Below are 144,179 nucleotides of genomic sequence, written 5' to 3' on the forward strand. Positions count from 1 at the left end.
ATATATATATATATATATATATATATATACTGTATATATGTTTTCCCGAACATTTGAGCACATAAATCCATTAGATGTCGGTTTTGCAAGCTTGCGAGAAAATCTCGGCATACGGATGCCATACGGATGTCACACGGATCATTTGATGCGAGGAAATTGCATCCTTGCACTGCACACGGATCACTGTTTTTGAAACATTTGTGCGATTCTCGGCCGTGAAAAACGGACCGTTTTTTTATACGTTAAGTGTGTCCCCGGCCTTAAGTGCATGAAAATTCAAAGTTTGAAAATTGCGAATTTTCACCAAACTGTGTTTTTTTTCCACAAATAAATGCAAGTCATACAGAATAAATTTTACCACTATCATGCAGTACGATATGTTGAAAAAAACATCTTCAGAATCACCAGGATCCGTTGAAGTGTTCGAGAGTTATGTCCTCATAAAGGGACAGTGATCAGAATTGCATTAACGTGCAAACCACCCTCGGGGGTAAAGGGGTTAATTCTTAAGCAGGTTTAAAAAAAAAGCTTTTGTGCAGCCTCCGAACAAAATTTGATATGGATTTTTGTAAATGCCACTTTACAGTTGTGTTGGGTCACAGGTTACTGTACAACTGATCAGCGATCATAAGATGTGAAGTTGCAAGGCTACCTTGTGTTCTTAATGTTTGAGATGTTACTGTCAGCTTATGGAGGAGTTTTATACTTCTGCCCTACACTATTAATTTGGTAGAATACTATAATATTGTTTTAACCCCTTAACGACCGCCGATATACCTTTTAACGCCGGCAATTAACGATACTTATGCCTCAGTGCCGCTTTTTAACGGCGCTGAGAAATAAGTGTATAGTACCCCCCAGAGTCGGAATCTCTCTGGGGTCTCGGCTACCACAGGTAGCAGAGGCCCCAGAGAACATGATTCGGGTCGGATTTTACCAACACCAGTGTTGCGATCGCCGTTAACAGTATAACGACTACCACAAAAAAAGTCAGATTTTGCATTTAAATTTCTCTCTCATATTCCGAAATTGAATCAAAATTGCCTCAAAGCAACACGACTCAGAACACAAAAATCCACTAATTAAATATTGTGATGTTTTTATTCATAATTGTAACAAATATTAAATCATAATTATACAGTAAAGATCTCCAATGTAAAAAAGGAACGGAAATATACACATAACATCAATTTTTAGAACCTAAATGTGAGCAATTAATTTTACTATGTAATTATATGTGATAATTACCCCTGCCTGGGAGACAACTCAGTCTCACACTAAATAACAGCCTATAACTGATATGCCCCTACCTCCTACTATATATCAAATACAAAGTTGCATCCAAGAAGCTACACCGAGACTGTAAACTTATTTTACTGCCATCCAGCATGTATACTAAAGGTACTCGGTGCTTCCTTAGTTTTCCACCAATGCACAAAAATCGGGCAATCCAGAAGGGGGATCATTACTCACATGAGGTATGATGTCCGTGTCACCGTTCCTAAACCCCGACGCGCGTTTCGTAACACTTCCTCAGGGGGCGTGTCGGGGTATAGGGACGCCGGACATTTAAATGATACCCCCACCAATCAGATAAGTTCAAAAATCACCGTGCCGATCAGCTGCATAGTTCCGGAATTGTTATGGCGCTGATGCCGTTTACCGCGCACCGGAAGTGACTCAACTGGTTCCGGAGCATGGACCGCAAGCAAGCAGGCGCTCAAAAATGAGCACTATGCGTGTCAGCTAATCTCGTATGCCGGAACCTGAGGAGTCTGTGCTAGGCAACACCGACGCAGCAGCGCACATTCCGGAATCAGGAAGAATGAAATAAATAACGGCACTACTAGAAAGGTGGCAAATATCAACAATTAACATAATTTATCCTATACCAATTAAATACTTCAATATTATTGCAAAGACACTTAAATGCAACATCTATGAAATCTATATAAATTCATCACTATTTAGTAACAAAAACCCCATAAAAATCCATTATAAAGACATAATTAATTAGAATAAAGTGCAAAAAGTGATTACAGTTCCAGATAATAATCTGGTAATAAACTACTAAGCCGTGCTAAAACTATCTATTATTAATTCATAACTATTAAATATCATATATATAAAAAATTCTAGTGAATTATTGCAATCTATTTACCAATAAAAATTGATTTTAAGTGAAAAAGTGATGAATATAAAATTCATTTTCCATAACTTCAATTTATAATTACATAATTACAAACAAACCAATAATAAATATGAATTATACATAATACACACTGTGTTACATAAAGTGCCATGAAAAAGTGCAATATAATTTATTTGATTAAAATCTTCAATTGTTCTTCCCAGGAATGATGTCATATTTCTTCTTCTATGCGGATCCCAGATAGAAACTCATAGTCCACAACTTGATATGACAATCAAAATCTATAATGTGATATGAAGACAAGGTTAAAATCAATTAAAAAGAAACATCCCATATACCCCTAAAAAAACACTGCACGACGCCACTACCTAGGATTACTCTAAAAATGCTGAAAAACCAAAATTTTCATTGAGTCCTATGGGGGCTACACTCCCAAGCCTATAGATCCACTTGCTTTCAAGCTTTGCTAAACATTTTGCCATATTGCCTCCTCTAGATCCCATTTTGACTACATCAATCCCTTTGACTTTCAATAAACTGGAATCGCTCTGATGATAAGTATGAAAATGTCTAGGTATAGTTTTTAACAAAGACAGATCCTCCACGTTTTTGCTCTTCTCAATGTCTCTGACATGTTCCCTAGTGCGAATACGCAATTCTCTAGTGGTTAATCCAATGTAGATTTTACCACACGGGCACTGGGCGCAATACACCACGCCTTTAGTAGCACAGGAGATCAGATGTCTGATTGTATATGTTCTCTCCCCTCTAGCATCTGCAAAGGTTTTGCTTTTAACCATATTGTCACATGCTTTACAGTGCCCGCATGGATAGAAACCTATGGTATCCAGCCAGGTTTCTCTTTTTAAAGGTTCATAATGGCTATGAACCAACATGTCTTTTAAATTTTTAGATCTCCTTGCTGTAATTAGAGGAGAGGGAGGCAAACATTTCTTCAGGATTGGATCTGTTAATAAAATTTGCCAATGTCTACGGACTATTTGGCAAAACTCAGGCCATTTATTATTGTAGGTTGCAACAAGACGTGGACAAGAAAATTCTTCCTGGCTATCACCATTCTGACAATTATTCTTGTAGAGCAGTTCATTTCTTGATTTGTGTTTAGCGTTTTGGTACCCCTTTTTTATACTTGCACGACTATATCCCCTGTTCTTAAATCGCATATTTAATTCTTTTGCTTGTCTCTCGAAGGAATGCTCATCCGAGCATATGCGTTTAACCCTCAAAAATTGTCCCATTGGTATCCCTTTAATTACCGACCATGGATGCGACGATGTGGCATGCAACAGGGTGTTTGTTGCTGTTGCTTTTCTAAACACCTCAGTGGATAAATTACCATTTACTGACGCATTGATTTTTAAATCTAAGAAATCCAAATCACGGCCAGTTTTAAAAGTCAATCTGATGTTGAGACTGTTGTCATTTAAGACCGCCATGAGTGCCTCCAATTGAGACATAGGCCCCTCCCACACAAACCACACATCATCAATATAACGCATCCAATGATGCACATTGTCAATGCCTGGGATGGGATTACTGATAAAAATGTCTCTTTCCCAAGCCCCCAAAAATAAATTAGCATAGGACGGGGCACAGGAGGCACCCATGGCGGTCCCCTGTTTCTGTAAATAAACTCGCTTATTAAAAATAAAGCAATTATGAGTTAAAATAAATTTTAACAGGACTAGCAACAAGTCAACAAGATCAGATTCCAAATTACTCGTTCTCAAAAACCACTCAGTGGCTGCCAAACCATCATTATGTCTAATTGAAGTATACAGGGACTCCACATCTGCCGTGACCATCACCATTTCTTTTGTCAAACACAAATTGTCTAATCTTTGCAAGGCAGATGTGGTGTCCCTGATATACGAAGGCAGGCTAGTCACCAGTGGTTTTAAAAAATATTCCAGGGTGTTGCATATAATTTCGCATAAGCCCTCGTTGCCCGCCACAATAGGTCGTCCAGGGGGATTTTCCGGATTTTTATGAACTTTAGGGATTAGATAGAACGTGGGGAGTTTGGGTACCATCTTCTGAACAGAATCCAACAATTGTTTTGGAATAATGCCTTTAACATAAGCATCATCCAGAATTTTAATTAATTCTGATTGATAGGCTGAAAGGGGGTTTGATGGTAATCTACGGTAGCAAGACACATCATTTAATAGTTTATCAGCTTGCTCCTCATAGAGTACCGTAGGCCAAATCACTAAATTTCCCCCTTTGTCAGCGGCCTTGAAGACCACATCTGACCAAGCTTGCATCTCTTTCAATGCCTTTTGTTGTTCCCTTGTAAGGTTAAAATTTTTATTTTTCTGCTCAGCTAGTTTTTCAATATCCGCAGCCACCACTTTAGTAAAAAAATCCACCGCTGGACACAAATTCAGAGATGGAAATTTTTTTGTTTTTCCACATAATTTCAGGGGAAAACCCTTTCGCTCCACAACACTTTCATTCTCACTTACCAGTGATTCTAAAGCCTCTAAGGCTTCCTGTTCTTCCATAGTTTCACAAGAGATCTCAGACGCATTTTTGTAATGCAATTTTTTCAAAATAATTTTTCGTGCAAGTAAATGGATATCTTTAACCGCTAAAAACGGATCTATAGAATTCGAAGGAGAAAAAGTTAAACCCTTTTCCAAAACTTCCAATTGTGTGGAAGTGAGGACATGTGAAGATAGGTTAATTACCTTACTTCTCTCTTGTTCAAAATTACGATCATTTCTAAAGTGTTTGGACTGCTGGTAGGTCTTTTTCTTATTGCCATACCGCGTCACCGGACCTGAGGCAGAAGAACCTTCTATGTCACTATGTGATCCTCGAGTTTCCACCGAAGATGTTGAGGAGTGTATAGATCCACTCCTGGTGGGTACATTTTTCCCTGTTTTAATTGGGTTTTGCCACCTATACACTTTATTCATCTCATAATCAGAGACATCACGGGTAAATTTCTTTTTCTTTCCATCACTAATGTTAGCCTCACATTTCTCTAAATCCTTTTCGATGTCCCTTAGATAAAGATCCAACGTTTCTACTTGTATTTCTTTTCGAATATTAGACATAATAGCATTAATTTCCTCATCAAGATTTTTAAGACATATCTCATTGTGTTCTATTATAATTTGAATGAAAGTGAAAGCACACATGTCCGCTGCTTCAATCCATCTTTTCGTCAATAATTCATTTTCCAAATTAAAAGTGGGAAATAATTGTATCCTTAGTCCCCTAGGAATTATTTTGCGTTCACGATAATTTTGAAGTGATGTTTTTGTCCACCACAGCTTAGTTTTGCGCAATAGCATATTTTTATATTGTTTCATCCAATCTTTATGGGCAATCGTAGTGTCATTAAAAACACCGGAGGAATTTACTTTAAAGATATTAGATGCTTTTGTTAGCCAGGCTGTTTCTCTGGCTTTCATATCCATAATTGGAATAATTTCCGGACCATCTGCCATAAACAGAAAATGCACAATTAAATCACCCAAAAAAAACGGTCCTACTATTTTTTGTGTGTCAAACTACACTTATATTCCGAAATTGAATCAAAATTGCCTCAAAGCAACACGACTCAGAACACAAAAATCCACTAATTAAATATTGTGATGTTTTTATTCATAATTGTAACAAATATTAAATCATAATTATACAGTAAAGATCTCCAATGTAAAAAAGGAACGGAAATATACACATAACATCAATTTTTAGAACCTAAATGTGAGCAATTAATAAATTTCTCTCTCCTCTGATGTGACCGCCCTTTATCACCCCCTTCGTTAGGTAAAAATAATGAAATTATTATTTTTTCCCAGTAGGGTTAGAGTTGGACTAAAGTGAATTGGGCTAAAGCTAAGGTTAGGGTTGGGCTAAAGCTAGGGTTGTGGTTATGGTTGGGATTATGGTTGGAGTTAGAATTGGGGGTTCCACTGTTTAGTTACATCAGGGGGTCTCCAAACGCGACATGGCACCACCATTGATTCCAGACAATTTTGTGTGCAAAAAGTCAAACTGTGCTCCCTCCCTTCTGAGTCCTGCCATGCACCCAAACCGTGGCATTCCCCCATATACGGGGTGTATCGGTATACTCAGAAATTGCACAGCAAATTTTGTGGTCTATTTTCTCCTGATACCCTTGCGAAAATAAAAAATTGGTTCCAAAGTAATTTTTTTTGTGCAGAATGTTTATTTTTTCCTTCCATATTGCTTTAGTTCTCGTAAAGCACCTGAAGGGTTAATAAACTTCTTGAATGTGGTTTTAAGCATCTTGAGGGGCGTAGTTTTTAGAATGGTGCCACTTTTGGGTATTTTCTGTTATATTGACCCCCCCAAACTCACTTGAAATGTGAGGTGGTCGCTAAAAAAAATGGTTTTGTAAATTTTGTTGCAAAAGTGAGAAATCGCCGGTCAACTTTTAACCCTTATAATGTCTTAACAAAAAAAATTGTTTCCAAAATTGTGCTGATGGCTGATGACATGTGGGAAATGTTATTTATTAATTATTTTGTGTGACATAACACTGATTTAAGGGTACAAAAATTAAAAATTGCAAAATTTTCGAAATCTTTGCCAAATTTCCGTGTTTTTTTTTCATAAATAAGTTTTATAGAAGAAATTGTACCACTAACATGAAGTACAATATGTCATGAAAAAACTATCTCAGAATCAGTGGGATACATTGAAGCGTTCCTGAGTTATAACCTCCTAAAGTGACAGTGGTCAGAATTGTAAAAATTGGCCTAGTCATTCAGTACCAAATTGGCTCTGTCGCTAAAGTGACTGCCAGCACGGAATAACTGTTGAACCCAAGTACAGGAACTCAGTGCATTATGGTGGGGCCAAACATTTAATTTCACCTTCACACTTGCATTGTTTTCTTCCTATTGCCACCTCCACCCTTCTCTGGCTCTGAAGCCAGATCTGTCAAAAGAGGAGGGCGTAGGGAAAAGAAGCTGGTGGGATGGTGTATTTCAGTTATTAGCCAAGCCTTGCTGTGGTGTACTGAGCTTTTTTTCAATAGTCATTCTATGTTAGCCGACTGAATTTTAAAGGGACTCTGTCAGCACAGGATGACTATTTGAAATAAGTGTCACTGCTCGGTTCTTTGCGGTGGGGCCAGATTATATATATATATATATATATACCTTCCCAATTGCTTCTTTTTTCTCATTCTCCATCCTGGCCTCTTCGACAGCTCTGGCTTCTTAGAGCCAGAAAAGGGTGGAGATAACTGGAAACCAAGTAGGTGGGAAGGTGTATTTTAATGATTTGCCACGTCATGGTGCTAGTGCCTGTACTTGGTTTGAACAGTCATTGTGTGCGGACAGAGTCCTTTTAACGAAAACTTCTCGCCAGGCTTTTGCTACCCCTACTGAGATAGGTAAAGACCCCGATTCCAGGAATGTGTCACTTAGTTTTTAATCAAAACTGCAGCACCCAGTAACCTAAGTGACAAATTGCTGGAATTGGGGTCTTTACCTATCTCAGAATCACAAGTTTTCAGTTAATGAGATGCTCTTGCTCCAGGGCCGGACTGTATGCAAAGTCTGATCTTCCTGCTCTAAGCCAGAGAAACCAAGGAAAGACGTGCTCACCGGTCACCCTGAAGCACAAACATGTTCCTCAACATAGAGACAGACTGTTTGTGCTTCAGGGCAGCCTGTGGCAGGTCCTTCCTTGGTTTCTCTGGCTTAGAGCAGGAAGATAAGACTCTGCCTACAGTCCCGCCCTGGAGCAAGAGCATCTCATTAAGGCTACTTTCACACTAGCGTTTTTTTGCATATGTCGCAATGCATCGTTTTGGCAAAAAAACGCATCCTGCAAAGTCGTCTGCAGGATGCGTTTTTTCCCCATAGACTAACATTAGCAACGCATTGCGACGTATTGACACAGACGTTGTGCGACGGTTGCGTCGTGTTGTGGCGGACCGCCGGCCGCAAAAAACGTTACATGTAACTTTTTTTTGTGCCGACGGTCCGCCATTTCCGACCGCGCATGCGCGGCTGGAACTCCGCCCCCACCTCCCCGCACCTCACAACGGGGCAGCGGATGCGTGGAAAAACAGCATCCGCTGCCCCCGTTGTGCAGCGCTTGCACAGTATGCATCGGTACGTCGGAAAGTAGCCTAACTGAAAACTTCTAACACAGGACAGATTTCTTCACCCCAGGTATCATTTTATATCAGTGTAACCGCGCCAACTTGACAATGACTGTAGTTTACTTAGGAAAATCCTTCTGAAAGGTTCGCTTTAAATCTGCAAGAAAAAAATAAGCAAAGCGTGCATGAGACTTCAGGATTCTCATTCACTTTGTTTGATATTAGGGAATTCTTCAGGTTTTGTGACAATTGCGCAGAAAAAAGAAACAATAAGAGATTCCTTAGCAAAACAACTTTGTTCAAAATTACAAAAGTAGAAAAAAGACAAATTCCAAAAGCGCCATTCACAGAGCAAAAGTTGCTTGAACATGTAAATCTCTGGGGAAAAAAAGTCACAGACAACTTCAATCAGATGAGTTTGGACATATTAGCCCTGATTCATCAAACCAATTACATAATTCTGGCACAAGTCGCTTTGTATAGTCAAAGTTTTTGCACAATGCAGAGTGGCACAAAAATTGTGACTTGTTTTTTTTCACCCTTGTGGAAAAGGTGATTTAAACAATTATTGAAGCAGAGTTATGACGCCACAAATTGTCTAATTCATGACTAGCTGTTGTGTTCCTTAGGCCAGGAATCTTATTCCAGTCCATGACTGGAGTAAGATCTGTGGCAAGGCCAATGACATTTGTCATAAGATCCTGATTTATTAAGAGGTATGCGCCTCTTAAAGTTGCCCACTGCCCTGAACCAATTACTGGCTTTGCTATAAACACTTAAGTATAATGCCTTTTAACTATCTCCATATACCTTTTCTGCCTAGTTTTATGCCTTCCTGTTTTGCTTCCTGTGCCCTGGCACCAGCTCTGTTGCCATAGCAATCGTTCTAGTTCTCATAGACTTACATTGACAGCTTGTGACCATTACTTTTGGTCGGTCAGAAGTTGCGGTCAAAAGGTGGGACCGGAGCGGCACAGATAAGGTGAAGATGGCAGGTGTTAAATATAATACTAGGGTCAGGGACCTTAGATTAGTAGCACCACTCCAGTGTTGACAAGAGCAAAACGCTGGAGTGGTGCTTTAAGGTAAGTTTCACACGGCCAAGTAGCTATGCCTGTGAATATGTTGAGTTTGGGTCATGAGACCTGCTGCTAGGTTCAGACACTGTTCAAGCACTGGGAAGGCCGCATTCACAACAAACATCGGTCCTCATGTACACAGTGGTGGGTCACTCTTGTCTTCACATCTATCACCAGCTTCAGTCACTAATCCCTGGTTCTGTTAATATTGAGTGACTGGGGCTATAGATGGAGGTCAAAAGGGGTTTATAATTGTATTTTCACCACACTGTTCTTCTGTATATCAACATGGCATCTATACACATTAGATTAATGTCGGCTACACCCGCAGTTAAATGGTTACGGCCGCTTGATTGTTGGGGGAAGATGTCAATCGCTTTGTTCTCCCATAGATAAGCCACCAGCTTAGATTTGTGTCAGCAGCTTTCCCTAGAGAACACAGGAGCACTCGGCCGATCGAGCGCTCCTATGTCTGGGAGAGACGGTCCAGACAGCTGTCGGCTGAATAATCGGCCAAAGCATTTTTCAGCTCATTTTGATCTTCTGTGTAAGGGGGCCTTTTAATCACCATTAGGAAACAGGACCTTGTGTTTCCAAACTACCTATAGCTGTATATATACACAACAGTTGCACTTCTTAAAAAGTGACAATGTCAAGTACGTACTACCAAGAAGGATTACAGAAAATAGACATCTGTAAAAATGTTAAATATCCAATGTACACATTTGTGTGGACTAAGGGCTACCTGCCGCCTACAGAAGTTGGGTCATGTCCACATTTTTAAGTTATGGAGAATTTTTCTCCCTAGAGAAGGATAAATTAGTACGGTGTTTACCAGTCCTTTTCATTTTCTTCTCGATCAACATTGCCGAAGAGTAATTGACTGAACTAGGTGAGGTGTTAATTAGAATTCATTCTACATTCTGTATGATTGGACAATCGAGAACTTCTTTATATTGGTATGATCTGTATTTTCTATAGCTGAGGATACCGATTTTTAGTCTCCACTTTGGTTAATGATATCCTAAAACTAAAATAAAAAACTTTAAAAAAATTAAAAAAAATGAATTTTTCGGACATTTTGATAGGGTTTATATTTGAAGTGAAGAGAACCATTGTCATGGTGGTAATTGCTTGTGCTTTATTTAGGAGTGTATAAATGTGTACAGCACTTTGCGATCAGTGCAAGGGTATGCCAATGCTCCTTGTGCAGAGAAGTGGTACAATATCTTAGGCAGCATGCGTATACAGTATTTGGATCCTTGGATATAGGTTTCTTAAATCAATATAATGTTGTAGTGCAGATAACACACAATGGAGGACATAATCCAAAGACTTCACAGAAATACCCAGTTCAGTTATCAAGCAATATCAATGGGGCAAAATTCACATTGTGTGACTCATTTTGTGTAAGATATGGGTATATTTATAGTTAGACAATAAGGATTTACTAGAATAATTTTAGCGTTCACACAGACTATATGTAGTGAAAACAATAATGGTTATAAAATAAAATGCTAATAGAAAATTTGCCTTGTGTAAGCCGATGGCTACATAGAAATGTGGAATGTTAAAAACACTGCATTGGTTTCCAAATCATTAGTCAAATTTGTTTTTTATTCAACAAAATAGAGAATAGAGTGTTTTTGTGTGTTTCGCTGAACATCCAATAAATTAGAGAACAATTGGTCCCAATTACTCGGTTTCTATTGCTAAAATGTGGTTTACAAGCAGGTGCTGTATACTGCTGCTTTCTGGCTGATGCTCTGTAAGAGTTCCCTGACTTGTTCTTCCAAAGCCACGAGCGTTTTGGCTTTTTCTTCCAATATTCTTTGGTTGTCTTCATAAGATTTTTCTAAATCTAACAAAAAAAGAAAATAAATAAAATCAGAAAATTAGATTGGTCTATATTTTTATTTCCATAACACCAAACTTTACAAAAATCTTTGAATATTTTATCGGAAACAGAATGTGCAAGATTACCCATGGCTAGTGTGCCTTCTATTGCGAAGGCCATTTTCAGTGTGATTCCTCACCAAAAAGCCCCAACAGATTACAAAACAATATGTGAGGGAAGGTTCACATCACATTGTACTCCCTGCTCAGTTTGGGAATTCTGTCCGAATACCTGAAAAATAGTATTCATGTGCCCTATCCTTCCTCTGCCCCTAACACATTCATTTTACAGTCTAAAATCTGAAACTTTGGACTTCGATTGACCTCCTTTCTGTTTGTCTATCATTTTTAATTCACACTTGACTAATACCTTAGAAGAATTCATTAACCTAGGTATTTAGGATGAACAGCATAAAAAAGTGCCATAATCCCTTTTACAAAACAGAACATGCTATAAATTGATAAATATTATTAAATGATTGTAACACTGATTGATGTGACAGGCCAGGCTTATCCTACCCTAAGGCCCTAACTAAGTGACTACCTGGCATTCACTAGAACCTCTGATGGTGAGGATAGGCTTGGCGCAGGTAGTCACCAGGAAACACTCCAGGGCAGTCCCTGGATCTGCAGCAGCTGACTGAAGGGTCAGAGGCACAGGTACGCGGAACAAGGGAATGAAGAAAAAGACATAGGGCAGGCAGCACAGGTTCAGAGTATAAGGCCAGGAGCGGAAAGGTCAAACAGGTCTGGTTTACAAACTGGGTCGATAACTGGAGAGACAGAACAAACATGCACCCACAGGATCCAGAGACTAGCAACTGGGAACCAATGATCAGGCAGGAGTGGTGGGAGGAGCTTCCTAATAAACGCTGCTGCCTATGGATAGGCTGGGGAGGGCAAACACTGCAGGACACAGCAAGGTTAAATTTCTGTAAGAGCTGGCCACGCCTCCCTATAGCCAGGTAGAGATTCTCTAGGAGCACAGCTGGCAGTGAGAAAAAGGGAGCTCAGGGAGATGGTCTGACACTGGGGAAGCAGAGTAGGGAACACAGTGATAGGGCGGCGCTGAGAAAGCGTGCGAGACTCCACATAACAATGATGTAAATGCTGTAATTTGTTACTCCTAAAAAGCAACAAATTTTTCCCAGCTAACAAAAACTTTTTTGCCTGCAAAAATACAGAGATGAGAGGCAAAAATTAAAAAGCTTGTTCATCACATCAAAACTGTTTTGGGCATGGTCAATAAGGGATTAAAGTAGGAAGCAAATTCTTCACTTCTAACTGATCTATTCTTTTTGGTCTGTTCCACATACAAAGTGACAAAGGAATATCCTGTCCATATTAACACTTATGCAAATGTTACTGTACCACAAAGTAATTTGTGAAACTAAGGTGATAAAATAATTACCTTTTAGTAGGTTAAGCTTCTTGTTTGCTTTCGATAATAAGGCTTTCGCTTCATTCTGAAGTTGCTCTGCTTTCCTTCTAGCTTCTGATGAATCTTCAGCTTTTTTTGCTATTAAATCTTCAACTTGCTTATATTTATTACTAAGCTCATCATCCAGAACCTGCAATATTGGAAACTATCATTAGGGGGCATCAGTTAGGCGTTGTGTGGTGTAAACAAGAAGGTTCTATGAATGGACTATGCATTTTGGCAGCTATGAATGTCCTTCACGACCTGATCCTTCTAAGCTGTGTGCTCTGAAATAAGAGTTAAAAATTCCAAACCCCGAGAGCTGCTCTTGGAATTGTTGATCCTCATTAGCATGTTATTATAACTCATTCCTTTGCAAGGTACAGCTTAAAGAAACGTCTGCCTTATAATAGAAATAATCACTGTTCAATTGAATTGTATCCAAGAGAAGAAAGTAGTTTGTCCAGGATTACAAAAACGCAGCTGCATTCTCAACACCTGGACGCGAGCGGTATTCACATCATAGGAGTGGAGCTGGAATACTAGGTAACCCATGGGCAGATGTGACACCGTTTATGAAAGAACGGCCCCTTAAACATCTTGTTCGCATCTGCGGCACATTTACTGCAGATATTGGCACTTAATGTATGGAGTGGGTTTAGGAGCTGCGTTGTACAGCTGGTACGACTACTTTGATTGGAGTTAGCCCTGATTGCAAGTCTTTTACTTCTTGATAATGGCATTCCCGAGATTAGGAGCAGGCCTTCCCCCCACAACACGATCGCGGAGTGCCTGTGGATTGGTATGGCAGACACGGAGTTCTTCAGTAGGCTTTTTGTTTTCTTTTTATTGTATTTATTAGTCCCCTTAGGGATATGAGCCTGACATTGTGTGATCACTTGTGCTGCTGCATATAGTATATGCAGTAAAAATCATGGTCTTGTTTGAAGCTCTGTAACAGGAGGCGCTGACGATTGTGTCACGGGGCGCCGACGGGCTCACAGAATGAGGCACCCCCGAGCTGTTAATTCTGCTCTCAGAGTTTGACAGTGGCATGTAACAGGGTAACCCCTTTAAAACCTATAATGTACGTAATAGGTCGCCTCCCACTCTTTAATGCGGGCTCTGGTGCTGAGCCCTCATCTTTGGCGAAAAGGGGAGCAAAAAGTGAAAACCCCAAAAAGTTAAATCCCAAGGGGTTAACAGTAACGGCAGGTCCTGGCTGTGTCACAGCCATTATCTGCTAGGTATGGGGCAAGCTTACCCAGTGAACCCGCGCCATACATCTGCTAACAACTTGCACCACGGTATATGGCTGAAGTTGGTAAGGGGTTAAAAACATGAAAAAAAGTGCTTACATTACCCCTTTTCCGAAATGTAAATAGGGACATCTAAAAAGTAAAAAAGTAGGATATTTTGCACTGCCATGTGTATAATTGGACATTTTGCACTGCCATGTGTATAATTTACCAAACTAGTAAAACACAAAACTATTTATCCCCATACAATAAATCGGGGGTGAAAAATTACAAATCTGAGGGGTTTTTTTGGTAACCTTACCGCTTTAAAAAAAAAAATAGAATAAAAGGACACTGTAAAGTCATATGGACCCCAAAATGAGGATTAAAAAAACAGCTTCGACAAACAAAAATCAAGCCCCAATTTTTTTGTTGATTGGAAAATAAAAAAATAGATGTTATAACTCATGGTAAGCAAGAAGGAAAAAAATTGCAAAAAACAAAATAAAATGCTTGCATCTCCAAGGGGTTAAAGAAATTGTGTGCCTTTCTCTGGAATGCATCCCACAAAGTCTAACCATTTTCATATACTCTAACCTTCTTTACACCATCAGCATTAGTCTTTGCATCCTCGGTTGATTTCTCTATGGAATTTAGTGTTGCAGAATTGGCAGCTGATTTTTTCAGTAGTTCTCCAAGACTTTTTTCAAGATTAGAAATCCGTTGGGTTGCATTATTTAATGTTTCTTCTGATGCTGCAGCTTCCGATTCAATCTGTGAACAGAAAGTCATCATATTCTGACTATTTGTTAATATAATTGAAACCTAAAACAAATAATAAAGTTGTTAAAATAACACGTTTTTTTTTTTTTGTTTTTTTTAAGTATTAGATATCTAAAAAAAAGACCTGTATTAAATGCATTGCATTTTCCCTAGTAGTTTGAAACCTCTTTAGTCATGAAAACAAGCAATTCATCTGTTCACTGCTTTAAATGAATTTATTTTTAACTTACGGAAGTGAGTAGGTTATTTGTTCCTTTTATGTCATCATCTGCCTGTTTAATGGCTTTTTCAGCTGCACTTTGGGCTTTGTCGGCTTCCTCCAGAGCTTCTTTCACCAGGTCAGCTGTAGCTTTAACATCTGATGCAGATTTGCTGTGACCAAAAAGTTAATTAAGGTTCATTCAATCTTTTCAGATGTTGGGAAAAAAAAAGACTTAAAACTATAAAATATCTCAACTCAGAGAGAAGACAAACTATTGTCCAGTAGATTCCAGTTTGTTTGATTTTTTTTTAAAACCTCAAAAATGTAATTTTCTTGATTCTTCAATTGACATTTGCAGGGTCTTTCCGGCAATCGATAGGCTTGAAGTCACTATTAGAGCAGGGATACCGGTTTTAACCTTCTTTCTGCCTACTAGAGTTGGCCTCTACATTCAACAATCTCGTATCTATAGGAGAGACAATTCTTTGTGCCCCAATGTCTGCCGATTTACAAAAGAAGTATTGGACAAGTTTGGTTGTTTTCTTCCAAAATAAGAGGTACGATATTGTCTGGCATGCCCTTATTTCCAGCTCTTTATTAGGCTGTGATGAGCACACATTTATGGAAGAAGCTGTAGGCCAAATGTTCTTTTAAAGGACCGTTATCTAATGTTCGCTCAAAAGGGATTTCCGAGCAAGGCAGAAAATTCAGCAGTGACTGTACCATGCTGAATAGAAACGATGTGTAATATATACACTGCTAGGATTCTTGTTAAACCAGTCAGTATGTGACTGCTCATATGGAATTTTTGTATTCTTACGGTCACATGTTGACTACATACTCTACTTGCTTCTCACAATGTTCTACTAAGAAAAGCAGGCCTATAACTGCAAGTATGCAATTTCACCTATGAGCGGTCGCTGGATAACTACTTGAATCAGAAAGGAAAGCGGAATCCTAACAGTGTGTATGTTACACACTGTTAGGATTCAGCACGATGAAGTCAATGCTGAATTTTTCTGCTAGGCTTGGAAAACCAGTTTAAAGTTAGTTATAGACATTAGGTAACTGTCCTTTAAAAGTTTATCTGGCCTACAGCTATTTCTTCCTTAATGTAGCACAAATAAAGAGAGGGGAAGTAAGGACATGCCAAACAATATGTGCACTACTTATTTTGGAGGAAACAGGATGTTGCTTGGCCTAGGTGGAGATTTCAAGCACAATCTGCAATAGCTTATTGCTGGATTATTAAACTTGTGCTTAATAATTTATTAAGAATTCAGAAAACCAATTTGACACCAGATTCAGAAAGTCATACTATTACTAGACTGGGCCAAAACATAGTTTTATTACAGTATTTTTCACAGTATTAGATATTCATGTATGTGCAAAATGTGTAGTTTAGACGAAGGGCAGAAGGAATTCCGCTAACACAGGGCCAGGTGTTTGTAAATTGAGGTATGCAAGTTTCTGACTGTGGGTTAGTCCAGAGGACTAGTAGCCTCAGACTGCAAACAGGCTAGAAGTTTGAGACAGTTATGTTCCTCCTAATTGCAATGAACAGGGAGAAATTATGAATGCTTGTATGTGTCAGTGTGGATTTTGTGTTTTCTTAAATGGAGGAAAATCCCAAGATTTAGGGCATACTAATAAAAGTTTATTTGAATTTTAGTAAGAAAACCTCTTTCTAGTGCAGAGATAATTACAATTGATGTTAGAATTGATAAACAACCTATTAAGCTAGGTTTCCACCCATTTAGATAGCAGTCGGCCAACAGTTACCACAGCCAACTCTCCAATACTCCAAGTGCTCACTTGGTTGAGTGCTCCTGTATCCCAAGAGAGCTGCTGCCACAATAGCACTATCTGAGGCTTATCTCCGGGAGAACAAAAGGATTGGCAGTCTGAAATTGGACATTCCAAATCTTTATCTCATGTGATAATCATCTGACGGTGGCTCCCATACAGTACACCTAGTACAATTGCTCCCCAATAATTTTATTACCTGGATTGTTTGGCTTCTTCTAAGAGAGACTCTGCTCTGGCTATATCTCCAGCACTTTGTAGAAGGATTGTCTCCACTCCAGAAAGACTTTCCACACGTTCACGTATATCATCAGTTAAAGCCTGTAACTGCTCAGGTGTGGTTGGCATCTCCATTTTTAAAACCTCATTGGCAACAGCTTCTATACTGTCCAAGTCAGCTCCATCCTCTGTCAGTAATACAAAGACATAAAATATTATCTATTCCATTCTTTAAGGTCTGATAGCTCCTTGTGATGTCTGCATTGGAAATCTTACATAAAGCCCACTAGATCAGCCCTTTATGGTGTCTATATAATGGCATCTTATAATGACAGTCTGCTGGTGGAAGACCAACACCCTTCTACGATGGATGACCCCTGGTCTCATGGCCATGTTTGAAATCGGAAAGATGACAACATATTATATATAATGCGTCTGTATCTTGTAGAAAAAATTCCAACCCTTTACAGATACATTAAGAAATAAATCAGCACAGATTGGTTCAAGGGTGGACATTGCAAACAAGCAATGCCTGTAGAGAGAAACTATACTTACGCATCAAAAAGTCTCTTATTTGTTTGATGAGATTCCTTAGATCTTCATTGCTTTTGTCTACTTTCTCCTTTGTTGCATTTGCTTTGTTGAGAACACTTTGAGCAGTTTGTCTAGCTTCTTCTGCCTTCAGCTTTGACTCAGCAACCTTAAACAGAGGAAAATAATGCACAAACCTTTAAGGCTATTTCATACATCAGTTATTTTTTCGGTAAATGTACTATTTGTTATTTTTCCTCCTGTCCTTTTTTGTGAACTGATTTTCTTCCAAACAGTCAAAAAAAAAAAAAAAAAAAGGGGACATGTCCAACTTTAATTTGTGTTGCGGATCAGACTTGCTAATAAAAGTCAATGTTCCATGAGAAAAAAAAAGTGATAGCACACGGATGTCACCCATGTGCTTTAAGTATTTTACTGTTTAATGGGTAGGAGCAGCAAATATTTTTTTCCTTCATATAAGAGAAGTGGATGCATCAAGGATTGTAAAAATTTACACACAAACCTAAAATTGGTCCAGCACAATAAAAAAAAAAACAAACAAAAAAACGCATGGACAGTCATGTACAGGAAAAAATATATATTGTGAAATTGACCTAACTTTATTTAACCCTTTAACGACCACCGATATGCCTTTTAACGGTGGCAGTTAAGGGGCCTTATTTCTCAGCGCCGCTTTTTAACAGCGTTGAGAAATAAGGGTATAGCGTCCCACTGCGTTGGAAAATATCTGGGCTTTCTGCTACCGGAGATAGCTGAGATCCTGGAGAACATGATTCAGGTTGGTTTCTACAGTCCCCAGTCTTGTGATCATCGTTATTCACTGAATAACGGCGATCGGAAAAAAAAAAAAAAAGAGTCCAATTTTCAATTCATTTCTCTCGCCTCTGATATGATCTAGCATACCAGAGGAGAGAGATGTGATCCCCCGAGCCCACCCCCCAGGTACCTCCGGCTCGGTCCCACGGCCCTCGGCGTCATCTTCCTGAAATAAAATTGCAGGTGCATGTGCAGTGCGCCTGCAGAGATCTGCCGGTCGGTACCCGATAACAATAGATTTTTCCTATTGTTTCGTTTTGTTCACTGTGATAGACCCCATAAGTGATCAAAATGAAAAAAATAGTAAATCAAACCCCCTTTATCACCCCCTTAGTTGGGTAAAAATATTAAAATAAAAAAAAGTGTGGTTTTTTTTACATTCTTTGCAGTTAGTGTTAGGGTTGGGGTTAGAGTTGGGGCTAGGGTTAGGGTTGGGGCTGTGAGAGGGTTGAAGTTAGAATTGATTGGGGATTTTCAGTGTTTAGGTAAGGTGTAACGGGTCTCCCTCTCTTCTGAGCCCTGCAATGCGCCCAAACAGTGGCTCCCCCCCACCTCACATACGGGGTACCGGCGTACTCAGGAGAAAATGGACCACAAAATTTGTTGTGCAATTTCTCCTGATACCCTTGTGAAAATAAAAAAGTTTGGGTCTAAAGTAAATTTTTTGTGAAAAAAAGTAAAATGTTCATTTTTTCCTTCCTCATTGCTTTAGTTCTCATGAAGCACCTGAAGGGTTAATAAACTTCTTGAATGTGATTTTGAGCATCTTGAGGGGTGCAGTTTTTAGAATGGTGTCACTTTTGGGTATTTTCTGTCATATTGACCCCGCAAAACTCACTTCAAATGTGAGGTGATCCCTAAAAAATGGTTTTGTAAATTTGTTGGAAAAATCAGAAATTGCTGGTCAACTTTTAACCCTTATAACTTCCTAACAAAACGTGACAGTGGTCAGAATTGTAAAAATTGGCTTAGTCATTAGGGTCAAAATTGGCTCGGTCACTAAAGGGGTTAAATTAAAAAAAAATTTGGCCTACCTTTGGAAAGGTGGCTATAGTGTCAATTGTAGTCAACATTAGCTGCAGTGCAAATACATTGCTTGAGACAGGGGCGGATATATATATATATATATATATATATATATATATATATATATATATATATATATATATATATATATATATATATATATATATATATATATATATATATATATATATATATATACACTCACCGGCCACTTTATTAGGTACACCATGCTAGTAACGGGTTGGACCCCCTTTTGCCTTCAGAACTGCCTCAATTCTTCGTGGCATAGATTCAACAAGGTGCTGGAAGCATTCCTCAGAGATTTTGGTCCATATTGACATGATGGCATCACACAGTTGCCGCAGATTTGTCGGCTGCACATCCCAAAGATGCTCCATACAAGGCAGGATGGATCCATGCTTTCATGTTGTTTACGCCAAATTCTGACCCTACCATCCGAATGTCGCAGCAGAAATCGAGACTCATCAGACCAAGCAACGTTTTTCCAATCTTCTACTGTCCAATTTCGATGAGCTTGTACAAATTGTAGCCTCAGTTTCCTGTTGTTAGCTGAAAGGAGTGGTACCCGGTGTGGTCTTCTGCTGCTGTAGCCCATCTGCCTCAAAGTTCGACGCACTGTGCGTTCAGAGATGCTCTTAGGCCTACCTTGGTTGTAACGGGTGGCGATTTGAGTCACTGTTGCCTTTCTATCAGCTCGAACCAGTCTGCCCATTCTCCTCTGACCTCTGGCATCAACAAGGCATTTCCGCCCACAGAACTGCCGCTCACTGGATTTTTTTTCTTTTTCGGACCATTCTCTGTAAACCCTAGAGATGGTTGTGCGTGAAAATCCCAGTAGATCAGCAGTTTCTGAAATACTCAGACCAGCCCTTCTGGCACCAACAACCATGCCACGTTCAAAGGCACTCAAATCACCTTTCTTCCCCATACTGATGCTCGGTTTGAACTGCAGGAGATTGTCTTGACCATGTCTACATGCCTAAATGCACTGAGTTGCCGCCATGTGATTGGCTAATTAGAAATTAAGTGTTAACAAGAAGTTGGACAGGTGTACCTAATAAAGTGGCCGGTGAGTATATATATATATATATATATATATATATATATATATATTTATTAAATGTAGGGGAGGTACAGAGGACAGGGATAAAGATTATGTGCACACATTCAGGATTTACAGCAGAAAACTTTGCTGCGTATCCTAATTTGTTGGCAGGAAGAAGGCTGCGTAAATGCATAAAATACATTTCTTTCACTTTTTCACATGCTTTTGTTGCGTTTCCCACACTCATTAATATGGGTGAAATACTTTGCAACAACTGACATTAAAATCTGCATAATCTGCAAGGAAAAAAATAAGCAAAATGTGTTTGAGACTTCAGGGATCTCATTCACTTTGTTTGTACTGTAAAACCTTGCATACTTTCCATGTATAGCCTTCCAGTTAATTTGGGAGCGTCAAAGCGTCTGAATAGTTTATTAGGTGGCGGAGATTATAGTTAATGGGGGAACAGTGCTGCATAACGCTTTATATCTTGATTGGTGCGTGGCTAACAGTATATTAATGGTGGGGTACATTTCTGCAATCGGGTGCAGTGTGATGGAAACATATGTAGATATACAATATATGGAACATTGTTATTTTTGGGGTTGCGGTGATCATCGTGACAAGATGAGTCGTGGCAGTGGGGGGGCTGTAAGAGCGCAGTGGATGAAAGCCCCCCATGACTGGGTTGCCAAGGGGACTGGGTATATTTAAAAGATTACAGGGGGGAGCTGGTGCGATTGGCTCAGGGGTTTGAAAAGAGGGCGTGCGCTCAGGTTAGGGGTGGGAGCGGGCTTTTGTGGGAGAAAATGCGGGAAGGGACTTCAGTTGTTTTTAGCAGCGGTGAGAGAAACCCACCCACCATCCCTTGTTTTTGGGTTTTGGGCTTGGGTGCTTGGTTTGGGGTTAGGGATTGGGGGTTTTTAGTGGGCCACTTTTCTTGTGTATTCATGTGTTTGTATTTTCGTCACAGTGGCTTGTGTGGCGGGGGGCGGGGTTCTTGGAGTTGATGTTTTGTGGGGTTGATCTGGCTTTGGTTTACGGGCTCTGGACGGGGAGTTTACCTCGGGAGCTTTGGGGTTTCTTTGCCCGGAAACGGGTTACATGGTGCCCTCGAGCTGGTGGTTACGGCTGAGGGTAAACAAGGTTTTCGTTAAAAGTTTGTGGGGGAGGTTTCCCCCCCTTTGTGTGCCAGATTTTTTAGCTCCAAGAACCCTCCCCTCAAGTTATTTATACAAATGTATAATTGGTGTTATTTATGTTTGTTTTGTTAATAAAGTGGCAGCTGCAGCCAATTTATCCAACGAAATGATGGTTTTGTCTTTATTTGACGGGTATTAAGTTTAGTTTGGGAAAATTGGTAGCGAGTAGGTGTTTTAAATTATTAAAGAAGGACCAATTTTGGCGATACGCAGTCATGGGAGATGTCAAAAGGTCTGACCAGATGGAGAAAAAACCAGCAGAAAACTAATCAGATGAGAAGTCAGTGGTCACTGGATGTAAGAATTATTCTGTATCTGCACTGTGACTTGGAGTGATAACGCGTTATCTGTAAAATCCCTTAGGCTGCATTCTCACATTTTTTTTTTTTTTTTTTTATTGGACGGCACACAGATTTCAATGGTTGTATAAAAATCTTCACACATCCATGAAAATCACGGATCTGAGAATGAGATCCATGAGGGTCAGATAATGACCTGTCCTGATCAGATTTTGAGTATCAGAATAGGACATGATCAATGCATCTAAAAGCGGGCAGCACACAGACATTGAACACTGATATAGGAATTTAGCCTTATGTATAGCACAGTCCCTTAGTATATAGTATACTCACATATTTTGTATAGCAGTCCCTTAGTATATAGTGTACTCATATTATATATAACAGTCCCTTTGTATATAGTGTACTCACTTATGTATAGCACAGTCCCTTAATAAGTGAGTACACTATATACTAAGGGACTGTGCTACGCATAATAAGCGAGTACACTATATACTATGTATAGCACAGTCCCTCAGTATATAGTGTCCTAGCATATTATGTATAGCACTGTCCCTTAGTATATATAGTGTATTCACTTATTAAGTATAGCGCAGTCTTAAGTTATATAGTTTCCTCTTATTATGAACAACACTGTCCCTTATTACGCATCATCCTCTCTAGTTATGTATGGGGTGGCCCTTTATTATATAGCTTTCCCTGCTGTTATGAACAGTGTTGTCCCTTACATAGCGTATTCTCGTTATTGTTAATCACAGCACCCTCTATATTACATAGTCCTCTCTTCTTAAATATAAAATGACTGCTGACGGAGCAGCATCTGACCTGAAAAGACCAGTCCATCAGCTCCTCCATCAGAAATAAAGCTTTACTGCGCTCCATCAGCCGTCATTTCAGTTTATGTCTAACAAGAGACGACGGTATGTAATAAAAAACAGGGCTCTATATAATCCGCTTTGCAAGGGACAGAGCTGTACATAAGAAAGGGATCTGTATAATAAGGGACGGCAATATACATAATAAGGGGAGACTTGACACATTTCTTGCACAGGGGCCCCAAGCTGTCAGTATCGCCTGTGGCTTGAGATGTTTCACAAAGGGCCCTGGATCTGCCTCATATGGCCTATTTTTCAGATTTAAGTCAGAAAAAGGCACAGCTGGGAAAAAATATATCTGATCTGCGATGATGGACATCTCACGTACCAGTTTAGAGAGTTCCTCCACTTCTGCCATAGCACTCAGAATCTCTCTATCGAAATTCATCGCTGTTTTCCATGCATTATGGGCCACGGTTACCAACCCATCACAGCCTTCTCCACCACATTTCCTCTTGCCATCTTTTGTTGTGCAACCAAGGCCGCCACAATGTGAATCATCACATGATGCACCAACCGAACTTCCACAAGTCTATGGAAAAAAATAAATAAAAACTCAAAACATCTAGTAACAACTACTTAAAATGTATCTGCAATGCCATACACAGAATTATAAAATTGGGATCAAGCATTTCTCCTATGTGCTGGGAAGAAAAAACCAAACCATCACGGACAGAGGACCATATGCCAACTTTATGGCTAACGGTTTACGTACTTCAAATTTTGCAAGAACTTACTGCTGTCAAATTGCAGACTATAGACTGCCACTATCAGACTGCAGACAGGGCATCAAACCAAATCGTTTGTGAAAGTTCTTGTACAACTTTGCTGCTCTGTTGTATGTTTGGATCAATCCTGCTGATCTATTCCATTAGTATCACATTAAAAAGTAATTATTTTAACCCCTTCACGACTGGACAATTCTTTTCAGTTTCTCAGTTTCTCTTCCCCTTTGTAAACCCCCAAGAGCCATATATTTTTTGTTTTCTGTCAAAGCCATCTGAAGGCTTTTTTGGGGGGGAATGAGTTGAAGTTTTGAATGTCACCATTTAATCATAGTGTGGTGAAATTGCAGACAAAAAAAATATGATTCTGCCATTTTGTTTTTTTTTTAAGGTTTTCAGTGTTCTTTGCAGTAAAAATGATCTGGCAATATGATTATCAATGTCAGTAAGATTGTGACAATACCAAATATGTATAATTTTTTATTATTATTATTATTATTATTTCAGTGATGAAAAAAATTACGGATTAAAAATATTTTGCCACGACATAATGAGCACTTCTGTCCATTTATTTTAGCGATTAGTGATGTCCATCAAAACATATGACCTGTCCCTATGATGTGTAAAATGTTCAAGATGATGGTTATCTTTTAAAGGGAATTTGTCATCAGGTTTTTGCCTCCTAATCATAGAGTAGCATAATGTATAGACAGAGACCCTGATACAAGCAATGTATTGCTTACCGGGCTGCTTGCTGTAAATGTACTAACATCACAGTTTTATGACAGCAGATTATCACTAGATGGCTAGTAAACTTGCTGCCCTGTAGTCCCCCATATTCATGATCTATGTATACCCCACCCTCACCACTGACTGGCAGCTTTCTGCCTATGCACAGTGTATACAGAAAGCTTCAACTCAGTGGTGTCAGCAGGTTTATCCAGAGCTCAGCATTCAGAGAAGTGGTAGATCTGCAGAAGATAAAACAGTGATTTTATCAAAACTGCAAAAAGCAGCCCATTAAGTAAAACATTGCTGCAATCAGGGTCTCTGCCCCTACATCATGCTGCTTTCAGACGGGGTAGCAACAATATGGTGACAGATTTCCCTTAAGGGTTTCCATTAATCTACGAAGAAACACTCTGAATGCTAATCATAAGGTCATATAACATACCTTTTCAGATACAGAAGAAAGGTCCAAATTCTGGATCTCACCAGCAAGTTCATCCAAAATCCGCGACTGCTCATCTTGAATTTGCTTAAAAACAGTTTCCTTATCTTCTATAAGATCTTCCACTTCCCTCCGTGTAGCCGCTGAGTACTCCAGAGTGCTATCTAGGTTGACTGCTGACGCATTGACCTTTTCTTCAGCTTCAAGAGACATCTGGAAATATTTATTGATGCTGTCCATAGCGCCTGCACAACAGCAAGATATGTGTGAGCTGTACTGCTAAATCAACCTCCAAACAACATGCCATTGTTATGTATTAGCTGATATACAGGAAGCCGAGTACGCATGACTAAGGGGAAGTTGGGAAATAGAACAGTGGAACAGCCATTTTATGTACCGTATTTTTCGAGTTATAAGATGCACTTTTTTTCCACAAAATTTTGGGTGAAAATGGGGGTGCGACTTATCCGAATGCAGCTTACCGGCTGTGGTGGAGTGGAATGCTTGAAGCTTCTAGCGGCGGCGGCGATGCTGCAGGTCCCAAACTGGTAGGAGGGGGGTGTTCGGCAGTACAGGGGCTCCACCAACATTTTGTGAAAGCCCGGAGCCTCGACACTTGCCATACTTTTCAATGCAATGGACTCCGGGAAAAATGGAAGCCGGAGGCAACATATGTGCAGATTGAGATATCTGAACAAAGATCTCTGCTCCCGAGATCTCATTTGTGCATGCGTCACCTCCGGTGGCCATTTTCCCAAAAAGTATGGAAAGTGCAAGGGCCCTGGAGTTTCCCAAAATGAACACCACCACCTGCCAGCCTGGGGCCCACGGCATCTCTTGCTGCAACCAGTTTCCTGTAGCATTGACCCTGCCACTTGAGACCCCACTCCACCGCAACCGCTCCCCGGTAAATATACCGTGAAAGCGGGTTATAAGACGCACCATCATTATATTACTTTTTTTTTTTTACTATTTTACTCCCCAAAATTTGGTGTGCGTCTTATAATCCACAAAATATGGTACATTGCAAGTTTTAGGCTTTAATCAAAACTGATTATAGAATACACCCAATAAAAACATAAAAATGGATGACTGTCTCTAGTACACATCCTAAATCTTATTAATAATACTATAAAATCTAACAAAGCCAGGAATAAACTCTTTATCTAGGAATATAGGTGTCACTTTTTGATTAACATTTTTAGTCGTGTTGCTTTTTCAGCAAATCATAGAATGGAATTGGAGAAACCAACCTCGAACATTAGAAATCTTCATATACTCTAGCTGTTCTCCGAGCTCTTTCAGTGCTTTACTGACACTATCGGCATCTGCCTGCAGCTCGGCTACATCGTCTGAAGCATTAAGATTGATCTTTGCAAGATTTTGCTCTAATTCTGTAACTTTTTCGGAAACCTCAGATTTCAGTTTCCTTGGAAGATAAGGAGAAAATATAGGTGAATGTTAGCACAGTGTGTTTTGCAATCAAGCATATCTATTATTATTATTATTTATTCTCAGAGCATCATTTATTCCATGATGCTGTACCTGAGAAGGGACTACACGCAAAATACAAATATAATTTATAGTCAAGAAACTACGGTAATAATGACAGAGTGGAACAGAAAGGAACTTACAGTCTACAGGATACTGGGGAAGGAGACAGATTTGGGGGGGTTGCAGTAGCCCCAGTGGTGGTGAGGTGATAGCAGGGTCATTGCAGGCTGTAAACTTTCCTGAAGTGATGCGCTTTCAAGTTCCATCTAAAAGTACCGAGTGTGGTGGATAAACGAACGTGTTGGGGCATAGAATTTCAGAGGATGGGGTATACTTGAGAATAGTTTTGGAGGCAATTGGGTGAGGAGCGTATAAGTGTGGAGGAGAGGAGGTCTTCGGATACCAAGAGATTATGTGTTGGAAGATATTGGGAGAGATACATGGCAAAGACAGATTATGGACGGCTTTGTAGGTTACAAAGTTACAGCCAAACCAGATCTCCACTTTGCACTGACGAGGGGCAGTACCCCGAAACACAGTGTCTGCAAATTGAGATTCTGGTTTGGCTTTTATCCTAAGTCATGTGACAAGGCTCGTTAAAGGGTCAACATTGACTGTTAGGATCGCTACTTCCAATAGAGGTGGCACTAGAGTTCTAGTCTGCTTCCTCTCTGAAGAGACAATTTGCATAGGTCAAAGTTAGTAATTTGTACTAAGAATGTTGTGGAATTGGAAGCCACTGTAGGGATTCGCAATGGGGAGAAGTAGAGAAGTAACAAGGAAAGAGGTGGACTAGTCGAGTAGTAGAGTGAAGGATGGACTAGAGAGGTGAGAGAATGTTAGCAGGAAGGCCACAGAGGCAACAAAAGGTGGCAAGAGCTTGGATGTGCATTTTGAAGGACAGAGCAGAGTCTAGGGCTACTCAGAGGAAACAGACTTCCAATACTGCAGAGAGGGTGGTGTAATTATGGTAATTGTGCCAGATAGATTGGGTAGAGGGGTTAGGTGAGATAGAGGAAAGATGATGAGTTTAGTTTTGTCCATACTGAGTTTCAGGAAGCGAGAGGAGAAGGAGGAGAATATGGCTGAAAGACACTCAGGGATTCTGGACAGCAAATAAGGGACGTCTGGGTCAGAAAACTAAATCGGAGTGTCATCAACGTATAGATCAGTGTTCCCCAACTCCGGTCCTCAAGAGCCACCAACAGGTCATATTTTGAGGATTTCCTTAGTATTGCACAGGTCATTGAATGCTTGCCTGTCCAGGTGATGCAATTATCAACTGTACAATACTAAGGAAATCCTGAAAACATGACCTGTTGGTGGCTCTTGAGGACCGGACTTGGGGAACACTGGTATAGATGGAACTGGAAGCTATGGGACTTTATGAGTTGCACCAGGCCAAAAGGTATAGATTGAGAAGAGAAGGGGGTCAAAGGACAGAGCCTTGAGGGACACTGACAGTGAGAGGGTAGGACAAGGAGGTATTATGCGAGTGGGAGACGCTAAATGTGCGGTTAGAAAGGTATGAGGAGATCCAGGATAGGGCAAGGTCTTTGACACCAAGGGAAAAGAGAATCTGTAATAGGAGGTAGTGGTCGACTGTGTTGAAGGCAGAGGATAAGTGCACAAGTGGTGAGCTGTGATTTGGTGAGAGGATGAGTAAGCTCTCCTTCAGTGATGTTGGGGAGGAAGGTTATGGTGGAAGGGCATTGGTCTGTTATATGGAGGGGTTGTGGTGGTTGAGCCGTAAAGACTTGCCTTGTTTGGTCGATCACATTTTTGGAATGTGAAATGAAAGTCTTCTGCAAGATGAGGGAGATGTTGGTGGATGGAGGAGGGAGCTAAAAGTGTTGAATACTCGTTTGGGGTTGCGGGATAAGTAGGATATGAGGGTTGTGAAATAGTCCACTTTAGCAGAGGTGAGGGCTGACTTGAATGTCAAAGTTGCTTGTGTAAATGCAGTGAAGACGTCTAACTAGTGTTTTCTTCAAGCTCCACTATGCAGCCCTGGACACTTGTCGAAGCTTTTTAGTGATGTTGTTGTACCAGGTTATCTATTGATTCTATACACTCTGCCATGTATGAGAGGGGCACCTGAATCAAAAATGATGACAGTGTGTCGTAAGTGGCTGTGTCATGAAGTGAAGAGGTAGAATAGATTGAGAGGTGGCGGGGGCTTTTCAGGCGAGGAGGACAGAGATGAGAATGTGAAACATCTATGACAAAACACGGTAAATGCAGTGTAAATACTTTGATCATCTGAAATGCAATATAGCAGTAGAGTTAAACAGTTTTTTAAGGCTTCTCCCAGCCCGCTCCCTTAGGCTATGTGCTCATGTTGCAGAAATGCTGCGGAAATGTCCGCAGCATTTCCGCAACTCCCTGCCACGGGTAAAACACATGCAGAATTCGCATGCATTTTCCCACAAAGCACAAACGTTTTGCAAGCGTTTTTAGCTTGCAGAATGCTTGCGCTTTTCCAAGCGATTTGACGCATCGCTTGGAAAAGTGATTGACATAGTGCATAGTGCTTGACAAGTGTGACCAACTTTTTACTATTGATGCTGCCTATGCAGCATCAATAGTAAAAGATAGAATGTTAAAAATAAAAAATATGGTTGTTCCCACATTCCGACGGCCCCCCGATCTCCTCAGCGACGCTCCCGATACATTCCGTTCCCAGGGATGCTTAGGGGCGAAGGACCTTTGTGACGTCACGGTCACGTAACCGCGACGTCATCCCAGGTGATTCACACAATGCATCCCTGGGAACGGAAGCCGCCGTGTGCACCGCTGAGAGGCAAGAGGACTCCGGGGGCCATCAGAAGGTAAGTATATCCCTATTTTTAATTTATTTATTTTATTTTTTTTTACAGGAATATTGTACCCAGGGCCTGGAGGAGAGTCTTCTCTCCTCCAAACCCGGGTACCATCCGCACATGAAGCGCTCACTTTACGCATGGTGGCATAGCCACATGTGTAAAGTGAGCTTTTCAATGCAATCCTATGGCAGCGGAATCGCAGCGATTCTGCAAAAATAATGAACATGCTGTGGATTTTACCGCTATGAGATTCCGCAGCGGGAAAATCCGCAGCATGGGCACAGCAACTGCGGAATCCCATAGGATTGCATGGGAATGCATTTTTAAGCGTTTCCGGTGTGGCAAAAACGTGGTGGAAATGCATAAAAACCGCAATGTGGGCACACAGCCTTACAGTTTGCAGGTGAAATGTTTATAAATGGTAATTTTGAACAATTTCTAGTTAAAGAGAACCTGTCACATGCAGTCTGGTCTGGCAGCATAAAACCATAAGCTGGCCACACACCCACACACTAGATGACTGTTGGCCAAACAATGATTCGGCTGATTGTTCGGCCGACAGCCATCTCAGCCGACTCTCTTATACACAAGCTCGTTTCACCTAAAGCTCCTGTGAGAAAGCCGCCGTCTGATGCATCGGCAGTCAGCTTATTTCAGGGAAAACAATGCAATCGGCAGTTTGGAATTGGACCTGCGCATTTGACAACTCCGCCCCAACCATCCGTCAGATGGCGCCCCATACACATTAGGCCTTCGGCGTAGCATGTCGATATGGTCAGCTTCAGGTGACTTCAGTCTATGTTTATGGCAGCCTTTAGAGCAAGTGATCCTTATCAGATTTATATGTAGGCTAAATATTTTCCCCATAAACCTAACTAGTGTTTTATCGATTCTTCCAATCCAAACTCATTATTGGGTTTTCAGTCCATGTGGCAGTCCTAATCATTGAAGTACAGCCTTTCCTGTATAAGTGTGCATACAGAACTAGATATCAATTATCTATTAGGACCGCCCTCTTGACTCCTAAGCCTAGAAGAAGCACATTGCATAAAATACAAGCTATACTGAATTTTTTCCTACAAACCTATATATCATTTTGCTCATCTTCATCGGCTCTTTGAAGCTGATATGTTAAAACGTATGTGCTTGGTCTTCTATAAATGTGTCTAATCATTTGTAATGTTTTGTGCTTGCCATAGTTAGGTTCCTTTGAAAAACACCTCAGATTCCTCAATACTTGTTCCTATAATATCAAATACTTACTCTGCCTCTTCAAAAAGATTATCAATGTTTTTCAATGGCTGCGTAGCAGGATTCTGGGAAATAATAGTTTTAATTTCCTCCAATTTTTCCTGAACTTTACTGATGGTTTTCTGGTATGGTCCAATAACGCCAGTAATTTTCATATCATTGGCACGGTTTAAAAGTTTGTTTGTCCTGTTGGAGAGCTCGTTGATGATGACATCCCAGAGGGCAAAGCATTTGTGACAGGGAACACAATTTGGGAAAATGCCCGAGTAGCCACGAGCACATTTATCACAACGGACCCCTTCTACGCCTTCATTACAAACGCAGTGTCCAGTGGATCGGTCACACTGCGGCGTCTGTATACCTCGGGAGTCGCAGTCACAAGCTGCAAAACAAATCCAACAATTCACAACGTAAACTTAAGGAAAAAAAATATTGTATTATGTTTTGGAAAACGAGTTGCCAAACGAAAAGCCAAAAACATCACTGCTCTAGAGGAGATCTGCATGGAGGAATGGGCCAACATACCAACAACAGTGTGTGGCAACCTTGTGAAGACTTACAGAAAACGTTTGACCTCTGTCATTGCCAACAAAGGATGTATTACAAAGTATTGAGATGAAATTTTGTTTCTGACCAAATACTTATTTTCCACCAGAATATGCAAATAAAATGATAAAAAAACAGACAATGTGATTTTCTGGATTTTTTTTTCTCAGTTTGTCTCCCATAGTTGAGGTCTACCTATGATGTAAATTACAGACGCCTCTCATCTTTTTAAGTGGTGGAACTTGCACGATTGCTGACTGACTAAATACTTTTTTGCCCCACTGTATATGTGATAAATAAATCTACTATGCAAATACAGAACATGGGTTGAATTAAAGAGCTTGTCCGGGGAAGGTAAAACTATGCACAGAGTAATGGATGTGTAAAAGATAAACTCGCATACTGGCACCCATCTGGATTCAGCTTCAGCAGTTTACTCCATGGACTGCACTTATGCAGGAAAAACCGCTGCAGCCAATCATAGGCAGCAGTAGTCTAGTTACTGGCTAATTGGTGGCATCTCCACTTTATGTGCTGGCACAGACCACGGAATGCTGGATCCAGGTGTGTGCCAGTATGTGAGTATTAAAGAGTTTTATTTATTTTATTTTTTTTAACACACACATTGTCTCCTGGGCAAGCCTTTACTTTACCCAGACAACCTTTTTAAACACTATAATGTAATGAAAAGAAGGTATACTGCACAAGATAAGCATTTATTATTGACATGAAAATAAGCAACATGTAAGTTTAGGCTCATCTCTTGGGAGAACAAAAGGCTCCATGCTTTTCTCTCCTGACATTAGATGGACCTGCTGAAATTGGCAATAATAAGGTGTAATGTGTATAGGGGCCTTCAGGCTCTGTTCACACCTTGTTTCCTTCAGAGGTATAAGTCGGAAGCAGTGATGAGTGAATGTGCTCGGATGAGGTGCTAGACCCTGCACGCCAGGGTCTGTCTCCAGTGAAGACTGTGGGTGTTGCAGTAGTTGGCTGCATGTCACAATTCCCATACAGTAGTATGGCGGAGCGCTGCATGCATAGGCAGCCACCGCTCCAGCACTCCCTAATGCCTAGATTTATGGGGGACCCAGATATGGTTACACAGTGCTTAGCTCATGCTTGCCTATCCCAGCTCCTGCACAGAGCGCTATTCTTCTTCACCCCCAACATGGAAACTACTGCATACTGGAGGTTGGGGGCTACAAAAAATGGCATGGCGGGCCGTATGTGGGCACTCCTGGTTTATACTGACAGAACACCTGAAACAAAGTTTCAAAAAAACAAACAACAATATTCCATACCTTCCGTCGTTCTGTCCCACGTTGTAAATCCATCGGAAAGGGTTAACTAATTTTACAAGCAGAAGCCTGTTAATGCAGCCGCTTCTGCCTGTAAAAACCCGGAGAATGAATGGAAAGCAGGGTAACCTGTAGTTACCTTGAGTTGCGGTGATGCGCCCTCTGCTGGATGTCCTCATGAACTGGAGCCTTGGAATTTTTCCCACGCTCGAGATCATATGAGGACATCCAGCAGGGGGCGCATCACCGCGACTCAAGGTAACTACAGGTCATTCCCCTGCAATCCATTCATTCCCGGGGTTTTTACAGGCACGAGCACTGCTTTAGCAGAGCTCCTGGCTGTAAAATGATTTAACCCCTTCAGATGGATTTACTTCGTGGGACTTGACCTGAGCGACGGAAGGTATGAGATATTGTTGTTTTTTTATTTTTCCTTTGTTACAGAACGAGGGTCTTCAGGTGGGTTAAGAGTCTAATAAAATATTACAACACCCTGTGTCTTTATTTAATTAAAATACTTTTTAAAAATGTGTGTGTGTTTTATTAACCATTTCGTACTATTGGATTAATAATGGATAGGTGTCATAATTGACGCCTCTCCATTTTTAATCTGGCTTAATGTCACCTTACAATAGCAAGGTGACATTAACCCTTCATTACCCCATATCCCACCGCTACACGGGAGTGGGAAGAGAGTGGCCAAGTGCCAGAATAGGCGCATCTTCCAGATGTGCCTTTTCTCTGGTGGCTGGGGGCAGATGTTTGTAGCCAGGGGGGGCCAATAATCATGGACCCTCTCTAGGCTATTAATATCTGCCCTCAGTCACTGGCTTTACCACTCTGGCGGAGAAAATTGCGCGGGAGCCCACGCCAATTTTTTCCGCCATTTAACCCTTTATTTTACAAGCTACAGCGCCCAAATTTTGCACATACACACTACTAACATTAGTAGTGTGGAATATTAAAAAAAAAAAAGGGATATGAGATGGTTTACTGTATGTAAACCATGTCTCATATCATGTCGAGTTTCGGAAGGAGAAATGAAAAGCCGGCAATTGAATTACCGTCTTTTCTCTAACACCGATGCGTATTTCTCGCAATGCACACGCATGGTCAGTGTGTAATCTGATTTTTTATCGCACCCATAGACTTGCATTGGCGAGTCTCGGCCGATACGCTGACAATCGCAGCATGCTGCAATTTTACTCGGATCCTGAATACGGCGGAGAAAATATCGGATGATGGGAGCTGCACCATAGATTAACATTGGGCCGAGTGCTATGCGATTTTTTATCGCATAGCACTCGTCCGTATTACGGTCTAGTGTGACCCCGGCCTTAGACTGAGCAAAAAATGGCAGCATACCCGAGTATGATCCGTTACTCAGATTGCACTCTGTCGTGCAAGTCAATGAGTCTGTGCAAACCATAAGACTGTACTCGGATGACATCCGAGTGCAGTCCGATTTCCACCAACTGACAGAATGGAGATGGAGAATTTTATTTTCTCCATCTTCTCGCCACACAGATTCGGATCACACTTGGATCAGAGTGCAATTTATATAATCGTCCTGATAAGGGAATACAAGTGCTTGTGACCCCAGATTTATGCTCGTTCACTGGTCGTTTGGCAGGATGAGTACACACAAGATAATCATGAAACGAGTGTTCTCGTTCACAACTGTCTTGCAGTGTAAATGCCCCGTTAGTATATGCACCATTAATTATATGCAAATATAATGGACAGTGGAGTTACGGTAATTATTTTGGCCCTGCAGATTTGACAATAAGCTTCTCTTTTCTGTTCCTGACAAAACCCCCAAGATCTGTGCACAACGCCCCCAGTGATTAGGATCTCCTGTTGTGCTGTTCAAAGCAGCCAGTCCTCCGAGTACACAACAAAGATCTGTCAGGAGTCACTTAACTTTTTTTTTTTACATAGAGATGAAGACTGGAGGGCTACACCAACTACAAGGGCCATTAAGAATCTCAAAAAAAGGAATGTCAAGCTAAAATTCGACGTAAGTGATCTTTTGATCTTCAGAAGACCCTAGAGTTAGGTGCTGCTATTTATCTCAATCTGACATCTGTTTGATAAATGTCAGAAAAAGCTATTTTCATTGCGATAAACAAAATCTCATTTGTGTTTAATAAATGGGAATATGGTATATTTTAATGGAACATTGTAAATAAAGTTTTCTCTTTAGTGTCTATTGAGTACTAAAGTATATTAAAGAAGTTGCCCCCTTTTGATGACAATATATTTTGAGCTAAAAAAAACATTTTTTGCTACTGGATTTCATAAAAAAATGTTAAGTCGTTTAAGTTTTACGAGCTCTTTGTTTCCCTGCACAATCAACATTTATGGTCATAAATCAGCTAAGCGGAGCTCAAAGAATGAGAGATAAAAGAGCCATCACACCATCAGAACAAGCTCACTGATAGGTTCTCAGTTAGCCCATTCTGCAAGCAGTAATACACTGTGCAGCGCAGAGGCAGTAGAAGGCATCCGATGCAAAAGGTTTCCTGAAACCCACTAGGAAACATCATATTTAGCCATAAATAGAGGCATTTAAGTAATTAAAAAAAAGTCCTAATTAGCATGAACATTAAGTATATTAATACTAATATACTAAAAGCATGGCTTTTTACAAGTACAAGAGAATCATTTTAAAAAGTAAAAAAGCCGGAACATCCAACTGCAAAGAATACGATAATTTTTTACTCATCCATTATTAAATGAACAGCTCTAATGTAATTTTTTCTTCATTAAACTAAACCAAGCATGAAAATGTTATCCCTGGCATTCGAGCTGGAAACAAGCCATCTTTGTGCTGCTCAGTAAGTGAATGTAGGAAGCCTTTTTACAGCATTGTCAAAGCAAGAACAGAAATAAATGTAATATGCTGAATAGTGAACATTCAATTGTGAAGAATGCACTCCTCATATAACTGATACTGTGATTATGACCAGGCTCTTGGACCCTTTTCACGCCAATGTAACATCCTAAAGAAACTATTCTTCCAAAATTGTTTCACTACTTTTTAGAATGTCGTCAATATACCCACCCACACGTCTCTTACTAAAATAAAGTGGCCCTATTTGTAGTGAACAGTTGGGACTTTGTTCAGGTTTGGCATGCCTTCATGCCTTCATTGCTGTGCTCTACAAAGCATATCTATTCCGCAATGTGTAGGCTATAAACAATACACAATGACTCCAATTATCAGCCCCGAGTAAATCACGATAATTAACCAACGCCAGATGAATATTATACGTTCACATCGGTGCCAAATATGAGAAAGCATACTCCAAGAATTAGATCAAATAGATGGACAAAAATCATAATCAACTGAGTGACATTTATTTCCTGTTAGAAAACACATCACTCATGGGTTGTTTTAAAACCCGGTGCACTCCCATGCATTTCTATGGAAGGGATTAATGATTTGTTTAGTTAGTGATTTTTGGAGAGACTTCTGTAGCTCGGGGCAGAGGGCACAAACTTACAGGCTAATGAGCGACTTCAGCTTTGCATAAAGAAAATTCAGTTTTCGGTTCTTCTGGTTAATCCTTAATGACAATGACTTACTTCCCTGCTAAATAATGATGTGATAAAACCTTTGATCTTATGTGATGATTCAGATTCCCAAGATCTGTGCATTAGGCAAGAACTCTTACTACGTGTCTATACAGCCCTATAACAGATTGCGATGATGGACGTGTCTGGCAGGACAAAGCTCATTGCTCTTTTCTTGGCCCGAACAATAACTGGCAGGCTTCTACTAACGTTTTTGCCTGAAAAACTCGCCATTAAGCAGCCAGGCCACAAAAAAAGACCTAAGGAGGTAACATTAAAAGGAATCTGTCACCATGTTTTTGCTACCTCATCTGAGAGCAGCATGAGATAGGGGCAGAGACTTTGGTCCCAGCGATGTGTCACTTACTATGAGCTGATTGCTGCAGGTTTATCCGCTACAGATTTACCAGTTCTCTAAATACTGAGCTCTGTTAGACCTCGCCCACACCACTGATTGGCAGTTTGTGCAAACTGTGCATAGGCAGAAAGCTGCCAATCAGTGTTGGGGTGGGGTTATACAGAGCTTATGAATATGGATGACTACATGGCAGCAGGTTTACTAGTCATCTAGTGATAAAATCACTGATTCATCAGCAAAAGATTGTCAAAATGCATCACTGGAATCAGGGTCTTTGTCTGTAGGTTATGCTGCTCTCAAAATAGAAAAAAAACCTGGTGAAAAATTCCTTTTAAAAGGGGTATTCCCATCTTCAGGATCCTATCCCAATATGTAGTAGGTGTAATAATAATAATAATAATATTAGCGAATATCTCCAACTAGAAATGTAGTATAGTTTTTCTGATTCGATATGTCTCTTTCCTCATATACAGGCATTGCAGGACTTTAGGTATCCACGGTTACGACCACTAGCAACAGGCCAACTGTCACTAGATCAGTGGTCGTAACCATGGATTCCTAAGGTCCTGCAATGCCTGCACATGAGGAAAGAGACATAGCGAACCATTAAAACTATTTCTACATTTGTAATTGGAGGTATTTGCTACTTTTATTACACCTACTACATATTGGGATAAGATCTTGTAGGTGGGAATACTCCTTTAACATCACAAGTCAGACGATTAGTTGCAGTGGTCACGGGACAATGTTTATGTGTGGAACATAGTGCTGAGATTAGAAGATCAATGTCGGTCCGGGAAGTAAATATAGAATGGATTCTTTATTGGACGCTGGGGCAAATAATAGGATATTGTTTAGTAGTTGACAACTCTAACAGGCATTTATTTTCAATTTTAGAAAATACGAAATACATTAATTTGCGTTTACGGCTTTTATGCAGAACTATGCATTTCCATGGTAACAGTGAACGAACAAGCTTCCTTCTATTTGTAGAAAGAAGAGTACAAATGAAGTATAATTGCTGGATCCCACTAAACTGGGTCTGTTTTTCGTTACAATAAAAACATATACATCTATCTGTAAAACACAAAATAGTTGGGTATAATGACTATTTGCAGAGTTTCATTCACTCTAGATGTATTGGAGAGATATTGAGTTGCTTATATTTGAAATTTTTTGCACTGCAACAATTATAGAAAAAAGTAGTTTGTTTTTTTTTTCTTACCTTGGCACTCAATATCTGGATTACCCCAGAATAGTTCCTGGCATTCACTGCAGTTTCTGCCGCCAAAACCAGCCATGCAATGACACTGCCCAGTAAACTGTGAAGAAAGCCATAGATCTATGAGATTTACACACCTCAATAGTATACACTATGTGATGTAAAGTGTTTGTAACGCGCTGCCGAATATGATGGCGCTAGATCAATAAGAATAATATGTACTTACCTGATTGCAAGATGGACCCAGAGAGCGGCCAGGATCGCAGCCACAGGACTCGCACCCATTCCCACTAGCAAGATTCCAGGTATTTGGGGCACAATGGTCACAGCTCTGTCCAATCACATTGCTCAAACATGGGCACTGGCCTGTGGCTATATTACAGTGGCAACTGATGTCTCCCTGGCAGTAATCCTGATCAGTACCCAGGTAATTACACACACATTCTAAAAAGCAAACAAATGGGGTAAAAGTTATCTGAAAAGATGCCAAACCATGTCACAAGTATAGTAGTATTCCTAATTAAAGTATAGATGTTTTGTATAGTTTTTCTTATTTCTTTCACTCCATAGAATAGTGTAACAAACTTTTTTGTTCTGCACATCCAGATACATGGCATTTTCACAGATAGAACCGAAGAGCCGGACTGAAGCATTCTAACCCTAAACCATTGTAACGGATGCATTAGGCCTCATTCAGACGTTGAGTATTTGGTCAGTGTTTTACAGTAATTACCGGTATAAGCCAAAAGCAGTAGTGGAACAATTAGAGAAAAAGTATAATAGAAACATATGCACTACTTCTGCATTTATCACCCACTCCTGGTTTTGGCTTACAAATATGGAGGTAAAACAACTCACCAAATACTGAACATGTGCACATGGCCTTAGCGTAAATTTTGTGATTATTAAAATTTCCTACAAGAGATCTGGGTCTTGCTGGAAGATAGAAGCAGAAAATTGGAGTAATACCCCTATGCAAAGAAATGGAAATAGAAACAAAGTTTCCACAGGAAATCCAAGAGGGCAGAAATAGATGTGAAATGTTGTGCAAGAAAAGCTTGGAAAAAACGCATGAGAATCACACCATACCTAGCATGGAGGATACGGGCCATGGCTCAAAGACCAAAACAACGTACCAAAAGTGTGAAAAAACACCAACCACAAAAAAACTGTGGTGTGGAATATATTTGAAAAATGTGAAAATTACCTTAAAATTTTTTTCTGCCTTATTATATTGCCATCACACAGCCCATCCTTGCTGTGCTATATAAAGGAAGACAAAAAAACAAAAAAAACAAAGAGGGTGGTCCCTCAAAACGTCACTCAGGTTCAGGAGATTTGATCTGCCTGTTCCTATCTGGAATGAAACTTCCATATCAGGTTTGCTGGGTTACGTTTAGAATTTAGAGACTGTGGTGTTGATCCTGTATGTAAATTCTTGAATAATGAAAATAGATGTACAGAAGTATTGTTTGAGATGATGGAAATCTGAACAAATGCCGCCGTTGTCTTTATTTAGAGAGCGGTAAATGTTTTCCCCACAACTTACAAGCAACATGTGGCCTCTGCGTTTCGAGTGCCAAAAAAAGGTAAATACAAGAAAAACTGCAGAAAAGAACGCAACATACAATGTAAAGTAAAAAAAAGGCAAAAATGCTGTAAGTGAACTAGACCTAAGAGGAGATGTGTGATAACCAAGATGGTGTAAAGGGACACGGACCGTTTTTTTTTTTTCAGAAGAAATGCAACAAAATATATTATAGAAACTATAATTCAATAATCATTATTGTTAAGATCAGTTTTTTGTGTTACAAGTACTTAAAAAAGGCAGGTTTTTTTCTTGATATTACCATTTTTATAAATACAATTAGTAATCTGGCAATTTTTACACCAGCTACTGGACCTTTTCATGACCTTCAGGAAGAGTTTTGAGCAGATTCTATACCATCAGAGGCATGATTAGCATGGCAGGTGAAATAGGTTAAGGACTGAACATTGTGGGTAATGTGCATGTGTTATTTCCTGAAACAACAGGAATCTAGGGTTCCAAAAAGCCCCAGCTGCCAGTGTGAAAATTACAAGATTTTTTAATATAGATATGGGGGAAATGAATATTGCCATATTTTAAAAGAAATGCATCTAACACAAAAAATTGATTTAGGTCATTTTCTGATGATAGCTTCCCTATAAAGATATGAACAAACTGGTGCATGTCTCAGGGAAATAACAGTAAAACAAAGTCTCACTTTTACAGTCTTGTTGGAAAGCATTTCCATAGTAGCCCAGTAGACATTGTTGGCAGTTCTCGCCCTCTGTGTGATGGAGACACTTCAGACATACTCCTGTGCGTTTGTCACAAGCAAGCGGATCGGACATATCGATGTTATTGTTGCAGTTGCATGGCTGACATATTCCTCCAATCTCTTCTGGATTTCCAAAATATCCCGAGGCACATTCATCACACCTAATGCCTAAATGGGGACACAGAACCAGCACTTATATATACAATTACCTTATAATATTAGTACGTTTTCAGTGTAACACATTTTTTGGTTAGGGTACAGAACAATGACAACTTAGAATAGGGATATCTTTGGATCCTCTGGTAAAGAATGCAATAAGCTAATGGGAATATAATCTCTGGGATGTAAAAGGCAGAAGCGAGAATTTATGACCAAGAGGACAAGCATCAATGAGACTATAAATCAGCTTAAAGGTGCATTCAAATGTCGGTGTAAATCAGTCCGACATTGGATCGCAATGCACAGATGACCGCGGCTCTCTCAGCCCTCAGCATGACAGCCTCATAGAAATACATGAAGCTGTCACACTCATGTAACATGAAGAACAAGTGTGATGTTGTGCTGTGTAATGTGAATAGTGCATGGCGTTAATGAGGTTTGTTTATGTAATAATCTGCATTGATTGTGATGAAGCTGTATTCTGCCAATCAACAGGTAGTTGACAGGGACAGTTAAAGTTAACGTTTGGGACTAGCCTAGAGTGGGAGGTGGTCAGCTAAAGAGACAAGAGTCAGTTCCTGTCAGGAAGTAAGAAAGGGCCTAGAGTGGTCAGAGAAAAGACCTAAGGTCTAGTGTTAGCAGTGCTGCATTTCTTGGATGTCCCTAGCAGTAAGAGGAGACCAGAAGAAAACAGATAGCGTGATCCAGAACAGAAATGAGGAAGAGTGACTGAGAGACAGAGTGATTTACCAGAAACGAGTCTTTGGAATAAGATGCCTAGCAGTACGGCCCAGAGTTTATAACACCTAAAGGTAATGTGTCTAGACAGAACGGAGTACGTGAGACAAAGAGAATGCCCTGGGCAGGAGCTCCAGAGCATCAGTAGAAGAGAAGTAACGACCATACTGGCATCATAGCTCCCATAATGAGTTACCGTAAGTAAAGGACTCTTGCTAGCCAAACTGTAGTGTTGATCTGGTAGTGGTAAAGTAGTGAGGAATAGTGAAGACAGAACAAGTGAAGAGAAAGCCGAAAAGGGACCGAATTTGTCTGAGGAAGATGTTGTGCATTATAAAGGAAATGGTTGAGAAGATACGTAGCTGCTATACTGTATATAACCCTCCCCAACTTAACGTTTAGTAAAAGGTTTATTTTTAACTGGTGGTCTCCCTCACTGAACTGTCAAGCATCTAGTCTGGGCCAACCACCAAAACTGGTTAAATGCAGCCTGCAAGGGTGTAGAACTCCCACACCACAAGTCCACACACCCAGCCTGGACGCCTACCTTCATGTATTGTGACAGGGCATAAGAGACTAGTACCTCACCCACGGCTACCGCCCTGTGCTATGTTACACTCAGGGCAGGAGATCGGTGACCAACTTGGACTGATTTACACTTATCTCTGAATGCACCCCAAGAAAAAGCTGTGAACAGAGGAGGATCATTATTTAGAAATTAATATTAGAGTCTAATTAACCAATTAACATGCGATTGGATTGTGTATCATTCCCTACAACAATCTTTTATGTTGTAATCAATATGTGACATTGAATTAAAGATATTGCTATTTGTGGAAATGGAAGATGACTTATGTGAAGGAGTAAATTGAAAGTTAAATTTCCCAATTAGTTTTTGGAGTGATAAACTGATGACTGGTTGCAGAGATCGAGTCTTACATGTTGTAATGAATTACCTGTGTAGCCTTTGTTGCATGAACATATGACATACTCAGATGAAGGATCTTTGTAACATCCACTGGCAAACTGCCGTCCACTGCCAGGTCCATCAGGGCACGGGCAAGGCCTGCAATGGTCACCTGAGCCCAATCTGGGATCACCATAATAGCCAGCTAGACACCTACAAATTAGCATATAAAACATTAGGAGTTTTTTGGTAAGCTGAATATTACTAATATATCTAGTTATCATATGTTACTGTCCAGGAGGACAGATCTTAATTCTATTCACAGTCAGTCCAAGTGACACCAAGGACAGCCGCAATGTGGCCATATTTCTAAGAGATGATACCCTTTTCAGAGATCAAATCTTCCATACTCCCAGGACAGGTCATAGAACTTACCGTATTTTTTGGCATATAAGACGCACTTTTTCCCCCCAAAAAAAGGGGGGAAAATGGGGGGTGCGTCTTATATGCGCAATGCAGGCTTACCGTGGACCGTGGCGGCAGAGGTGCGGCGGCAGAGGTGCGGCGGCAGAGGTGTGGGGGTGGAGATGAGGAGGCGCAGTGAGCGGGGTCCCTTTCCCCGGTGAGTTGATGCTGCAGCCCCGGTAATGCACAGAGCCGGGTGAATCCTGTTGTTATCGGTGCGCGCGGCCATCTTCCTGAGGCCGCGCGTTCGCAGATGGAGCTCTAGTGCCCGGGGCTTTAGGAAAATGGCCGCGAGATGCCGCGCGTGCGCAGATGGGGATCGCGGCGGCCATTTTCCTGAAGCCCCGGGCACTAGAGCTCCATCTGCGAACGCGCGGCCTCAGGAAGATGGCCGCGCCCACCGATATCAACAGGATTCACCCGGCTCTGTGCATTACCGGGGCTGCAGCATCAACTCACCGGGGAAAGGGACCCCGCTCACTGCGCCTCCTCATCTCCACCGCCACGGTCCACGGTAAGCATTACCGGCTGCTGCATCACCTCACCGGGACTTTGGACTCTGTATCCTGTATCCTTTTGCTTCCCAGGATGGGTGCAGCAAGGTTCAGGAAGGATCTCGTGGGCACATGGACTGGAGATGATGGAGGTAGTGGTGTACATTGTGAAGCGAGTATTCCACAGGCGCTCATATGTCTGAGTCCTTGCCGCTTCCCGGCGCTCAGACATCTGAGCTCCTGTGGAATACTCGCTTCACAATGTACACCACTACCTCCATCATCTCCAGTCCATGTGCCCACGAGATCCTTCCATCACCTCACCGGGGAAAGGGACCCCTCTCACGCCATACCTCTCACTGTGCTTCCTCATCCCAGCACCTCTGTCGGTAACCACTGCTGCCACCCTCCCATGGACACCAGGCCGTGGCGTCGCCCACCTAAGCAGGAAGGGACCCTGCTCAGGTGCACGCCGTACCGCATCACCCCACCTCTGCCGCCACCATGCCTCCTGTGACCCTGCTCTGCCACCACCAGCCCTCAGGTAAGATACTGTAAATTCGGACAATAAGACGGACCCCCATCTTATAAAAAATCTTTTTTTTCTGCAATTTTCACCCCAAATTTGGGGTGCGTCTTATGGTCCGGTGCGTCTTATATGCCGCGAAATACGGTACATTTGTGGAAAAATGTACATTGAATTTTACTTCAGATATTGAAAGGAGTTTTCTAGGATATATAAATATATACCTAAAGAAGTGCATGTGATAAATTCTCCCACCAGTCCTGCTCTGATGCACTTGTAATCCCTCACGCATGAATCACTTGTCCTCCAAACAGTGCACATGATTTACATCCCATTTGTTTAATAAAAAAAATAAGTCACAAGATTAAAAATTAATAGCTTAAAATTAAAAAAATATACCTTTCGCAGCTGTAGCCTTCAGTATGATTTCTACAGCTAGTGCACTCTCCAGTGAGCGTGTTGCATTCATCAGCATGTCCATTACATTGGCATTGTTGACAGTTCGGGAATCCCCAGTAACCAGGCAAACATCTATCACATTGACGTCCGAAGGCACCGGGAAAACATGGACACTGACCAGTCTCTTTATGGCAAAAAGCTTCATAAGATCCTTTCAGGTTACATTCACAAGCTGAAAAAATATAAGTAAACTAAGGGAGTGTCTAAAACAAAGTTTACATGGTAAATAATGGTGGACAACTGTCTAAAGATACCCCCCAGCAGTAACCACAGACAATCTACTGTGCATGATGGGATACTGATTATTCCTTGAAGACAGAAACAAGGAATGGGTAGTTAGTATAGCAACATGTCGGATCCTTTATGCCCAGGGCTTACCTCCCTTTCCCCATTAAATAAACAGAAACACCGCTACCTTTTGTTTTTGGGCAAGTTGGAATAACCCTATGGTCCTCGCTTTTTCTAATCTAATCACACCGGAGAAGTAAATTAAGGTAATAATACATACGTTTACATCCACTAGGTCCAAATCCATAAGTTCCTGCAGCACATTTATCGCAATTTCTGCCGACAACATTTGGACGGCACTGGCATTGTCCTCCATTTGGGTCACATACGGCACTCAAGGAGCCTTGTGGGTCACAATGGCATTCTGGATAAAATAATTCAGTATATTTGAAAATGTTCTTGGTTACGCCATACTAAGACTTCTGCCGATAAAATTGGGATCTTCTCTTTCTTTATGTCCTGATGTTGCCTCACTTCTGCAAATTATATGCACTCAAATACAGTTCTGCTTTTAGATACTTATCTCCACAAATGTTCCCAGAGTATTGTAAATTACTTCTCCCAATGTTATAAATTCATTTCATTCCATAAATAGTTTTAGTAATGAAGTCATATCATCTTGGTAAATGGGTAAAATTGAGAGATTTTTCATTTTATCGTTTATTGCTCATTGCCTACTAGGTTACCAGCCAACTCTGCAGTATATCAAAGGAAACCAGTTTCCTAGGCCAGGAGAACAAGCTTGCAAGATCTTTACTGTAGAACATGCAAGATCTGGCTTCAACCAGCTTCAGTTCTCCTGCACTTCTTCCATGCTACTGAGGCAAAGCTGCCACTGTTTCCAGAGCGCAGTTTGGGCTAGTGGCACAACTGTACTACTGGTCCGAGCTGCCAATCATTAAAAAAACATGGCCCTAGCCCATAACTGTATCTTCACATGTTCTAGTGTATATTATGTGAGGTCTCGACACCTTGGATTGCATGATCAGAAGAGCATACAGAGTTGTTGTGGCTACCTAAAAAGTGGAAACCTCATCAGAACCCAGGAGGACCTGTTTATAAGTCAACAAGGTCCATCAGCTGACATTTGGATCCATAATATGACTAATCTAACACATTAGCATAACACATAAGGTCCATGAAATGACATACCCAGGGCACCTTCATGTAGGACTGCGGAGATACTGAAGAGGAAGTCTTTGCAGATGTCTGTCAATGGAGTTTTCACGACACTCTGGCTATTTTCTGCACATCTGTATCTCTGAAACGTCTGCCAGGTGTTACTGGGCTCTTCCCCTGAGCCCCCCATGCTGAATAAGTCAAGAGACTTGACATGAGGCAGCAAAACAATCTGTGGAAATACATTTTTTGTATATTTTGACATTACACATTATGGAAACATATTCTCAAACTAGAAGTCTAAAACCACGACACAACACAGTATGTGGTGCAGCACGCAAACTTAGATGGCATTATTACTGCTCTGCAATCGAATGGACTTCATAGCAAGCTGAAGCAAGGACAAGGCTGGAAATATCACAATGTCATGTAAGGACATCCAGAACCATCCTACTTAAAGGGGTCATCCAGTCAAGGAAGCAAAGTCTGTAGTCACTCTATGTGGCTGCAGATTGCCGAATCGTGGCAGTGTGGGATGTGCACACTGTAATGATTCTCTTGTATGCCCTGTGCAAGGGGACGGTAATGTGACCACATGCATGTTATTTGCATACTTGTGGGCAAAAGCTGAATAGTCCCATCTGGCTTCTAGAAGACAATTGGGAAAACCCGGATAATACATATGACCCAAGTATGCAAGTCACATACATGAGGTCAAATGACTGCCCACTCGCATGGGGCATAAAGGGGATTGTGATAGTGTCATCACTCAGCAGTTTGCAGTTACTCTAGACTTTGTTTCTCAGACCACAAAACAAATGTGTAGCATCAATTGTAGCTCATATGCAACATCGAGGATTAAACTTGAACCTGTGAAGGCAGTTTATCACATTTTGCATCTAGGAAACCCTAAAAGAGAACCTTTCAGCACAAATTTGTAATATAAAGTAAATCCATTTCCGTATTGGAGTGGTTATACTGATTACATTGATACCTTTGGTGAGAAATCCACTTTGTTGTCCTTTAATCACCATTTAAATTAGATTCAAAAGGCCGGACGGTGCATGGGGTCAGGTTCCCGGCCTCTCCGGTCTTTGAGTGGCAGGTCACTGCTTTTTCAGTGACCTGCTTCCTTTGTTTGATATCTCACACCAGTCATTACCATGGGCGGCATATGCCCAGATTGATTTCTTGGCTCAATGATGTTTTAGAGACGATTACGCGCGTGTTGCTCACTACAATGACGGCACAAGATTTCCAGCACAGGAGGCAGGCCATTGAAAAAGCAGTGAACTGCCATTCAAAGACTGGAGGAAGGTGGAGGGGCCGGGAATCACAGACAGGGAGGAGAAGACCCCGTGTACAGCCCGGTCCTTGTGCACCGAAATGTAATTAGCAGAAAACTTCAAATGCTGATTACAGAAGAACTACAAAGCAGATTTCTTCAGATGTAGAAAATATCAAACCATTCTTACGAAATGCACTCACAGAGTCAATTAGTGTGTATGGATTCTCCACATTAGAGTTAATCGAATACCGAGGCAGGTCCAGGCGTATCGTGTAATTCAGGCCTTTTTCAAAACATATGGGACGAGGGAGGACAATATACCTGGAATTATATATCAAAGCACATGTTCTTACATATCTGGTCTGGGTAAATTCATGCAGAAGACTGTTTACGGTATATAGATTACTAGTATATATCATTACCTTACGTTCAATGCTTGTCAGATCTTTGGGACTTTCACATGGGCCATATTCACACGTTCAGTATTTTCCATCAGTATTTGTAGCCAAAACCAGGAGTGGGTGATAAATACAGCAGACGTGACGTGTTTCTATTATACTGTTCCTCTGATTGCTCCACTCCTGGTTTTGGCCTACACATACTGAAGTAAAATACTGACCAAATACTGAATGTGTGAACATAGCATTATCCTGAGAATGAAGCATATGCAACAATATCAATCAGAGGGGAAACACTTTTACTGTGGCTAACAATTTGTCCACACTCTTGTTGTTTGCTCTTATTTTCACTCAATTTAAGTAAATCCTAAATGGTGAGAATAGCACATGTTACTACATGCATGTAACATAATTGGAAAAAGATGCGAGGGAGAGGCAAATGTAATAATACTTACAGCAAGTCCATAAAATATACAATTTCCCCAGATTGTCTACAAATTAAACTAAAATCTCTTATGCTTGCCGTCTCCGCTCTGCTGACATGAGAGCAGTAACTGTAGACTGCAGCTCTGCCTATGCTGCTGAAAGTAAAGTACACCCCCAATAGCACTGTCAGGTATGTGCCACTCTCAGCACTGAATTATTACTCACCGGGATCCTGGAGGTAATGCCACATTCTGGTTGTCATCACCAGGCACAGTGTTACCACATCTGCTGCTGGTGGGTATTCTTCCTGGACGTATAACTGTAATCACGGCTTCTTCCCATTGTTCTGGAAGCTATTACACACAACCCCCCCAAAAAAAAAAACAACAGAAAAACAGATTAGAGTGCTGTCATATTATAAATCTGGAATCATAGATCCGATTGCCAGCCAAAGGCTAATGCTATTCATACACATTAAATAACCATTGGGTGCACATTCATTTGTACGACTACTATTCCTCCGGAACCCTCTTCCACCATGCAAAAGCACGTTGATCACCTGATAAAAAAGCAAAATGCTTGTTCACTAGGTGGTGATCAGATGATGCCTGGGTTATCAATGTTTACTAGTATAATAATCATTGATATGTTGCAATAAACTAGAGATGTGATTCTGAGAATAAGATGCTGTATGGGGAGAGAATGAATGTGTTAACAGTGTGTAAACAGGCTGGTAAACAAGCGCTGAACAACTTGTGCATTGACAAGCTGAAATCGGCATGTGTAAATACACCATAAGACTGGTTGGGGAAAAAAACAGGAGAAAGGATCCATCGATAGGCAGAGGTAGCTAAAAAATAACTTTTACTCTGTAGTTATAAAAGCAATGAAAGACACATATTGTCCGGCATTGAACACATGCAGGCAGAGCAACGCGTTTTGACAAAAGTCTTCCTCATGATCATTCATTCATTGCATCTTGTGGTTGCTCAACCAGATCCGTGCAAGGCATTGGCTGGCAGAAGGGAGTCTTTACACACATCATGGTAAGCTGACTACACCTATTTTTCTACTATAAGACTGGTTGCACCAGAAGCCTTCCTGCTGTGCCCTGTCTGCAGGAAAACAAAACCTTCTAAATCCATGCTAACCCATAAAGGGGCAGGCTTTAAAGGGAAGAAGGCAAGCTATAATCAAAAAAGGACCTTTTGTTTCAATCATGTTTTTGTTACATTTTTTGAGGCAATGTTTTTAAGGTTGAAGGAAGACTTTAGTCCATCTAGTTCAACCTATAGCCTAACCTAACATGCCCTAACATGTTGATCCAGAGGAAGGCAAAAAAAACCCATGTGGCAAAGAGTAAGCTCCACATTGGGGAAAAAATTCCTTCCCGACTCCACATACGGCAATCAGACTAGTTCCCTGGATCAACGCCCTATCAAGGTAACTAGAGTATATAACCTGTAACATTATACTTTTCAAGAAAGGTATCCAGTCCCCTCTTTTTATTATTATTATTAATATTATTATTCATTTTTATAGCGCCATTTATTCCATGAGGCTTTACATGTGAAATACGGGGCAAATATAGACAAATACATTAAACATGAGCAAAAACAAGGCACACGGGTACATAAGGAGGGAGGACCCTGCCCGTGAGGGCTCACAGTCTGCAGGGGATGGGTGATGATACACTAGGAGAGGGTAGAGCTGGTTGTGCGGCGGTTCAGTAGGTTCAGGATCACTGCAGGCTGTAGGCTTGTCGGAAGAGGTGACTTCAGGTTCTTTTTGAAAGTTTCTATGGTAGGCGAGAGTCTGATGTGCTGGGGTAGAGAGTTCCAGAATATGGGGGAAGCACGGGAGAAGTCTTGGATGCAGTTGTGGGAAGAAGAGATGAGAGGGGAGTAGAGAAGGAGGTCTTGAGAGGATCGGAGGTTGCGTGTTGGTAGGTACCGGGAGATCATGTCACAGATGTATGGAGGAGATAGGTTGTGGATGGCTTTGTAGGTCATTGTGAGGGTTTTGAACTGGAGTCTCTGGGCGATAGGAAGCCAGTGAAGGGCTTGGCACAGGGAAGAGGCTGGGGAATAGCGGGGAGACAGGTAGATTAGTCGAGCAGCAGAGTGTAGGATGGATTGGAGTGGTGCCAGAGTGCTAGAGGGGAGTCCAGAGAGTAGGAGGTTGCAGTAGTCGAGGCGGGAGATGATAAGGGCATGCACTAGTGTTTTTGCGGTGTCGTGGTCAAGGAATGCGTGGATCCGGGAAATGTTTTTGAGTTTGAGGCGGCAGGAGGAGGCAAGGGCTTGGATATGTGGCTTGAAAGAGAGGGCAGAGTCGAGGATCACCCCGAGGCACCGGGCGTGTGGGACTGGGGAAAGTGAGCAGCCATTGACATTGATGGATAGGTCTGGTGGAGTGGTAGAGTGAGATGGGGGAAAGATGATGAATTCTGTTTTGTCCATGTTCAGTTGTAGAAAGCGAGCAGAAAAGAAGGCTGAGATAGCAGACAGACAGTGCGGGATTTTGGTAAGTAAGGAGGTGAGGTCAGGTCCGGATAGGTAGATCTGCGTGTCATCAGCATAGAGATGGTACTGCATACCGTGGGATTCTATGAGCTGTCCCAGACCGAAGGTGTAGATGGAGAAGAGTAGGGGTCCTAGAACAGAGCCTTGAGGAACACCGACTGACAAGGGGCGAGGTGGGGAGGTGGTGTGGCGGAGGGAGACACTGAATGTCCGATCTGTCAGATATGATGAGATCCAGGAAAGGGCCAAGTCTGTGAGGCCAAGACATGAGAGGATTTGTAGCAGAAGGGAGTGGTCCACAGTGTCAAAGGCAGAAGACAGGTCCAGGAGAAGGAGGACAGAGTAGTGTCGCTAGCTCCTGGCAGTTAGTAGGTCATTGGTGACTTTAGTTAGGGCAGTTTCAGTTGAGTGATGGGAACGGAAGCCAGATTGTAATCAATCAAAGAGGGAGCAGGAGGAGAGGTGAGAGGACAGTTCAAGATGGATGTGTTGCTCCAGCAATTTGGAGGCATAAGTGTAAGTAATGAATCACTCATTACAACATCATACAGCAGAGAGTTCCACAGTCTCACTGCTCTTACAGTAAATAATCCGCGGCTGTTATTATGCTTAAACCTTCTTTCCTCCAGACGTAGAGGATGCCCCCTTGTCCCTGTCTCAGGTATATTGCAATTTATGTTAAAAGAAATGTAACAAATATATATATATATATATATATATATATATATATATATATATATATATATATATATATATATATATATATATTAGCAGCAGGGCAACCAGTGACATTGAGTATTGTGATTGGTGGACTCGGCGTTATCAGCAATGTATAATGTCACCTGACATTTTAATCCTACCTCTGATAAGGACAGGAAAGATAAGCCTAAAAAAGTCCCTGTGGCCACTGTAAAGATTACACATTTTAGTTTTCAATAAAGATTACGATATGTAAAAAAACACAAAAAACGTTTGCCAACATTTCTACATGTAGTGTTCCTTTAATACAGTGATAGAACTGCTCACCTGCGGCTCATAGCGAATTAAAAGATCATACTCCATAGAGGTTGGGATGTTGTTGATATGAAATTCCAAGTATGCTCCTTCTGGAACGTTGGCAAATCCAGGTCCTGTCCAAGAAGGGGTGCGATCTTGAGGGAGCAACCTCTCCACAGTTCTCACACCCTGTTGGGAAACAGCAAGGCCTAAGCACTGCTACTAAATGGAAACTAGAGCCACAAAGTGCTAAATACTTACAGGTCCAAAATCCGCATGTTCAGCTTCATAGATGTAATGGTCTAAAGAGATGAAATAGAAGCCAGACTGCACTTCATTGCACTGGCGGCCGATCATGTGTGGTCTACAGCGACACTGGCCAGATTCAGGAGAACAGCTGTAGACGGCATGAAACAACCCTAAGAAATTTCATAGACCGCAGAACTGTGACATAACAAACAAGATGTACCAGGAGACAATCCAGAAGACACAGCTGGAGTTTGGAACTGCACTTTAATTGTGTTTGGATAATTCTTGAGCACTATTTCTATAATGTCCTTTCTCTGCTTTGGATAGATCAATATCAGATCGATGTGGGTCCAATATCTACAGCCCTGCTGATCAACTGTTTGTAGCGCTGAAAGAAAATAGTGTACAGAGCTGGAAAAGCACGGATCCCGTTTATGATGCCCATTTTGAGGTACTGCCACTCAGCTCCTACTAGTGTGAATAGCGGCTGATCTGGAGTAGCGGAGACTGACCACCACACAGCTCTGTACGTGGTCTACATCTGGCTCTTCAATCAGCTAATTGTCAAGGGTGCCTGGTATTGGACTACTGCGGATCTGTAGCAATGGACAACCCCTTTAAGAATTGGAGTGTTCCAATTTTTTTTATAAATACTAGATTATGGAAACGAATCTAAACTTATTTTGGTCCATGTAGTACCTATTCTATGACGTAGAAATATTCAGCTAATGCTCCTTACCCTATCTTTTATACTAAGGTCACACAACTGTTTTGCTCTCATCTGGGAAAATATGTCCAATTATCTTACGCACACTATGATCAAATCCTAATCAGAGTGTGTACGATTTTCCCTGATGTGGAGAACTAAAAAAAAAAAAAAAAAAAAAAATCCCCATCTTATCCATTCTGTCTGTCCAAGAAAATCAGACCGCACCAGGATGTCATGCGAGGGCAGTCCGATTTTTTTTCTCCGGACCCATAGACACGAATGGCTGAGTGCGATCCGTTAATCGGATGCAACTCAGGCATGCTATGATTTTTTTTCTTGAATCAACTTGTTATGAGGAAAAAAAAAAAAAATCGGACCCATTTACAGCCCCATAGAATAACATGAGGAAGAGAGATATCTGTCAAAACAACACATGGTACTCGACTTTTACAGTTGTGTGCATGGGCCCTAAGGGATTAACTTTATACCAGTACTTCTGATTTCTAATTTGCATAAAAATTGCTTTTTACCAGTTGACAGGTTTTCAACCCATTGGTCGCCTGATTTACAGCACGTACATAAAATGCACTGCTCCGCTAACTCGCTGGCATGTTAACTTACAAGTGAATGATTACAAGAGAAGAAATGAAGATTTGGCTTACTTATTGTCCAATGAGCCACCACGGTCACAATCACAAGGCCGACAACCATCTAAATCATTGCTCAAACCCCAGAATTCAGTCTGTACAGGAAAAGGCATCAAACGATAGATCAATAGTGATAGATTGATTAGCTCATCCCTATATGCATGTCAGCCATGCCCCTTTACTTGCTGCACATTCAATGCATACATTATATGCTATTTCTAGTAGTAGGACTAGTATGCACATAGCTGAGAACTGTAAAAAAATAAAAAATTTCACAATCGATCGGTTTTACTAGTTAAAAACATTCGGTATTATTCTATGCATCAAACATTACAGTTTTACACAGCTGTTTCCAAGCGTGTTTTTTTGCAGAGGAATCTGTCAGCAAGTTTTAGCCAGCTCATCTGAGAGCTGCATAATGTAGGAAAAGAGACCCTGAATCCATCCATGTGTCACTTAGATTACTAGATGCAGCAGTTGTGACACAGTTTTTAGCAGCAGCATGAAGCAGAGCTGAGAAAGCAAATCCCGCCCACACCAGGCTCTTTATGTACCTAGTAATCTACTTATCACAGGAAGTGGAATGGTCAGACTGAAAGATATCCTGGTGATAAAACCTGTAAGTAAACAACAGCACACAGCCTCATAAGTGACACATTCCTGAAATCAGTGTCTCAGCCCCAACATCTGGCTGTCCTCAAATAAGGCTAGTTTCACACTAGCATTTATCTGGGCTGCGGACTTCCTCAGTGAAGCCCCGCCCACTGCCGCGCCTCTTCGAAGAGGTGTGGCAGTGGGCGGAGCTTCACGGAGGAAGTCTGCATCCCTCCGCAGCCCGGATAAACGCTAGGGTGAAACTAGCCTTAGATAGCAAAATCCTGCTGACAGTTTCCTTTTAAACAAGGAGAATATGCAGCTTCACTTTAAGTGCATAACAGGGGATCATTTCCAAACGAAGCAGTGTAGGAAAATAGTCATTAAGATTAGTATTACCATGCACTGGTCACACTTCTTCCCAGTCACAAAACGCTTGCAATAACAGCTGCCATCTCGGGAGTCACATGAATTACCACCAGGTATAGTTCCCAGAGGATTGCATCCACAAGCTTCAAGAGGCAGAAAAATATTTTTATAAATGGTCATTAATTAATAAAAAGAAAAATGGCATCATTCACAGTGAGAGGATTTAATTCTTACGTTGACATCCATCTGGATCTTCTGCACTTAACTCATAGTGTCCTTCTTTGCACCGATCGCAGCGCTCTCCTTCAATATTCGCTTTACAACGACACTGCCCAGCAATGAGGCCAACCGAGAAGTCTGTATAGCGGTCACATATGCCTTCATTTTGAGAACCAGCTGGGTCACAGTTACAATCTGGGGAAAAAAAAAAATTTGCGCATTAAAATTATTCTCTATTGCTCTAGCACCAATATATTCTGCAGCTTATATCCACACGACAATACAATAAATTGAAAGAACTTTAAGCAAGGAAGACTATTCTGTGAATAGATCCTTATAAAGTCATAAAACACTTCTCTTGAGGCATCACGAATAAAAAAAGAAACAATAGCTGCTGTGAGCTAGAAATGATGGAGGACCGCCAAAAAGCAAGGCGGCAAAGTAAAAGCTCCCTCCTGATACTTACGCTGACATATATTTGGGTCCCGGATGTCTTTGTCCGGGTGCTGATAGAAGAATGGCTTGCACTGCTCACAGTTCCGACCCATTGTGTTGTGCTGACAGTCATCACATACCCCACCACTGGTATTTCCAGTGGACATGTATACAGCCATATCAAAGTGACAATGAGTGGAGTGTTCATTACAATTACATTCTGCAATAAAAAAAAAATAAATAAATAAAAATCACAATATTGTATAGGAAGTAAGCTAAGAAAATTTTTTTTTTGCAATTAATGCTCAAAGACTTGCTATGGGTAACTCTGTGGCTGACAATGCAGCTTTTAACATATGACTGATGGTAATGGCTTAAGGTTTTGACAGTTCTAAACCAGTAGCCAAAAACCGTCCATGAATGATGTTCACTTACTTTTACAAGCATTGCTGCTGCGACCTTCTGCTGGTCTCCAAGGCAAATCGTGGTAAAAGTCCATACACTGCTCACAATTTAATCCTTTCGTGTGATGTCTGCAAACACAGCGGCCGTGGACCTCAAATACGAGAGAAGAGTTTTATTACAGGGAAATGTTTGCCTGAATTTACGTCGGATTTTATTGTGGGAACCCAACGGAATGAAATGAACATGGATTGATAGCCAGCAAAATGGGAATAAATGCCGGAAATCTTTGTTTAAACCAGGGGTGGGGAACCTCAGGCCCCAGGGCCATTTACGGCCCTCAATGACCTTTTATCAGGCCCCCGGGCAGATTCTCAGGGACCGCATTCTTGGGCAGGGAGCTGCATTTTGATTGCCACCAGCTCAGTAATTTCTTCTTGCTCTGTTAGCACACACACGCAGTGTTCACTACTGGTCACTGAAGGGCATGCAATGAAAGATTACGTCCTGACACCAGTGCCAGAGTCAGGATGTACTTTGTGGGCGGAGCTTGTACGGCCCCCCGAACGACAGTATAAATATCCACATGGCCCTTGGCAGAAAAAAAAGATTCCCCACCCCTGCTCTAAACCTACAGAGAAATCCTGTGCCATGTAAGAGCTCTCTGTTACATTCTTGCTTTGTACATATCTTTAGACATAAAATATATCCATTTCTATATTCCAAAGGAATATGACTGACTGGCCCCCACAATTCTCAGAAGACATAGCAGCTCTAGATTTTCCACAGCAATTCTCCCATTCAAGAGAACTACAACACACTTCAATGTGTGTGGAAGTTCCCGTCAAAGTGGGTGGCTGAGATTTCTGCTCTGCAGGAGAAAGGATAGAGTCAAAGCGATCATTCCATTTTCCAGGTTTGCAATGGCTTAAAGGTCACTCCCACACCTATCAGAATGTTATGGCATATCCCATTTCTCATGGGTGTGCTGAAGATCAGCCAAGCTCAGCGCTCGGAAGTCTCCAGCAGTCCCAATAAGAATGAATGGAGTGGTAGCATGCATGACCGACCACCAATCTATTCACATGGGGGCACTCCAGTGCCTCGGTTCTCGGGATCAGTGGTGGTCTCAATGGTTGACCTCCAGTGATCGGAAAGTTACTCCTTGTCCCAAAGATAGGGAATAACCACCAAACATAAGAATACCCATTGAAAAGGTTCCCCATCACTGACCTTTATCCTTCCATTAAAATCTACATGAATGAGATGCAGAATTTTCTACAGAAATAACTATAAATTAGATTGTGTATCACATGTAGTAAATGATACACAGAATAAATATATGTAATAATTACCATTCCTTCAACATTGTCTGCGTAGCCTTTAACTGGGGCACACTCGCTGGCATGTCCATAGCAGAAGCAATTACCCCGTACAACCATATCATAAATAGCGTAGTAATATTTTTCTTTAATTTCAACTCTTGAATCTAATAAGTTATCACCCAAAGTGTGGAGCTTCAAGAATTTAATTCTCAAATTTGTAATTCTCAGCATACCTTAAAACAAAACACAAAGATAAAGAACCATAAAACCTAATGTAAATGAAAAGAGAACCATTAAATAATGGAACCGTAATGTCTATATAAATGCCAGAATTTACATTTAGAATTTAATTTTTTTATTTAAAAAGGAGGCTTATAAAAGGAAAAACAAAAATCTTTTGGTGTAATGGGACATTAACAAGCATATAAAAAATGTATATGCCAAAAAAGCAATACTATATAGTGCAAATATTGTATCTTACTTTTAATTCTAGCACTGTATGGGTCATCTATGCGGAAAGCTGGATCTAAGACACGGTGAATAACCTAATTTATGAAATAAAATAAATGTAATAAATGAAATCCAAAAGATTAATTAGTTTGTATTATCATGCAATATAATAGAAAAAAAAAAAAAAAACACACAAAAAATAAAACAAAAAAAAAAAAAAGACCCTACCTCTCCCTCAGTAGAAGGTTCAATATCAGAGTATCGCGAGTCGCAGATGATATCATCAACTTTTTTCATTGGACCAGCTGAGATTCCAGGGAAGGAAGACTCGCAGTCATATGCAAAATATCTATAAACATTCCATGTTTTCCCAAAATCTGATGATCTTTCAATTAACATTGCAGCTGGGCGGAAAGTCTATAAGGAAAAGGAGAATTTCTTATAACAAACACATCCGCTCGTAGAATTTAACTATTAAAATATGTAGAGTTAGACCAAAAGTAAAGCTCTTGGCAAGATACTTTCAAAGATGAAAGCCTGCCAAAAGCGAACGTCTAACATTTACTATGTATATCAATGGAGCACAGTATGTCCTTTACAAAGCATATGTCACTTCCTGACATCTGTTTGGATCCCAGACATTGTATGCAGATGTTGTGCCTCAGTAAACAGGCAGTAAGGGGATTACATTAATACGCTTCCTTTCCTAAATGTACAGATATCTTAACATCACAGATTAACAGTGGAGCACAAATCACAATAATTCCGCTCAGAAGGCAGGTCCGGCTTCATAAATTCCCCTTCAATGGGTGCAATGTGTTATGCCTTAACAATAGGCCCTTATACTGTACAAGAAAATCTCATACTAGTAGCGATTGTATCCAAAAGTCATGGATTCCTAACCTTAAAGGTCATGATGAGATGAGTGAAATGGAATTCTGCTTCAAGATCCAGCTGGATGGTAACATTTTCCAGACCTTTGTAATGAAAAAAATAAATATATTTAATTTCTAAGAACCAAACGATTTGAGATTATTATTATTAATATTACTACTACTAATAAGTTCAAGTCAAGGTAATAGCAGCTTTCATGTCCAAAGTAAGTTTGTGATATTAAATATCTCCATCTTCATCATGTTTTGATAGGATAGATAATAAATAGCTCATATCTGAGATCTGCTGGGAGCCCTGAATTCCCATGTTCTGGCTCTCCAGAATGAACATGGTGAGGGGGAACATGGTGGCTCAGATGTTAGCACTATTTCTATGCAGCGCTGGTGACTTGGGTTTAAATCCCAACAAGCACAGCTTCGGCAAGGAGTTTGTATGTTCTCCACGTGTTGCGTGGGTTTTCTCCGTGTTCTCGGGCTTCTTCCCACATTTGAAAAGATACACAGATAGGGAATTTAGATGATAACAGTGATAGTAATGTCTGTAAAGCGCTGTGGAATATGATGGCACTCTGTATCTAAGTAGAGTGCATAACTAGGAGAAGATGATCAGAATGGTGGTTGGGCTGTTTCACCATTGAAATTATATGTTAAAGAAACAGACAAATGCGAGAACACAATTTGCAAAAGTTGAAAAAAAACTTTACGCATCATTAGAGGAAAGTTGAGACAAGTTCAGAAAAGCTAAACTGCATAGTATAGGTTTTCCGTACAACCAGGAGTAAGGCAATTGGAAGAAAATTACTTGGTGACAACAACCTAAATAGTTTACAGTCAAAAACTAGTGATATACATACGACTGGCGACATTCAAGGACTCATTCAGCCATCAAACAAAAGGAAAAGCGGAAAAAGCCACTGCCAGACAGCTTTGGCAGTGGCTTTTCTCTTAAGGAACAAAGGACCAGGTATTAAAATTGAAACCACACATCCCTTATCATCCCAATATCATCGGTCAGGGAATAGTTGGGAATCCCTGATACACATTAGCCTGTCTGCTGATCCAGCCAATATGGGGAGTTCAGCATACATTAATCTAATGTGTATGTGAGGCTAAAGCTACAAGCGCTCTATAAAGGACAATCCAAGATATTACCATTTTCAGACTGCCACCATAGATCAAAGCGATTTGGGTCGAACGTAGTGACTACATTTTCTATCCGATGGCTCTCCGTGTTAGTCTCAGCATCATAAGGCGTTCTTGAATCACATATGAAGCATTTCTTTTCATCCTAGAAAGAAAATGTATTTCAATTTATGTTTTCAAAGAAAACTTCAACGTAGAACTGCAAGTAACCACCAAATTAATTGCCCAGAGCAATACCATTGATATTAGTTTGACTGGACAATCACTGAATTGAAATCCTAAAATAGGCAAAATTAAGGGCAAAATCAGGTGGTCATATAAATAGGATCGAAGTCGGAAGACCGTGCTCAGACAGCTGTGTTGCAAGAGCCGCCACTCAGACAGTGCACTGCGTTCCAATCTCGCTCTGATTTATATGGCCATATGACTCTTTTTGATTGATATGACTCTTTTTTGCATCATTGAATAAGTAAGATTTTGAAAACGTAGAAAAAAAAACAAAACACAATCACATTAAAATTCTCTATTCGAAAACCTTTAGTTGGAACACGACTATGGACAGATCCCAGTGTTTCCACTAGACTGTAGAGTTTTTGGCTTAGCAAAGTGTTGAGAAAACACATTGGAGCATATTTCCCAAACTAATTGTTATACAATCCAAACGTAGGCCCAGATTCATGAAAGTGATTACGGCAGAATTATGGCATAAATCACTTTGAAAAGTCACACAATCTCTGTGCAGCTTCACCAGTTCTTCCCAGTGCCGATCACAATGGACAGAAGGGGAGTGTGACACCAAGTCACACCGACAACCAATCAGCGGGATAAAGGCTACAGCTGGGTGTTGTACATGTACAATGGAAGGCTCCCCTCAGATCCACTAAGCTCAGTGTTTGTCTGCCATGCTGTCAAGGTGAGGTCATCCAATGCCACATACTGTACCGGTGGACCTGGAGAAGGTGACTAGTGTTTTTTTTGTTTGTTTTTTAAACAAAATGCATCAAGGAACAAATTATATTTGAAAAGAAACAACCCCTGAAAGTCTGAAATTACAAGGACAAAATTATATTTTTATTCTCATTTGCAATGATTTTTGTTACCATCTGGTGCCCTATTATAAGCTCCCAAACGATGGTTCTGCTGACAGCTCTCTCTGACATCCTCAGCTCAGTCCAGTGCTCCAGTGTTGTTTCTGAGACAGTTACTGACAGACTCCTTCTGGTGGTGGCTTATCTCAGGAAGAACACAAGAATCGCCAGTATAAAAATCAGACATGCTGGATCCTTGTCTTCCCGACATCATCAAGAGGCTCCGATCCACATTAGACTGTCAGCCGATCCTGTCAATATGGCGGGTTCGATCAATGCTAGTCGAATATGTATGGGGGCTTTAGCGCTCATGGTAAGTTTTTATAATTTTTTCCTTGTACTGGTTAATCACTGCAATTATTAAAAGAAATCTATACAGAATCTAGCTAAGGATAGAAAGTATATACACACATGTATCTTGACAAGTTAATACATACTCTCCTCGCTTTTTTCCTGCTACTGCCATGAGAAAAAAAAGTTTGTCCCAGTATAATCATAGGTCAATGGGTCAGGAATAATCTACTTCCACTGACTCTATGCTGTGCTGCACCTCCTCCTTTCCTGCTCACAGCCCCATGACAGGCTTTATCACAGCAGCTTGTCCCCATCCAGAGGCTGTACCATAGAAACTAGACCAAAGGGCTTTGAAAGTTTATACCAGCAAACTATTCACAAAGAAAAAAACAACGTGTTTATGGAAATACAAACATATAGAATGTAGACTGAGAAAAAAAAGTTTCCCTAAGCTGGAAATGTACAGATCATAATAAAATACTCATAATTAAATGACTGTTTATAGTATGGGTATTAATCGGTGACACTGGTGGCACAAGGAGTCTCCTAGAGTTAAAGGATGGTTAGTTGTACAAAGAGTAAGGGACCATGAAAACCTGACAGCTGGGGAGGTGTGGAGTGGATTTTATAGGGTTGGTGATGTTTTTTCTTTTTTGGGGCGAGGAAAGGGGCGAGGTAAAATGTCTGTAACAGTTGTTTGCCTGTGACTGGTTTGAATTGAAACAATATAAAATAAATATTAAACTTTAAAAAAAAAAAAAAAAAAAAAGATAAAAAGCGCACAGGAAACATGTTTCCTTGCTATTGCCAGTTAAAGGTCTGCTCCCAAGAGCTGCCAAATACCAGAGAAGAACAGATCTACCATCGCAAAGCTACTGACCATCCCTTCTAGTTTAATGTTGAAAGAAAATATTGACAAATAATGCAAACGTTCTTACAAGTAAAAAATCTAATTAATCTACTTTATAATATGAATATGTGAGCACTGCTATAACTTGTCCTAGCACAGCCGTGATATAAGAGGGTTCACAGACCTATAGCAAAAATGGCATCCTGGGAAGGTGGAGAGACCTAATCTCCATAACCGCTGTAGTAGAGAAGGGATCAGGGTTGCCAACTTGACTTTTTCTTTTTACTGGACTGCTAATCAAAAACAATACGGACAGATAATATTTTTTTACGGAAACATTGGAAAATCATAAATCATTATGATTGTCAGACACAGACAGTAGAGGACCCCTGTGCAAGAACAGTATTTGAGCCCTTTGCAGGCCAAAAGGTCATCATAATTCCACCAGCTTTGGAGGAAGTTGGCCCTCTTGCCTCTTGGAACCCTGCGTGGCTACACAGGTTGCACCAATGATACAGGTCTACAGCCCATAATTCTCAATATGTAGACATCAGCTGCATTCACAGTAAAATGATGATCATTTCAGAAAAAAAAAATCATGGACGCCTTACATTTTTTTTTTTTACCGCCAAAGCAAAAATTATTACATTATTTTTACAGACTGTCCTGGAATTCCTGGACGGTTGACAACCCTGGAAGGAAGACATGAACTATTTCAGATTATTTTTCCCTCACTTTTGTTATGGTGCTAAACTTGACCTAAGTGGGATGAGCTCTGCCCGAGTTGAGCCCCTTTTATCACGGGCCCCATGAGAGCCTCTATGATATGCCACTAAAGACATTCGCTGTGCGTCAGTAAAAAGGAAATTACAGTCATTAGGAAACTGTCTAGACACTGCTTTTTTTGTACACTGGAAACCTCAATCTATGTCCCGTATTCCAGAATGTGCTTCAAGACAAAGGGAGAGATATCAAGCCACAAAGCTTTGCTCCAAGAATCTGTTTGGTGTGACCCATTGTTAATGGTTGCAAAACTAAAATTAAAGCTACCACATGGAAAACTCCTCCACTGATAAAACCCAAATGCTTCAGCGGCAAGTTGCATTTTTGTATGAAGCATCAAAATAAATTAATTTAAAAACAAAATGAATACATTGTTAATGATGCAATAAATTATGAAGTTTAATCTTCCATGTTAATTCTGAGGTCAAGGTTTTATAGGGATTGTCCAGGGACATAATTATTCCTTTATTATATTCCTTTTTTAAAAGGAATCTGTCACCAGGATTCCCCTCCCAAAATATTTAGATCCACATGTAGCTCTTTTGAAGACAAATCCCTTCACCTAGACAACGCACTCCTACATTACAGAGAAATCAATGTTTCTATGGGTATGCAAATGAGGTTTAAGTGCTTTAGGAGCATGAAAGCACTTCTCAAGACTGTCATTCCAGCTCTATTCCTTGCCTAGCACCACCACATCCTGCTTGACTTTAAATGAGTGGTCAGACAAGCAGGAGGAGGTAATGTTAAGCAGGCAATAGAGCGGGAGTGACAGAGCCTTGACATGAGATTTTACATGTGAAAAGCAATTCTTCATCTTAGTAAATGGTGCATACTACACTAGATCATTCAGTGTGCATAAGCTGCAAATGTCCTCAGCAGTTCAAGTCCGGTTTACACAGGATGATGCACCGCTAAGAACAATGATCTTTTATGTTGCAAAGTCATTGGGTGATTGGCAGCCTGTTTACACGGCAAAATAATTGTGAAACAAGCATTTTTAACAACTCTTGTCTACGATTATTTTGCAGTGTAAATGCCCATTATGATTAGCTACAATTTAAAATGCTCCCAATCAATGTAGGCTTTGGTGAGGTTATATAAGTATGTTATGGGTTAATGCAGGGAAGAAAAAAGGTCTTGTAGTCAGAGAGCAAAGTAAACAAGGGCAGGAAACACTATACAGATGCAACTGTTTAAACAATGCGTCTGTGTGTGAATATTAACATTACGGCCAGATGTTTTGTGTTTGGTGGGGAATGTTGAGGGGGAGAGCTGCATCTGTGCCTGGGAAGATCTATAATCCCCCGTAGGACACATAGCAGTCATTCTCTATCACTCAAATTTCGTGGGAAAATAATTCTACTAAAAGCGAGTGGACAGTGACAGGGTTAATACTTAAGAGGATTTAAAACAGAAATTACCTGGAGATGGCTGACAATACAAAAAGATTCAGGTTTCTGGATCCCACATGTGGAAGATGCAATAAGTTGCTCTGCACGGCCTATTAACAAGTCACCGGTGGCGGGATAGCAGCTGCCTTCAGCACAGCCATGGCTGAAGTCTGGACCTTGAGTATGGGCAACTCCTAAAATGATAGCTGAAATACAACAAAGTAAAGAATTATTAAATAAATAAGTGTATGATGCCAGAATACAAGAGCTGAACTTAACCTGCGCTTTAATGTGAATTTGAGCTACTTATGCTTAGACATAAAAATGGACAGAATACTTTAAACAACCTTTATAGTCACTTAAATGCATTTTACAGCTAACAAAGAGTCTGGGTTATCTACAGAGAAACATATCGCTAACGACATTAAAATAAATAAAAAAATTTTTTATGAATACCTCAATGCCAAGAAGAAAATACATGGTATCAGCCCCTTAAAAGATGCCAATAGCAACATAATTACAGAGGATAAAGAAAAGGCTGAGATGTTAAACAGACACTTTTCCAATGAACTATGTTACAGGAATAATTCAGCTAGGCAAAGATCTAAATTCACAACGTGATATTACTAGTTTACCACAAAAATAAGTACATCTACATCTGGGCAATTTAAACATTGACAAAACCCCCCCGGCCCAGATGGCACTCATCCACGGATACTAAGGGAATTGAGCTCAATAATTGACAGAATGATGTATCTCATATTATTAGACTCTCTTGTAACAGGGGTGGTGCCACAGGATCGGAGGATGGCTCACGTGGTAACAGTATTTAAGAAAGGTAAGAAGGTGGATCCGGGCAACTGCCGGTAAGCCTGACATCAGTAGTGTGCAAAATGTTTGAGGGCATTATAAGAGATGGCCTGCAGACATAGATTACAGAGAATAATATAATAAGTGACAGCCAGCATGGATTCATGAAGAATAAGTCATGTCTAACTAACATGTTGAGTTTCTATGAGAAGGTAAGTACAAATCTGGATGTTGGTAATGCGGCTGATGTGATTTATCAGGACTTTGCAAAGGCATTTCATACACTTACACATAATAATCTTATACTAAAGCTACAGAAGCAAGGACTGGGGGAAACTATATGCAAATGAGTAAGGAATTGGCTAAATGACAGGAAACATAGTTGTCAGAAACGGGACGGTCTCTAAATGGGATATAGTCAGCAGTGGGGACCGCAAGGATCTGTGCAAGGACCGATTCTTTTTAACCTCTTTATTACTGACCTTGTGGATGGGATTGAGAGTAAAGGGTCAAGTCTTGGCTGATGACACCAAACTATGTAGGATATTAAAATCTGACCTTGACATTACAATATTGCAAAACAATCTGAATAAGATGACTGAATGGTAAAAACCCTTGGCAAATGAGATTTAAAGTAGATAAATGTAAAGTAATGCACCTAGGATGGAGTAAACCTACTGCTGCATATGCATTAAATGGGAGTATACTCTGGACTACAGAATAGGAGAAGGACTTGGGTATTCTGGTTACAAGTAAGCTGAGCAGCAATACTCAATGTCAAGCAGCAGCCGCAAAAGCAAATAAGATTTTAGGATGCATAAAAGAGATAAAATCCCACGATCCCAACATATCATTAACCCTTTATAAATCACTGGTGAGACCACATGTAGAATATGGGATCAAGTTTTCAACTCCAACATTTTAAAAAGGATATTCAGAAGCTAAGAGCTAGTTCAAAGACGGGCAACTAGATTATTACAATAGATGGAAGGTCTCTCATATGAGAGGTTGGAAAAGTGGGGCTTGTTTAGCTTAGAAAAAAGACGCCTCAGAGGAGATTTCATTTCCATGTATAAATATATGTGTGGCCAGTACTAAACACTGGCATATGACTTATTCCTTCCAAAGACCGTACTGAGGACCAGGAGGCACTCATGGGTGGAAGAGGGGCTGAATGGGTTCTTTACTGTTAGGCTACTTTCACACTAGCGTTGTGCACTGCACGTCGCTATGCGTCGTTTTGTAGAAAAAACGCATCCTGCAAAATTGCTTGCAGGATGCGTTTTTTCTCGATAGACTTGCATTAGCGACGCAGTGCGATGCATTGCCACACGTCGCAACCGTCGTGCGACGGTTGCGTCGGACCATCGCCACAAAAAAGTTACATGTAACTTTTTTTGTGCGTCGTGACCGTCATTTCCGACCGCGCATGCGCGGCCGGAACTCCACCCCCTCCTCCCCGCACATCACAATGGGGCAATGGCTGCGTTGTAAAACTGCATCCGCTGCCACCGTTGTGCGGCGCTTTCACAGTTTGTAGTGCACGACGCTAGTGTGAAAGTAGCCTTAGAGCAGTCAGACTGTGAAATGCCCTGCCACAGGAGGTAGTAATGGCAGACACTATAACCGCTTTTATAAAAAAAAAAAAAAAGGGCTGGACGATTTCTTTCACGCACATAACATCGTGGATTATAGTTAAATTAGTGATGAAATGTACAAATGGTGGAGAAAGGTTGAACTTGATGGAGCTAGTTAAAAAAAGGTTGAAAAAAAGACCTATGTAACTATGAGTGGCTACTCTATTCACTTGTCTCAGTTAAGGTCAGTGCTCATGACTCCACCATAAGATTGAGACTGAGCAAAAATAGCCTGCATGGCAGAGTTCCAAGACGAAAACCACTGCTGAGCAATAAGAACATAAAGGCTCGTCTCAGTTTTGCCATAAAACATCTTGATAATCCTCAAGACTTATGGGAGAATACTCTATGGACTGATGAGACAAAAGTTGAACGTTTTGAAAGGTGTGTGTCCCATTATATCTGGCGCAGAAGTAAAACAACATTTCAGGAAAGGAACATCATGAAAAACAGTAAAATATGGTGATGGTAGTGTGATGGTCTGGGGCTGTCTGCTTCAGGACCTGGAAGACTTGTTGTGGTAAATGGAACCATGAATTCTGCTGTTTACCAAAAAAATCCAGAAGGAGAATGTCTAGCCAGCTGTTTGTGACCTCAAGCCGAAGAGCACTTGGGTTATGCAGCAGGACAATGATCCAAAACACACCAGCAAGTCCACCACAGAATGGCTTAAGAAAACAAAATTAAGACTTTGGAGTAGCCTAGACAAAGTCATGACCTTAATCCGAATGAGATGCTGTGGCATGACCTTAAAAAGGCGGTTCATGCTCAGAAACACACCAATGTAATAGAATTTCAACAATTCTGCAAAGATGGTAAAGTAAAAACCTTGCACTCAACTTTAATGCTCATGTGAGATTTTTTTATTGTAGTACTCAAAACGTTTCGGTCCAACATACTGGACCTTCATCAGTTACTACAAAAAGTGAAACACAAAATATATACATGAATACAAATACCGTGAGAACAAAAAACAAAGTATATACAACGACTTATAATTGGTATGATGTCTCTGAGCCAGAAGAAACAAGTCATGATTAGATAATAGGTTCATAGACATTGTGTCCCGCAGAATGAGATATACCTCTAATATCTGGTGCCGATACAGATAGCAGGTGGGGGTGGGTGGGAGAAAAAATATATATATCATAACGTACCGTACTGCAAGAGAATTTGTGGAAAAAAGAGACTTGCGTGTCTCTAGAGAACCTACCTTTGCACCTTTTACTGGTAGTGCACGCGCAATTATCATTTCTGCAAAGATGGGTCTGCCAAAATTTCTCTAGAGCATTATAGAGACAGTTATCACAAACGCCTGATTGCAGTTGTTGCTGATAAGGGTGGCTCAACCAGTTATTAAAGTTTACAGGGCAAACACTTTTTCACACAAAGTACTATAGGTTTAGATCTCCTTTTCCCTTAATAATAAAGATATATAATCTCCACACGAAAAGCAAACGTGTGTGTGTGTGTAAAAATCATACACACAATGGGGAAAATAAGCATTTGAAACACTGCCGATATTAAGACAGAATCTTAAAAAAAAAAGAAATCCATAAATGCACATTGTATGATTTTTACATAATTAATTTGCATTTTATTGCATGACATAAGTATTTGATACAAAAGAAAAATAGAACATAATATTTGATATAGATACCAAGTTTGCACACACTGCAGTAGGGATTGTGGCCCACTCCTCCATACAGATCTTCTCCAGATCTTTCAGGTTATGGGGCTGTCGCTGGGCAACTGAGTTTCAGCTTCCTCCAAAGATTTTCTATTGGGTTTATGTCTGGAGACTGGCTAGGCCGCTCCAGGACCTTGAATTGCTCCTTAGTTGCCCTGGCTGTGTGTTTCGGGTCATTGTCGTGCTGGAAGACCATGCAACGACCCATCTTCAAAAGCTCTTACTGAGGGAAGGAGGTTGTTGGCCAAAATCTCAAAATACATGACCACATCCATCCTCACTTCAATACGGTGCAGTCACCCTGTCCCCTTTGCAGAAAAACACTGACCTTTCTCAGAATAATCCTATTCCTTACCCCACTTGTGTTTCTTCCATTTTCTAATAATTGCACCAACAGTTGTTGCCTTCTCACCAAGTTGCTTGCTTATTGTCCTGTAGCCCATCGCAGCCTTGTACAATTTTGTCCCTGATGTTCTTAGACAGCTCTTTGGTCTTGGCCATGGTGGAGAGGTTGGATTGTGATTGAAGGGTTTTTTTTTGTTTGGTTTTTTTTTACAGATAATGAGTTCAAACAGGTGCAATACAGGTAATGAGTTCAGAGTAGGACAGCTTCTTAAAGAACAACTAACAGGTCTGTGAGAGGTAGAATTCCTGCTGGTTGGCAGGTGATGAAATACTTATGTCATGCAATAAAATGCAAATTAATAATATATATTCTACAACACAACCCCTTCAAGAAAAGGAAAAAAAAACCACTACCCAGGAGACAATAAAAAAACATTACTAACAGGGTTATGTATATCACTGTCCTAATATAGAAGTGGCATCATGATAAATGAACACAAACAGGAGCATCCCTTCGAGCAATTTAGAAAGCAAGTAGTGTACAACAGATTTGAAAGACCAAAAACTTGTGCAAAAAAAAAAATAAAATAATTATATATATATATATATATATATATATATATATATATATATATATGTATATATATATATATATATACATACATAATAATAAACCTGGGATCATAAACCTTTTATGTACTTATGGGTCTTCTCATAAATATTAGTGATTAATATATTTCTCGGTATTTAATAATTTAGACTTACTGGGATACAGGTATGAATAATGCCCCTATGGTTCTATATAGTCACTGCTTTAGCAATTGTTCAGGGCAACACAGTGGCTCAGTGGTTATCACTGCCACCTTACAGTACTGAGTACCTGAGTTCAAATCCCACCAAGGGCAACACCTGCAAGAAATTTGGATATTCTCCCCGTGTTTGTGTGGGTTTCCTCCTGGTTCTCTGGTTTCCTACACCACGCCAAAGACATACTGATAGGGAACCTAGATTGTAAGCCCCAATGGGGACAGTGATGATAAGGTCTATAAAGTGCTACGGAATATAATAAGTAAGCATGATAAGTGTTTCTCAATTTCCCCCTCACCTACAAGTACATAAAAGCTTGGTTCAGCCAAACATACGTAAGTTTTCAGGAGGAAGAAGGGCTTTTCTCCTTTGAGAAAAAGGTACAGGTGTTAAATTTTAACTTGCCCGATCCTCGTTTCTTCCCCCGACATCATTTATTGGGGGAAGTTGGGAGGCTCGGATACAGAAGCTTGTGGCCATGACAAGATGCTCTATGTAGTGATGAAACAAAGCACCGAGTCTCTGACATCAGGCATTGGCTTTGAGTGTGTCATGTGAACACATTTGAGAAATGAAATATACCTAGAAGTTGCATATCAAACACAATGAAACCTTGTTGTTCTGTTGGGCAAACCCTTTAATAAATCAAAAATGAATTCTTCGTAACAAAAGCATCTTAGGAACCCTCATAATCAGCTTATTTTTGTCAGACCCTTCTATTATAAAGGACAATATTATAGTAAAGCAGACAAATATTGCAACCTCACCTGACCACAATAAATAAATCCCATCCTGTCTAATGCCTATATCCACCAAAATTAATAGGTTACAAGGGCATACATCCAAAATGGGCCTGTCAGGTTAGGGGTCTTTATTACCAGGAGAAATGTTAACCCTTGGATCCTGGTCAGAGGACTCTCTCCCAGATAAACCCTTTGTATGGACAAGGGGCAGTACCCTGACACGCAGTGTCTGGAAATTGCAATTTTGGTTTTGGCTTTTATCCCAAGTCATGTGACAAGGCTCGTTAGCGAGTCGATATTCACTTTTAGTCTTGACTTTATTTCATGAGATCCATTCTTGTTTTTGGAAAAAAGTGAGCAGTTGCATCATTACAACCTCATTAACAATGACAGTTATCATCCATATGACATTAGTCTATGTGATCTATAGTAACGTATACCAACATATGGATGAAAAGACAACTCAAAATGCTGCTTTACAAAGCTGTGAAAATCCTGGTCCCGTCATCAGCAATGAAACCCCCCACTTTCTTCATACAAAAACCACTCCAAGCTGATCAGTTAACCACACAAAATTCCACCGCCCAGTTTGACTTCAAAGGCAAAACAAACATTGGGACTCAATAGTTTTCCTCTTCTCAGATAGATGTCAGGATTCCAGAACTAGTGGCCCTTCCCAGGGAACTCGGAGAACCGCATGTTCTTTATACTTTAACTTTGTCTCGCATTCATTTTTAAGTTATTGTTATGTGCCATATTATACAAGTTCTATGCTTTTTTTTGTATACATTTCCAAAGTTAGAAATTAAAATCCAGGTATATGATTAAAAAAATCTGGATAAAAATGTTGAATTATGGCATAGACCCTAGTTACTAATTTCTTAAAGTGCTTTAAAGGGAATCTGTCAGCAAGATCAACCTCCATGCAGGTCTTAGAATATATAAAGAATTATATTTTCCTCTGAAAGCCGGAGGAGTGACTGCTCCAGTAAGGAGGGAAATAGGAGAGCAGGGCAGGCCAGACAGGTGCTGGTAGTGGGGGACTCAATTATTAGGGGAACAGATAGGGCAATCTGTCACAAAGACAGGGATCGTCGGACGGTGTGCTGCCTACCTGGCGCTCGAGTCCGACACATCGCTGATCGGGTGGACAGATTACTGGGAGGGGCTGGTGAGGACCCAGCGGTCATGGTGCACATTGGCACAAATGACAAAGTTAGAGGTAGGTGGAAGGTCCTTAAATATGATTTCAGGGAATTAGGCTGCAAGCTGAAAGCAAGGACCTCCAACGTGGTATTTTCCGAAATACTGCCTGTACCACGTGCCACGCCAGAGAGGCAACGGGAGATTAGGGAGGTTAATAAGTGGCTCAAGAATTGGTGTAGGAAGGAGGGGTTTGGGTTCCTGCAGAACTGGGCCGACTTCTCAGTGGGCTACAGACTCTACGCTAGGGACGGGCTGCACCTCAATGGGGAAGGGGCAGCTGTGCTGGGGGAGAAAATGGTTACAAGGTTGGAGGAGTGTTTAAACTAGGGATTGGGGGGGAGGGTATTCATTTTATAGGAGGGGAAGATAGTGCAGATAGAGAGCTGGGCACAAATAAGGAAGTTGGGGGTGGCGGTGGCATGGGGGGTGGGGTTAGAACAGTTAATAATTTAAGAAAGAATAGAGGTACAGAGAGGAACATCAAGTGCATGTATACTAATGCCAGAAGTCTCGCCAACAAAATGGACGAATTAGAACTAATGTTGTTGGAGCATAATTATGACATGGTGGGGATATCTGAGACGTGGCTGGATGAGAGCCATGACTGGGCTGTTAACTTGCAGGGCTATAGCCTGTTCAGAAATGACCGTACAGATAAGCGAGGGGGAGGGGTGTGTCTATATGTAAAATCTTCCTTAAAACCCATCCTGCGTGATAATATAGGTGAATTTAATGAAAATGTAGAGTCCCTGTGGGTGGAGATAAGGGGAGGGGGAAAAAATAATAAATCACTGATAGGGGTTTGTTATAAATCTCCAAAAATAATGGAAGCAATGGAGAATATCCTCGTAAAGCAAATAGATGAAGCTGCGACTCAAGGAGAAGTCATTATTATGGGGGACTTCAACTACCCTGAAATAGATTGGGGAACAGAAACCTGCAGTTCCAGCAAAGGTAATCGGTTTTTGACAACTATGAGAGACAATTACCTTTCACAGCTGGTTCAGGACCCAACAAGGAGGGGGGCACTGCTAGACCTAATATTAACCAACAGGCCAGACCGCATATCAAATATAAGGGTTGGGGGTCACTTGGGGAATAGTGATCACAAAATAATAAGTTTTCATGTAACCTTTAATAAGATGGGTAGTAGGGGGGTGACAAGGACACTAAACTTCAGGAGGGCAAATTTCCAACGGATGAGAGAGGATCTTGGTGCAATTAACTGGGACGATATCCTGAGACACAAAAATACACAAAGAAAATGGGAGACGTTTATTAGCATCCTGGATAGGACCTGTGCACAGTATATACCGTATGGGAATAAACATACTAGAAATAGGAGGAAACCAATATGGCTAAATAGAGCTGTAAGGGGCGCAATAAATGACAAAAAGAAAGCATTTAGAGAATTAAAGGAAGTAGGTAGTGAGGAGGCATTAAATAAATACAGAAAATTAAATAAATTCTGTAAAAAGCAAATCAAGGCAGCAAAGATTGAGACAGAGAGAATCATTGCCAGAGAGAGTAAAAATAATCCCAAAATATTCTTTAACTATATAAATAGTAAGAAACTAAAAAATGACAGTGTTGGCCCCCTTAAAAATAGTCTGGGTGAAATGGTGGATGAGGATGAGGAAAAAGCCAATCTGCTAAATGACTTTTTTTCATCAGTATTTACAAAAGAAAATCCCATGGCAGCCAATATGACTAGTGATAAAAATTTCCCATTAAATGTCACCTGCTTAACCCAGCAGGAAGTACAGCGGCGTCTAAAAATCACTAAAATTGACAAATCTCCGGGCCCGGATGGGATACACCCCCGAGTACTGCAGGAACTAAGTACAGTCATTGATAGACCATTATTTTTAATCTTTAAAGAGTCCATAATAACAGGGTCTGTACCACAGGACTGGCGTATAGCAAATGTGGTGCCAATATTAAAAAAAGGGGCAAAAACTGAACTCGGTAATTATAGGCCAGTAAGTTTAACCTCTACTGTGGGTAAAATCCTGGAGGGCATTCTAAGGGATGCTATACTGGAGTATCTGAAGAGGAATAACCTCATGACTAGTGTTGAGCGATACCGTCCGATACTTGAAAGTATCGGTATCGGAAAGTATCGGCCGATACCGGCAAAGTATCGGATCCAATCCGATACCGATACCCGATACCAATACAAGTCAATGGGACTCAAGTATCGGACGGTATTCCTGATGGTTCCCAGGGTCTGAAGGAGAGGAAACTCTCCTTCAGGCCCTGGGATCCATATAAATGTGTAAAAGAAAGAATTAAAATAAAAAATATCGCTATACTCACCCTCCGACGCAGCCTGGACCTCAGCGAGGGAACCGGCAGCGTTGTTTGTTTAAAATTTGCGCTTTTACTTGGTTACGTGAAGTCCCGGCTTGTGATTGGTCAGGGCGGCCATGTTGCCGGGACGCGGACCAATCACAGCAAGCCGTGACGAAATTACGTCACGGCTTGCTGTGATTGGTCCGCGTCCCGGAAACATGGCCGCCATTAACCAATCACAAGCCGTGACGTCACGGGAGGCTGGACACGCGCGCTTTTTAAAATGGGCGCGTGTCCAGCCTCCCGTGATGTCCCGGCTTGTGATTGGTTGCGCCGCGGTCAACCAATCACAAGCCGGGAGGCTGGACACGCGCGCATTTTAAAATTTTAAAATGGGCGCGTGTCCAGCCTCCCGGCTTGTGATTGGTTGACCGCGGCGCAACCAATCACAAGCCGGGACGTCACGGGAGGCTGGACACGCGCCCATTTTAAAATGCGCGCGTGTCCAGCCTCCCGTGACGTCACGGCTTGTGATTGGTTGCGTCTCCCATGTGACTGCGACGCAACCAATCACAAAGCCGGGACGTAATTTTAAAATCCTTAAGGACCTGAAATTACGTCACGGCTTGCTGTGATTGGTTGCGTCCCGGTCACATGGGCGGCACGCAACCAATCACAAGCCGGGACTCACGTAAAGGAAAGAAAAGCGCGAATTTTAAACAAAGAACGCTGCCGCTTCCCTCGGTAAGGTGCAGGCTGCGTCGGAGAGGTGAGTATAGCAATATTTTTTATTTTAATTCTCTCTTTTACACATTTTTACATTAATGTTGTTTCGATACCGATACCCGATATTACAAAAATATCGGATCTCGGTATCGGAATTCCGATACAGCAAGTATCGGCCGATACCCGATACTTGCAGTATCGGAATGCTCAACACTACTCATGACCCAGTATCAGCACGGGTTTACTAGGGACCGCTCATGTCAGACTAATTTGATCAGCTTCTATGAAGAGGTAAGTTCCAGACTGGACCAAGGGAACCCAGTGGACGTAGTGTATATGGACTTTTCCAAAGCTTTTGATACGGTGCCACACAAAAGGTTGATACTCTCATTTTATGTAATGGGGATAGGGGAAAATATGTGTAAGTGGGTTGAGAGCTGGCTCAGGGATAGGAAACAAAGGGTGGTTATTAATGGAGCACACTCGGACTGGGTCGCGGTTAGCAGTGGGGTACCACAGGGGTCAGTATTGGGCCCTCTTCTTTTTAACATATTTATTAATGACCTTGTAGGGGGCATTCAGAGTAGAATTTCAATATTTGCAGATGACACTAAACTCTGTAGGGTAATCAATACAGGGGAGGACAATTTTATATTACAGGATGATTTATGTAAACTAGAAGCTTGGGCTGATAAATGGCAAATGAGCTTTAATGGGGATAAATGTAAGGTCATGCACTTGGGTAGAAGTAATAAGATGTATAACTATGTGCTTAATTCTAAAACTCTGGGCAAAACCATCAATGAAAAAGACCTGGGTGTATGGGTGGATGACAGACTCATATTCAGTGGCCAGTGTCAGGCAGCTGCTACAAAGGCAAATAAAATAATGGGATGTATTAAAAGAGGCATAGATGCTCATGAGGAGAACATAATTTTACCTCTATACAAGTCACTAGTTCGACCACACTTAGAATACTGTGCACAGTTCTGGTCTCCGGTGTATAAGAAAGACATAGCTGAACTAGAGCGGGTGCAGAGAAGAGCGACCAAGGTTATTAGAGGACTGGGGGGTCTGCAATACCAAGATAGGCTATTACACTTGGGGCTATTTAGTTTGGAAAAACGAAGACTAAGGGGTGATCTTATTTTAATGTATAAATATATGAGTGGACAGTACAAAGACCTTTCTGATGATCTTTTTAATCATAGACCTGAGACAGGGACAAGGGGGCATCCTCTACGTCTGGAGGAAAGAAGGTTTAAGCATAATAACAGACGCGGATTCTTTACTGTAAGAGCAGTGAGACTATGGAACTCTCTGCCGTATGATGTTGTAATGAGTGATTCATTAATTAAATTTAAGAGGGGACTGGATACCTTTCTGGAAAAGTATAATATTACAGGGTATATACACTAGATTCCTTGATAAGGCGTTGATCCAGGAAACTAGTCTGATTGCCGTATGTGGAGTCGGGAAGGAATTTTTTTCCCCATGGTGGAGTTACTCTTTGCCACATGGGTTTTTTTTGCCTTCCTCTGGATCAACATGTTAGGGCATGTTAGGTTAGGCTATGGGTTGAACTAGATGGACTTAAAGTCTTCCTTCAACCTCAATAACTATGTAACTATGTAACTATATTTCAATCTGTTGTTGTTGCATTACTGAGAATTTCCATTTTAATTCATATGGAAACATTCAACAGGAACCTGAAGACTCACCTCTTTCAACAAACCTACCACCCGCAGTAATCATCGTTCCTCCATACCGCTGCATGACCAGCTCTACTCTCACCTACTCTATCATCACCCATTCCTTGTAGATTGTCAACCCTCACAGGCAGGGTCCTCTCTCCTCCTGTACCAGTCAGTGACTCATTTTGTTCAAGATTATCACACTTGTTTTGCACTTTGTACACCCTTTTCACTTGTAAAGCGCCATGGAATAAATGGCACTATAAGGGTATGTGCACACGTCAGGATTTCTTGCAGAAATTTCCTGAAGAAAACCGGAAATTTTCTGCAAGAAATCCGCTTTTTTTTTTTGCGTTTTTTTCCCGGTTTTTTTTCGTGTTTTTTTTTAGCATTTTGCAAGCGAAATTAGCTTGCAGAATGCTAAAGTTTTCCAAGCGATCTGTAGCATCGCTTGGAAAACTGACAGGTTGGTCACACTTGTCAAACATAGTGTTTGACAAGTGTGACCAACTTTTTACTATAGATGCAGCCTATGCAGCATCAATAGTAAAAAGATATCATGTTAAAAATAATAAAAAAATAAAAAAATGGGTATACTCACCCTCTGCAGACAGCCGATCTCAGCGGCGTCCGTTCCAATAGATGGTGTGGTGCAGGACCTTCGATGACGTCGCGGTCATGTGACCACGACGTCATTGCAGGTCCTTCACACACACCAGCTATAGGAACGGAAGCGGCAGCATGCACCGCTGAGAGGCGGGAGGACTCCGGGGGCCATCGAAGGTGAGTATATGACTATTTTTTATTTTAATTCTTTTTTTTTTACCAATTATACGGTGCCCAGTCCGTGGAGGAGAGTCTCCTCTCCTCCACCCTGGGTACCAACCGCACATGATCTGCTTACTTCCCGCATGGTGTGCATAGCCCCATGCGGAAAGTAAGCAGATCAATGCATTCCTAGGTGTGCGGAATCCCCGCAATTCCGCAAATTTAATGAACATGTTGCTTTTTTTTCCACGATGCGATTTTTTCGCAGAAAAAAATGCAACATTTGCACAAGAAATGCCGAATACACTTAAAATAATGGGAGGCATATGTAAGCATTTTTTTCGCATTTTTATCACGTTTTTATAGCGAAAAAATGCGAAAAAAGCGCGAAAAATACTGAACGTGTGCACATGGCCTAATAATAATAAATAAAAATATGCATATATTTAGTGCTCTGGGCATGAGAGAGCACTTAAAAGGAGTTGTCCAATACTAGGGCAACCCCTTCTTGAACTAAATGTTTAGCCTCAATAAAATGACAAAACCTATGCTCACCTCCTATGGTGGCACCGTTTCTATGACATGTGGTGCCCAATCAGAGCTGGTGTCACTGTGTCCACCTTCATACAGATTGAACATGGAGGAAGTCAGAGATCAGCTGCAGCGCTGGCTTCCTCTTCATGTTCAATCCATACAAAGGCAGTGACAGTGACACCAGCGCTGATTGGGCACCAGGCACCACAACACTGCACAAGAGCTCCAGGACCGTGAGCGCTAAAACCGCTGGAACGGGGTTAGCACGGGAGGTGAGTATAGTTTTTTTTTATTTTATCGGGCCAAACATTTAGTTCAAGAAAGGGATGTCCTAATAGATGACAACCCTTTTAACAAGCTACTGCCTCCAAAGGTTGTTGCCCTGCCCAGCAACAGGCTTGTGAGCTTGATTGATAGCTCACTGCCTTGTGATATCAGGCAAGGAAATTATACAGTAAGCTATTAATTAAGCTAACGAGGCTGCTGCTAGGTGGGGAAACATCCTATTGAGTGACCAGAAAATGTTTAACACATTATCTGCATATAAATGAAAAGACAAATTTCTCAGGCATGCAGCAACAGATAGAAGTTATAAAGGTGTTGATGGATTTACTTTTCAATGACCTGCATTTCCATGTATATGGTTAGGGGTTTTGATCTTACTGTTAGATTTCCTTTATTGTTCAATCATTTCTTAGATCAGTTTCTGGGAACAACGGGTAATAACCTGCAGGGCCGGACTGGCCATCGGGCATTTCTGGCTAATGCCAGAAGGACCGGTGGTAGTCATGGGCCGCTCACCAGCGCCGACTCCCCCCCTGCCGCCGACTTACCCGGGAGCAACGCGGGGCACTAGGAGAGGTGAGGAGAGTGATATATTTAAAAAAAACAATGAGTGATAACTGGATTGTGGGGCTATTGGGGTGGCTGCATTACATTCTATGGGGGCTGTGCTGCATTACATTCTATGGGGGCTGTGCTGCATTACATTCTATGGGGGCTGTGCTGCATTACATTCTATGGGGGCTGTGCTGCATTACATTCTATGGGGGCTGTGCTGCATTACATTCTATGGGGGCTGTGCTGCATTACATTCTATGGGGGCTGTGCTGCATTACATTCTATGGGGGCTGTGCTGCATTACATTCTATGGGGGGGGCTGTATTACATTCTATGGGGTGCAGTATTATATTCTATGGAGGGGTTACATTATATTCTATGGGGGGCTGCATTATGCTCTATGAGGGGGCTACCATTTATTATATATGCAGGGGCTGCATTATACTATATGAGGGGGCTGCATTATGTTCTCTGGGGGGGTTACATTATACTCAGGGGGCTACAATATATTCTGTGGGGTGGCATCATTATACTATATGTGGGTTGCATTATACTGTATCGAGGATTATGGGGAATACATTATACTATATGAAGAACTATGGGGTGCATTATACTTTGGGAAGTGAATTGTACTACATGGATGACAATGGCGGGGCATTATACTATATGGAGCACTATGAGGAATGTATTATACTATTTGGAGGACTGAGGAGTGTATTATACTATATGGAAGACTGTGGCAGTATATTATACTATATGGAGGACTGAGGAGTGTATTATACTATATGGAGGAATTGCAGTGTATTTTAATATATGGAGGACTATGGAGAGTGTATTATTCTATATAGAGGAGTGTATTATACTATATGGAGGACTGAGATGTGTATTATACTATATGGAGGACTGAGGAGTGTATTATACTATATGGAGGACTGAGGAGTGTATTATACTATATGGAGGACTGAGGAGTGTATTATACTATATGGAGGACTGAGGTGCACATTATAATATATGGGGTGTATTATACTAAACAAGCAAAATGCTGCCTATTCATCGAGTGATTGGATTGTTTATGTGGGAACAAAAATCCTTGTTCTCAGCAGCACATCGCTGGTGTAAACTGTAGATGTGCTGCTGATAACATGATACTGTATGGGGACAGATTGATCTAATTGTGATTATTCTGTCCCCATCATTCTTTTTCAGTTGGTGTAAAGAGGCTGGGAAACAAGCGAACGACTTCACTATTGTCGATCACACTCGTTAAGCGTCCTGAGATCAGTGCATGTAAATACAGCAGAAATGCTTCGCAGGGAGACCAGGCAAGGATGATGACAGTTGTAGTTAACACCCGGCACCTGGGAATAGTGCTAACTCTACTGCTTTTCCCAGCCGCCAAATTGTCAGATATCTTCAGATTCCTATGACGCTGCACAGTAGGAAAGAGGCAGAGGGAGATGAGGGAGAGCTGCAGAGAAGTACTGCGCATGCCCAAGATTCCCAGCCCTGCAGTGTGAATAAATCAGAAAAGACTGCGGGGCGGGATCTTGGGCCGAGCATCCACGCAGGCGCAATAATAAAGATATCATGTGATGTCAGTGGACGGGCAGCGCTAACTGCGCATGCCCAAGGAAAAAAATTACAGCGCAGGCGACCCGGGAAAATGCCATAACGCTGATGAGGCGGCGCCCAGGATAAATGAGGAAGTAACTGATGGCTGTGGGGCGTCTGTGTAAGGGGGAGAAAGACCTGCCCCCCCCCCCCCCGACAATTTCAAGGTATAAGGGACAAATTATCTAAACGATTATTTCAGCAGTGGCAGGGACAAGAACTAAAAGAGCCACCTTGTCAGAATGCAGCATTAGTGCCACACAAGGTGGCTCTTTTAGTTACAAATGCCTGGATGGGGTGACAGGTTCCCTTTAATGGAAGAGCTCACCTCCATGATCAGTAACTACCATAATACATTTTATAAAATATGGATTTTACAGCTTACCTTGACCTTATAGGGGAGAACTAAGTTTATACTTCAGGAGCCTCTCTAACTTTACCCTTACCCTCTTAGGGTATGTGCACACGTTGCGGATTTTGCTGCGGATCCACAGTGGATTGGCCTCTGCAGATCCGCAGCAGTTTTCCATGTGTTGTACAGTACCATGTAAACCTATGGAAAACAAAATCTGCAGTGCACATGCTGCAGAAAAAAAGGCGCAGAAATGCTGCATTGTTTATAGCGCAGCATGTCAATTCTTTGTGTGGATTCCGCAGTGGTTTACACCTGCTCCATAATAGGAATCTGCAGGTGTGTAAAACCGACGGTAAAATCCGCACAAAAAACGCGGTAAATCCGCGGTAATTCCACAGTGCAGATTTCCTGTGGATTTACCAAAATCAGTGCGGAAAAATCTGCACACCTTTCTGCAACGTGTGCACATAACCTTACCCATACATCCCTTCCCCCAACATCCCTTCCCCCACTTCCCTTTGTCTTTTTGGTTTTAACTTTTTCTAGTTTTTCTTTTATTACCCCACTTTCTTAATTCACATGAATATGTAATGACTTAATGTTTAAGCCATGTTGAGTCACCATGCCGGCATATCCTAAAACACAATGATCCAATGTACTACCAGCGACTCTACCTTGGATTGCGTTAACTCCTTTCGTTTTCGCATCTTTTGGAAATATTGTTGATTGATATAGTTATGTGGTCACGTAGGACCTACTACTAGTCTACTTGTGGCACAACTAGTACCCGCTGTTCACATTTGTATTTGTATTCCCTTTTCAAAACTCATTCAAGATAAATTCATATAAAAAATAAAAAATAAATAAGTGTCTTTATCCGGGATTTTTTTTTTTTAAATATGTGTCAATAAACATAGATTTATAGTAAATTATTTTGTCAGTTGCCTTCTGCCAAATCCAAGTGATTAGTGTGAAAAGTAAATCCATCATACTCCTTCATTCATTCACATATTTGCATTTTTGGTGGGTGGTGCGGAGCCTTTAGTTGTAATGCTATGCTATAAGGGGGAGGCTACAGAGAGAGGCAGCCTTTACCTACTGCTGGCAACCTACAGAGCACTCCCCCCTACTCATTACATGTTCCCTTTGTTGGGGGTAGTTAACCATTTTTATGCTGCGGAATGTGAAGCCCTTTATGGGGTCAGGTATTAAACATTTTCCAGTCTTATCTCTAGAACATACTTTTTCTAACAAAAATAAGTTACATGTTTTATATCCCAAGGTTTCAGTATATATGAGCAGAAACAATACAGACATGATAATTCAGAAATTAAATACAAAACAGATGTATCGGCAGAGCAAAGAGATAATGCTGTGGGTTGACTTTGTGTGGGGCTGAAATGGCTTCCATCTGTAGTTTTTACTTTGTAGCTCATTATGGCAGTAATACAGGAAAGATACATATCTTGGTACCGTGATAGCCAGTGGATAGAAAAATATTGAGGCAATTCTAAATATTTTACTATGGCAGTAATAGAAAGCTAAATTAAGTGTGACATGTTTCTTAACTCTTAGAGTGAACAGACTTTTCTCTTTGGAGAATAAAGTTTAATGTCAGCAAATTCCAAAAGGAGTCCCCATGATAAATTAGGAAAGTTCACAAAAAGGTCTTCCTTATCAAAGAGATAAGTGGTATAATATATACTGTGCCAGAAGAGGAATTCAGAAACTGCAAGTGCTTCATACACTATAGGGTTAATCACTGCAGTGTACTGAATTCTGCAGAACTACAGGACCCAGGAGGACATGGCTGCCCAAGAATGCTTAGGCATGATGTAGAATGGAGTAATGAGCTTTGCCTTCTCCTTTGTCCCCCAAATTGTGGTCTTCTAAGGACTTGGTTAGATGTTCGCCTGGGTTGGGCAACATTGGAGCAGACACACCCTGAGTAATGTTCCCCTTTGTTACACAATGCAGGGGTCACAGAATCTACAATCCATACCATCAGAAGCCAAGGTGGGGAATGAAAATCAAATGATGGAACACTAGTCACAAGTGTAAATAGGTGCAAGATAATAAAGAAAATGATCAAGTCTGAAGCCAATCTGAATCCCATTCACAACATTGTAGAATGTAAACTAGCTGGTAATTAGTGTAGCAGAGTTGGATCAGTGTCCCATCTGCTGGATCATTGAGAGGCTATTGCTGCATGTTGAGAAATCATTCCTCCATAGATCCATAGCAGCAGACCAGGTAACAGACCTACTGTGTGCGTGCAAATCTAGGCTTCATCAGCAGCAACATCCTTCACAAAAACAAAAGGGCCATACAAGTGTCAGTCTACTATCTGATTGCCCTCTATGCAGCACAGTCCTCACAGCAGAGTTACATGCCATGCTGAAGGGCACATTGCAACGGACTCTCAGCTCTGGAGTTTAGCTCCAGCAACCACAGCACTAACAGGAGCAGAGCACACATGAAGGTGACAGGTTCTGATCATTACCTAGGAGAAGTGCGGGCACCTGGAGCTGCCTCATTGTCCTCCTGGCTGGGGGGCTCACACAGGATCACTTCCCTCCTGGAAAGGCAAAGGACAATGAAGACACGAGCTGCAGACCGGGTACAAGTGACATGAGGAGGAGACCACCCCAGGCTGCGCTTCCTCTCCTGCCCCCTGGATGACTGACGGATTTCTCTTTTCAGACCCAAAAAAGTTGGGACTTTAACTTTCTTGAGCATGCTCAGTGCTGATGCGATGTTCCCCACCTCCTGTGCTGCACTGTGGTCACACCCTCTGCATCCCGGGCACTGCTGTGTCCTCCAGAGGTAACTGGTGCAGAGGTGGGAATGAATGGGATGAGATGTACAATTACAATAAACTCACACTGGAGTGGAGCCCTTCTCATCCTGTACTTCTCCAAGATCTAAAGCTAAACTGCTCTAAACTGTACATGTTCAGGATCTAATACTATACCACTGTATACTGTACGTATATAGAATCTAATGATATAATACTGTATACTGTACATATAGGATCTAATGATATACTGCTCTAACCTGTACATGTACAGGATCTAATACTATAGCACTATACTGTACGTATATAGAATCTAATGATATAATACTGTATACTGTACATATAGGATCTAATGATATACTGCTCTAAACTGTACATGTACAGTATCTAATAATAATAATAATAATAATAATTTTTATTTATATAGCGCCAGTGCAGCGCCCCAGAGTCCTGGTCGTTGCAGTACTGTGGCTCCGCCACTAAGGGGAGCTATGGTACGTCTGATGGCACTGAAGGAGTTCATCTGATCAGGTATCACAGACACCAATACATTTCACAGCCAGGCCTCCGGGGGGAGCTAAGGGTTCTATTCACTAGGCCACTCCCCACCATAGTGGGTAAACTGGGGGTCAGGCAGGAAGTTAGATCAGAAAGCTGACTGGGTTGGAACCAGGCAACACCTTGTGGCAGAGGGTGTTGTGGGGGAAGATACAGTAGGGTCTCTGTCAGGGGTGGGATCCTGACAGAGGCTTGGCAACTTGAACGAACGTAACGGGACCGCGCCTGCTCCGGGTAGCGGCGGTGCCCAAGGAAGGATTAGAAGCGAGATAGATTGTGCTGAGTGAGAAACGAGATCACGCAAAGGAGAAATACCAGTAGGAGTCGTGCTGTAAGACCGAAGCAACATCCTACTGAGGCGCACTACCGGTGGCCGGAATGCCGAGGGAGTATCATAACATTCAGCTTCAAGCAATACTCCAAACAGCGGCAGGACAGTCAGTCTAAGGCGGGCTGTCTAACTTATATCACCTATGCAGTCTTGGGGGGCAACTTGTGGAGAGGGGTGACTCTAGGGTCCCGGAAGAGCTCCGAGCCTACCCGTCAAACGGGTGCCGTCCCAACCAGAACACCAGGGAGGGATGGAGGATTAGCAGAACATCATCTAATCGAGTTGTGAGGGAACTTAAGAAACAGACACAACAGTTGTGGGGGACTTTCTGTAAGCACAGCAGGGAAGGACCACAACACATAGCGCTAGAAGGAAGGCACCGATTTCCACCTGTGAAGAGAACTCTGGAGGTGCCATTGGACCGGCCGGACTTGCGCAGCCTGGTGAACCGTGTTCCGGACTGAGGACCCAGAGATCTTCAGTAAAGAGGTAAAGAGACTGCAACCTGGTGTCCTCGTTATTTACTACAGCGTCACCACCATCATCCATATCTATTATTCACTGTACGCCCCACGGCAGGGTCACGGACCGGGGCCTAGCCACCGTGACAACCCCTGAGCAGAGGCTCCCAGGCCCGGTACCGGGTACCCCTCGGCCCTGCGGCGGTGGGGGCGCTACAACTTGGCGTCACGAACAGGATCTACTTAAGCCTGAAGAATCAGGTCATGTGTGCCTTGGAACTGAGATTTATTGTGCTAGGACTGTATTATGTTGCAAAGACTGTGCTATGACATTCCCCGCCAAAACCGTCGCCATTATAGTACTATGTGGCGCGCAGGGAACATGGGGCGTGTCATCGTGGGCGTAGCTTGGAAGAGCGGCGCGAAGATGGAGCCCACCCCTCACAGATACTACTATGTTCAGAAAATATGCCCATCAAGGAGAAGGGCCCGCCTCCTAGTGTGGGATGGTGGAGGAGAGAAAGGCCGTCCTCCGGACGGGGAGGAGCAAGAGCCTCTGGATGCCACGAGGCAGAATCCGATTGGCAGCATGGAGCGCGGAAGTCACCCTGGTGTTGTGAATCCGCTTTTTGGGCTCCCCTGGTGGTTGCTGGTGGTACTGGTGACTTGTGTGTGCTTTGCTGTCTCAGTTCACCTGCTCCCATCAGTGTTTGGGAGTTTCCTATTTAGCCTTGCTCTCCAGTCATTTCCTTGCCGGTCATCATTGTAACCAGAGCCTTCGGTTGCATGTTCCTGCTACTAGTCTGCTGATCAGCTAAGTGGACTTTGTCCTTTTGTTTTGTATCTTTTGTCCAGTTTGCAGTTTTTGTTATTCTCTGTAGCTGGAAGCTCTTGCGGGCTGAAATTGCCACTCCTGTGTCATGAGTTGACACAGGAGTCTTAAAGTAATTTCAGGATGGTTTTTTGAAAGGGTTTTCAGTTGACCGTGAAGTCCTCTTTTGTATCCTTCTGCTATCTAGTAAGTGGACCTCTCTTTGCTAAATCTACTTTCATACTGTGTATGTCTTTTCCTCTTAACTCACCGTTATTACATGTGGGGGGCTGCTATCATCTTTTGGGGTATTTCCCTAGAGGTAAGCCAGGTCTGTTCCTTCCTCTACCAGGCGTAGTTAGTCCTCCGGCTGGCGCGTGGCATTTAGGAAGTCGTAGGTATGCTCCCTGGCTACTATTAGTTGTGTGGTAGATTTAGCTCACGGTCAGCTCGAGATTCCATCACCCAGAGCTCGTCCGTTATTTTTGTGTTCTGATGTTTCCCTGCCATTGGGAATCATGACAGTATGACCGGCCAATGTTAAAGTTATTGGCAGAAGAAAGGAGAGAAAAAAGAAGTCTGTAGATTTTTATTTATTTTTTTTTCCCCCTATGCTTGCTCCATAGTGGATCAGTTGTATTTCAGCTCTAATTACAGCCTTTGCCTTTCTCTCCTTCTAATCCTTGAATGGCTCTGATCTCACCTGTTTAAAGATGGACCCTCAGAGTTTGGCTGTAGGTTTAAATAATCTTGCTACCAAGGTTCAAAATTTACAAGATTTTGTTATACATACTCCGATGTCTGAACCTAAAATTCCCACACCAGAGGTGTTTTCCGGAGATAGATCTCGGTTCCTGAATTTCAAATATAATTGTAAATTGTTCCTTTCTCTCAGACCTCACTCCTCTGGAGATCCTGTCCAGCAGGTTAAGATTGTAATCTCTTTGCTGCGAGGTGACCCTCAAAATTGGGCATTTTCATTGACACCAGGGGATCCTGCGTTGCTCAATGTGGATGCGTTTTTTCTGGCTTTAGGGTTGCTTTATGAGGAACCTAATTTGGAGATTCAAGCTGAAAAAGCTTTGATAGCCCTATCTCAAGGGCAAGATGAAGCTGAGATATACTGCCAAAAATTTCGTAGATGGTCTGTGCTTACTCAGTGGAATGAGTGCGCCCTGGCGGCAAATTTCAGAGAGGGCCTTTCTGATGCCGTTAAAGATGTTATGGTCGGGTTCCCTGCGCCCACAGGTCTGAATGAGTCCATGACAATGGCTATTCAGATTGATCGGCGTTTGCGGGAGCGCAAACCCGTGCACCATTTGGCGGTATCTTCTGAAGAGACGCCAGAGAAAATGCAATGTGACAGAATTCTGTCCAGAAGCGAGCGGCAGAATTATAGGCGTAAAAATGGGTTATGCTTCTATTGTGGTGATTCTGCTCATGTTATATCAGCATGCTCTAAACGTACAAGGAAGGTTGACAAGTCTATTTCAATTGGCACTTTACAGTCTAAATTTATTCTGTCTGTAACCTTGATTTGTTCATTATCAGTTATTACCGTGGATGCCTATGTGGACTCTGGCACCGCTCTGAGTCTTATGGATTGGTCCTTTGCCAGGCGCTGTGGGTTTGATTTAGAGCCTCTGGAAGTCCCTATACCTCTGAAGGGTATTGATTCTACGCCTTTGGCTTGTAATAAACCACAATTCTGGACGCAAGTGACTATGCGTATGACTCCAGACCATCAGGAGGTGATTCGCTTCCTTGTGTTGTACAATTTGCATGATGTTTTGGTGCTTGGATTACCATGGTTACAATCTCATAACCCAGTCCTTGACTGGAAAACAATGTCTGTGTTAAGCTGGGGATGTCGGGGGGCTCATGGGGACATACCTTTGGTTTCCATTTCGTCATCTATTCCCTCTGAGATTCCGGCATTTTTGTCTGATTATCGTGATATTTTTGAGGAGCCAAAAATTGGTTCACTCCCTCCCCACAGAGATTGTGATTGCGCCATAGATCTGATTCCTGGCAGTAAATTTCCAAAGGGTCGTTTGTTTAACTTATCTGTACCTGAACATGCTGCTATGCGAGAGTATATTAAGGAGTCCCTGGAAAAGGGACACATTTGTCCTTCTTCATCTCCTTTAGGAGCTGGTTTTTTCTTTGTATCTAAAAAGGATGGCTCTCTGAGGCCTTGTATTGATTATCGTCTCCTGAATAAAATTACAGTCAAATATCAGTATCCGTTGCCTTTGCTGACTGATTTGTTTGCTCGCATAAGGGGGGCTAAGTGGTTCTCTAAGATTGATCTTCGTGGGGCGTATAATTTGGTGCGAATTAAGCAGGGGGATGAGTGGAAAACCGCATTTAATACGCCTGAGGGCCATTTTGAGTATTTAGTAATGCCTTTCCAATGCACCTTCAGTCTTTCAGTCCTTAATGCATGATATTTTCCGTGAATATTTGGATAAATTTATGATTGTGTATTTGGATGATATTTTGATTTTTTCTGATGACTGGGAGTCTCATGTTCAACAGGTCAGGAGGGTTTTTTAGGTTTTGCGGGAGAATTCTTTGTGTGTAAAGGGTTCAAAGTGTGTTTTTGGGGTTCAAAAGATTTCCTTTTTGGGGTACATTTTTTTCCCCTTCTTCTATTGAGATGGACCCTGTCAAGGTTCGGGCTATTTGTGACTGGACGCAGCCTACTTCTCTTAAGAGTCTTCAGAAATTCTTGGGCTTTGCTAATTTTTATCGTCGATTTATAACTGGTTTTTCTGGCGTTGTTAAACCTCTGACGGATTTGACCAAAAAGGGTGCTGATGTTGCCAATTGGTCCCCTGCTGCTGTGGAGGCCTTTCGGGAGCTTAAGCGCCGCTTTTTGTCTGCCCCTGTGTTGCGCCAGCCTGATGTTTCTCTTCCCTTTCAGGTTGAGGTCGATGCTTCCGAGATCGGAGCGGGGGCGGTTTTGTCGCAGAAAAGTTCTGACTGCTCAGTGATGAGACCTTGTGCGTTCTTTTCTCGAAAATTTTCGGCCACCGAGCGAAACTATGATGTTGGTAATCGGGAGATTTTGGCCATGAAGTGGGCATTTGAGGAGTGGCGTCATTGGCTTGAGGGTGCCAGACATCAGGTGGTAGTTTTGACGGATCACAAGAATCTGATTTATCTAGAGTCTGCCAGGCGCCTGAATCCTAGACAGGCACGATGGTCGTTGTTTTTTTCTCGGTTTAATTTTGTGGTTTCATACTTACCGGGTTCTAAAAATGTTAAGGCAGATGCTCTTTCTAGGAGTTTTGAGCCTGACTCTCCTGGGGATTCTGAACCTGCTGGTGTCCTTAAGGATGGGGTGGTTTTGTCTGCTGTCTCCCCAGATCTGCGACGTGCTTTGCAAGAATTTCAGGCGGATAGACCTGATCGTTGTCCGCCTGGTAGACTGTTTGTTCCTGATGATTGGACCAGTAGAGTCATCTCGGAAGTTCATTCTTCTTCGCTGGCAGGTCATCCTGGAATTTTTGGTACCAGAGATTTGGTGGCTAGATCCTTCTGGTGGCCTTCCCTGTCTCGGGATGTGCGTGTTTTTGTGCAGTCTTGTGATGTGTGTGCTCGGGCCAAGCCTTGTTGTTCTAGGGCTAGTGGGTTATTGTTGCCCTTGCCTGTTCCGAAGAGGCCTTGGACGCACATCTCTATGGACTTTATTTCTGATCTCCCTGTTTCTCAGAAGATGTCTGTCATCTGGGTGGTGTGTGACCGTTTTTCTAAAATGGTTCATTTGGTACCATTGCCTAAGTTGCCTTCCTCATCTGAGTTGGTCCCTCTATTTTTTCAGAATGTGGTTCGCTTGCATGGTATTCCGGAAAACATCGTTTCTGACAGGGGAACCCAGTTCGTGTCTAGATTTTGGCGGGCATTCTGTGCCAGGTTGGGCATTGATTTGTCTTTTTCGTCTGCATTCCATCCTCAGACTAATGGCCAGACGGAGCGAACTAATCAAACCTTGGAGACTTATTTGAGGTGTTTTGTGTCTGCGGATCAGGATGACTGGGTTGCCTTTTTGCCGTTGGCAGAATTTGCTCTTAATAATCGGGCTAGTTCTGCCACTTTGGTTTCTCCTTTCTTTTGCAATTCAGGGTTTCATCCTCGTTTTTCATCTGGTCAGGTGGAATCTTCGGATTGTCCTGGAGTGGATGCTGTGGTGGATCGGTTGCATCAGATTTGGGGACAAGTGGTGGACAATTTGAAGTTGTCCCAGGAGAGGACTCAGCAGTTTGCTAACCGCCGTCGTCGTGTTGGTCCTCGCCTTCGTGTTGGGGACTTGGTGTGGTTGTCTTCCCGTTTTGTCCCTATGAGGGTTTCTTCTCCTAAGTTTAAGCCTCGGTTCATCGGTCCTTATAGGATTTTGGAGATACTTAACCCTGTGTCCTTTCGTTTGGACCTCCCGGCATCTTTCGCTATCCATAATGTATTCCATCGGTCGTTGTTGCGGAGATATGAGGTACCGGTGGTTCCTTCTACTGAACCTCCTGCTCCTGTGCTGGTGGAGGGTGAATTGGAGTACGTTGTAGAGAAGATCTTGGATTCCCGTATTTCCAGACGGAGACTTCAATATCTGGTTAAATGGAAGGGCTATGGTCAGGAAGATAATTCTTGGGTAACTGCCTCTGATGTTCATGCCTCGGATTTGGTTCGTGCCTTTCATAGGGCTCATCCAGATCGCCCTGGCGGTTCTCGTGAGGGTTCGGTGCCCCCTCCTTAAGGGGGGGTACTGTTGTGAATCCGCTTTTTGGGCTCCCCTGGTGGTTGCTGGTGGTACTGGTGACTTGTGTGTGCTTTGCTGTCTCAGTTCACCTGCTCCCATCAGTGTTTGGGAGTTTCCTATTTAGCCTTGCTCTCCAGTCATTTCCTTGCCGGTCATCATTGTAACCAGAGCCTTCGGTTGCATGTTCCTGCTACTAGTCTGCTGATCAGCTAAGTGGACTTTGTCCTTTTGTTTTGTATCTTTTGTCCAGTTTGCAGTTTTTGTTATTCTCTGTAGCTGGAAGCTCTTGCGGGCTGAAATTGCCACTCCTGTGTCATGAGTTGACACAGGAGTCTTAAAGTAATTTCAGGATGGTTTTTTGAAAGGGTTTTCAGTTGACCGTGAAGTCCTCTTTTGTATCCTTCTGCTATCTAGTAAGTGGACCTCTCTTTGCTAAATCTACGTTCATACTGTGTATGTCTTTTCCTCTTAACTCACCGTTATTACATGTGGGGGGCTGCTATCATCTTTTGGGGTATTTCCCTAGAGGTAAGCCAGGTCTGTTCCTTCCTCTACCAGGCGTAGTTAGTCCTCCGGCTGGCGCGTGGCATTTAGGAAGTCGTAGGTATGCTCCCTGGCTACTATTAGTTGTGTGGTAGATTTAGCTCACGGTCAGCTCGAGATTCCATCACCCAGAGCTTGTCCGTTATTTTTGTGTTCTGATGTTTCCCTGCCATTGGGAATCATGACACCCCGGAGAGGGAGAGAAGACCCGTACCAGGCTCCGCCAATGGGAGCCGACGGAGTTCGTACCAGGCTGCGCTAATCAGGAGATCCTCGGGGCAGAGGTGGAGGAGCTGTGCCGGCAGTTCCGGAGTCTCTGTCAGCGAGCAACCGTCCCTAGTGAGGAGCCGCACCCACACCAGGCATCGATCCCGCAGCCAACTACAGAGGAGACCGGCACCGGAGATGTGGCGGAAGCAGGTAACGGCGCCGACCCGGGCGTGGCGATTGAAGAGCCCCTGCTGGTGGATGTAGACTCGCCCCCACCACGACCACCCGGGCGGGTGTGTAGCCGCATCGAGTGCGAGAGGCCCTGGGAAACCCTGCAGACAGCCGATAGCCCCCTGCGACCCATCAAGCAGCCCCCGCAGCTCCAGGGAGAATGGGTCACCTTCAAGTGGACCCACGCGGCCACCACCAACCTGATGGGGTTTCCAGGGGATGCCCAGGAGGAAGGGGAGAGTATCGAGGTCATCCGCCAGAGGGAATACCGCCAGCAGCTGCGCCAGCAAGAAGAGGAGTGGGCCCGCAAGAAGGAACTCCGGCGTCAGGCTGAGTGGGAAAAGGACCTCCAAATCAAAGCCCAGGTCAGGCAGGCTGCTGAGGAGAACTGGGGCCCGCAGCGCTATGGCGTGATTAGCACCTTCCTGTTGCAGGGAGGTTGGGGCTTCATTAAGGAGCCCGGTCTTGCCTTGGAAGTGTTTGTCAACCGGCGGGATGTAGAGGCGCACCTCATTGAGGGACACCCAGGCCGGGATCTCTACCCAGGAGACCGAGTTCGGTACACTCGCCACTGGGGAGATAAGGGGTGGTATGCCCTGCACGTGCGCAGATACAAGCCAGAAGTGACAGTACCATCCTCCGATGATTCACTGAGACCAGCGGTCATTGCTCCAATCTCCCTGTGTGCCAAATGTTTACGGACCATCACTCCGAGGAGAACCGTGAGCACCCAGACCCCAATCCGGGGTGCAGATGCCCTTTATGTGGTGGCGGGAGGAGGGCGGTGCTCACGGAAGCCACCCCCAGACTTGGAGGAGTAAACCTCGATACACTGAGCAATGTAAATAGTTACTGTTTTGCTGCTGCTAAAACCCGTCCAGGGTTAACTCTTAAAGGGATCCTTCTGTTGACCCGGGATCCCTATTGTTTTGTTTTTGTTTATTTTTCTGAAGTTTTTGCACAAGTTTATAGTTGAAAAGAACTGCTGAAATCATGAACAGTGCATGATGCGAACTTTTTGTATATAGTTTGCACCTTATTAAAGGTGCTCCCTACTGGTTTTACTTAAAGAAGGACTCTTTGTGAAGATACCACACTGGAACCTTTGCTGAGTATGGACTGGTAGCTTGAGAAGACACGCTACCTCATAGAGACTTGGTCCTCTCTTAAAGGGGATGTTTATTTGTCGCACTTAAACGATGATATTGCTTTAAGACAGGTAGCAATAATGTTTTGACGAAAGAAAGTGATGATAATGTTTACATGAGTAAGTTATATGTATTTAACTAGTTAATTGTGAAGAAATGCTGATGATGTTCTCTGAAAAGAAAAAGTGAAAGATAGAAGAAGGATGCAGTGGGCCCGTAGGGATAGACGTGATGTCCAGCATGCATGATAGAGAGAAAGATAATGAGAAGGCTTAATGTTCAATAGAAAATGTTTTGATAATGTTGATAGATAGTTAGGATAGAAGGTAAACCCTGAGTCCTCATAGGAGTCATGTAGAGATGGCTCAGTGCTCTTAAACTGAAAGTAATGTTATGCTCTATACTGTGTATAGTAGTTGAAAAGGCAGTAGGCCTGGGCTGAACGGGGCGGTCCTGCATAGAAAGGAGAGGCAGTAGGTCTGGTGCCGTTAGGACAGGCGGTCCTGCAGATTTAAAGGAGAATGAAAAAAGTTAAATTACCTTATAATGTGATTATAAGAAGGTCTTTAGTGGATACAGAGTGTATGTCCTTAAGGGCAATGTTAAATTATTGTTCAACAATTTTGCACTTAGTAGAATACCCGGTTGGGTAAGAAGAGTTATTTATAGCATGTTGCTATGATATTTGACCATGTTTGTAACGTTCAAGTGTCCTCACCTCCCATAAAGGGAAGCTCTGTTCAAATATGCTTATTGTTATTGCACTCAACAAAACTGTATGTCTTTTTGCTAACTTGTATTGTTGTTTTCTTCTCAGTCCCGGAGTACTGTGTTTAACCAGGGGGGAGTGCAGCGCCCCAGAGTCCTGGTCATTGCAGTACTGTGGCTCCGCCACTATGGGGAGCTATGGTACGTCTGATGGCACTGAAGGAGTTCATCTGATCAGGTATCACAGACACCAATACATTTCACAGCCGGGCCTCTGGGGGGAGCTAAGGGTTCTATTCACTAGGCCACTCCCCACCATAGTGGGTAAACTGGGGGTCAGGCAGGAAGTTAGATCAGAAAGCTGACTGGGTTGGAACCAGGCAACACCTTGTGGCAGAGGGTGTTGTGGGGGAAGATACAGTAGGGTCTCTGTCAGGGGTGGGATCCTGACAGAGGCTTGGCAACTTGAACGAACGTAACGGGACCGCGCCTGCTCCGGGTAGCGGCGGTGCCCAAGGAAGGATTAGAAGCGAGATAGATTGTGCTGAGTGAGAAATGAGATCACGCAAAGGAGAAATACCAGTAGGAGTCGTGCTGTAAGACCGAAGCAACATCCTACTGAGGCGCACTACCGGTGGCCGGAACGCCGAGGGAGTATCATAACATTCAGCTTCAAGCAATACTCCAAACAGCGGCAGGACAGTCAGTCTAAGGCGGGCTGTCTAACTTATATCACCTATGCAGTCTTGGGGGGCAACTTGTGGAGAGGGGCGACTCTAGGGTCCCGGAAGAGCTCCGAGCCTACCCGTCAAACGGGTGCCGTCCCAACCAGAACACCAGGGAGGGACGGAGGATTAGCAGAACATCATCTAATCGAGTTGTGAGGGAACGTAAGAAACAGACACAACAGTTGTGGGGGACTTTCTGTAAGCACAGCAGGGAAGGACCACAACACATAGCGCTAGAAGGAAGGCACCGATTTCCACCTGTGAAGAGAACTCTGGAGGTGCCATTGGACCGGCCGGACTGGTGAACCGTGTTCCGGACTGAGGACCCAGAGATATTCAGTAAAAAGGTAAAGAGACTGCAACCTGGTGTCCTTGTTATTTACTACAGCGTCACCACCATCATCAATATCTATTATTCACTGTACGCCCCACGGCAGGGTCACGGACCGGGGCCTAGCCACCGTGACAACCCCTGAGCAGAGGCTCCCAGGCCCGGTACCGGGTACCCCTCGGCCCTGCGGCGGTGGGGGCGCTACACCAACATATTCCGCAGCGCTTTACAACTTATAGAGGGGACTTGTACAGACAATAGACATTACAGCATAACAGAAATCACAGTTCAAAATAGATACCAGGAGGAATGAGGGCCCTGCTCGCAAGCTTACAAACTATGAGGAAAAGGGGAGACACGAGAGGTGGATGGTAACAATTGCTTTAGTTATTTGGACCAGCCATAGTGTAAGGCTCGGGTGTTCATGTAAAGCTGCATGAACCAGTTAACAGCCTAAGTATGTAGCAGTACAGACACAGAGGGCTATTAACTGCATAAAGTGTATGAGAACACGATGCAAGGAACCTGATTATGTGTTTTGTTTTTTTTTTCTATTTTTAATAGGCCACACAGGGATAGTTAGGTTAATGCGTTGAGGCGGTAGGCCAGTCTGAACAAATGCGTTTTTAGGGCACGCTTAAAACTGTGGGGATTGGGGATTAATCGTATTAACCTAGGTAGTGCATTCCAAAGAATCGGCGCAGCACGTGTAAAGTCTTGGAGACGGGAGTGGGAGGTTCTGATTATTGAGGATGCTAACCTGAGGTCATTAGCGGAGCGGAGGGCACGGGTAGGGTGGTAGACTGAGACCAGAGAGGAGATGTAGGGTGGTGCTGAGCCATGGAGTGCTTTGTGGATGAGGGTAGTAGTTTTGTACTGGATTCTGGAGCGGATGGGTAGCCAGTGTAATGACTGGCACAAGGTAGAGGCATCGGTGTAACGGTTGGTGAGGAATATGATCCTGGCAGCAGCATTCAGGACAGATTGGAGTGGGGAGAGTTTGGTAAGAGGGAGGCCGATTAGTAGAGAGTTACAATAGTCCAGACGGGAATGAATAAGAGAAACAGTAAGAGTTTTTGCAGAGTCGAAAGTAAGAAAAGGGCGAATTCTAGAAATGTTTTTGAGATGCAGATAAGAAGAGCGAGCCAGTGATACTATACAACTGTATACTGTACGTATATAGAATCTAATGATATAATACTGTATACTGCACATATAGGATCTAATGATATACTGCTCTAAACTGTACATGTACAGTATCTAATACTATACCACTGTATACTGTACGTATATAGAATCTAATGATATAATACTGTATACTGTACATATAGGATCTAATGATATACTGCTCTAAACTGTACATGTACAGGATCTAATACTATAGCACTGTATACTGTACGTATATAGGATCTAATGATATACTACTGTATACTGCACATATAGGATCTAATGATATACTGCTCTAAACTGTACATGTATATGATCTAATACTATACCACTGTATACTGTACATATATAGGATCTAATGATATACTACTGTATACTGTACATATATAGGATCTAATGATATACTACTGTATACTGTACAATAATAATAATAATTTTTATTTATATAGCGCCAACATATTCCGCAGCACTTTACAATTAAGCGGGGACATGTACAGACAATAAATTCAGTACAAGTTAAGACAATTTAAACAGTGACATTAGGAGTGAGGTCCCTGCTCGCAAGCTTACAATCTACAAGGAAATGGGGGTGACACAATAGGTGAAAAGTGCTTGTTATTTCAGGTCTGGCAATCATAATAAATAGGGATTTTCATATAAAGCTGCATGATCCGGTCATCAGCCCGTGTGTTTAACCCCTTCACCCCCGGAGCTTTTTCCGTTTTTCCGTTTTCGTTTTTCGCTCCCCTCCTTCCCAGAGCCATAACTTTTTTATTTTTCTGTCAATTTGGCCATGTGAGGGCTTATTTTTTGCGGGACGAGTTGTACTTTTGAACGACATCATTGGTTTTACCATGTCGTGTACTAGAAAACGGGAAAAAAATTCCAAGTGCAGTGAAATTGCAAAAAAAGTGCAATCCCACACTTGTTTTTTGCTTGCCTATTTTGCTAGGTTCACTAAATGCTAAAACTGACCTGCCATTATGATTCTCCAGGTCAGTACGAGTTCATAGACACCTAACATGACTAGGTTCTTTTTTACCTAAGTGGTGAAAAAAAATTCCAAACTTTGCAAAAAAATAAATAAATAAAATTGCGCCATTTTCCGATACCCGTAGCGTCTCCATTTTTCGTGATCTGGGGTCGGGTGAGGGCTTATTTTTTGCGTGCCGAGCTGGCATTTTTAATGATAGCATTTTGGTGCAGATACGTTCTTTTGATCGCCCGTTATTGCATTTTAATGCAATGTCGTGGCGACCAAAAAAACGTAAATCTGGCGTTTCGATTTTTTTTTTCATTACGCCGTTTAGCGATCAGGTTAATGCTTTTTTTTTATTGATAGATCGGGCGATTTTGAAGTCGGCGATACCAAATATGTGTAGGTTGGGTTTTTTTTTTATTGATTTATTTTGATTGGGGCGAAAGGGGGGTGATTTAAACTTTTATATTTTTTTATTTTTTTCACATTTTTTTTTTACTTTTTTTTTTTACTTTTACCATGCTTCTATAGCCTCCATGGGAGGCTAGAAGCAGGCACAGCCCGATCGGCTCTGCTACATAACAGCGATCATCAGATCGCTGTTATGTAGCTAAAATGCAGGTGTGCTGTGAGCGCCGACCACAGGGGGGCGCTCACAGCCACCGGCGATCAGTAACCATAGAGGTCTCCAGGACCTCTATGGTTACCTTCCTGACTCATCGCCGACCCCCGATCATGTGACGGGGGTCGGCGATGCGCTCATATCCGGCCGCACGGCCGGATGCGGTAGTTAAATGCCGCTGTCTGAGTTTGACAGCGGCATTTAACTAGTTAATAGCGGCGGGTGATCGCGATTTCACCCGCCGCTATTGCGCGCACATGTCAGCTGTAAAAAACAGCTGACATGTCGCGACTTTGATGTGCGCTCACCGCCGGAGCGCACATCAAAGCGGGGGTCCCGACATGTGACGTACTATTCCGTCACATGTCGGGAAGGGGTTAAAGGGACTCTGTCACCTGAATTTGGAGGGAACAATTTTCAGCCATAGAGGCGGGGTTTTCAGCTGTTTGATTCACCCTTTCCTTACCTGCTGGCTGCATGCTGGCTGCAATATTGGATTGAAGTTTATTCTCTGTCCTCCGTAGTACATGCCTGCACCTATTGGACAAACAATCAGCAGATTTGGGTTCCAGTACCATCTCTATGCTGACGACACCCAATTATACACTTCTGGCTGCATGCTGGCTGCAATATTGGATTGAAGTTTATTCTCTGTCCTCCGTAGTACATGCCTGCACCTATTGGACAAACAATCAGCAGATTTGGCTTCCAGTACCATCTCTATGCTGACGACACCCAATTATACACTTCTTCCCCTGACATCACTCCTACCCTAATTCAAAATACCAAGGATTGTCTGTCTGCTGTTTCTAACATCATGTCCTCCCTCTATCTGAAACTAAATCTCTCCAAAACTGAACTACTTGTGTTTCTCCCTTCTACTAACCTCACTCTACCCAACATCGAAATTACCCTGGAGGGTTCAACCATAACTATAGAGAGAAAAGGAGGAGGCCCAGGACTGAGCCCTGCGGAACCCCGATAGTAAGGGGACGAGGAGAGGAAGAGGAGCTGGCAAAAGATACAGTGAAGGAGCGGTCAGAGAGGTAGGAGGAGAACCAGGAGAGGGCTGTGTCCTTGAGGCCTATGGAGGGGAGCATAGTGAGAAGGAGCTGGTGATCCACAGTATCAAATGCAGCAGAGAGATCCAGGAGAATCAGCAGAGAGCAATGACCTTTGGATTTAGCTGTTATTAGATCATTAGAGACTTTAGTGAGGGCAGTTTCAGTGGAATGTACAGAGCGGAAACCAGATTGTAAGGGGTCGAGAAGAGAATTATCCGAGAGATAGCGGATTAGACGGGAGTGGACCAAGCGTTCCAGGAGTTTAGAGATGAAGGAAAGGTTAGAGACAGGTCTGTAGTTAGCAGTGCAGTTCTGGTCCAGGGATGGCTTTTTAAGTAAAGGGGTAATGATGGCATGTTTAAATGAGGAGGGAAAGATACCTGAAGAAAGAGAGAGGTTAAATATTTTAGTCAGGTGAGTGGTGACCACTGGTGAGAGAGACTGCAGGAGAGGTGAAGGAATGGGGTCACTATTGCAGGTTGTAGGCCGAGCAGAAGTGAGGAGCTTAGAAACTTCTTCTGAAACAGGCTCAAAGATGTCTAATGAGCTTGAGGTGCGGCAGGGAAAGGGATCCAGGCACTGAGGAGATTGGGCTGAGATATCCTGATGGATGTGGTTGATTTTTTTCTAGGAAATAAGTGGCCAGATCCTCACCACTGAGATTGGGGATGGGGGCCTGTACTTTAGGTTTCAGGAGGGAGTTTAAGGTTTCAAAAAGTCGTTTTGGGTTGTTGGATAGTGAGATGATGAGGGTGGTGAAGTAGGATTGTTTGGCCAGAGAAAGGGCAGAGTTATACAGTGGGGCAAAAAAGTATTTAGTCAGTCAGCAATAGTGCAAGTTCCACCACTTAAAAAGATGAGAGGCGTGTGTAATTTACATCATAGTTAGACCTCAACTATCGGAGACAAACTGAGAAAAAAAAATCCAGAAAATCACATTGTCTGTTTTTTTATCATTTTATTTGCATATTATGGTGGAAAATAAGTATTTGGTCAGAAACAAACAATCAAGATTTCTGGCTCTCACAGACCTGTAACTTCTTCTTTAAGAGTCTCCTCTTTCCTCCACTCATTACCTGTAGTAATGGCACCTGTTTAAACTTGTTATCAGTATAAAAAGACATCTGTGCACACCCTCAAACAGTCTGACTCCAAACTCCACTATGGTGAAGACCAAAGAGCTGTCAAAGGACACCAGAAACAAAATTGTAGCCCTGCACCAGGCTGGGAAGACCGAATCTGCAATAGCCAACCAGCTTGGAGTGAAGAAATCAACAGTGGGAGCAATAATTAGAAAATGGAAGACATTCAAGACCACTGATAATCTCCCTCGATCTGGGGCTCCACGCAAAATCCCACCCCGTGGGGTCAGAATGATCACAAGAACGGTGAGCAAAAATCCCAGAACCACGCGGGGGGACCTAGTGAATGAACTGCAGAGAGCTGGGACCAATGTAACAAGGCCTACCATAAGTAACACACTACGCCACCATGGACTCAGATCCTGCAGTGACAGACGTGTCCCACTGCTTAAGCCAGTACATGTCCGGGCCCGTCTGAAGTTTGCTAGAGAGCATTTGGATGATCCAGAGGAGTTTTGGGAGAATGTCCTATGGTCTGATGAAACCAAACTGGAACTGTTTGGTAGAAACACAACTTGTCGTGTTTGGAGGAAAAAGAATACTGAGTTGCATCCATCAAACACCATACCTACTGTAAAGCATGGTGGTGGAAACATCATGCTTTGGGGCTGTTTCTCTGCAAAGGGGCCAGGACGACTGATCCGGGTACATGAAAGAATGAATGGGGCCATGTATCGTGAGATTTTGAGTGCAAACCTCCTTCCATCAGCAAGGGCATTGAAGATGAAACGTGGCTGGGTCTTTCAACATGACAATGATCCAAAGCACACCGCCATGGCAACAAAGGAGTGGCTTCGTAAGAAGCATTTCAAGGTCCTGGAGTGGCCTAGCCAGTCTCCAGATCTCAACCCTATAGAAAACCTTTGGAGGGAGTTGAAAGTCTGTGTTGCCAAGCGAAAAGCCAAAAACATCACTGCTCTAGAGGAGATCTGCATGGAGGAATGGGCCAACATACCAACAACAGTGTGTGGCAACCTTGTGAAGACTTACAGAAAACGTTTGACCTCTGTCATTGCCAACAAAGGATATATTACAAAATATTGAGATGAAATTTTGTTTCTGACCAAATACTTATTTTCCACCATAATATGCAAATAAAATGATAAAAAAACAGACAATGTGATTTTCTGGATTTTTTTTTCTCAGTTTGTCTCCCATAGTTGAGGTCTACCTATGATGTAAATTACAGACGCCTCTCATCTTTTTAAGTGGTGGAACTTGCACTATTGCTGACTGACTAAATACTTTTTTGCCCCACTGTAGGTTTTGAGCATGAACTTATAGTGGATGATAGTACATATAGGATCTAATGATATACTGCTCTAAACTGTACATGTATCAACACATATATTGACAGGCGCTCAAGAAAAGGTTTTGCATTGATGGTACCGTTTAAAATGTTTAGGGAGGGTCTTCAGTGTGGTATCGTCAGTGGCTGTTTTTGCCTTGTCTATATCTAGACAGTGTTCGCGCACCCTGATTTTAAGTTCGCGGCTAGTCATCCCAATATAAACTTTGCCGCACGGGCACTCGGCATGATAAATAATGCCCTAAGATGAACATGTAATATGTGCCCTAATGTCAAAAGTCCTGGAGTTATCATGATTCTTAAAGGTGGTGCTTTTTCTCATATTGGCACAGCCCTTGCATATACCACACGGAAAAAATCCCCTCTTGATTATGGCCTTATTATTTTTAGTTGTTCTTTTGGGATCATATGTGCTATGTACTAAAATATCCCGTAAGCTAGGGGCTCTTTTTGCCACTAGGGAGGGTCGTTCTGGTAAGATTTTTTTGAGGATAGGATCCGTAAATAGGATCTTCCAATGTTTTTGTATTACCTCGCGAAGATCATGCCATTCACTGCTATAGTTGATAATAAATCTTACCTGATTTTCCTGTTCTACATTTGCTGGGATTGATTGGTTCTTGTGTAGAAGTTGTTGCCTCGGAGTATTTTTTGCCCTCCAATATCCCTTCTGTATAGCTCGTCAGTTATATCCTCTGTCTTGAAATCTGCTTCTCAGTGATTTTGCTTGTATTTCGAATTGTTCGTCCTCAGAGCAAATTGTCTTAATACGAAGGTGTTGACCAATCGGTATGCTATTAGTTGTAGATTTGGGGTGCAGTGACGACGCATCTAGCAATGAGTTGGTTGCTGTGGGCTTACGAAATACTGTAGTAGACAAATGCCCATCTGGTGATGCTGTAATAAATAGGTCCAAAAAATCAATTTTGCGTCCAAACTTATATGTTAGCTTGATGTTTCTGTTGTTTTGATTTAATCTAGCCATCAAAGCCTTATGTTCATCTACTGGACCCTCCCAGATGAACATAATGTCATCTATGAAGCGAATCCAGTCATGGATTCGCTCCATGCCCTCAACTTCACTTTCTTGAAATATGGACCACTCCCAGGCGCCCATGAATAAATTGGTGTATGAGGGGGCACAAGAGGCCCCCATCGCAGTACCCTGCAATTGTAGATAGACCCTCCCCGCAAACATAAATTCATTGTGTGTCAAAATGAATTTCAATAGTTTCAAGACGAATTCAGATGTATCCCTCTCAATATTACTATGAGTTAGATATTTTTCCACCGCCTGTAGGCCTTCTGTGTGTCTAATGCTTGAGTACAAGGCCTCCATCCACGTCGGCCGTGACCAAGACCATGTCATTAGTGAGTTGTATATTTTCCAAGTGGCCCAAGGCAGCGGTGGTATCTTTAATATATACGAGGGTAATTGTACCACCAATGGCTTTAGGTAATGCTCGTCTATGTCACAGGCTATTTCACATAATCCCTCATTGGCGGCCACTGTTATGACCCCAATGGCAGAGGGTCTCAGAAATAAATACCAAGTCTGCAAACACAAAAAACCAGCTCATAGGGCAGTGGTAACTGGGCTGACCGTATATCTAATCCTAGCACCACAAATAGCAGCAGCCGGGGAACGTGCCTACGTTGGTTCTAGACGTCACGCGCCAGCCGGAGAACTAACTAACCCTAGAAGGGAAAAGATAGACCTTTCTTGCCTCCAGAGAAAAGACCCCAAAAGTTGGATACAAGCCCCCAACAAATAATAACGGTGAGGTAAGAAGAAAAGACAAACATAAGAATGAACTAGGTATTTAGCAAAGAGAGGCCCACTGACTAATAGCAGAATATAGTAAGATGACTTATACGGTCAGCAAAAACCCTATCAAAAATATCCACGCTGGATATTCAAGAACCCCCGAACCGTCTAACGGCCCGGGGGGAGAATACCAGCCCCCTAGAGCTTCCAGCAAAATCAGAAATCACATTTAGTACAAGCTGGACAAAAAATAAGAGCAATACAAATAACCAAAAAACAAGGAAGCAGGACTTAGCTTAATTTTGCAAGAACCAGGGCCAGCAGACAGGAGCAAACAGAAAGGACTGATTACAACGATGCCAGGCACCAGACTGAGAATTCAGGAAGTTCAAATAGCAACACCCCTGGACTAACGACCCAGGTGGGTGCCAAACTGAGGAAAGACAATCCCAGAGTCATATCACTAGTGACCACAAGAGGGAGCCAAAAAAGTCTAATTCACAACAGTACCCCCCCTTTAAGGAGGGGTCACCGAACCCTCAACAAGACCACCAGGGCGATCAGGATGAGCAGCGTGAAAGACACGAACCAAATCGGCCGCATGCACATCAGAGGCAACCACCCAGGAATTATCCTCCTGACCATAGCCCTTCCACTTGACCAGATACTGAAGCCTCCGCCTGGAGAGACGAGAATCCAAGATCTTCTCCACCACGTACTCCAACTCGCCCTCAACCAACACCGGAGCAGGAGGCTCAACAGAAGGAACCACAGGTACAACTGTCATGGTTCTCAATGGCAAGAGACCGTAGTAAAGCATACAAAAGGACTAGCTCTTGGAAGATGGGAACTCGAGCTGACTGTGAGCTAAACCTACCGCACAACTAACAGTGGCCGGGTAGCGTGCCTACGTTTTATCCCTAGACGCCCAGCACCAGCCGGAGAACTGACTGACCCTAGCAGAGGAAAATACAGACCTGGCTTACCTCTAGAGAAATTTTCCCCAAAAGGCAGACAGTAGCCCCCACATATAATGTCGGTGATTTTAGAGGAAATTGACATACGAAGTATGAAGATAGGTTTAGCAAATTGAGGTCCGCTTACTAGATAGTAGGAAGACAGAAAAGGGAACTACACAGTCAGCTGAAAACCCTTTCAAAACACCATCCTGAAATTACTTTAAGACTCTAATATCAACTCATGACACCAGAGTGGCAATTTCAGCTCACAAGAGCTTCCAGCCTCAGAAAAATTCAAACACAGAGAACTGGAACAAAAATGCAAAACAAACTTAGGACTACAAGTCCAACTTAGCTGATAGTTGTCTAGGAGCAGGAACATGCAACAGAAAGGCTTCTGGTAACATTGTTGGCCGGCATAGAAATGACTGAGGAGCAAGGCTAAATAGACAACTCCCACATCCTGATGGAAACAGGTGAACAGAGGCGATGAAGCACACAAGTTAGTACCACCAGTGACCACCGGGGGAGCCCAGAAACCAAATTCACAACAGTACCCCCCCTCAAGGAGGGGGCACCGAACCCTCACCAGAACCACCAGGGCGATCAGGATGAGCCCTATGAAAGGCACGGACCAAATCGGAGGCATGAACATCAGAGGCTGTCACCCAAGAATTATCCTCCTGACCGTAGCCCTTCCACTTGACCAGATACTGAAGTCTCCGTCTGGAAACACGGGAGTCCAAGATCTTCTCGACAACGTATTCCAACTCACCCTCAACCAACACCGGAGCAGGAGGCTCAACGGAAGGCACAACCGGTACCTCATACCTGCGCAACAATGACCGATGGAAGACATTATGAATAGAAAAAGATGCAGGGAGGTCCAAACGAAAGGACACAGGGTTAAGAATCTCCAATATCTTGTACGGGCCGATGAACCGAGGCTTAAACTTAGGAGAAGAAACCTTCATAGGGACAAAACGAGAAGACAACCACACCAAGTCCCCAACACAAAGACGAGGACCAACACGACGACGGCGGTTGGCAAAATGCTGAGTCTTCTCCTGGGACAACTTCAAATTGTCCACCACATGCCCCCAAATCTGATGCAACCTCTCCACCACAGCATCCACTCCAGGACAATCCGAAGACTCCACCTGACCGGAAGAGAAACGAGGATGAAACCCCGAATTACAGAAGAAAGGAGAAACCAAGGTGGCAGAACTAGCCCGATTATTGAGGGCAAACTCCGCCAAGGGCAAAAAGGCAACCCAATCATCCTGATCCGCAGACACAAAACACCTCAAATAAGTTTCCAAGGTCTGATTAGTTCGCTCGGTCTGGCCATTAGTCTGAGGATGGAAAGCAGACGAAAAAGACAAATCAATGCCCATCCTAGCACAGAACGCTCGCCAAAATCTAGACACGAATTGGGTTCCCCTGTCCGACACGATATTCTCCGGAATACCATGCAAGCGAACCACATTTTGAAAAAACAGAGGAACCAGCTCGGATGAGGAAGGCAATTTAGGCAAGGGGACCAAATGGACCATCTTAGAGAAACGGTCACACACCACCCAGATGACAGACATCTTCTGAGAAACAGGGAGATCAGAAATAAAATCCATGGAGATGTGAGTCCAAGGCCTCTTCGGAATAGGCAAAGATAACAACAATCCACTAGCCCGAGAACAACAAGGCTTGGCCCGAGCACAAACATCACAAGACTGCACAAAACCTCGCACATCTCGCGACAGGGAAGGCCACCAGAAGGACCTAGCCACCAAATCCCTGGTACCAAAGATTCCAGGATGACCAGCTAACGCAGAAGAATGGACCTCCGAGATGACTCTACTGGTCCAATCATCAGGAACAAACATTCTACCAGGCGGGCAACGATCAGGTCTATCCGCCTGAAACTTCTGCAAGACCCGTCGCAAGTCTGGGGAAACAGCAGATAGTATCACTCCATCCTTAAGGATACCTGTAGGTTCAGAATTACCAGGGGAATCAGGCTCAAAACTCCTAGAAAGGGCATCCGCCTTCACATTTTTAGAACCCGGTAGGTAAGAAACCACAAAATTAAACCGAGAGAAAAATAACGACCAGCGCGCCTGTCTAGGATTCAGGCGCCTGGCAGACTCAAGATAAATCAAATTCTTGTGGTCGGTCAATACCACCACCTGATGTCTAGCCCCCTCAAGCCAATGACGCCACTCTTCAAAAGCCCACTTCATAGCCAAGAGCTCCCGATTACCAATATCATAATTTCGCTCAGCGGGCGAAAATTTACGAGAAAAGAACGCGCAAGGTCTCATCACGGAGCAGTCGGAACTTTTCTGCGACAAAACCGCCCCAGCTCCGATTTCTGAAGCGTCGACCTCAACCTGAAAAGGAAGAGTAACATCAGGCTGACGCAATACAGGGGCGGAAGAAAAGCGGCGCTTAAGCTCCCGAAAGGCCTCCACAGCAGCAGGGGACCAATCAGCAACATCAGCACCCTTCTTAGTCAAATCAGTCAACGGTTTAGCAACATCAGAAAAACCAGTTATAAATCGACGATAAAAATTAGCAAAGCCCAAAAACTTCTGAAGGCTCTTAAGAGAAGAGGGTTGCGTCCAATCACAAATAGCCTGAACCTTGACAGGGTCCATCTCAATGGAAGAGGGGGAAAAAATGTACCCCAAAAATGAAATCTTTTGAACCCCAAAAACGCACTTAGAACCCTTTACACACAAGGAATTAGAGCGCAGAACCTGAAAAACCCTCCTGACCTGTTGGACATGAGAGTCCCAGTCGTCCGAAAAAATCAAAATATCATCCAGATACACAATCATAAATTTATCCAAATATTCACGGAAAATGTCATGCATAAAAGACTGAAAGACTGAAGGGGCATTTGAAAGACCAAAAGGCATTACTAAATACTCAAAATGGCCCTCAGGCGTATTAAATGCGGTTTTCCACTCATCCCCCTGCTTAATTCGCACCAAATTATACGCCCCACGAAGATCAATCTTAGAGAACCACTTGGCCCCCTTTATTCGAGCAAACAAATCAGTAAGCAGTGGCAAAGGATACTGATATTTAACCGTGATTTTATTCAAAAGCCGATAATCAATACACGGCCTCAAAGAGCCATCTTTTTTAGATACAAAGAAAAAACCGGCTCCTAAGGGAGATGACGAAGGACGAATATGTCCCTTTTCCAAGGACTCCTTAATATATTCCCGCATAGCAGCATGTTCAGGCACAGATAGATTAAATAAACGACCCTTTGGAAACTTACTGCCCGGAATCAGATCTATTGTACAATCGCAATCTCTGTGCGGAGGTAGTGAACCAAGTTTAGGCTCCTCAAAAACGTCACGATAATCAGATAAAAATTCCGGAATCTCAGAGGGAATAGATGACGAAATGGAAACCAAAGGTACGTCCCCATGAGTCCCCTGACATCCCCAGCTTAACACAGACATTGCTTTCCAGTCGAGGACTGGGTTATGAGATTGCAGCCATGGCAATCCAAGCACCAACACATCATGTAGATTATACAACACAAGGAAGCGAATAATCTCCTGGTGATCCGGATTAATACGCATAGTTACTTGTGTCCAGTATTGTGGTTTATTACTAGCCAATGGCGTGGAGTCAATACCCTTCAGAGGTATAGAAACGTCCAGAGGCTCTAAATTAAACCCACAGCGTTTGGAAAAGGACCAATCCATAAGACTCAAAGCGGCGCCAGAGTCGACATAGGCGTCCGCGGTAATAGACGATAAAGAGCAAATCAGGGTCACAGATAGAATAAACTTGGACTGTAATGTACCAATTGAAACAGACTTATCAACCTTCTTAGTACGTTTAGAGCATGCTGATATAACATGAGTTGAATCGCCACAATAGAAGCATAACCCATTTTTTCGCCTAAAATTCTGTCGTTCGTTTCTGGACAGAATTCTATCACATTGCATAATCTCTGGCGCCTTCTCAGTAGACACCGCCAAATGGTGCACAGGTTTGCGCTCCCGCAAACGCCGATCAATCTGAATAGCCATTGTCATGGACTCATTCAGACCTGCAGGCACAGGGAACCCCACCATAACATCTTTAATGGCATCAGAGAGACCCTCTCTGAAATTCGCCGCCAGGGCGCACTCATTCCACTGAGTAAGCACAGACCACTTACGAAATTTTTGGCAGTATATTTCAGCCTCATCTTGCCCTTGAGACAGGGCCATCAAGGCTTTTTCAGCCTGAATCTCTAAATGAGGTTCCTCATAAAGCAACCCCAAAGCCAGGAAAAACGCATCCACATTGAGCAACGCAGGATCCCCTGGTGCCAAAGCAAATGCCCAATCCTGAGGGTCGCCCCGGAGCAAGGAAATTACAATCCTGACCTGCTGTGCAGGATCTCCAGCGGAGCGAGATCTCAGAGACAAAAATAATTTACAATTATGTTTGAAATTCTGGAAGCGAGATCTATCCCCGGAGAAAATTTCAGGCAAAGGTACTCTAGGTTCAGATATAGGAGCATGAATTACAAAATCCTGTAAACTTTGAACCTTCATAGCGAGATTATTCAAACCTGTAGCTAAACTCTGAGGATCCATTTTAATCAGGTGAAATCAGAACCATTCAAGGATTAGAAGGAGAGAGAGACGAAGGCTGCAGTAAGCAGAGATGCTAGTGAATCAACTAATGAGCAAACTCAGGAAAAAAAAAAAAATTCTCTGCAGACTTCTTTTCTCTCCTTTCTTCTGCCAATTATTTTAACCCTTGGCCGGCCAAACTGTCATGGTTCTCAATGGCAAGAGACCGTAGTAAAGCATACAAAAGGACTAGCTCTTGGAAGATGGGAACTCGAGCTGACTGTGAGCTAAACCTACCGCACAACTAACAGTGGCCGGGTAGCGTGCCTACGTTTTATCCCTAGACGCCCAGCGCCAGCCGGAGAACTGACTGACCCTAGCAGAGGAAAATACAGACCTGGCTTACCTCTAGAGAAATTTTCCCCAAAAGGCAGACAGTAGCCCCCACATATAATGTCGGTGATTTTAGAGGAAATTGACATACGAAGTATGAAGATAGGTTTAGCAAATTGAGGTCCGCTTACTAGATAGTAGGAAGACAGAAAAGGGAACTACACAGTCAGCTGAAAACCCTTTCAAAACACCATCCTGAAATTACTTTAAGACTCTAATATCAACTCATGACACCAGAGTGGCAATTTCAGCTCACAAGAGCTTCCAGCCTCAGAAAAATTCAAACACAGAGAACTGGAACAAAAATGCAAAACAAACTTAGGACTACAAGTCCAACTTAGCTGATAGTAGTCTAGGAGCAGGAACATGCAACAGAAAGGCTTCTGGTAACATTGTTGGCCGGCATAGAAATGACTGAGGAGCAAGGCTAAATAGACGACTCCCACATCCTGATGGAAACAGGTGAACAGAGGCGATGAAGCACACAAGTTAGTACCACCAGTGACCACCGGGGGAGCCCAGAAACCAAATTCACAACATACAACGTACCGCCGCAACAAAGACCTATGGAACACGTTGTGAATGGCAAACGACACCGGAAGATCCAAGCGAAAGGACACAGGATTAAGGATTTCCAATATCTTGTAAGGACCGATGAAGCGAGGCTTAAATTTAGGAGAGGAGACCTTCATAGTAACAAATCGAGAAGACAGCCATACCAAATCCCCAACACGAAGTCGGGGACCCACACCGCGGCGGCGGTTGGCAAAACGCTGAGCCTTCTCCTGTGACAACTTTAAGTTGTCCACCACATGATTCCAAATCTGCTGCAACCTATCCACCACAGAATCTACCCCAGGACAGTCAGAAGGCTCCACATGTCCCGAGGAAAAACGAGGATGGAAACCAGAGTTGCAGAAAAATGGCGAAACCAAAGTAGCGGAACTAGCCCGATTATTAAGGGCAAACTCAGCCAACGGCAAGAAGGTCACCCAATCATCCTGATCTGCAGAAACAAAACACCTCAAATAAGCCTCCAGAGTCTGATTAGTTCGCTCCGTTTGTCCATTAGTCTGAGGATGAAAGGCAGACGAAAACGACAAATCAATGCCCATCTTAGCACAAAAGGATCGCCAGAACCTGGAAACAAACTGGGATCCTCTGTCAGACACGATATTCTCAGGAATGCCGTGTAAACGAACCACATTCTGAAAGAACAAAGGAACCAGATCGGAAGAGGAAGGCAGCTTAGGCAAAGATACCAAATGGACCATCTTGGAAAAGCGATCACATACCACCCAGATGACAGACATGCCCTGAGACACCGGAAGATCTGAAATGAAATCCATGGAAATGTGTGTCCAAGGCCTCTTCGGGACAGGCAAGGGCAAGAGCAACCCGCTGGCACGAGAACAGCAAGGCTTAGCTCGAGCACAAGTCCCACAGGACTGCACAAATGACCGCACTTCCCGTGACAAGGAAGGCCACCAAAAGGACCTAGCCACCAAATCTCTGGTGCCAAAAATTCCCGGATGCCCTGCCAACACCGAGGAATGAACCTCGGAAATGACTCTGCTGGTCCACTTATCAGGAACGAACAGTCTGTCAGGTGGACAAGAGTCAGGTCTACCAGCCTGAAATCTCTGCAACACACGTCGCAAATCCGGAGAAACGGCTGACAAGATTACTCCCTCTTTAAGAATACCAACTGGTTCTGCGACTCCAGGAGAGTCAGGCACAAAGCTCCTTGAAAGAGCATCAGCCTTCACATTCTTTGAACCTGGTAAATACGAGACCACAAAGTCAAAACGGGAGAAAAACAATGACCAACGGGCCTGTCTAGGATTCAGGCGTTTAGCAGACTCGAGATACATCAGATTTTTGTGATCAGTCAAGACCACCACACGATGCTTAGCACCCTCGAGCCAATGACGCCACTCCTCAAATGCCCACTTCATGGCCAGCAACTCCCGATTGCCAACATCATAATTCCGCTCAGCAGGCGAAAACTTCCTAGAGAAAAAGCACATGGTCTCATTACAGAGCAACCAGGGCCTCTCTGCGACAAAACGGCCCCTGCCCCAATCTCAGAAGCATCCACTTCAACCTGAAAGGGAAGTGAGACATCAGGCTGGCACAAAACAGGCGCTGAAGTAAACCGGCGCTTCAACTCTTGGAAAGCCTCCACGGCTGCAGGAGCCCAGTTAGCAACATCAGAACCTTTCTTGGTCATATCCGTCAAAGGTTTAACAACGCTAGAAAAATTAGCGATAAAATGACGGTAGAAGTTAGCAAAGCCCAAGAACTTCTGAAGACTCTTAACTGACGTGGGTTGAGTCCAATCATGAATAGCTCGGACCTTGACTGGGTCCATCTCCACCGCAGAAGGGGAAAAAATAAAACCCAAAAAGGGAACCTTCTGTACTCCAAAGAGACACTTTGAGCCCTTAACAAACAAAGCATTCTCACGCAAAACCTGAAACACCATCCTGACCTGCTCTACATGCGAGTCCCAATCATCAGAAAAAACCAGCATATCATCCAGATAAACAATCATAAATCTATCCAGATACTTCCGGAAAATATCATGCATAAAGGACTGAAACACTGAAGGAGCATTAGAGAGCCCGAAAGGCATCACCAAGTACTCAAAATGACCTTCGGGCGTATTAAATGCAGTTTTCCATTCATCTCCTTGCTTAATGCGCACAAGGTTGTACGCACCACGAAGATCTATCTTGGTGAACCACTTGGCACCTTTAATCCGGGCAAACAAGTCCGACAACAGAGGCAAAGGATACTGAAATTTAACAGTGATTTTATTCAGAAGCCGATAGTCAATACAAGGTCTCAAAGATCCGTCCTTCTTGGCCACAAAAAAGAATCCCGCACCAAGAGGGGAAGAGGATGGACGGATATGCCCCTTCTCCAGAGATTCCTTGATATACGAACGCATTGCGGTATGCTCAGGTACAGACAGATTAAATAGTCTTCCCTTAGGAAATTTACTACCTGGAATCAAATCTATAGCGCAGTCACAGTCCCTATGAGGAGGCAGAGCACTGGACCTGGACTCGCTGAATACATCCTGAAAATCAGACAAATACTCAGGAACTTCCGAAGGAATAGAGGAAGCAATAGACACCGGCGGGGAATCACCATGAATTCCCTGACAGCCCCAACTTGACACAGACATTGCCTTCCAATCCAAGACTGGATTATGGGTCTGTAACCATGGCAGACCCAAAACGACCAAATCATGCATTTTATGCAGAACAAGAAAACGAATCACCTCCCGATGTTCAGGAGTCATGCACATGGTTACCTGTGTCCAAAACTGCGGTTTATTTGCCGCCAATGGCGTAGCATCAATACCTCTAAGAGGGATAGGATTTACCAACGGCTCAAGAACAAAACCACAGCGCTTGGCAAATGACAGATCCATAAGACTCAGGGCAGCACCTGAATCCACAAACGCCATAACAGGGTAGGAAGACAATGAGCAAATTAGAGTCACAGACAAAATAAATTTAGGTTGCAAATTACCAATGGCGACAGGACTAACAACCCTTGTTAGGCGTTTAGAGCATGCTGATATAACATGTGTAGAATCACCACAGTAAAAACACAACCCATTCTGACGTCTATGATTTTTCCGTTCATTTCTAGTCTGAATTCTACCACATTGCATTAAATCAGGTGTTTGTTCAGACAACACCACAAGAGGATTAGCGGCTTTGCGCTCCCGCAAACGCCGGTCAATTTGAATAGCCAGCGCCATGGAATCATTCAGACTTGTAGGAATGGAGAAACCCACCATCACATTCTTAATGGCTTCAGAAAGGCCATTTCTGAAATTTGCGGCCAGAGCACACTCATTCCACTGAGTAAGCACGGACCATTTCCGAAATTTTTGGCAATACACTTCAGCTTCATCCTGGCCCTGAGAAATAGCCAGCAAGGCTTTTTCTGCCTGAATTTCAAGATTGGGTTCCTCGTAAAGCAATCCGAGCGCCAGAAAAAACGCATCAATATTTGCCAATGCCGGATCTCCTGGTGCTAGCGAGAAGGCCCAATCCTGAGGGTCGCCCCGTAAGAAAGAGATAACAATTTTAACTTGCTGAGCTGAGTCTCCAGACGAACGGGGTCTCAGAGATAGAAACAATTTACAATTATTCCTGAAATTCCTAAACTTAAATCGGTCTCCAGAGAACAGTTCAGGAATAGGTATCTTAGGTTCAGACATAGGACTACTGGTAACAAAATCTTGTATGCCCTGCACACGAGCAGCAAGCTGGTCCACACTTGTAATCAAGGTCTGGACATTCATGTCTGCAGCAAGCTCAAGCCACTCAGAGGTAAAGGGGAGGAAGAAAGAGAGGAAAAAAAAACAAAAAAACCCTCAGAATTTCCTTTCTTATTATCCCACTTCTGCAATGCATTAAACATTCAACTTTGGCCTGGCATACGGTTATGACCCCAATGGCAGAGGGTCTCAGAAATAAATACCAAGTCTGCAAACACAAAAAAACAGCTCATAGGGCAGTGGTAACTGGGCTGACCGTATATCTAATCCTAGCACCACAAATAGCAGCAGCCAGGGAATGTGCCTACGTTGGTTCTAGACGTCTCGCGCCAGCCGGAGAACTAACTAACCCTAGAAGGGAAAAGATAGACCTTTCTTGCCTCCAGAGAAAAGACCCCAAAAGTTGGATACAAGCCCCCAACAAATAATAACGGTGAGGTAAGAAGAAAAGACAAACGTAAGAATGAACTAGGTATTTAGCAAAGAGAGGCCCACTGACTAATAGCAGAATATAGTAAGATGACTTATACGGTCAGCAAAAACCCTATCAAAAATATCCACGCTGGATATTCAAGAACCCCCGAACCGTCTAACGGCCCGGGGGGAGAATACCAGCCCCCTAGAGCTTCCAACAAAATCAGAAATCACATTTAGTACAAGCTGGACAAAAAATAAGAGCAATACAAATAACCAAAAAACAAGGAAGCAGGACTTAGCTTAATTTTGCAAGAACCAGGGCCAGCAGACAGGAGCAAACAGAAAGGACTGATTACAACGATGCCAGGCACCAGACTGAGAATTCAGGAAGTTCAAATAGCAACACCCCTGGACTAACGACCCAGGTGGGTGCCAAACTGAGGAAAGACAATCCCAGAGTCATATCACTAGTGACCACAAGAGGGAGCCAAAAAAGTCTAATTCACAACAGGCCACTATTGGTCTGCCCGGTGGGTCTACCGAGTTTTTATGGACCTTGGGCACCAAATAGAAAGTCGCCAATCTTGGGTGTATTTTGATATAAGTGTCTAGGAGCTTTTTTGGGATGACGTTGTTTTCAAATGCAGTGGTGAGAATATCAATCAGTTCCTCCTTGAATTTCACCATAGGATTGTAAGTAAGCAGTTTGTACTCATTGGTGTTAAGTAGCAGTTTTTCTGCTTGGGCCTCATACATCCGATTATGCCATATCACTATGTTGCCTCCTTTATCTGCTATTTTGAAAACAACGTCATCCCAACTCCTTAATTCCCTCAAGGCCACTCTCTCTTCCCTAGTGAGATTATCCATATGAAATCTCCTGGGTCCAGACTTCATTTCCTCAATATCATTAGTAACCATTTTGGTGAACGTGTCTATAGCTGGAACTAGCGTTAGCGGTGGAAATTTATTTGATTTACTAATCAGATTCATCGGAAACTTTCTTGTATTTGGAGTGTTCACCTCTAGAAGAGATACAAGTGCCTCCAAGGCTTCTTGTTCCCCATCTGTTGTAAATTCCGCTCTTGGGCTCCCTCCGGTGGTTGTAAGTAGCACTTTTGTGAATTCTGCTCTTGGGCTCCCTCCTGTGGTTTTGAGTGGTATAGCTGCTTCTTGGATTTAGTATCAGCAGCTGCTTCCACTGATCTTCATTCTGCTCGGCTATTTTAGTCTGGCTTTATCCCTCAATCAATGCCAGTTGCCAATTGTTCTTGCCTGGAGGCACGGCTCTTGGATTTCCCTGACACTCTGACCCGTTCAGCAAAGCTAAGTCCTTGCTTGTCCTTTTGCAGTCCACTGGTTGTGGACTTATTGTTCAGCACATTTATGTTTTGTTCATTTGTCCAGCTTATCAGTATGTATCTATTTAGCTAAGCTGGAAGCTCTGGGCTGCAGAATTTGCCCTCCACACCTTTAGTCAGGTGTGGAGATTTTTGCATATCTCTGCGGTGGACTTTTTCTAGTTTTTATTACTGACCGCACAGTGTTTCTTTCCTTACTGTCTGTCTAGCTAGAATTGGCCTCCTTTGCTAAAACTTGTTTCATACTACGTATGTCATTTCCTTCTCCTCTCACAGCCAATATTTGTGGGGGGCTGTCCTATCCTTTGGGGATTTCTCTGAGGCAAGATAGCTTTCCTGTTTCTACCTTTAGGGGTAGCTAGTTCTCCGGCTGTGACGAGATGTCCAGGGAGTGACAGGAACATTCCACGGCTACTGCTAGTGTTGCGTTAAGATCAGGGACTGCGGTCTGTATAGTTACCACCTGCCCAGAGCTAGTCGCATGCCGCTCCTAAATTACCAGTCCATAACAGTGCAACTGGCCAAGAATGAGTTGAATGCATCTCAAAAGAAGGAAAAGAAAAAGAGTTCTGAGCCATTTTTTTTTTTCTTTAGTCTGTTTTGTCTTTTTCCTTCCTCTTAATCTCTGGGTGGATTTGGGTGCAGACATGGATGTTCAGGGTTTGTTTTCTTGTGTGGATCAGCTTGCTGCAAGAGTTCAGAGTATCCAAGATTATGTTGTTCAGATTCCAGCCTTAGAGCCTAGAATTCCTACTCCAGATTTGTTTTACGGGGATAGATCTAAGTTTTTGAACTTTAAAAATAACTGCAAATTGTTTTTTGCTCTGAAACTCCGTTCCTCTGGTGACCCCACTCAGCAAGTTAAAATAGTTATTTCTCTGCTGCGTGGTGACCCTCAGGACTGGGCATTCTCCCTTGAGTCAGGGGATCCGGCATTGCTTAATATAGATGCATTTTTTCAATCGCTCGGATTATTGTATGACGAACCTAACTCTGTAGAGCATGCTGAGAAAACACTTTTGGTCCTGTGTCAGGGTCAGGAAGCGGCAGAATTGTATTGCCAGAAATTTAGAAAATGGTCTGTCCTCACTAAATGGAATGAGGATGCTCTGGCAGCAATTTTCAGAAAGGGTCTTTCAGAAGCCCTTAAAGATGTTATGGTGGGGTTCCCCACGCCTGTTGGTTTGAGCGAATCTATGTCCCTAACCATTCAGATTGATCGGCGCCTGCGCGAGCGCAAATTGGTGCACCATATGGCAGCGTCCTCTGAACAGAATCCTGAGCCTATGCAATGTGATAGGATTCTGACTAGAGCGGAACAGAGGGGATACAGACGTCAGAATGGGCTGTGTTTTTACTGTGGTGATTCTGCTCATACTATTTCTGATTGCCCTAAGCGTATTAAGAGGGTCGCTAGATCTGTTACCATTAGTACTGTACAGCCTAAGTTTCTCCTGTCTGTGACCCTGATTTGCTCATTGTCATCTTTCTCTGTCATGGCATTTGTGGATTCAGGCGCTGCGCTGAATTTAATGGACTTAGATTTCACCAGGCGCTGTGGCTTTTCTTTGCAGTCTTTGCAGAGTCCTATTCCCTTGAGGGGTATTGACGCTACACCATTGGCCAAGAATAAACCTCAGTATTGGACTCAGCTGACTATGTGCATGGCTCCAGCACATCAGGAAGATTGTCGTTTTCTGGTGTTGCATAATTTACATGATGTTGTTGTACTGGGTTTTCCATGGTTACAAGTACACAATCCAGTGTTGGATTGGAAATCGATGTCTGTGACTAGTTGGGGTTGTCAAGCGGTACATAGTGACGTTCCTTTAATGTCAATTTCCTCTTCCCCCTCTTCTGATGTTCCTGAATTTTTGTCAGATTTCCAGGATGTATTCGATGAGCCCAAGTCCAGTTCACTTCCTCCTCATAGGGACTGTGATTGTGCTATCGACTTGGTTCCTGGCTGTAAGTTCCCTAAGGGCCGACTTTTCAATCTGTCTGTGCCAGAGCATGCCGCTATGTGGAGCTATGTTAAAGAGTCTTTAGAGAAGGGGCATATTCGGCCGTCTTCGTCACCATTGGGAGCAGGATTCTTTTTTGTTGCCAAGAAGGATGGCTCCTTGAGACCCTGTATTGATTATCGCCTTCTTAATAAGATCACGGTCAAATTCCAATACCCTTTACCTTTGCTCTCTGATTTGTTTGCTCGGATTAAGGGGGCTAGTTGGTTTACCAAGATTGACCTTCGAGGGGCGTATAATCTTGTTCGTATTAAACAGGGTGACGAATGGAAAACTGCATTTAATACACCAGAAGGCCACTTTGAATACCTGGTGATGCCTTTCGGGCTTTCTAATGCTCCTTCTGTATTTCAGTCCTTCATGCATGATATTTTTCGCAATTATCTTGATAAATTCTTGATTGTGTATTTGGATGATATTTTGATTTTTTCCAATGATTGGGAGTCTCACGTGAAGCAGGTCAGGATGGTATTCCAGATCCTTCGTGATAATGCTCTATTTGTGAAGGGGTCTAAGTGCCTATTTGGGGTCCAGAAGGTTTCTTTTTTGGGGTTTATTTTTTCTCCTTCGTCTATAGAAATGGATCCTGTTAAGGTCCAAGCCATTCATGACTGGGTTCAACCCACATCTGTGAAGAGCCTTCAGAAATTTTTGGGCTTTGCTAATTTTTATCGCCGTTTCATTGCCAACTTCTCTAGTGTGGTTAAGCCCCTGACCGATTTGACAAAGAAGGGCGCTGATGTGGCAAATTGGTCCTCTGAGGCTCTGGAGGCCTTTCAGGAGCTTAAGCGCCGATTTACTTCTGCCCCGGTCTTGCGTCAGCCTGATGTGTCTCTTCCTTTTCAGGTTGAGGTTGACGCTTCTAAGATTGGGGCAGGGGCCGTTTTGTCACAGAGGAATTCTGATGGTTCCTTGATGAAACCATGTGCCTTTTTCTCCCAAAAGTTTTTGCCTGCGGAACGCAATTATGATGTCGGCAATCGGGAGTTGTTGGCTATGAAGTGGGCATTTGAGGAGTGGCGACATTGGCTTGAGGGAGCCAAGCACCGCGTTGTGGTCTTGACCGATCATAAGAATCTGATTTACCTGGAGTCGGCCAAGCGGCTGAACCCTAGACAGGCTCGATGGTCCCTGTTTTTCTCCCGTTTCGATTTTGTGGTCTCGTATCTTCCGGGATCTAAGAATGTTAAGGCGGATGCCCTCTCTAGGAGTTTTTTGCCTAATTCTCCTGGAGTTCTTGAGCCGGTTGGCATTCTTAGAGAAGGGGTGATTCTTTCTGCCATCTCCCCTGATTTACGGCGGGTGCTTCAGGAATTTCAGGCTGATAAACCTGACCGCTGTCCTGTGGGGAAGCTGTTTGTTCCTGATAGATGGACAAGTAAGGTAATTTCTGAGGTCCATTGTTCTGTGTTGGCCGGTCATCCTGGGATTTTTGGTACCAGGGATTTGGTTGCTAGGTCCTTTTGGTGGCCTTCCTTGTCGCGGGATGTGCGTTCTTTTGTGCAGTCCTGTGGGACCTGTGCCCGGGCTAAGCCTTGCTGTTCCCGCGCTAGTGGGTTGCTTTTGCCTTTGCCTGTCCCGGAGAGGCCCTGGATGCATATTTCCATGGATTTTATTTCGGATCTTCCTGTGTCTCAGAGGATGTCTGTTATCTGGGTGGTTTGTGACCGGTTCTCTAAAATGGTCCATTTGGTACCTTTGCCTAAATTGCCTTCCTCCTCTGATTTGGTTCCATTGTTTTTCAGCATGTGGTTCGTTTGCATGGCATTCCGGAGAATATTGTGTCTGATAGAGGTTCCCAGTTTGTCTCCAGGTTTTGGCGTTCCTTTTGTGCTAGGATGGGCATTAATTTGTCTTTTTCTTCGGCCTTCCATCCTCAGACAAATGGCCAAACTGAGCGAACTAATCAAACCTTGGAAACCTATTTGAGATGCTTTGTGTCTGCTGATCAGGATGATTGGGTGGCTTTCTTGCCGTTGGCCGAGTTTGCCCTTAATAATCGGGCCAGTTCGGCTACTTTGGTTTCGCCTTTTTTTTTGTAATTTTGGTTTCCATCCTCGTTTTTCTTCAGGGCAGGTTGAGCCGTCTGACTGTCCTGGTGTTGATTCCATGATGGACAGGTTACAGCAGATTTGGACTCATGTGGTAGACAATTTGACGTTGTCTCAGGAAAAGGTTCAGCGTTTTGCTAACCGCCGTCGGTGTGTTGGTCCTCGGCTTCGTGTGGGGGATTTAGTCTGGTTATCTTCTCGTCATGTTCCTATGAAGGTTTCTTCCCCTAAGTTCAAGCCTCGGTTTATTGGTCCTTATAAGATTTCTGAGATTATCAATCCAGTTTCTTTTCGTTTGGCCCTTCCAGCCTCTTTTGCCATCCACAATGTTTTCCATAGATCGTTGTTGCGGAGATATGTGGTACCTGTGGTTCCCTCTGTTGATCCTCCTGCCCCGGTGTTGGTTGAGGGGGAATTGGAATATGTGGTTGAAAAAATTTTGGATTCTCGTTTTTCGAGGCGGAAGCTTCAGTATCTTGTCAAGTGGAAGGGTTATGGCCAGGAGGATAATTCTTGGGTGGTTGCCTCCGATGTCCATGCTGCTGATTTGGTTTGTGCTTTTCACTTGGCTCGTCCTGATCGGCCTGGGGGCTCTGGTGAGGGTTCGGTGACCCCTCCTCAAGGGGGGGTACTGTTGTGAATTCCGCTCTTGGGCTCCCTCCGGTGGTTGTAAGTAGCACTTTTGTGAATTCTGCTCTTGGGCTCCCTCTTGTGGTTTTGAGTGGTATAGCTGCTTCTTGGATTTAGTATCAGCAGCTGCTTCCACTGATCTTCTTTCTGCTCAGCTATTTTAGTCTGGCTTTATCCCTCAATCAATGCCAGTTGCCAATTGTTCTTGCCTGGAGGCACGGCTCTTGGATTTCCCTGACACTCTGACCCGTTCAGCAAAGCTAAGTCCTTGCTTGTCCTTTTGCAGTCCACTGGTTGTGGACTTATTGTTCAGCACATTTATGTTTTGTTCATTTTTCCAGCTTATCAGTATGTATCTATTTAGCTAAGCTGGAAGCTCTGGGCTGCAGATTTTGCCCTCCACACCTTTAGTCAGGTGTGGAGATTTTTGCATATCTCTGCGGTGGACTTTTTCTAGTTTTTATTACTGACCGCACAGTGTTTCTTTCCTTACTGTCTGTCTAGCTAGAATTGGCCTCCTTTGCTAAAACTTGTTTCATACTACGTATGTAATTTCCTTCTCCTCTCACAGCCAATATTTGTGGGGGGCTGTCCTATCCTTTGGGGATTTCTCTGAGGCAAGATAGCTTTCCTGTTTCTACCTTTAGGGGTAGCTAGTTCTCCGGCTGTGACGAGATGTCCAGGGAGTGACAGGAACATTCCACGGCTACTGCTAGTGTTGCGTTAAGATCAGGGACTGCGGTCTGTATAGTTACCACCTGCCCAGAGCTAGTCGCATGTCGCTCCTAAATTACCAGTCCATAACACCATCCTCCTTTTCACCCCCCCCCCAGATTTTCTCTGTGGTGCAGTTTTTTCAATATAAGTTTTCTTGCAAATAAATGGAAGTCCTTTATTGTTGTGAACGTATCTAGATTAGAAGATGAGGAGAAATTTAGACCCTTTTGCAAAACCTTTTCTTGAGCGCCTGTCAATATATGTGTTGATAAATTAATTACCTTGACAGAATCACCCTTCCGGTTATAGTTCCCTTGTGTGGATCCCTTTTTGGTGAACTGACGGGTTCTGGGTCCATTATATCCATTATGTGTCAATTCCCCACCCTCACTCATAGAAGAGTTGGAGGCAATAGACGAGCTCTTGGACACATTCCTCCGCATAGAGGTTTTGTTGGTTTGCCATTTGAATATTTTTTTGGTTTCAAAGTTGGCCAGATCCCTCTCATATTTTTTCTGTTTGTTTTGGGATATAACTCCTTCCCATTTACGGTACCATCAATGCAACTCGAGATTGCTCGTAGTTACGGGCATAGATATGCTGGATTTAGGACCTAGGGGTAGAGATATCGGCAAAAGACTGGCCAAGAAGGAATGCCAATGGATATATCGATTGGGAACCTTGGTACCCCAGGGTTTAAATGAGAGTTTTGGTTTCGGTGCATTTCTGTAGAGAATTTAGGAAGTACATAGGCAGGGGGCTAATTAATAAGCAATTCTATATTACTGATTGCTAGTGTTGAGCATTCCGATACCGCAAGTATCTGGTATCGGCCGATACTTGCGGGTATCGGAATTCCGATACCGAGATCCGATACTTTTGTGGTATCGGGTATCGGTATCGAAACAACATTAATGTGTAAAAAGAATTAAAATAAAAAATATTGCTATACTCACCTCTCCGACGCAGCCTGGACCTTACCGAGGGAACCGGCAGCGTTCTTTGCTTAAAATGCGCGCGTTTACTGCCTTCCGTGACGTCACGGCTTGTGATTGGTCGTGTGCCGTTCATGTGGCCGCGACGCGACCAATCACAGCAAGCCGTGACGTAATTTTCAGGTCCTGAATGCCTAATTCTAGGCATTCAGGATTTGAAAATTACGTTCCGGCTTGTGATTGGTCGCGTAGCGGTCACATGGGTGACGCGACCAATCACAAGCCGTGACGTCACGGGAGGCAGGAAACGCGCGCATTTTAAAATTACGTCACGGCTTGTGATTGGTTGCGTGCCGCCCATGTGACCGCGACGTGACCAATCACAGCAAGCCGTGACGTAATTTTCAGGTCCTGAATGCAGAATTAGGCATTCAGGACCTGAAAATTACGTCACGGCTTGCTGTGATTGGTCGCGTCGCGGCCACATGGGCGGCACGCGACCAATCACAAGCCGTGACGTCACGGAAGGCAGTAAACGCGCACATTTTAAGCAAAGAACGCTGCCGGTTCCCTCGGTAAGGTCCAGGCTGCGTCGGATATCGGCCGATACTTTCCGATACCGATACTTTCAAGTATCGGACGGTATCGCTCAACACTACTTTACATATTTAGAATGTTTTAGTCTATGTTGTTCGTTGGCTTTTATTCATTTTATCGTTATATGTCTTACTACAGTTTACCATCCTTACAATAAAGGTTTTTTGAAAGACTACTATCCTCAGTCTTGGGAGTAATAAGGCGAACCATGTCTTTGAAAAGAATGAATACTAAAGAAACCATCACAACGCAGTGGGACTCTGTGGAAGACTTCTAAATATATAGTCTGTATTTAGATAATGTATGGCTCTTTGTGGGCCAACTATACTATATTTATATTATACTATATTTATATTTGTATTATATGTGATGTGTCTTTGTATTTTGATGGGAGACTTTTTGAGGGTAACCCTTCTTTAAATATTAGCGTATTTGTGGTCCATTTATGTATATTCTTGTTGTTGGCCTTTATATATGTTACGCTTCATACTCACTCCTCCGCTCCTGGCTCCCGGCATGTTTCTTCCGCTGCTGCCTCTGTTCGCCGCGCCCGCTCCTCTTCCGGGTCCCGGCGCGCTGTCCCTTCTTCCTCTTGGGCTGCGTCACCTTCCTCCATCGCCGCTCGTCCTCGCGCTCCTGCTTCCGGTGTGTGGCACGCTCGTCCTCGGCGCGCGCCTCCTCCTCACCGTGGGATGTCAGCTTCTGCGCAGGCGCGCAGGATTCGGCGCTAGATCCTCCTCCCGGTCCCGGATTCCTGGCTCCGGATGTTTGCTCCACGTGGGCTTCTACAGCCTATCCCTGAGGAGTGCACGGTATTTCAGGCCACCTCCCCTGCTAGGAGGTGCCTGAGTGTCTTCAGCTTTTTGCTTTTGTCTCCGGCCGTCTTCGTCTCTGAGCTCTGAACCTCCGTACTGGTTCTGCGCTCGTTCTCTCTTTGTCTTGTGCTAGTGTTCCTGCTTCTACTTGGTTAACCTTCTCCTGCTTTCTTCCTACAGTTCCATCCCCATCTCTGGTCAGCTTCAGCTCATTCCATTTTCCGTTACTCCTGGTTTCATCTTCCTCATTCCTGGATTTCTGCTTTTTCCCCTCCTCTGGTTTTATTCCTTTATCTAGAGCCGTCCCTCCTGGTATCTGCTACCGTGGTTAGGTAATCTCCGGGCCTGCTCCTAAACAGTCCCTGTATAGGGGTTGGTTAACACCGGGCCTGCTCGTCCGGAGGGTGGCCTTCCACGGTCCAGAGGGTCCACTCTTGTTCCTGCCTCAGTAATCATAACAGCACACTCAGGCCATGGACCCCGCAGGTGCCACGTTCTCTGCTCAGAAGGAATTGGCACACTTGCGTGACAATCAACAGCGCATCATGTCCTTCATGAAAAACATGGAGTCCCGCCTGACTTCTTTACAGACCGCCGACCCGGTTAATGCAAATCAAATTGCGGGTCTGCAGCAAGAACTCTCCCAACAGCATGATACGCAGATGCGTATGCTGTCTTACATGGCTTCCATAGACGATCGTTTATTTAATTTGCAGTCTGTCTCCGCGGCTTCCGCTCAGGTCCCGCAGGACTCTAATTTTTCTCCTTCGCCCCATCCGCCGCCTCGCCTTGGCAAACCTCCTAGGTTTAACGGGGATCCCAAACTCTGTAGGGGATTTCTGAACCAATGCCGTCTCCACTTTGAGCTCCTTCCCCAACAATATCCCACTGACCGGGCCAAGGTGGCTTTTATAGTGTCTCATTTGGAAGGAGAGGCTTTGGCCTGGGTCAATCCCCTGTGTCAGCGGGATGATCCAGTAGTCTCTCAATTAGCTTCTTTTCTAGAGACTTTCTGCAGGGTTTTCGACGAGCCCGGACGCTTAGCTTCCACAACTAAGTTGCTTTTCAATCTTCAGCAAGGCTCTCTATCTGTTGGTCAATATGCCATTCGATTCTGTACCCTAGCCTCTGAGTTAGGGTGGAATAACGAGGCCTTGGTTGGCGCCTTCTGGCGAGGTCTGTCCAGTCGAATTAAGGATGAGTTGGCTGGACGAGATACCCCAACCTCTTTAGAGGATCTCATATCCCTGTCTACGCGCATTGACCTACGCTTTCAAGAGCAATCTCGTGAGTCCGCTAGAGAGAGGAGGTCTGTCCACTCTCTACCACCTCTCCGCAGGTCAGGGAGTCCCAAGCCATTGTCGTCACCTACAGCATCCGTGCCGGAGCCAATGCAAGGTGACCGAGTTGACTCTGCTTTCACTGCGGTAGCGCTTCACATTTACTACGGGCATGTCCTGAGAGACCGGAAAACTCCTCCACCTAGGACAGGTAAGAGAGGCCTCCCTAGGTGTTTCTGACTCCTCTCAACCTTTGTTCTTGTCTGTTTTGCTTGTTCTCAATCAGAAGCGCTTTTCTGAGCTCGCGTATGTGGATTCGGGCGCGGCAGGCAATTTTATCAGTCTTGAGGTGGTTCGGAGGCTTCGCGTTCCAGTTCTCTCTTTGGACTCTCCTCGTCTGATTACCTCCGTAGATGGGAGACCCTTGCAAGACGCCATCACCATGGTTACGGAAGAGATTGAACTGCGTATCGGAGCTCTTCATCGTGAGAAGGTCACTCTCTATGTCTTACCTAACCTAACCCATGCTCTGCTTCTAGGTCTACCGTGGCTCCGTACGCACGAACCTACTCTGGACTGGCGTTCGGGTGATGTGCTCCGTTGGGGATCTACGTGTCAAAAACAATGTCTTCTGCCCGTTTGTCCAGTAGTTCCTCTTCCAACTGATTCCGTTCTCTCCGGACTACCTACTCCATACTGGTCCTACATGGATGTCTTTGACAAAAAAGAAGCCGAAAGTCTTCCTCCGCACCGAGCCTATGATTGCCCGATTGAGCTTCTTCCCGGTTCCACTCCCCCAAGAGGGAGAATCTACCCGTTATCTCCCGCCGAAACCAAAGCTATGTCCGAATACGTCCAAGAGAATTTATCTAGAGGATTTATCCGAAAATCTTCTTCCCCCGCAGGTGCGGGATTCTTCTTCGTCAAGAAGAAGGACGGATCTCTTCGACCCTGCATTGATTACAGGGGCTTGAACAACATTACGGTCAAAAATAAGTACCCTCTGCCTCTTATTCCTGAGCTCTTCGATCGACTAAGGGGGGCGCGAATCTTTACGAAGCTAGATCTTCGGGGTGCTTACAACCTTGTTCGAATCCGCACTGGCGATGAATGGAAGACTGCCTTTAACACCCGGGATGGGCATTACGAATACCTAGTCATGCCGTTCGGCCTCTGCAATGCTCCCGCAGTCTTCCAAGAATTCGTTAATGACATCTTTCGGGACCTTCTTTACTCCTGTGTTGTGGTGTATTTAGACGACATCCTGATTTTTTCGGCAGACCTACCATCTCACAGAAGGAGCGTCCGTTTGGTTTTGCAACGTTTAAGAGAGAATCGTCTTTACGCCAAGTATGAGAAGTGCCTCTTCGAACAAACTTCCTTGCCCTTTTTGGGATACATCATTTCGGATACTGGTCTCAAGATGGATCCTGAGAAGGTGAGAGCCATTCTCAATTGGCCGCGTCCCTATGGAGCAAAAGCCATCCAACGGTTTCTGGGGTTCGCCAACTACTACAGGCAATTTATTTCTCATTTCTCCTCTGTAGTTCGGCCTCTTACTGCTCTCACCCATAAAGGTTCCAAGCCGAAGTCATGGACCCCGGTAGCCGAAAAAGCCTTTGTGCTTCTGAAACAGTCCTTTTCCTCCGCCCCGGTATTACACCATCCAGAAATCAATAAACCATTCGTTCTCAAGGTGGATGCCTCATCCACAGGTGCCGGAGCGGTGCTTTCTCAAAAAACCTCTATGGGTCGACTGGTTCCCTGCGGCTTCTTTTCCAACACGTTCTCAGCTTCGGAACGTAATTATACCATTGGGGACCGAGAACTCTTAGCCATAAAACTGGCCCTGGGGGAGTGGAGACATCTTCTTGAAGGAGCCGTTCATCCTTTTGTGATTTTTTTCTGACCACAAGAATTTGGCCTATCTTCAAACCGCACACAGACTTAATCCTCGGCAGGCTCGATGGTCCCTGTTCTTTGCCCGCTTCGACTTCGAGCTTCGTTTTCGGCCTGGTGACAAAAATGTCAAAGCAGACGCTCTGTCCAGACTCTCGCAGCCAGAGGATTTCGACGAGGAGCCAGCGCATATCATGGATCCCAGTAAGATCGTTACTGTAGCTCCTTTAAGGGTGATCTGTCCTCCTCCGGGTAAGACTTTAGTCACTGAAAATGACAGAGAAACAGTGCTGCGTTGGGGACATTCCTCCAAATTGGCAGGCCATGCCGGAATTAAGAAAACTCTCCTTCTCGTCTCCCGCTACTATTGGTGGCCTTCCTTATGACAAGATATCGAAGAGTTTGTCGCCTCATGTCCCTCTTGTGCTAAGTGCAAAGTGCCTAGACAGTTACCTCATGGAGGGTTGCTTCCTCTTCCTGTGCCTTCTAGTCCGTGGCAACACATCGCCATGGACTTCATTACCGATTTACCGAAATCCTCAAGTTGTACAGTCATCCTCACGGTGGTAGATCGGTTCTCCAAAATGGCCCATTTCATTCCCTTGCCTGGACTTCCCTCAGCTCCAGAATTGGCGAAGATCTTCATTTCAACTATCTTCAAACTTCATGGTTTTCCTCAAAACATCATGTCAGACCGAGGAGTTCAATTTACGTCTCGTTTTTGGAGGGCGCTATGAAAGCTTTTGAAGGTGTCTCTAGATTTTTCTTCTGCCTACCACCCTCAAACTAATGGTCAAGCTGAACGAACGAATCAGATTGTGGCTGCCTATCTTCGTCACTTCACCAATTCCCACCAAGATGATTGAGTAAGCCTTCTGCCCTGGGCCGAATTCGCCTATAACAATCACTCTAATGAGTCCTCAGCTAAGTCTCCTTTTTTTGTCGTCTTTGGGCAACATCTGAATATGCCTCTTCCGATTTCTTCCACAACAGGAGTTCCAGCAGCTGACTCTTTGACTTTAAATTTCTCAGCAATATGGGGTGAGGTAAAAAAAGCTCTCGAGATGGCGTCTGTTAAGATGAAAAGACATGCTGACAAGAGGCGTTTGGATTCTTCTCCATTTTTACCTGGCGATAAGGTTTGGCTTGCCTCACGTTACATAAGACTCAAGATTCCTTCCTACAAACTTGGTCCTCGTTTCATCGGTCCCTTTGAGATTCTGAGTCGAGTCAACGAAGTCGCCTACAAGCTGAAGTTGTCTGCCTCGCTCCGTATTCCCAATACTTTTCATGTGTCTCTGCTCAAACCTGTTATCCTTAACCGCTTCCATCCTTCTTCCTGTACCTCTCCTCAGCCTCTCCATGCCGATAACATCTTTGAGGTGAGGGATATTTTAGCCAAGAAGAGGGTTCGTGGGAAAGAGTTTTTCCTGGTGGATTGGAAAGGTTTCGGTCCAGAGGAGAGATCGTGGGAACCTCGGGAGAATATCAATGCACCTCGTCTTCTTAACAAATTCCTCGCTAGCCTTAAGAGAGGGGATTTTAAAGAGGGGGGTACTGTTACACTTCATACTCACTCCTCCACTCCTGGCTCCCGGCATGTTTCTTCCGCTGCTGCCTCTGTTTGCCGCGCCCGCTCCTCTTCCGGGTCCCGGCGCGCTGTCCCTTCTTCCTCCTGGGCTGCGACGCCTTCCTCCGTCGCCGCTCGTCCTCGCGCTCCTGCTTCCGGTGTGTGGCACGCTCGTCCTCGGCGCGCGCCTCCTCCTCACCGTGTGATGTCAGCTTCTGCGCAGGCGCGCAGGATTCGGCGCTAGATCCTCCTTTCGGTCCCGGATTCCTGGCTCCGGATGTTTGCTCCACGTGGGCTTCTACAGCCTATCCCTGAGGAGTGCACGGTATTTCAGGCCACCTCCCCTGCTAGGAGGTGTCTGACTGTCTTTAGCTTTTTGCTTTTGTCTCCGGCCGTCTTCGTCTCTGAGCGCTGAACCTCCGTACTGGTTCTGCGCTCGTTCTCTCTTTGTCTTGTGCTAGTGTTCCTGCTTCTACTTGGTTAACCTTCTCCTGCTTTCTTCCTACAGTTCCGTCCCCGTCTCTGGTCAGCTTCAGCTCATTCCATTTTCCGTTACTCCTGGTTTCATCTTCCTCGTTCCTGGATTTCTGCTTTGTCCCCTCCTCTGGTTTTATTCCTTTATCAAGAGCCGTCCCTCCTGGTATCTGCTACCGTGGTTAGGTAATCTCCGGGCCTGCTCCTAAACAGTCCCTGTATAGGGGTTGGTTAACACCGGGCCTGCTCGTCCGGAGGGTGGCCTTCCACGGTCCAGAGGGTCCACTCTTGTTCCTGCCTCAGTAATCATAACAATATATACACAAGTATCTTTTATATTTGTATGTTTTTATCCATGGCAATATTATTGATCACATAGGGATACATGGGGATATTTAGCTACCTGTGTGTTATTGTAACGGAAGGTAGCTATAGATTTGGCACCTTATACATGGCATAGTGGCACTTTTATTTACTATAACTCTTCACATCTTATTATGTGGTTTAATTGTAGCTACATATTTTTATTAACACTTAAATCTAATAAGTATAGTGATCACTGTGATAGGGATAGTTTTATTGTTATCACCACTTACACATATGTCGGATCACAAGATATATGCAGATTATGGTTACCCAATATGCATATGGCACTTTATCAAATGTTGCGCATCTTATACATATATACACTTTGAGTTCCCTCTGTGCTACTCCAGGGTGTGCGCATGGATGGATTGCAAGCCGGAGGGGAGGGCGGCTAACGGTCAATAGGGGAACAGTGCAGCGCAGTCGTACTTACGGACGACTCGGTGCTCCCAACCTCGTGACCGCGATCTGACTCCCCATTGGATGCCGGTTTCTGCAGATCTTGGCATGCGCCAGAATACCCTGGAGTGACACAGTTCCGTACGGCGCATTGAATAGGAAGTCCCTTTGTGGTGTTTCCGGGCTCCGTACAGGGGGCGGCACCTGCCCGCATGGCGCAGGACAGGAGCTTCCTGCATAACATCTCCGTATTCTATACACTTCTGACAGAGACTTAGTCTCAGACGCATGCGCCGTATAACATCGCCTCGCTCCTACATGGCTGATTGCAGTCTTACATCAAAACTGTCCAATGAACGGTAGGGTTTAATGTATTTAAACCGGCTAACCCCCTGCCCTGACACCTGACACGCCTCCAGAAGAAGCTAACGCGAATCGCGCATCGGGGCAGAGGGACGCCGAGGTACTTGCACAAGGCTGACAGCAAGGTAATATACTTCATCAATTTATATACCATTCAATGTGTGCCATGTATATTGGGAGTTTTGTCTAATGAAACAGTATGGCTATATGTTTTTTCCTACTAAGGGATACTAGTGTCATCATTTGTTATATTACATGGATTTTTGAGGCCAAAATGTTACTTATACTAATTTCACTTCCATATATGCAGGCTCCTCTAATTATGGTTGAGATATAAATATGTTTGCAAGTGTCCAGCCAGATTCTTTGTGATTACCTATGGCAGTATAGTCCCTTTTGAGGATTTGCACCTTCTTTGCATGTAGTAACTCATATTTTTATATGTTTTATATTACTATGTTTAATAAAATTGTTAGTTTTATATCAGTACCATAGTGGAGATCAATTTATTCGATAGATCACACTAAATGTGAAGGATCTAAACTGTACATGTATATGATCTAATACTATACCACTGTATACGGTACATATATAGGATATAATGACATACTACTGTATACTGTACATATATAGGATCTAATGATATACTACTGTATACTGTACATATAGGATCTAATGATATACTGCTCTAAACTATACATGTATATGATCTAATACTATACCACTGTATACTGTACATGTATAGGATATAATGATATACTACTGTATACTGTACATATATAGGATCTAATGACATACTACTGTATACTGTACATATAGGATCTAATGATATGCTGCTCTAAACTGTACATGTATATGATCTAATACTATACCACTGTATACTGTACATATATAGGATATAATGATATGCTACTGTATACTGTACATAATGGATCTAATGATATACTGCTCTAAACTGTACATATACAGGATCTAATGATATGCTACTGTATACTGTACATAATGGATCTAATGATATACTGCTCTAAACTGTACATGTATAGGATCTAACACTATACCACTGTATACTGTACATGTATAGGATATAATGATATACTACTGTATACTGTACATATATAGGATCTAATGATATACTAATGTATACTGTACATATAGGATCTAATGATATACTGCTCTAAACTGTGCAGGATATAATACTATACCACTGTATACTGTACATATATAGGATCTAATGATATACTGCTGTATACTGTACATATAGGATCTAATGATTTACTACTGTATACTGTACATGTATAGCATCTAATACTATACACTGTACATATATAGAATCTATACTATACTACTATACACTGTACATATATAGGATCTAATAATATATTTCTGTATACTGCACATATGTAGATCTAATGATATACTACTATACACTGTACATATATAGGATCTAATGATCTACTACTGTATACTGTACATATATAGGATCTAATACTATACTACTATACGCTGTATATATCTACGATCTAATGCTATTCTACTATACACTGTATACATATAATAATAATAACATATAGGATCTAATTCTAAACTGTACACTGTACTGTATATATACTATACAGTACATTGTATATATATATAGGTCTAACACTGTACTACTATACATATATAGGATCTAATGATATACTACTATACACTGTATATACAGTATATCTAGCCCAGATGTCACCTCTCTACTGTCCAGAATCCGAGGGTGTCTATCAGCCTTATCTGTCATGGTTCCCAATGGCAGGGGAACGTCAGGACACATAAATAACGGACTAGCTCTTGGGTGATGGAATCTCGAGCTGACCGTGAGCTAAACCTACCACACAACTAATAGTGGCCGGGGGGCATGCCTACGTTTTATCCCTAGACGTCTCTCGCCAGCCGGAGAACTAACTTACCCTAGTAGAGGAAAAAACAGACCTGGCTTACCTCTAGGGAAATTCCCCCAAAAAGGAGACAGAAGCCCCCCACATATATTGACAGTGAGTTCAGAGGAAAAGACATACGCAGTATGAAGGTAGGTTCAGCAAAGCGAGGTCCGCTTACTAGATAGAAGAAAGATACAAAAGGGAACTGCACGGTCAGCTGAAAACCCTTTTAAAATACCATCCTGAAATTACTTTAAAACTCATGTGTCAACTCATGACACCGGAGTGGTAATTTCAGCCCACAAGAGCTTCCAGCTACAGAGAAAGACTTAACTGTAAACTGGAACAAAAATGCAAACAAACTTAGGACTAAGAGTCCAACTTAGCTGATCAGTAGTCTAGGAGCAGGAACATGCAACAGAAAGGCTCTGGTTACATTGATGGCCGGCGAGGCAATGACTGAAGAGCAGGAATAAATAGGAACTCCCCACTACTGATGAAAACAGGTGAACTGAGAAAGAAAACACACCCGAGTCACCAGTACCACTAGCCACCACCAGAAGGAGCCCAAAAGCAGATTCACAACACTTATCCTTCTTCTTCTCCTCTCACTTCCTCAAACGCAATGTGTAGAAATCTGAACTCATCATCTTTCCTCGATCTCACATATCTTTCTTACCTAACCTATCGCAGTTAACGACATCACACTTTCCCCCCATACCGGAAGTCCGCTGCCTCGGAGTAAACTAGACTAAAATGCTTGTGCATGCCCTCATCATCTCCTGCCTCGACTACTGCAACATCCTTTTCTGTGGCCTCCCTGCTAACACCCTTGCACCTCTCCAGTCCATCCTTAACTCTGCTGCCTGACTAATTCATCTCTCTCCTCGCTACTCCTCCGCTTCCCCCCTCGGCAAATCTCTTCAATGACTCCCATACCCTCAGCGTATCCAGTTCAAATTACTAATACTGACCAACAAAGCCATCCATAACCTGTCTCCTACATATATCTCTGAACTAATCTCCTGATATCTTCCCTCACGTAATCTCCGGTCCTCCCAAGACCTCCTTCACTCCTCCACACTTATTCGCTCCTCACCCAACCGCCTCCAAGACTTCTCCCGAATATCCCCCATCCTCTGGAATTTTTTGCCTCAACACGTCCAACTATCAACCACATTTGGAACCTTCAGACGGAACTTGAAAACCCACCGTTTCAAGAAAGCCTACAGCCCGCACTGACCCCTCTGCCTTCTCATCACTACCGGAGCTACTGTCTCACCTACACTGGAGCTGCTGCAACCCTCAACCTATTGTCTCCATCCCCACCATCCTGTAGAATGTAAGCCTGCAAGGGCAGGGTCCTCGCCCCTATGTATCAGTCTGTAATTGTTAGTTTGCTTACTGTAAGTGATATCTGTAATTTGTATGTAACCCCTTCTCATGTACAGCACCATGGAATCAATGGTGCTATATAAATAATAATAATAATAATAATAAATGATCTAATAATATACTGTACACTGTATATATATATATATATATATATATATATATATATATATATATATATATATAAGATCTAATGCTATACTACTATACACTGTATATATATAGGATCTAATGCTATACTACTATACATTATATATACAGTACAGACCTAAAGTTTGGACACACCTTCTCATTTAAAGATTTTTCTGTATTTTCATAACTATGAAAATTGTAAATTCACACTGAAGGCATCAAAACTGTGAATTAACACATGTGGAATTATATACTTAACAAAAAAGTGTGAAACAACTGAAATTATGTCTTATATTCTAGGTTCTTCAAAGTAGCCACCTTTTGCTTTGATGACTGCTTTGCACACTCTTGGCATTCTCTCGATGAGCTTCAAGAGGTAGTTATGGGGAATGGTCTTCCAACAATCTTGAAGGAATTCCCAGAGATGCTTAGCACTTGTTGGCCGTTTGCATTCACTCTGCGGTCCAGCTCACCCCAAACCATCTCGATTGGGTTCAGGTCTGGTGACTGTGGAGGCCAGGTCATCTGGCATAGCACCCCATCACTCTCCTTCTTGGTCAAATGGCCCTTACAAAGCCTGGAGGTGTGTTTGGGGTCATTGTCCTGTTGAAAAATAAATGATGGTCCAACTAAACGCAAACCGGATGGAATAGCATGCCGCTGCAAGATGCTGTGGTAGCCATGCTGGTTCAGTATGCCTTCAATTTTGAATAAATCCCCAACAGTGTCACCAGCAAAGCACCCCCACACCATCACACCTCCTCCTCCATGCTTCACGGTGGGAACCAGGCATGTAGAGTCCATCCGTTCACCTTTTCTGTGTCGCACAAAGACACGGTGGTTGGAACCAAAGATCTCAAATTTGGACTCGTCATCAGACCAAAGCACAGATTTCCACAGGTCTAATGTCCATTCCTTGTGTTCTTTAGCCCAAACAAGTCTCTTCTGCTTGTTGCCTGTCCTTAGCAGTGGTTTTCTAACAGCTATTTTACCATGAAGGCCTGCTGCACAATGTCTCCTCTTAACAGTTGTAGAGATGTGTCTGCTGCTAGAACTCTGTGTGGCATTGACCTGGTCTCTAATCTGAGCTGCTGTTAACCTGCGATTTCTGAGGCTGATGACTTGGATAAACTTATTCTCAGAAGCAGAGGTGACTCTTGGTCTTCCTTTCCTGGGGCGGTCCTCATGTGAGCCAGTTTCTTTGTAGCGCTTGATGGTTTTTGCCACTGCACTTGGGGACACTTTCAAAGTTCGCCCAATTTTTTGGACTGACTAACCTTCATTTCTTAAAGTAATGACGGCCACTCGTTTTTCTTTACTTAGCTGCTTTTTTCTTGCCATAATACAAATTCTAACAGTCTATTTAGTAGGACTATCAGCTGTGTATCCACCAGACTTCTGCACAACACAATTGATGGTCCCAACCCCATTTATAAGGCAAGAAATCCCAATTATTAAACCTGACAGGGCACACCTGTGAAGTTAAAACCAGTCATCAAAGCAAAAGGTGGCTACTTTGAAGAACCTAGAATATAAGACATATTTTGAGTTGTTTCACACTTTTTTGTTAACCCATTACTTGCCAAATTAAAATTTTTACAAGTACGGATTTTTCAGAAAAGGGCGTCCCAATATTCATTTAAAAATGACAATGACATGATTTCCTATTTTGAAAACATTCATTTTACAAACACAACACAAAAAATTGGACCTAATTATAAAAATTATAAAATCTTAGTTGCTAGAAGCTAAAGATTAGGTGTCCCAAAAAAAGGACATTGGTAGGTAATGAGTTAAGTATATCCAGAGAAAAAGAAAAAAGATCACCTCCGCACAGCTGCAGCCAAACTAACCACCTAGCATAACAGTCAAAATAATGCTGAGAATCCCACACGGCAGCTCCAGTGGTGCAGTATCCAAGGAAAACAAGACGATAAATATCCAAATATATAAGAAGAGAGGAACGCACTCACCGGACAGGTAAAATCCAATCCTTTATTGCAGCATGGATAAACTTAGCAGGGAGGGGAGTGGAGGATGACGGACGACGGCCGTTTCACGCTGACGAGCGCTTCTACGGGTCTAAGGGACCTCTCTTCTTATATATTTGGAGTTAAGTATATAATTCCACATGTGTTAATTCATAGTTTTGATGCGTTCAGTGTGAATGTACAAGTTTCATAGTCATGAAAATACAGAAAAATACAAACTTTTGGTCTGTACTGTAAATATATATATATATATATGATCTAACTCTGTACTACTGTACATATATAGGATGTAATGCTAGATTGTATATATAGGATCTAATGCTATACTACTGTGCAGTGTACATATATATACATATATTCCATTGAAAACCTCTGGAATGTAATCAAGAGGGAGATGGACAGGCACAAGCCATCAAATAAAGAAGAACTGCTTAAATTTTTGTTCCAGGAGTGGCATAATGTCACCCAAAAGCAGCGTGAAAGACTGGTGGAAAGCATGCCAAGGCACATGACAGCTGTGATTAAAAAAATGGTTATTCCACAAAATATTGATTTCTTAATTCTTCCTGAGTTAAAACATTTGTATTTGTTTCTAAATGATTATTAACTTGTTTTTTCTTGCATTATTTGAGGTCTGCAATCAATGCTTTTTTTTCTTATTTTGACCATTTCTCATTTTCGGAAAACAAATACAAAATTTATTGCCTGGAACTTCGGAGACATGTTGTCAGTAGTTTATAGAATAAAAGAACAATTTACATTTTACTCAAAAATAAACCTATAAAGAGAAAAATCAGACAAACTGAACATTTTGCAGTGGTCTTTTAATTTTTTCCAAAGCTGTATATGTATTTTATGTGTGTATATCTATTCTATCTATTCTATTCTATCCTGTCAGTGTGATTTTACTGTACACCATAGATGAATTGCCTGCATTTCTAAGGACACCGGTGCGTAAACATCGGACAGCACACACATGGTCCGTGTGGTATCCAATGTTTTCTTGCACCCATAGGCTTGCATTGGTGAGACTCGGCCGATATACGCGTAAAATCACAGCATGCTACGATTTTACACGCATGTAGAATACACCCGAGAAAAAATATGGTGATATGAGCTGCCCCATAGATTAACACTGGTCCAAGTGCTATGCAATGTTTTCTCGCATAGCACTCTTCCGTATTCAACGCTAGTGTGACCCCGGCCTTAGGCAGAGGTTGCGGGTGCAAGTGGAGTCCCTAGAGGAGGTGAAAGAGGCAGAAGCACTGGAGAAAGTGTTAGATAAAGAGGTTTGTCCTGCAAGCCCTGTTGTCACCTTGTTGTCTAGTGATTTAGTTCTCCATCCTCTGGTGTGTATTACCATAGTTCTCCATGCCAAGCTGTTTAGTTCTCCAACCCCTGTTGTCTATTAGTTTAATTCTTTATGTTCTGGTGTGTATTTGTTTCGTTCTCCAACCCTAGCTGTTTAGTAATTTAGTTCTCCAACCCCTGTTGTCAAGTAGTTTAGTTCTCCATCGTATGGTGTGTAGTGGTTTAGTTCTCCATCCCCAAACGCCCTGTAAGCCTTGGGGATTTCAAGACTTGTGGAGCAGCCCCTTTCCCGACTGCCGCCACATCCACCAGAGTCACCCGATGCCCAGTCAGCAAGATGTAATGCCCCTGTCCATACTTGCTCATCCAGGTGTCAGTTTTGAAATACACCATGGCAGACATAGAATTTTTCAGGGAACAGATGATGTTGTCTGCGACATGCTGGTGTAGCGCCGGCGCATCTTTCTTAGAGAAGTAATGGTGACTGGGCAACTGGTACTGGAGGACTGCGATGGAAATCAGCATTCGGAAACCATCTGTATCCACAAAGCGGAAAAGCTGCATTTCCATGGCCAACAGATTGGATTAGCCATCCAATTATCACAGAGATCACAGGCCGTGAGTCACGCAGAATCCCCCACTGTGATCTTTGGAGCCCCTATTGTCCAGACAATTCCACAATTGAGTGACAATCAACCGAGGAGGCCGCAGGCTGTTCACAATAATTGTTTCTCGGAAAACTAATAGTGAGTATACGGCATATCCACCTCCGGATTACAACACATGGAATATGTGTATATGTTGATGTACGATCATTGCTAACTCCATGATAACCCCACACTCTTCGCTGCCACCAACAATCCTGTTTTTAAAAAATAAAAATAAAAACAGGCCATTACCATTCTTCTTTGGAGCTTCACACCATCAGGGTCTTCCATCCGCTCTCGCTCCGATTTGCGGTTATATACCGTCCCCCAGTCTCACCAACTTCCTTAACCTCTTTTCTGCCTTGCTGCCACACTTCATGCCCTCAGAGTTGCCAATCTTTTTCCTGGGAGACTTCAACAGCCACACCTCCCCAACTGCATACCAGATTTTATCTCTAGTCACTTCTCGTGGCCTCTCACAACTTTCAACCTCTGAGACACACATGATGGTAGCACCCCTGATCTGGCTCAATTCAGTCTCCTACATAGATAACCCATCTCTTACCCTTTCTCCCCTATGAAATTAGGAGCATAATCACAACTTACACATTTTTAGGCGCTCCATAAAAACACAACTGTTTAGGGCGGCCTATCACGTTCCTTAATCAAAGTGCTCTTCATATACAGTATAGCCTATTCTCTACTTCTCTAAACTCAACCGTACCCAAAAGCATTATGCAACTTTTATCTACCACCAATTTCCTCAAGATGATTGGACCATCTGTCACAGGGTTACCGCATTGGAGCGGAGCAGAAGATCGCAACATCTGGCTGCTCCTACTGCGGCACTGAGTAGAAGCACTTCTCCACTTATTAAACGTGTTTATTTCTTCCTGCAGAACAGGGGTTAATCGACCATGTTAGAATTCCCTGTTCTCAGCTGTGCTCGCTTAGCCACTCCTTTTCTCTATATAATCTGGGCTCTATTACAAATGCTCGTCTGAGTTAACTTTTTGCAGCAAGACTAAAGGAGGGATAGAAGTTGGTATGAGAAGGAGTGCTGGAGGAGTTTTAAGTGACTGTTGTTTGGTTTGTATGCTTGGTAATTCCTCATCCTTTTCTGTTTTGGTTTCCTCATCTTCCTGCACACCCTGGTGGATACCTCTGTTATATGTGAGTGAGTATTTGGTGTGTGTGGAGTTTTTAGTTCCCACTTGTCTTTGTCACCCTGTTTGTCGAGTTGGTGTGCTGTGGTGCACAGTAGAACCTCTTTCTCCCTGGGTGGGGGAAGAGAACAGGCGGTTGGCTAATTTAGGAGATAAAACAATGGTTGAGGCCCCGGCATCTTCACCATCTGAAGTATCCTGGGGAACAGGGAGAGCTAGGGGGACATCTAGGGTTAGGGCCAGAAAAGGAACCCTTGGTCCCAGGTCACCCGACAGCTTTGTTGTGACACCATCATTGTAAATAAGCACCTGTACTTTGTGTCACCATCACCTCATTGTAAATTGTAAGCTCTGAAGAGCCTGATCATCATTATTTTAGCTTTAATTGTTGTTAGGGTGGTCTGCAAGTCAGACCCTCAGGGATATTGGATGGCTGCCAAATGTGTGAATTCTCTGGAGAAATGATGGACAGACACAGACGTGAATCTGTACCAAGCCATAAAGTTTACTGGTTACATGCAGTTATATCCCCTTTTTTATGTAGGCGTATACATTATGTTCGTGCGCGAATCAACTGTTTATTACATATGAGACCATCATTAATTCATAATCAATTCATTAGGTAATTCTTACATAAGGGGTAACTTGAGGGTAGACACGTACGGTGCTAAAGTTCCATCTAATTAGCCCTACCCTGTCAGCAATTCTAAGTGATAATCAATAGCCAGCAGAATGACTTAGCAGAACATGTCCGGGCATATTCTGCCAGCCTAAAGAAATATATATATGAATTATAAGACTATATCAAGGTGGTCCCTGATTTCCCCATCATTGTTTGATTATCATAAACTCTGTCACTTTTGACTGTTTTATTTCAACTGCTGACTGTAAAGCTCTGCAGAATATATTTGCACTATACAAATAAAGGTTCTTATTAGATTAGTAGATTGAAGATGGTGAAGTTCAAGCTCTTAGCTTTGCCATGTGTAGGAGGAAACAATTTTTTATGTGAGCACAACTGCACTAACAAAGGCTGACTGCTGTGCTGACAGAGGGTGGAGGAGGGTGAACACGACAAGCTGCTGGCCTTTGAGAGAGGTGCAGGTGGAGATGTTATGGTGTATTGAGAAAGATGGGATGTGCTTGGTATCTAAGATCAGTCAAAAACATCAGGTATGTCCACTTCCGTATCAGCTGACGGACTCTCACTCACCCCGATTGTAGCGGGTAAACAAGTGGAGGTTCTGCAGCCGGAGACATTTGTGACATTTGCCATGGTGAGAGAGGAGGAGGAATCAGAAGATGCGGTTAATGGGGTGGGCGGTAGTTGGCGATGCCCACTAGTCTGCCTTTTAGCACAGTGAGATTCCCTGATTAACACATGCTGTTCATGTATTTGCCAGCTCATGCATTTAGTAGATACATTTTTGCATTTATTTTAACTCTACTCTGTCGTTTTTAACACAGTTGGCAGATAACGTGATTTTTGTCATTTTTGGCCATGTGAAAAAAAGGCCTAAGCTAGGCAACTGCACACCCACGAACGCTGCTGGCCACTGATAGAGTTGAGCTGAGGATGATTTGCCTGTCGTGGTTGCATAACTCTGTGTCTGCGGAAAGCCGCGACATAACATCCTCATCTTCCTCTTCCTCCACTCCTGAGCTACTCATCTGCATGCCTCTGGGTTTACACCAAGTGGGATCTACTACCTCATTGTCATCCTCTTTGTTCTCCCTCTCCTTGCCCCGAGAGTCATCCTCCTCCTCTTTCTGGCCTGACAGCACAGTACAGTCCGTGGGCGCCTCAAATATCTGAGTCTCATCAGGATCACCCCTCCCCCCGGGGTTAACGTCTGTTTACAAAGGTTTTGATTCTGCTTCATCCGGCCCTGGATCAAACTGAAAAAAAATTTGGGCATTGGTGCAGATGAGTTCCTCCTCTTGACTCTGAATCTTTGGAGTACACTTCCGATGGCCATGGCATAGAATGTTTGAAAAGATCTGCAGACTCAGCCATCTGTGGTTCCCTACAGTCAGTTGAGCAGTTGGAGTGTTGTGATATGGGGAAAACGGGGGTAATTGGGGTGCCACCTCTGAGGACTGTACAGTGTGTGATGTTAAGGTGGACAAAGAAGAGCAGAGGCCACTTGATGCAGCACTTGCCATCTACTGGAGCACATATTCTTTCTGGCCCTCATCTACAAAGCATACTGCTGTACAACTGCCAAAGAAAGGGAGTGAAGTAGCCCCTCCAGTAACAGAAGTTGTAAAAATGCTGCACAATTGCTCACTGCAGCAAAACAAACCAACTTCTCATCTCTCATATCATACCTGTTTCACAACTCTAAACAGTTTTTCATTACTTTAAATTCTCTCCTACTTCCACCAGCTCCCCCTTCCTCTCCTCTCATCTCAGCTGAGGACTTTGCCTCACCACCTGTGACCTTGACTCAATAAGGTCCCACTTCTTTCCAAACCTTACCACAGTCTTCATCCCAAGCCTAACCCACCTCTTCAACCTGTCACTAACCACTAGTGTCTTCCCCTCCTGATTCAAACATACCTCAATCACACCCATTCTCAAACTATCTCCTTTGACCCATCCTCTGTGTTTCGCTATTGCCCCATCTCACTTCTTCCCTATGCCTCTAAACTACTGGAACAACACTTCCATTTTGAACTGTCTCCCACTTCTCCTATTGCTCCCTCTTTAACCGCTTACAATATGGCTTCCGACTAAAGTCAGCAATGACCTACTACTGCCAAATAAAATCAATGCTAGTTTGTCCTCCTCCTTCTCCTGCACCTGGTAGCTGCCTTTGACACAGTGGACCATTCCTTCTTACTTACAGTTCAATTCAATGCTTTAAATGCTGGCCCAGACCCTGATTCATCATGCATGACTGATTGCTGCCGTGCCATTCTAAAATTTTTACTGTGGGTGAATTGAGCCCACTTTCCTGGTGGCTGACCCTAATTTGATGTGTTTTGGCAGCTTTGAGGCCCATTTTAAGGTGCTGTGTATACGTTTGTGTTTGCCTCCCATTGACTCCAATGACATTCAGTTGTGTTAGGTGAATATTCGACGAATAAATCTACTAATATTGCAAATTCGGCGATCGTAATCCAAACCGAACATTGAAATATTCGCTACTATATCTCTTCTCTAGATCCTATAAAGACATACACCTCTGGCAAAAATTTAGAGACCACTGCAACATTTTCAGTTTCGCAGATTTTTCTCTTTATAGGTATATTTTTTGTGTAAAATGTACATTGTTATTTTATTCTACAAACTACTGACAACATGTCTCAGAAATTTAAAGCTAAAATTTTTTTTCTTTACATGACTTGAGGCCTGCCTCTAGGAGCCTGTTATGAACTGTTCTTGCTGTGCACTTCATCCCAGCTGTCATTTGCCAGTCCTTTTGTAGGTCACTTAATGTCATCCTGCGGTTGCTGAGTGACATTTGAATAAGATGATGGTCAGCCCGATCAGTGAGAGTCGCTTTCGCCCTCTGACGGTTTGAAGCTTTGTTGTCCCCAATGTCTGCTGCTTGACCTTGTTGTAATGGACTACCATCTTTGAAATTTTAAGGATGGAGGCAACATGACGCTTACTGTATCCCTCTGCTAGTAAAGCCAGAATTGAGCCCTTCTTTCCCTCACTCAAGACTTTTCTTTTCAACTCTTTTGACATGGTTAAAAGTTATTTTTTCATTCAAATTAATTTTGAGATATTCCTAGCACTTGTTTGGCTATCCAGCTTGTCCTATTGCTAGAGGATAGTGAAGACCACAACAGTGTTTTTTATACTTTCCCTCATTAAACAAGATTTGGTTCAGGTGATCACCTAATCAAAAGCACATTAAGTAAAATGAGGTGTCCTTTTGTTGGAATTCAACTGACACTGGAATGGAATGGCTGTCAGACATGTAGAGATGGTGATTTTTAGAAAATTGTGCAGTGGTCTCTTAATTTTTGCCAGAGCTGTACGTTTTTCCTTTCCATGTAAAAATCTCCTCTGTTGAGGAGAGGGTTGAATGGTGTATTAATATGTCTGTGTGTTTGATTTTCTCCTGCTGGCAAGAAAACTTTCCACTTTTTCTGAGATTTTTTCTGCAGACAAACTGATCTAGCATTCGCCTCCGACACCCAACATTACCATCTTTCATGCATGCAGCTAAACCTGAGTGTATGGTGTGAAAGGTTTATATAGTCTGCACTAGATTTATGCCAGGTGAGGTATAAAGATTGTAAGCTCCTTTGGTACTTCAAAAGGAGATAGTACTGGTTTATTATTTATAATGTTTAACCCTTTTCTGACATTAGATGTACTATCCCATCGAGGTGACCCAAGCCAGTATGACCATTGACAGGGTAGTACGTCATCACTGATCAGCCGCACTTACAGGTGGAGCGGGGCCGAGTGTCAGCTGACTATCACAGCTGACATCCGGCACTATGTGCCACTAGCGAACACAGACCGCTTCCGGCACATTAACCCCCGGAACACTGCGATCAAACATCATCAAAGTGTTCCGTGGCATAGGGAAGCATGGCGCAGGGAGGGGGCTCCCTCCGTGCTTCCCTGAGACCCTCAGAACAACGCGATATGATCGCGTTGTTCCGTGGGTATCCTCCGTTCTCCTCCCTGCAGGCCCTGGATCCAAGATGGCCGCAGGGGTCCTTCCTGGTGCAGGGAGGTGTCTTGCAAGTATCTGCTGAGAGCAGGCGCCAGCAAGCCTCCAGCACTGCCTGTCAGATCGCTGATCTGACACAGTGCTGTGCAAAGTGTCAGATCAGCGATCTGACAATATATAGTGATGTCCCAAATAGAGGAGAAAATCCAGCTTCCAAAAATATCATGCTGCCATTTCTTCTCCTGTGAACCATGTTTTTGGATCTTGGATTTTATCTTCAATAAATTTTGATATTTTTGGAAGCTGGATTTTCTCCTCTATTTGTTCCATTGCCTCACGTGAAGACTGCACGTTATCCGGGCTTCCCCACAACAAATGCCTAGTAGGTGAGCTGGTTTTGTCACTTTTTTTTTTTTTCTCTTTTGTTATAGTGATGTCCCACCTTGGGACAAAGTAAAAAAGTTTAAAAAAAAAAAAATCACACTGTGTAAAAATGTTTTTTAAAAAATTCCTAAATAAAGAAAAAAAAATATTGTTCCAATAAATACATTTCTTTTTGTAAATAAAAAAAATAAAAGTACACATATTTAGTATCACCCCGTTCGTAAAGACCCGACCTATAGAACTGTCCCAGTAGTTAACCCCTTCAGTGAACACCATAAAAAAATAAAACGAGGCAAAAAACAATGCTTTATCATCATACCGATGAACAAAAAGTGGAATAACACGCAGTCAAAAAGACGGATATAAATAAACATGGTACCGCTGAAAATGCCATCTTGTCCCGCAAAAAACGAGCCACCATACAGCATCAACAGCAAAAAAAAAAGTTATAGCCCTTAGAATAAAGCGATGCAAAAATAATTATTTTTTATATAAATAGTTTTTATTGTATAAAAGCACCAAAACATAAAAAAGTGATATAAATGAGATATCGCTGTAATCGTACTAACCCGAAGAATAAAACTACTTTATCAATTTTTCCCCTGCGCAGAACGGTATAAACACTCTACCCTCCAAAAGAACTTCATGAATTGCTGGTTTTTGTTCATTCTGCCTAACAAATTTGGGATAAAAAGCGATCAAAAAATGTCATGTGCCCAAAAATGGTACCAATAAAAACGTCAACTAGTCCTGCAAAAAACAGGACCTCACATGACTCTGTGGACCAAAATATGGAAAAATTATAGCTCTCAAAATGTGGTGATGCAAAAAATTATTTTTTGCAATAAAAAGCGTCTTTTAGTGTGTGACAGCTGCCAAACATAAAAACCTGCTATAAAAACCAGCTATAAATAGTAAATCAAACCCCACTTTATCACTGCCTTAGTTAGGGAAAAATAATAAAATTAAAAAATGTATTTATTTCCATTTTCCCATTAGGGTTAGGGTTAGGGTTGGGGCTAAAGTTAGGGTTAGGGTTGGAGCTAAAGTTAGGGTTAGGGTTGGGGCTAGAGTTGGGGTTAGGGTTCAGATTACGTTTACGGTTGGGTTAGGGGTGTGTCAGGGTTAGGGGTGTGGTTAGGGTTATGGTTAGGGTTGTGATTAGGGATAGGGTGTGTTAGGGTTAGGGGTGTGTTGGGGTTGGGATTATGGTTAGGAGTGTGTTGAGGCTAGGGGTGTGTTGGGATTAGGGGTGTGGTTAGGGTTGGGATGAGAGTTAAAGGAGGTGTGTAGGGGTTAAGGTTGGAGTTAGAATTGGGGTTTTTTCACTGTTTAGGCACATCAGGGGCTCTGCAAACGCAACGTGACGCCTGCAGACAATTCCATCAAAGTCTGCATTCCAAAACGCCAGTTCATCCCTTTCGAGCCCCGACGTGCGTCCAAACAGTGGTTTGCCCCCACATATGGGGTAGCAGTGTACTCAGGACAAATTGGACAACAACATTTGCGGTCCAATTTCTCCTGTTACCCTTGGGGAAATAAAAATTGGGGGGCAAAAAATAATTTTTGTGGGAAAAAAATGATTTTTTATTTTCACCGCTCTGCGTTATAAACTTTAGTGAAACACTTGGGGTTCACAGTTCTCATAAAACATCTAGATAAGTTCCTTGGGGGGTCTAGTTTCCAATATGGGGTCACTTGTGGGGGTTTCCACTGTTTAGGTACATCAGGGGCTCTGAAAACGCAACATGATGCCCGCAGACCATTCCATCAAAGTCTGCATTCCAAAACGGCGCTCCTTCCGAGTTCTGCCATGCACCCAAACGGTGGTTCCCCCTCACATATGGAGTATCAGCGTACTCAGAGAAAACTGCACAAGAACTTTTGGGGTCCAATTCTTTGGATACCCTTGGGAAAATAAAAAATTGGGGGCAAAAAGATCATTTTTGTGGGAAAAAAAATGAATTTTTAATTTTCATGGCTCTATATTATAAACTTTAATGAAACAATTGGGGGTTCAAAGTGCACACCACACATCTAGATAAGTTCCATAGGTGGTCTAGTTTCCAAAATGGGGTCACTTGTGGGTGGTTTCCACTGTTTAGCCACATTAGGGGCACTCCAAACGCGACATGGCGTCTGATCTCAATTCCAGCCAATTCTGCGCTGAAAAAGTCAAACGGTGCTCCTTCCCTTCCAAGCTCTGCCATGCATCAAAACAGTGGTTTACCCCCACATATGGGGTATCAGCATACTCAGGACAAATTGCACAACAACATTTGGGGTCCATTTTCTCCTGTTACCCTTGGAAAAATAAAAAATTGGGGGTGAGAAGATCATTTTTGTGAAAAAAATGTGATTTTTAATTTTTACGGCTCTACATTATAACTTATTCTGTGAAGCACTTGGGGGTTCAAACTGCTCATCACACATCTAGATAAGTTCTTTAGGGGGTCTTCTTTCTAAAATGGTGTCACTTGTGGGGAGTTTCCACTGTTTAGGCACATCAGGGGCTCTCCAAACGCGACATGGCGTCCTATCTCAATTCCAGCCAATTTTGCATTGAAAAGTCAAATGGCGCTCCTTCCCTTCCGAGCTCTGCCATGCGCCCAAATATAGGATATCGGAGTGCTCAGGAGAAATTGTAGAACAACTTTTAAGGTCCAATTTCTCCTATTACCCTTGATAAAACAAATTGGATCTGAAGTAATTTTTTTGTGAAAAAAAGTGAAATGTTTATTTTCTTATCATATAGACCTCTCAAAGTGACTTTAAATGTGATGTGGTCCCTAAACAAATGGTGTTATAAAAATGAGAAATCGCTGGTCAACTTTTAACCCTTATAACTCCCTAACAAAACAAAATTTTGGTTCCAAAATTGTGCTGATGTAAAGTAGACATGTGGGAAATGTTACTTATTAAAGGGAACCTGTCACCTGAATTTGGCGGGACCGGTTTTGGGTCATATGGGTGGGGTTTTCGGGTGTTTGATTTACCCTTTCCTTACCCGCTGGCTGCATGCTTGCCGCAATATTGGATTGAAGGTCATTCTCTGTCCTCCGGAGTGCACGCCAGCGCAAGGCAATCATGTATTTCTATGCAGCTGTCACGCTCAGGTCAGGAGAGCCGACAGCCAGTCCAAGGATTGCGATGAAATTTTCTCACAAGTAATACAGCTATCTTGACAGCGCCCTTCGACTGTAATGCTGGTAATTGATTGTTGTGTATTTAAGAGCATGCGAGAGAAAATGTGAGGGACTTGTTCAGTTCACTGTGAAAAAGCTGAACACTGGGGAGCTCCTTGAGCTGAATAGCTGCTACTTAAACCCTAATTTCCTGGACTTTTGATTTTACTTTTGTTTGCATTTCTCTTTGCTTAAAATAAATATGAACTTTGATTAAAAAAGCCTGAGTGCCCTCCTTGAAAACAAGCGAGCCCACAACCCAAAATCCTGTATCATCGCTCCCTTCCTGTAATCTTGGTCCCCTTCCAGTAACAATATCCCCTATTTTAGACCCTTCCAGTAATAATATCCCCAATCCTGGGCTGCTTTGTGTGCCTCTTCCTGGTATAATTCCCCCCATCCTAGGCCCCTTCCGGTTATAAATTTGCTAATCCTGGGGCTCTTCCTATAATAATGTCCTCCATCCTGGGCCTCTTCTAGGTATAATATCACCATCTACCTGAAGTAAACGGTGGGCTCCCTTCCTCCTTCCTGCATAGCCCGATTGCGTGTACACCCTATGTGACTTCAATCTTTATGCCCCTGGGTGATGCAATCATTATGCAAATAGTCTAATTTATTTTTATTGGAATAATTATTTTCAAGTATTTACAATAAAGTAATATTTTAATAGCTGCAATGTACGCAGATGTCCAGCAACCTGAAAGCAATTACCTAAAATTCTATCCTGTGAGGAAGAGGGCTCACATGTTTCAATATTTTATAGCAAATTATTGTTATACTAGATTGTGGCCCAATTCTAACGCATCGGGTATTCTAGAATATGCATGTCCCGTAGTATATGGACAATGATGATTCCAGAATTCACGGCAGACTGTGCCCGTCGCTGATTGGTCAAGGCAACCTTTATGACATCATCGTCGCCATGGCAACCATTATGACATCTACGTCGATACTGTGCCCGTCGCTGATTGGTCGAGGCCCAGGCGGCCTCGACCAATCAGAGACGCGGGATTTCCAGGACAGACAAAAAAACCCTTAGACAATTATATATATAGATACAATAATATTTTTTTAGATTTCACGTTAATATATAGTCATTGTGGTATGCTACAATAAGTGTACTCTACATGTACATCCTTGCAAGCACCGTCTACAGAACAGTAAGCATTCTCTTTAGACCATATTGTCTTCGATATTATATTTATTCATTTTAAAAAATCAATACCATTTCTTGACTTTATTAACTGGACTTTATTAACTTTATCAACTGACTGTTGCTACAGTATGTAGGACAAGAATCCTTAAATGGATGACAGGAAGGGATTAGCACAAAGTCACTTTCTCAATAATAATCTCTCTGTCACTTATAAGGACTTTAGGAAC

General features: G+C 42.8%; 1 protein-coding gene across 1 annotated transcript; it reads right to left on the bottom strand.

Annotated features, from left to right (window-relative positions):
- Positions 1–10,945: 10,945 nt before the first annotated feature.
- LAMB1 (laminin subunit beta 1) lies at positions 10,946–80,896 on the bottom strand. The gene is made up of 33 exons (XM_077264808.1): positions 80,721–80,896; positions 62,187–62,362; positions 57,757–57,892; positions 56,615–56,688; positions 55,940–56,128; positions 55,743–55,806; positions 55,292–55,494; positions 53,970–54,090; positions 53,566–53,754; positions 53,115–53,294; positions 52,911–53,023; positions 51,933–52,012; positions 50,574–50,709; positions 50,343–50,501; positions 47,017–47,144; positions 46,168–46,288; positions 44,713–44,911; positions 43,781–43,924; positions 43,213–43,444; positions 41,378–41,541; positions 39,468–39,692; positions 37,448–37,665; positions 37,225–37,321; positions 30,228–30,597; positions 25,899–26,074; positions 24,649–24,890; positions 23,078–23,281; positions 17,469–17,613; positions 16,894–17,101; positions 14,917–15,058; positions 14,501–14,677; positions 12,657–12,816; positions 10,946–11,210 (listed from the first exon to the last, which is right to left on the bottom strand). Exons 1-33 carry the CDS (start codon positions 80,752–80,754, stop codon positions 11,074–11,076), a joined length of 5,343 nt encoding a protein of 1,780 aa, XP_077120923.1. The 5' UTR covers positions 80,755–80,896; the 3' UTR covers positions 10,946–11,073.
- Between the last annotated feature and the right edge of the window lie 63,283 nt (positions 80,897–144,179).

Source organism: Ranitomeya variabilis, chromosome 5, assembly GCF_051348905.1.
Source record: "Ranitomeya variabilis isolate aRanVar5 chromosome 5, aRanVar5.hap1, whole genome shotgun sequence".
Taxonomy (NCBI): Eukaryota; Metazoa; Chordata; class Amphibia; order Anura; family Dendrobatidae; genus Ranitomeya; species Ranitomeya variabilis.

Excerpts from the sequence above, each read along its gene's own strand:
- LAMB1 (XM_077264808.1), bottom strand. The coding sequence starts at position 80,754 with ATGAGGCAGCTCCAGGTGCCCGCACTTCTCCTAG. Across the intron at positions 53,024-53,114 it reads AGATCCAGATGGATGTCAAC|CTTGTGGATGCAATCCTCTG; the intron begins GTAAGAATTAAA and ends TGCCTCTTGAAG. Across the intron at positions 11,211-12,656 it reads GAAGCTTAACCTACTAAAAG|ATTTAGAAAAATCTTATGAA; the intron begins GTAATTATTTTA and ends TTTTTTTGTTAG.